The sequence below is a fragment of the Sus scrofa genome, chromosome 1 (assembly GCF_000003025.6).
Source record: "Sus scrofa isolate TJ Tabasco breed Duroc chromosome 1, Sscrofa11.1, whole genome shotgun sequence".
NCBI lineage: Eukaryota > Metazoa > Chordata > Mammalia > Artiodactyla > Suidae > Sus > Sus scrofa.
Genome location: NC_010443.5, coordinates 197,732,784 through 197,876,962, shown reverse-complemented (window position 1 = coordinate 197,876,962; position 144,179 = coordinate 197,732,784).

Genomic DNA, 144,179 nt, shown 5'->3' with positions numbered 1-144,179 from the left:
CAAATGACTCTGAGCGAGATGATGAAAGATGTTTTATCCATGAGATTTACACTTTTAGGTACAGGTCAGAACTGGCCTACATTGTGGTTAAAATAAGGCTCCGTGGTTCAGCCTTATAGGTCCTTCATGTTTCATGAATGTCTCTATCTTAATAACATTGGATACGCAGTGACAGAATCCAGAATCCAATAACTCTCTGCCTGGAAAAGGTACTTTCCTTTTTTTTGAAGAAATTGTCTGTTTTGGCAAAATCATATAATTACTAGGAGAATAAAGAATCTTTGAAATAAAGGTACAGGCGCCCTCCTTTTTTTCTGATCTTGCCTCTTAGTAATAATAGTCACCTATTTGGCCAGCTAAAATGCTTTTTCTTTGCCATATTTATTTTTTAATCATTTGACATGACAAAAAAATTGCCATTAGTACTAGATTACTGAGATAGTATAATGGTTTGCCACTTTGAAAGGAAATGTCTCTAGAGCTTTGCCTGTGGGAGATCAGAGTCCTGTCAAAACATTCTATTCTGTAGGATTAATCTCTTAAATATGTTAGAATACTTCCATTTATAGAACTCTCTTGTGACTTACAAGTAGTGATATTCAGGTACTGACAAATGAATTGATAAAATCTCTCTGTGGCTTAATGATAGAAATTGAGTAAGACAAGCTAGGCTTTTTTTGGCACTAGTTATACTGGAATACATTGGTCTTAAGAGGCCCAACCATTTCTCTTTTGAGTTTTTATGATTCTCCTTGCATCCTATGATTCTGAATGCATTTTTAAAATATTGGGAAGTGATATTATTTTTTTGAAATAGGCATATTTATTTTTTACAAATATTGGACAGGATTTTGTTTGTCATATGCCTAGGGCTTTAGCATCTGGAGACACATACTGTTATTATTTGAAAATCCCTGTACCAGCTACTATAGAAAATAACAAACTTTAGGATTCCATATAGCGTTCAAAAAAATTTTTTTTCGGCCATGATTATGATTTGCAGAAGTTCCCAGGCCATGGATCAAATTCATGCCACAGCAGTTTCAATGTTGGATCCTTTACCAACTTAGCCACCAAGGAACTCCCCAAGTACTTCTTGATTAACCAACTTTTATTTCAGTTAACATAAGTAGTGCTCATTTTCTCAAAAGATATTTTTATAAACATTCTATCATAAAATTATATTGAGATTTTTCATTCAATATGGCAGTCTGCAAACTACTGGCTAGCTTCTATGATGAGGCAATTAAAATTGTAGTACAGAAATAAAAATGACATTAATAAAGAGACCAGGAGGACAACAGTTTAGCAAGTCTTTAGATTTTATAAAATGATGGAAGAGACTTTTGCTTCCCTGCTTCATTATTTCAGTGATAAAGGAATTGCCCTCCATGAAAACAACAGCACAAAATTGAAAAAAAAAAAGTATATTAAATAGCTATTTAGATATTAGACAACAGGAAAACAGGCACTGAATGGAAACAAAAGAGGCAATTGCTATTGTTATCGTGGCTTTCTACCTGGAGGCTTTTACAGAACCTCACCACAGAGAGGAGGAAAACCAAGCAGAACACAATAATTGTATGGAATTTAGGAGACTGAGATAAAAATTCAGCAAGTCTGGGACACTGGAAGATTCCTGGAGAAGGTAGCTATGCAAAATAAGAGCTTCTGAAATCTGCCTAAATGTCTCCTGGAGTCTGTTGCTAGGTGACATGTGCATAGGTTGAAACGCCACATGAAAAGCAAACTATCAAGGTACTGTAAAATGAAATTACTCAAGAATATATAGTTAGGAAATGTTCATGTTCTAAACAGAATAGAGAGACTTGTTGAAACCTGGGGTATTAAGTAGAAGCTCCAGAAGGGTAATTTTTTCCAGGACTAAACTACTCCATATACTTAGGAAATACCCTAGCAAAGCTTACATATAAACATCAAAAAGATTAAGCTGTTCTACTCTATTCCAAAACAACTATTACTTTTTAAACATATCAGAATCCAGACAACATCTAAAATATCCACAATATCCATCATAACCAAATAGAAGGAAACTTCCTCAATCTAGCAAAGAGTATCAATTAAAAAATACATCAACCTTGTATTTAATGGTGAAAGATTTGATTATCTCTTTAATTTAGGGACTTTGATAAGGATGGCTGCTCTCACCACTTATATTCAATGATCTCTTGGATATTCCAGCTATTTAATAAGGCTAAATAAATCAGTAGTATAGATATGAGAAATAATTAGTAAATTGTTTTTGTTTGTAGTTAGCATGATCATTATGTAGAAAAGCCTAAGGAATCTACAAAAAGGCTATTATAATGAGTAAAGGAATTTAGTAAGTATTAGTGAAGATGTAGAGAAACTAGAGTTCTTGTACCTTACTAAAGAAAATGTAAAATGAATAATGCACTTTGGAAATAGATTAGTAGTTCATTAAAATGGTAAACATGTATTTAACATTAAAACCAGAAAATGACAGCTAGATAGATATTAACTTGGGACATATGGAAACATATGTCGCACAAAGACTTCAGGTAAATGATTATAATGGTTTTACTGTAATAACTCCCAAATAGGAACTGTCTAAACATACATCACCTGGTGAATTGGCAAGCAAAATGTGGTATATCAATATAATGAAATATTAGCAATAAAAAGAAAACTATTGAGATATGTATATTACACATATTTATATATAATTACATATATATAATTGCATGTGATCATATACGTCACATAATATATATGCATTACTACGTGGAAGTATATGATTCAACTCATATAAAATTTATAAATATTATACATCTATAGAAAAAAATTGCAAATCAAATTTCCTGGGGCTAGGAGGTGATAGCATATGAGCATAAAGAACTTTTTCAGAGATGGCAGAAATTATCTAAATATGGGCTATGGTTGTATTTGCACAGCTCCAGAAACTTATCATAATCTGACAAATAATCTTTGAAACATGTACTTATAACTGGTAAATATAACATATGTATACATACTTAAATTGTAACTCAATATAACATTGAAATAAAGAAACATACACTAAAGTACATCACCATGAAATTTCAGGGTACCAAAGAAAATTCTTCCAAGGAGGACTGGAATTTCACCCCACAAAATAAGTCAAATAAATAACTTGAAATCTGCCTTTTAGAATTGTTATTAGAAAATCAATGACAAAAGAAGATAGGAGCCAAACACTGCAAGAAAACGTTTTGAACCTCAACAATGTTACCTAACTATATATTTATATGGTACTATGAGAAATGCAACTCAGAAAGAATACCTATAATGAATCCTTTCTCAGGAAGTTTCTTAAGGATGTTTTCCAACAAAAGTGAAACAAATAGAAACAATGTAATTACTGTATAAAAAATACTGGAATGCAACTCCAGGAATAATGAAAAGAATTTGGCCTAGATTAGAACAATAGTCAACAAGTGTATCTTAAGAAGAATATCTTTTAAGAAGAGAGCAATGAATTCCAAACATATGCATAATGACAAGTAATAGCTATAAACCGGAATGTCAATGCCAATGTCCATCAACAAATGAGTGGATAGACTGTAGTATGTCCATGCATTGGTATACTATCCATCCATAAAAGAGGAATTAACAGTTATACGCAATACCATGAGTGAAATCATAATCATTATGCTGAGCAAAAGAAGCAGGCAAAAAAACAGTGTTAGCTTTACATATTTCATAAAATTTCCAAAAATGCAAACTAATTTATAGGAAAATAAAGTCAATCAGTGCTGTCTTAGAGACAAGAGTGGAGAGAGGAATGGATTACAAAATGGCATGAGAAAACTTGGAGAATGATGGAAATATTTATCTTGATTGTGATAATACTTTCACAAGTTTATATAGATGTTAAAGCAGAACTGATTGTGTACTTTAAACAAATGAAATTTAACATATTTCAATTATAGCTCAATGAAATTGTACAAAACAAAATCACATTTGAGTTGAGAATGTATTTGACTACCTCTTCTCTTCTCCAAGTTACTGAAACCCAGTTAGTTGTTCAGCAGAATAGCAAGCTGGTGGTCTTGTTGGGCATGAAGGAAAGAGAAATGGAACAGTGTGTCATCCATTCTGCATGTATGGAAATATATTTTTTAAATACTTGTTTTAAAAGGGAAAAATCAAACCTTTTAGTATAATAAGCACATTGTAAATGTATCAATTCTCCATTTCTTGTAAACATTTGAGAACAGCTCTTTCTTAGTAGAAGATTTTTTTTTCTGGTTTGTTTTTAATCTCTATATAAAGCATTCTTTGGCTTGAATTTGAGGTTAGACTTTTAATAATAAATCAGAGGCACTAAGTGCACACAAATATTTTATGTCTTCTAATGTTTCAGAAATTTATTGCTCCATAACTAATGACACCAAATTTCCTTGAGTAAACAATGATAATCATTTGTTTTACTCAAAAATTTGCATCTTGGGCAAGCTTAGTGGAAACAAATCATGTTTGTTTCACAAGGTGTCACCTAGGCTAGCTCAAATACTGCAGGCTGAAATCACATGAAGATTTTCTTGCTTTCATTTTTGTAGTTGATGTTGCTAGTCAGTTGGGATCTCAGCTGGAGCTGTCTGTCAAAACACCTACATGTGACTGCTTGGTATCCTCACAGAATGCTAGTTGGTTTCCAAGAGCAAACATTCTACAAAACCACGTGGAAGCAGTTTATTACTTATCTCTTGCTGTGTAACAAATTACCCCAAAACTTGGTGAAATGAAACAACACTTACACCTCACAGTTTCTTTGGGTCAGGAATCTGAACATGTCTTAACAGTTTCCATGGTGTCAGAGCCTCTCACAGGCTGTAATCTAGGTGTTAATTTGGAGTTTAGTCTTCCCAAGGCTTGCCTGAAGAGGTTTGCTTCTAAGCTCGCTCACTGGGTTATTAACACGTTTGTTTCTAATAGGCTGTTGGACTGAGGGTCTTAGTTTCTTACCGGCTTTTGGCTGGAAGTCATCCTTAGTTTCTTGGTAAGTGGGCCTCTGAAACATGGGAACATGCTGCATCAATGTGTGCACACTGAGAAGACAATGGAGAGAAAGTCCAATAAGAGAAAAACAAGTCTTTTGTAAACTATCATGAATGGCACACCCCATCTCCTTTGTCACATCCTATTCTTTAAATGCATATCAGTAGGTCTAGCTCAGACTCAAGAGTAGAAGATTGTACAAGTATATGAATACCAGATGCAGACCATCTTAGAAAGCTCTCTATCATAGCTATATATCCTCTTATGACCAAATGCTTCTACTATTTATTATTTGTCAAGGCAGAGCACAAAATTCTGCCCAGATTCAATATTGAACCCAATCACTCTGTGATTCAATTTCCCATTAAATCAAGAGCATTCTGGATAGACTGTATTGTGGAGGCCATCTCTGGAAAATGTGATGGTCCACACCTGGTAATCACAAATAGGCAAATTGTTATTACTGCTTAAAATTTCTTTACAACATTCTGTGTTTGAATTCTCTTTTCTCTACCACCTATTGCTCCAGAACAGTAGCTCACAAACTATTGTTACTGGATAGGTAGCATCAGTGACACCTGGAGCTTATTAGAAATGCAGATATTCAGATTCCAATTGTATCTATTGAATTAGAAACTCTAGGAGTGGGGAACAGACATCAGTTTTAAGAGCACTTCATAGTGATTCTGACATGCAATGAAGTTTGAGAGTCCCTAATCTAGAATCCTCATTCTTTCTGCGTGGTCTATATCATTTTGTAACCTGTGGCAGGGGGAAGGACATTTCAGTGTCCTTTGGTAGAAAGGACTTTTCCACATGGAGTTACTGTTGTAAATTTTCCCCTAGTTTAACAGAGATATAGTTGCTGTTAAAGCAAAAGTAGTTATTTACTTTGTGTTAGTTACATATAGAATATACATATGGTTCAGGAAGACTATTTTAAAAGCTATTCTTTTTTCATTTTTGAGAAATCTTAACTTTTAAAAATCTAATACTTGTGCATGTGGAGAGGTGGAGCTACAGATTATATTGTGCATGGTACAAAATTTAAAAACATAAAAGACATTCGTTAAAAAGTTATATTTATTCCCACTACATCCCATGACTACTAGGTTGCACCAACTTACATTCTCATCGAATAATGTAGAAGGGTTCCCTTTTCTCCCTAGTCTCTCCAGCATTTATTACTTATAGATTTTTTGATTGTGGCAATTCTAACCAATATGAAGTGATACTTCATTGAAGTTTCGGTTTGCAATTCTCTAATAATTAGTGAAGTTGAGCATCTTTTTTTGTGCCTATTGGCCATCAGTATTTCTTCTTTGGAGAAATATCTGTTTAGGTCTTCTGCTCATTTTTAATGGAGCTGTTTGTTTTTTTTAGATATTGGACTATATGGGCTGTTTGTATATTTTTAAAAATGATCCCTTGTCAGTTGCATCTATTGCAAATATTTTCTCTCAGTCCATAGATTATCTTTTCATTTATTTATGGTTTCCTTGCTGTGCAAAATAAGTTTGATTAGATCTTCATTTGTTTACTATTCCTTTTATTTATTTTTGACTTAGGAGACTGACCTAGGAAATCATTGCTATGATTTATGTCAGAGAATATTAGAATGATTTGCCTATGTCCTCTTCTAAGAATTTTATGGTGCTCTGTCTTTTATGTAAGTATTTAAGCCATTTTGAGCTTATTTTTGTTTAGGGCATGAGGGAATGTTTTGATTTCATTGATTTACATATGGCTGTCCAGCTTTCCCAATACCACTTACTGAAGAGATTGTCTTTTATCCATTGTTATTCTTGAATCCTTTGTTGAAGATTAATTGACCATGATGTGTGGGTTTATTTCTGGGCTCTCTTTTCTGTTGCATGGATCCATATATCTATTTTTGTGCCAATACCATACTGTTTTTATTATTGTAACTTTGTGGTATTGGTACCTGAAGAGTTAAGCCTCCAGCTTTGGTTTTTCCCCCTCAGGATTGCTTTGGCAATTTTGGGTCTGATATGTTTCCATATAAATTTTAGTATTATTTGTTCTAGTTTTGTGAAAAATATCATGGGTAATTTGACAGGGATTGCATTAAACCTGTAGATTGCTTTTGCGGGGTAGTACAGCCATTTTAATAACATTAATTCTTCCAATCAAAGTGAATGGGGAATTTTTCCTATTTCTTTGAGTCATCTTCAAATACCTTTATCAATATTTTATAGTTCTCAGTATATGTCTTTTATCTCCTTGGACTTGTTTCTTCCTACATATTTTTTAGATGTGATTTTAGAAGAGATTGTTATTTTTTACTTTCTTTTTATGCTATTTCATTGTTACCATAGAGAAATGCAACAAGTTTCGGTATGTTAATCTTGTATCCTGCTATCTTATTGAATTTATCATTTCTGGTAGTTTTGTGTAGAGTCTTTTAGGGTTTTCTATATATAGTATCATATCATCTGCATATAATGACAGTTTTACCTCTTCCCTTTCAAGGTGATACATTGTATTTATTTTTCTTCTCTGATTGCTGTGGCTTGAACTTCCAATACTAATTTGAATGGACATGGTGAGAGTGGTCATCCTTGTCTTGTTCCAGATTTTAGCATGAGGCTATAAGCTTTTCACTGTTGACTACTATGTTGGCTCTGAGTCTGTCATAAATAGCTTATATTATCCTGAGATATGTTCCCTCTATTCTCACTTTGGTGAGAGGTTTTTTTTTTTTTTAATCATGAATGGATGTTAAATTTTATCAAGTGCTTTTTCTGCATCTATTGAGATTATCATGTGATTTTTACCTTGTATTGATGTAGTATATCACATTGATTGATTTGTGTGTATTGCATCATCCTTGTGATCCTGGGATGAATCCAACCCTATCATTGTGTGTGCTCTTTTTTATGTGTTGTTGGATTTGGTTTACTAATATTTTTTTGGCAGACTTTTATGTCTATATTCATCAAAGATATCAGCCTATAATTTTTTTCGGTTGTGTTTTTGTCTAGTTTTTGCATCAGCGTGACAGTGGCTTCATAGAATGAGAAGTTCCTTGTAGGAAGTTCTTTTAATTTGCCAGGTCTGAGCAGAGAGAAATGACTGATATCCTTTTGTCTTGAAGAACTAATAATCTAGTGCTTCAGAATGATAAACTCATAGAATAATTTCAAAAAAAGGTAGAGAGTAACAAAATAAAAATAAGAAGAGGGAGTAAGATAGAAAAATGAAAGTGTAGAAAGTTGGAGAAACATGGAGTGGAAAATTGGCTCTTGAGATGGCCTTGTTCCATAAGCAGTCACTGTCAAGGTCAATCCAACAGATGTTATAAATCCATATAAAGCTCATTAACTGTGCCTTCCACTTTCTTTTCTTTCCCCAAAAAATCATGTATTGGTAGTTACTGTCATGGTTCAGATGAAATGAATCTGACTAGTATCTTCTCTGATCACAATGGCGTGAAACTAGAAATCAACCACAGGAAAAGAAATGAAAAAAAAAAAAAAAACAACTACTACATGAAGACTAAACAACATGCTACTAAAAAACCAATGAGTCAATGAGGAAATCAAGAAGAAAATTAAAAAATACCTCAAGACAAATGATAATGAATACAAAACCACTCAAAATCTGTGGGATGCCACAAAAGCAGTGCTAAGAGGGAAGTTCATAGCAATACAGACCTTCCTCAAAAAAGAAAAAAGATCTCAAATTGACAGCTTAACCCACCACCTAAATGAATTAGAAAAAGAAGAACAAAAAAACCCCAAATTCAGCAGAAGGAAGGAAATCATTAAGATCAAAGAGGAAATCAATAAAATAGAGATTCAAAAAAATAGAAATATTTTCAAAGAGCTGGTTCTTTGAAAAGGTAAACAAAATTGACAAACCTCTGGCTAGACTCACCAAGAAGAGGAAAGAAAGAACCCAAATAAACAAAATCAGAAATGAAAAAGGAGAAGTCACAACAGATACTGCAGAAATACAAAAAATATGAGAGAATACTATGAACATTTGTGTGCCAACAGATTTGACAAACTGGAATAAATGGACAGCTTTCTCAAGACTCACAACCTGCCAAAACTGAATCAAGAAGAAATAGGTCAACTAAATAGACCGATCACTAGAAATGAAATTGAATATCATAAAACCACTCCCTACAACTAAAAGTCCAGGGCCAGATGGCTTCATAGGTGAATTCTACCAAACATACAAAGAGGAACTGATGCCCATCCTCCTTAAACTTTTTCAAAAGATTGAAGAAGGAATACTCCCAAATACATTCTATGATGCACCATCACCCTCATTCCAAAACAGACAAAGATACCAAAAAATAAAACTATCAGCCAATATCTTTGATGAATATAGATGCAAAAATTCTCAACAAAATTTTAGCCAACCAAATCCAACAACATATCAAAAAGATCATACACCATGACCAGGTAGGATTCATCCCAGGTTCACAAGGATGGTTTGACATATGCAAATCAAACAACATCATACACTATATCAATAAAAGAAAATTAAAATACTATATGATCATCTCAGTAGATGCAGAAAAAGCATTTGACAAAGTACAATATCCATTTATGATAAAAACTCTTACCAAAGTAGGTATAGAGGGAACATTCCTTAACATAATCAAAGCCATTTATGACAAACTCACAGCAAATATAATACTCAATGGAGAAAAGCCAAAAGCCCTCCCACTAAAATCTGGAACAAGACAGGGATGCCCACTCTCACCACTATTATTCAACACAGTATTGGAAGGAAGTCCTAGCCACAGCAATCAGACAAACAAAAGAAATAAAAGGCATCCAAATAGGAAGAGAAGAGGTAGGTAAAACTGTCACTGTATGCAGATGACATGATACTATAAATAGAAAACCATAAGGACTCAACCCAAAAACTAATTGAACTGATCAACAAATTCAGCAAAGAAGCAGGATGTAAGATTAACATTTAGAAATCAGTCGCATTTCTGTATACTGACAATGCAATATTAGAAAAGGAATGCAAAAATACAATACCTTTTCAAATTGCACCCCCAAAAATCAAGTACCTGGGAATACACCTGACCAAGGAGGCAAAGGACTTATATGCTGAGAACTATACAACATTAATCAAGGAAATTAAAGAAGATGTAGAGCAATGGAGAGATATTCCATGCTCCTGGATTGGAAAAATTAATATTGTAAAAATGGCCATGCTACCCGAAGCAGTGTACAGATTCAATGCAATCCCTATCAAATTACCCGTGACATTTTTCACAGAACTAGAGCAAACAATCCAAAACTTTATATGGAACCCCAAAAGACCCAGAATTGCCAAAGCAAGCCTGAGGAACAAAAACCAAGCAGGAGGCATCACTCTCCCAAGACCTCAAGCAATATTACAAAGCCACAGTCATCAAGACAGTGTGGTACAGGTACCAAAACAGAGACACAGACCAATGGAACAGAATAGAGAACCCAGAAATAAACCCAGACACCTATGGTCAATTAATCTTTGACAAAGGAGGCAAGAACATAAAATGGGAAAAAGACAATCTGTTCAGCAAGCATTGCTGGGAAACCTGGACAGCTGCATGCAAAGCAATGAAACGAGAACACACCCTCACACCATGCCCAAAAATAAACTCAAAATGCCTGAAAGACCTAAATATAAGACAAGACACCATCCAACTTCTGGAAGAGAACATAGGCAAAACATTCTCTGACATCAACCTTACAAATGTTTTCTCAGGTCATTCTCCCAAAGCAACAGAAATAAAAGCAAAAATATACCAATGGGACCTAATCAAACTGACAAGCTTTTGCATAGCAAAGGAAACCAAAAAGAAACAAAAAGACAACTTACAGAATGGGAGAAAATAGTTTCAAATGATGCAACTGACAAGGGCTTAATCTCTAGAATATATAAGCAACTTAACGACTTAGACAACTCAACAGCAAAAAAGCCAACAATCCAATGGAAAAATGGACAAAAGACATTTCTCCAAGGAGATATGCATATGGCCAACAAGCACTTGCAACAATGCTCAACATCCCTGATTATTAGAGAAATGCAAATCAAAACTACCACGAGGTACCACCTCACACCAGTCAGAATGGCCATCATTAATAAATTCACAAATAACAAATGCTGGAGGGGGTGTGGAGAAAAGGGAACCCTCCCACTCTGTTGCTGGGAATGTAAGTTGGTACGTCCACTATGGAGAACAGTATGGAGGTACCTTAGAAATCTATACATAGAACTACCATATGACCCAGAAATCCCACACTTAGGCATATCTGGACAAAACTTTCCTTAAAAATACATATGCACCCACATGTTCATTGCAGCACTATTCACAATAGCCAGGACATGGAAACAACCCAAATGTCCATTGACATATGACTGGATTAGGAAGATGTGGTATATATACACAATGGAAGACTACTCAGCCCTAAAAAAGATGACATAATGCCATTTGCAGCAACATGGATGGAACTAGAGAATCTGATCCTGAGTGAAATGAGCCAGAAAGACAAAGACAAATACCATATGATATCACTTATAACTGGAATCTAATATCCAGCACAAATGAACATCTCCTCAGAAAAGAAAAACATGGACTTGGAGCAGAGACTTGTGGCTGCCTGATGGGAGGGGGAGGGAGTGGGAGGGATCGGGAGCTTGGGCTTATCAGACACAACTTAGAATAGATTTACAAGGAGATCCTGCTGAATAGCATTGAGAACTATGTCTAGATACTCATGTTGCAACAGAAGAAAGGGTGGGGGAAAAATCTAATTGTAATGTATACATGTAAGGATAACCTGACCCCCTTGCTGTACAGTGGGAAAATAAAAAAAAAAAAACTATTACAAAAAAAAAAAAAAAAAAAAAAACTACCATGAGACACCACCTCATACAAGTCAGAATGGCTATCATTAATAAGTCCACAAATAACAAATGCTGGAGGGGGTGTGGAGAAAAGGGAACCCTCCCACTCTGTTGCTGGGAATGTAAATTGGTACGTCCACTATGGAGAACAGTATGGAGGTACCTTAGAAATCTATACATAGAACTACCATATGACCCAGCAATCCCACACTTAGGCATATATCTGGACAAAACTTTCCTTAAAAATACATATGCACCCACATGTTCATTGCAGCACTATTCACAATAGTCAGGACATGGAAACAACCCAAATGTCCATCGACAGATGATTGGATTGGGAAGATGTGATATATGTACACAATGGAAGACTACTCAGCCATAAAACAGAATGAAATAAAGTCATTTGCAGCAACCTGGAAGGAACCAGAGACTCTCATCCTGAGTGAAGTAAGTCAGAAAGAAAAAGACTAGCATCCATGAGGATGCAGGTTCGATCCCTGGACATACTCAGTGGGTTAAGAATCTGGTGTTACCATGAGCTGTGGTGTAGATCATAGATGCGGCCCAGATTCTGAGTTGCTGTGGCTGTGGCGTAGGCCAGCAGCTACAGCTCTGAAATGAACCCTAGCCTGGGAACCTACATATGCCTGGGTGTGGCCCTAAAAAGACAAAAGACAAAAAAAAAGATCATATATTTGGATTAACATTCCAGTTTTTTTGTTTGTTTGTTTGTTTGTTTTTGTTTTTGCTGTGTCTGCAACATGTGGAAGTTCTCAGGCCAGAGATAACACTCCAGTTTTATGAACTGAGTCTAGAGGCATAAAATAATTTAGTGAACAGTAGCTGTGCAGAATGCTGGGTTACACTGAGGTTTAATTTAAGTTAAATATATTAGGGCAACAAGTATATTTTTATAATAATCCAAATAAAGACTACTTGATATAAAATTCTGAAATACATTTTACCTAAAATCTTGTTATAAATTTCCTCCCCATTTACATAAATATTACTTTCATTTCCTTCCAATATACAAGATATTGCTGAGAAAATCAGATGACATATTCAAAACCATTCTGCTCATCAACTACAAGTGTTTTTTTTCAGTGTCACTTAATACCCCCTCCCCACACACACTAGTTCTCAAAACACCTAATAGATACACACGTGCATGTGCACACACACACACACACACACAGAGCACACGACCCAGAATTTAGACTACTAAATCTTTATCTAGGAGATATCAAAATTTATGTTCACACACAAAAAAATAGGTGGATATTTATAGATCTTTCATTCATAATTGCCCCAAATTGGAAATAATGAAAATGTTCTTCAACTGGTAAGTGAATAAACAGACTGTGGTAGATCCTTACCATAGAAAAAAAATCACTTGGCAATACAATGGAACACACTACAATCTAAAAACATGGATGAAATCAAGAGTATTCCAAAGGAAAGAATCCAGTTTCAAATAGCTTCATGCTATCTATATATTTGGTTTGTAGGAACCAGTATATAGTTTGTATATAATTTTGTATATAATTTGTAGGAACCAGTGTAAAATGGAAATTTGGAGTCTGTTGTTCAAAATTAAGACTTTCAATATAGTGGCAGCAGAGTATTAATCCAAACACAGGGCCTTTCCAAGTGGAGGGCCGTTTGTGACTGCATAGATTGGAATCCTATGAAGCCGGCACTGACTATGTCATTTCATTACTATGACATTCTCAAAAGGCAAGTCTCCAAGGAGAGAAAAGAGATCAGTTGTTGCCAGGGGCTAGAGTGGGAGGGAGGAGTTCACTACAAAGGACATAAAGGAATACATGAGAAAGATCAGACTATTCTCTGTCTTGCTAAACATGATGGCTACAAAATTATGTGTAGGTCAAAATTCATAGAACTGGAAGCTAAAAAGGGAAACATTTTTCTGTGTAAATTATATAAACCTGATGTTTAAAAAACTACACATATAAAAAACATACATTAACAATTTATTGAATAAGTGTTAGAGATAATTTCAGAGAAATGTGGAACATCATACAACTAATAGAAACAAAATATAAAGGAAAGGGCATGGATAATGACCTGAGTTGGAATATCATCTTGGTTTCTTAATAGCATGATGAAATATCTGCAGTCTTTTAACCTCTTTGAGTCACAATTTCATTGTTTCTAAAATTGGATGGCAATAGTAAGTCAAACTTATTGGTGCCAGATCCTTAACCGACTGAGAAAGGCCAGGGATTGAACCTGCGACCTCATGGTTACTTGTCAGGTTTGTTAACCACTAAGCCATGATGGGAACTCCTGCAATATAACTGTTTATTTAGTACATATTAGCTACTATCTGGCCTACGAATTTATCAATGACAGGGTATGTACCTTATTTCTATTTTTCAGCTATAATATCTTTTGCTAGCCCATGGTATTTGTTTAATGATTTTGCTTTTCAGGTAAGGAAAACCACATATAATGATATTGATGGGCAGAGTTACAAATTGGATGGGAAACTGAATAGTGTCAGGATACTGTCCTAACTCTGTATATGAGACCTATCCTTTTTTGAAGTCCTGTTTTCTGAATAGTTAAGTGCCAAGAAAAATACTTGACTTGCAGCACTCTCTGAGTAAATATCAGCTCCTTTCCCTTAACACATCACTATTTTCCAGGAGTGTTAAAATGGTATAGTATAATAATGGATATGAAATATAAAAATATTTTCTTTTTATGTAAAGCTATATTCCACGATGGAGAGCTAGAAGGACTACTGATCTCTTGAGAAAATAGACATTGACCAGTAGCACAGCTCCTGTCACCAACCAGCTAAATTATCTTGGATAAGATTTATAATATCTCTGAATTTTTACTGTAAAATGAAGACTTCTAAATTTAGTTCTAAATTCCAAAACATTATTTTTTCAATTGAACAGTAAGTATATTTTATAATTTAAAAAGCTAAATACACATTTGTACATGCTATCAGCATCTAGATGGAAATATTATAATTAGACACCTAAGAAAACTTAATATGGATTAGTGAAATATAAACTCGTTTAGAGATTCCATTTTCAAACATTTTCATACTTTGCTGTAGTATAGCAAGAAATGCTTTTGGGGATTAAAACATTTTGGTTCTTGTCAGCACATTATAAAGTAACACAGACTTTGTTTTACTTTAGTTTTTATCAAAAATAAATGCATGTTAATGAAAGAGAAAGAAGTTTACCAAGAGAACTTCTTTGCATTGTTATGTGTGGGTTCTTCTTTTTCGTTATTTTTGATAATGTTGGTGGTTTGTTTATTTGTTGGTTGGTTTATTTTTGTATTTAAACTTCTGTTGATGTTATGGAATTTGTATTTTTTTCTCAATATCCATAAAATCCATAAAAGCAAGGTCATCAGATTTCAAATTCCTATATCAGTCATACAGTGTCTTACACATAGTAGTTGCTTAATAGTTATGCATAGGTAAATTGATTCAAATCTGATGTCTGTGTAATTAATTACACATTTTGAATATTGATCCATGATTGAGTTCAGATAAAGGATAGGCTAGACAGAGTCAACAGACTCCTAAATTTCACTGCAGAATAATAATAATAATAAAAAAAACCTGCTTCAAATTATTTGAAATTATAATGAGCTATAATCAATTACAATTATTCATTGTTGGATATCTAAGTCTATTATATACTCCAGTGTAAGTGTAATTGTCTTCTTATAATGATACACGGAGAAGTTCATAGAGATAAGACTAATGCATCTTTTCTAGACAATTATAGTCAATGTCCATTAGCCAGAATGAAGTGAGTTCCATTTCCATCAGTCACATATTCTTACTCTGGAAGGATAGAGGAAGGGAGGGACAGACATGATCTCATGAGTCACTCCATTTGTCCCTTCTTTGGCTGGGGTCCAGTATCTAAGGGAAGCAAAAACTCACTGTGAATGTGTCCTTGTTCCCACTTTGTAGTCGATTACACGTTACTGATAATAAGCATGATGTCTTGCTTTTGCGTCTGGGTGACCAGTTACCTTCTAGCAGTAATCTCTTTGCTATGTGGAAGCCCTCAATTTTTGTACCTTAATTAACTTTCCATGGACTTACAATCTAACTTAATCAGTTGATGTGATTCTTTAAAATTACAAAATCAATATCATCTCATCCCATTAATTTGGCTTAAAGATTGCACTTGCTATTTAGAAATTTTAGATTAATTTCAGTGAACGAGGAACTTGTCTGAGTTTTTCACTGTTATTTTAGTTTGTTCACATAATCTTAAGTAAAATTTAAATTCGTCAAACATAATTTTCAAATTTTCAGTGATATTAAGATTTACAGTGGCTGTTAAAAATGTTAATTTCAAAAAACCACCTTCTCCTCAATGATAAATTGTATAAAGTAACTAATTTTTGATAATGACCATGGATTAAAGCATTGAACAGTGAAATGCGTAAAAGTATACTTTCAAGAACAGGCAGTTCACATTTTGGAATATCATGGAATATCTTTTGGAATATTGAAAGACTTTGCTGGCTTACAGTACTACAAATATCCAGATTGCAGTTTGAGACATGACCTTTATGATGCATAAGTAGTTTTTCTTTGTAAGAAATAACTTTGCACATAATATTTTATGCTATTTTCAGGCTTTGTTTCACTGCAATAAATCTTTTACTGAACAACTCTCAATACTAGTATGGAGAACAGAAAATAGTATAACTTAGCAAACCTTTAAAATTATTATGATTAGGATAGATTTATGTATTCCATAATTTAGCCTGAAGAAGACACTGTCATTTACTCCTTCTAAATTCTTTAATTAATAAAGTCTACATTCTCAAAATATAATCTGATTTGAAAATATTCCTACTTTTTCTAATTTTGGGGAGTGTAACTTAGGGAAAGAACATGGACTTGTTTTTTAGGTAGCTATTTAAATTCTGCCTCTAGTGTACTGAACTTGAACAAGTAATTCAATCTTTCTGAGCTTGAATTACTTTATTCATAGAAAGAATATGGAATATGAACTCCACAGCATCACTGTCAGAAGAGTGATGCATATGTAAGATGCCCAGCACAGAGCCACATGTGTGGGAGGTACCCAATAAATGTCACTTTTTTTCGCTTTAACTGGGATCTCTGTCTATTTCCTAGTTTTACTGATTTATTCATATAAAACTGTTGTATGAGTTCTGTAAATCATTATAAAGTACATTTTTATCAGTTGGCTGAAAAAGCAGGAGTTACTATCACTTTTATTTCTGGAGTACTACTTTTAGCTATAAAAATTTTTAAAGGATTGTTATAATTTTCAGCTGAAAGTATATAAGAGACATTTAGGACTTCAAGAATCTCTATTCTGGGTCTATTAGAAAGATTTTGGTCTGTCTTTTTCTCACCTTCCTTTGACCTTCACTATACACTTAAAGAATTAGAGTCACCACAGGTTGTAGAAAAAAAATGAAAAGGAGGAACAATCTTAGCTCTGGAAATGTTCATCTCTTTGACTGTTGTTGATAGAATCCCACATTATCTGGCAGTAGGAATCTGGTTTTCCCAATCTGCAGATTAGCATACAGGAATTTTACTGAGAAGTCTCTTAGATTAAATACTTGAAGGGAAGGGTAGAGGAGGGGACAGGAAGGAAAGAGAAGGAAAGGAAAGGAGAGGGAAGGGAGGAAGGGATAGGGAGTGGAAGGGGAAGAAGAAAAGGAAGAAAAAGGGTAAGGAGAAGAAAAGGAGGTAGACCAGGCAGAGGGAGAAGCCAAGTAACAACTTATTTCAAGGGAATCATCAGATAACCCCACAGTGGAGTTCTCCTGTCCAGTGGGATGAGGTGACTGGTTCTTTATATGCATGTAATGATCAGTCATTAGATGCAAAATCTTTGACAAGGGGATAATCTTGAATAAGGCAGTACTCCTCAGCTGAGACAATAACCTAAAGGGAGTTCGGAACTGAGAATTGTCTCTTGGTAGCAATGCCTGCAGCTGGGGAAATAAGTCCATTATTGAAAGGGGATTTATTTGGCACATCATGTTGGCTTTCTGGACTTTTACCTAGTGTGGTGATTTAAACATCCTCAGTCCCTCAATATATATATATATATATATAAACCATTTCTTCTGCTTTTCTTTGCTGGCTCATCAGTTCACAATTACCAGACTCCCCTGAGTCCCGATTTATTATGTGCTTAGAGCTTAGATACACCTCATCTCTCAAAATACGCCTGAGTTCTTCATTTTGCAAAAGATATTGTTAGGTTTTGCCAAATATACCTCACTAATGCAACCATCCTTGTTTCAACAAAATAACAAAGTAGGTTATGCTTCTCTGTCCTCCTAAACAAGATGTGTGTGGGGGGGATGGGCATATAGGAAAAAATTTGAAGGTAATCTTTCATCAGGTTGTGTTTACAAGTGTGAGTGGATAGAAATCCAGGTGGTAGATGCAGATATATTTCTTTCATTCAATGCAAGAGGAAGTTCAAATCTAGTATACATTAGTTCCTAGACTCGATAATCTTACAGCAATATAGAAGGAGAGCATTTTCTTCTTTCACAACAGAATAGAGATGAAAATGTGTCTCCCTGGTGATGATTGCTACTTCTTTGCCTAATAATCATAGTTGTGAGTAATAATTATTAATGTTTTAACATCCCATCCTGTAATTTTGGATATTTGTAGCACCTAATGTTTTCCTATACCCTTTAAGCCATAAGAATTGACTCAAAAATAATATCCCAAGCAAAAATGGGTACCATAAAGAAAGAATTCCATCATACATATATGGTAGGTATTACTCCTGTCTGTGGAAACCACCAATGGGTCTCAATAGGGTAGAAACTAGAGAAGATGGGCAAAAAGTACATGAATTTAAGAGTATGGTTAAATAAACAGGACTCCCTAGTACCCTTTCTCCTTTTCCTTCAGTTTTCAAGGACTTGGGAACTACCATTCTTTCCTTCTGATTGGCATGAGAATGCTATAAACAAATACAATTCTTTCATTAAAGAACAGGTTTTTTCTCTTTGTAGAATAAGTTCTCATTATAGAACAAGTTCATCTGACTTTTTATACAAGTCAAATGTTCCTAATTTAAGTAAGTTAGGTTTTTTTGAGAATTGTTCAACTGAAAAAATTTCTGGATAGTAATTTCTCTCCTTGAAAAAACACAACACTGAAATTTGATTGTTTCTCATCTTTATCCTGTACTTTTCTCATAGGTATTATACTGTGAAAAGGATGAGAAAACAGTGTCTAAGCATAACAAATTGGAGAACACTGTATATAATAAAGATGCTCTTTTATGGATATTTTTTTCTAGTTTAGAAAAATGCAATAGTTTGATATTTGAAGTACTTATTTCTTCTTTGTCTGGTGGTGCCTCTCAGTTTTTATGTTTCAAAGACCATTATATCTTTCATTGAAAATATGGCAAGATCATGAAGTTTTTCTTTAAAAGTGTCTTTTTCCCATTTTATGTTCTTGCCTGTATACACAATGGAATACTACTCAGTTATAAAAAAGAACAAAATAATGCCATTTGCAGCAACACGGATGGAACTAGAGACTCTCATACTGAGTAAAGTGTTAGAAAGAGAAAGACAAATGCCATATGATGTCACTTATCTGGAATCTAATATACAGCACAAAGGAACCTTCCACAGAAAAGAAAATCATGGACTTGATAATAGACCTGTATTGCCAAGGGGGAAGGGGAGGGAGTGGGGCAGATTGGGAGCTTGGGGTTAATAGATGCAAACTATTGCCTTTGGAATGGATTAACAATGAGATACTGCTGTGTAGCACTGGGAACTATGTCTAGTCACTTATGATGGATCATGACAATATGAGAAAATAGTATGTGTACATGTATGTATAACTGTGTAGTAGAAAAAAAATTGTATAGGGGAAATAACAATTTTAAAAAGTGCCTATATATAGTAACTGCTTATCTATCTTCCCTGACAAATCATGGAAACAATGTCGCATTGTGGCATAAGACAAATATTTGGTTCCAGAATATTAAACATATGGTTGCCCAAAAAACACATGAAAAGATGTTCAACATCACAAATCATTATAGAAATGCAAATCAAAACCACTATGAGGTACCACCTTACACTGGCCAGAACGGCCATCATCAAAAAGTCTACAAACAATAAATGCTGGAGAGGGTGTGGAGAAAAGAGAACCCTATTACACTGTTGGTGGGAATGTAAATTGATACAACCACCATGGAAAACAGTACAGAGGTACCTCAGAAAACTAAATATAGAACTGCCTTATGATCCAGCTATCCCACTCCTGGGCATATATCCAGACAAAACTTGTAAGTTCATTGCAGCACTATTCACAATAGCCAAGACATGGAAGCAACCTAAATGTCCATCAGCACATGAATGGCTTAAGAAGATGTGGTACAGATATACAGTGGAATACTACTGAGCCATAAAAAGGACAAACCAATGCCATTTGCAGCAACATGGATGTAACTAGAGATTCTCACACTAAGTAAGGTAAATCAGAAAGAAAGACAAATACCATATGATATCACTTTTTTGTGGAATCTGAAATATGGCACAGATTATCCCATCTGCAAAACAGAAACAGATCATAGCCAAGAAGAAAAGCCTTGTGGTTGCTGGGGATGGGGTGGGGGTGGGGATGGGATGGACAGGGAGTTTGGAGTTGGTGGAAGCAAACTAATATTTGGAATGGATGGGCAATGGGGCCCTACTGTACAGTGCAGGGAACTGTGTGTGAGTGGGTCACTTCGTTGTAAGACAAATTGAAGAGACATTGTAAATTGACCATACTTTAATAAGAAAAAAGAAAGAAAATGTGCTAATTATGTGGAAACTTCATCCCCCTTCTTGAAAGTGTAGATTTTTTGGCAATTACATTACTGTGCCAGAAATATTTTGTTTTAGTCCTGTTGGTATCTTCTGATACTCTTCATTTTCCTTTTATGGCTTTTTAATTATTTCATTAATTTCACCTATCATCATGAAGGATAATGCTCATTCAGAGCATGGCATTTCTCCATTTGGCAAATTGTTGTTATGGAGGGTATTGTGTATTTGATGTTGAATTTGATAAAATATCTTATTTAAACATTCAAATTTGAGATTCATATAGCCTTTATTTATGAGACCATTTCCTATTAAGTATCATTTAGGAGGTTCCAACTTATAATATTTTATGGCATCCAGAATTAACAATGAAGAAAATAAAAAAGTCTAGAATGGGCAAGATTGATGAGTGTTAAGTCTAGACACAAAATAGAAATAACTCTATTTACAGAACTAGCTCTATGCTAAAATCATCCTTACAAGTCACCACAGGGAAAAATAGAACATGAGATGCAGATGCATATGGTAACTGATGAAACATTGAATTTTGTGTCTGTTTGGAAAGGAATCACAAATAAAAGTTCAAATGTATTATGCCTGGTAGAAAGGGTGACATCTACAACTCAATTCAGTGAAAGGAAAGACCCTGAAACTCTGCTATTTTTTTTTAATTATCAGGTCAACTTAATTCCAGGGGGGCTTGTCATTTCAATGAGAAATAAAACTTCGCTGATGTTATTGTCAGAAACAATCCATTCACTGCATACCATGAAAGCAAATAATCTTTTTCTCGAGGGAACAGATTAGTGATTTTCTCCTTGTGGAGAAAGAGAAATCTGAAAATGCCTTTTTTTTTTTTTTTTTTTTGAGCAAAAATAAAATGTAAAGTGCCTCCAGAGGCAAGTAATAGATTGAACTTGTTAAAGAGGGATAGAATTTTCAAATTCGTATGAAAGTTTCTTTAGCCACATTTAGAAAGAGCTATGGTTGAGCTCCCACTATGGCACAGGGTTAGAAACGTGACTGCAGTGGCTTGCTTGCTGTAGAGAGCACGGTTTGATCCCCTGCTGGGTGTAGTGGGTAAAAGATCCAGCATTGCTGCATCCGTAGCTTGGATTCAGTCTCTGGTCCTGGGAATTTTCATGTGCCATGGGTGTAGCCACTTAAAAAACAAAAGCTGTGGCCAAATTGAGCAGGCAGGAGGAGCTGTCTGCCCTTGTTCTCCTCAGAAAGGAATATAAAAAAATACTAATATAGGACCATTCTTTTCTTAGTTTTAGTAAACAGTTAATCAGTTCACAAATATAGACACTACTAAGTGTTGCGGATATGCAGATTTTTTGGATGCTGTGATATTGAGTCATAGTTGGAAGTTACAGTATTTTCTTTCCATTTTGTTTAATAAAAGTATACTTGTAGTTGAAGTCCTCTCCCCTACAGAAGCACAGCCTTTCCTGATGAGGAGTATAGGTAATTAGAGTGGATGTATACAATGTGGAGAGAGTTCCATAGCTACGTTTGAACTGTTGATGTAATAGCCACCACACCTTGGACTTTTACCCACCAAAGAACAACAGTGGTCTGAATGCTACACCATGTGGAGAAAGGAAGAAACCAAGGGAACAACTTCACAATAGTTCTGTCTCAGATCTTTGCGTGGTTCTAAAGCCTGTGAAAGGCATCCTAATTCTTCTTCAGATACCAAAAACTTCTCCAGAAAATATAAATGATAATCAGAGAACCAAACTGGATATTACAAGTCATGAATTTTAGAACCTAATTTTTTTTTAAATTTGCTTTTTAGTTCAGTTTGGCAGGCTGTAAGTCTCTAGAAAGTTGTCCATTTCTTCTAGGTTGTCAAATTTGTTGGCATACAATTGTTCATAGTATTCTCTCATGGTTTTTTGTATTTCTGTAGTATCAGTTGTGACTTCTTTTTCATTTCTGATTTTGTTTATTTGGGTTTTTCCTCTCCTCTTCTTGGTGAGTCTAGCCAGAGGTTTGTCAATTTTGTTTACCTTTTCAAAAAACCAGCTCTTGCTTTTATTGATTTCTTCTATTGTTTTTTTTTTTGAATCTCTATTTTATTGATTTCCTCTTTGATCTTAATGATTCTTCCTTCTGCTGACTAGGTTTTTGTTGTTCTTCTTTTTCTAATTCATTTAGGTGGTGGGTTAAGTTGTCGATTTGAGATTTTTCTTCTTTTTTGAGGAAGGCTTATATTGCTATGAATTTCTCTCCTAGCACTGCTTTTGTGGCATCCCATAGATTTTGAGTGGATGCGTTTGCAGTATATGGAAGTTCCCAGGCCACTGGTGGAATTGGAGCACAGCTGCTGACCTACACAACAGCCACAGGAACATGGGATCTGTGCTACATCTGTGACCTACACCACAGCTCACAGCAATACTGGATTCTTAACCCACTGAACAAGGCCAGGGATCAATCCTGCATCCTCATGGATACTATCCAGGTTTGTTACCACTGAGCCATAATGGGAACTCCTCTTAGAACCTATTTAGATCCTTTTTTTTTATTAGTTTTGCTAAAGATTTAACAGTTATGCTTTTCTTTTTAAATAACCAGCTCTTAGTTTTGTTAATATATTCTATTATTTTCCTATTCTCCATGTCATTTATTCTTGGTCTAATCTTTATTTTTTCTTAAATTCTGCTTACTTGTACTTAGTTTATTCTTGTTTCTCTAGCTCCTTGGGATGTAACATTAGGGGTTGTTTAAGAATTTTTCCTTGATGTGTGCAGTTATCATTACCAATATCCCTTTCACTGAATCCTGTAAGTTTTTGTACATTGTTTTATTTTCATTTATCTCAAACTATTTTTTCCTTTTGATTTCCTCTTTCATCCATTAGTTTTATGGGAATATATTGTGTAATTTTCATGTATTTCCAAATTTTCCAGGTTTCTTCCTGTTATTGATTTCTAGTATCATTCCATTATGATCACAAAAGATATTTGATATAATTTCTAACTTCTTGAATTTTCTGCAAATTATCTTGTGGCCTAACATATATATCCTGGATGTTCCGTGTACACTTGATAAGAAAATGTATTCTATAGCTGTTGGACAAAATTTTCTATATATGTCTGCTAGGTACATTTGGTCTCTTGTGTTCGATTCCACAATTTTCTTTTTGATTCTGTGTCTGGATTACTTATTCATTTTTGAGAATGGGATATCAAAATCCTCAACCATTATTATATTGCTATTTATTTTTCCTTTCAGTTCTATTATCTGCTTTTTATATTTAAGTGCTCTGATGCTGAGTGCATAAATATTTGTACTTGTTATATGTTCTGGGTGTTTTGAACCCTTTATCATTATAAAATGACAGTTTTTCCTTTTTTCAGTCTGTATGTAGCTTAAAACCTATTTCTTTTTTATTTAAGCATAACTGTCCCTACTTTTCTTTGGTTTTCATTTGCTTGAAATATTATTTTGTATCCCTTCATTCTTAAAGCTCAAGTGAGTCTTTTGCTGCATATAGTTTTTTATTCATTCAACCACTGTATGTATTTTGATTGAAGAATTTAGTCCATTTATACTTAAAATAATTATTGGTATACAGTAATAGCTGCCATTGTTAATTGCTTTATGACTGTGTTTTGTAGATTTTTTTTTCATTCTTATTATTTTGCTGCCTTCCTTTATGATTTTATATCTTTGAGGAGCTGTATGCTTTGACTACTTTATCATAACCTTATATGTATCTACTAGTTTTCCTTTTTTGGTTATCATGGAACTTACATAAAATATATTTATGATATCCTATTTTAAACTTATAAGAATAAACATTCATTTTGATGAAGAACCTAACTTCATCCTCAAGTTAATGTTCTTATAAATATTTTAACTACTCAATCACTGCTAAAACGCTGAAACACTGTCCGAAGCCCTCAAGAGCTAGATGTCTACTTTACAACATTGTGCCTTAATGGGTACATTGTACGCTTAAAAATTTAAGACATTGGAACACATTAAGTGTTCTTACCACAATAAAAATTATTTTTTGTCTTTTTGCCATTTCTTGGGCCACTCCAGCAGCATATGGAGGTTCCCAGGCTAGGGGTCGAATCGGAGCTGTAGCCACCAGCCTACACCAGAGCCACAGCAATGCGTTATCCGAGCCGAGTCTGCGGATAATGCAGACCTATACCACAGCTCACAGCAATGCCGGATCCTTAACCCACTGAGCAAGGATCAAAACTGCAACCTCATGGTTCCCACTCGGATTTGTTAACCACTGAGCTGCAATGGGAACTCCCACAGTAAAATATTTTTTAAAAAATTTGAAAAGAAGTGAGCAAGACCCCCCAATCCCTTTCTCTCCTCTTTCTTTTAAAAATAAAGAATCCTGAGTCTGGAAAGCCAAGAAATATTCTGTTTTCTAGGTAGAGTCAATCTGTTGTCATGTTCCTTGTGGTATTGCAAGTTCATGGTCTATGAATTAGCTCATTAAGGTGCACTGTTTAATTCTCTTTTTAAATCCAGTATCAGTTTTCACTCCTCAACCTCAGGGCTTTTTTTTTTCTTTTACATTTCACTTGGAAACTTCCCCTCAAAGACTAGTATGGTGTAATAAGTAGCACTAGTGGAGGCAAAATCATCATACAAATTCACTGTTATAATGTTAATTTTTCCTGAACTTCTTAGGGACTGTTTACTGCAGAACTGGTCAAGGAACCCCTGTCCAATATTTAGTCTGTACTGACTGTTGGCTCAATAACAATGCATAATACTGTTTACATCCATCTTCCCATGTAGAATGGTTCCTTCTGGTGACAAAACTATATTGATACTTTTGTCTTAATCATGCAAAGCTTTAAAACTGCTGAGATTTTTTTACTTTCATGTAATGTGTTAGCCTTTTCATTCAATGTGCAAAGCAGTAAGTTATAACAAGTTTACTCTTTGTTTAACACTATTTGTAAAACAGAGATTAACAGGTCCTATCACAAAGTCATTTTACTATTTTTCCCTTACTCTATAGAACATAATTTTGTAAATGAAAGAGACCTTTTGTTATTTAACACCCATGTGAAATGTGACCTTGCAAAATACAATGTTGCTGGGAAATTTCATTTAACTACAGTAAACTGAATGAGAAATTTCTGTCTTTATTTAGAGTACTAGATTTTTTGTCTATTGAAAAATTACCTAAAATGTTTCAATACAAAGGAAAAGTGTATTTTATACTGGAGTAAAATTTTGGAGCAACAGTATATGAACAGTGTAGGGAAGCTAAATGCCCTGAAGGTCAAATAGAGGTAATGGACAATACTGAATCTGCAAATTGGAGTGAAACCAGCAGCATTGACTCTCCAAGTAAAGCAGGGTATCCTTCAGGGGAAACAATGAATTTCTGGTTTGAAAATGCAGAGAATGTTTACATAGTCTAATAGCAGAAGATTCTGGGATACACTATGATACCATAGAGAAGTAGTAGAGCTTCAGCTGAAAGAGTATTCAAACAGTGAAATTGACTCTAGACAGATAGCATCCCAGAAGCTTCTAATCTCTATTGGTTATGGAAAGATGAAAGCTAAATAACTCCTATTCACGCATGAAGACAAGACACACAATGCTCAATGCAAGTATACTCATACATACAAACCTACACAAAAAACATTTTCACAGCTTTTCTGGATCAAGAAGAAATGAACAAATTAAATGAAAACCACAAAGAGACACTTGGTAGGGGAAAGAAAGAGATACTGTTGAACAAATAAAATTCCATCCAAATATATTATAAATCAAATAATTTAATAAGTCAGGCAAATAACACTAAGTGGATATGCAAAAATTCTGGAAAAAATGCAGAAATATATGAAATATGAACTATCAGAGCTCAGAAAAAGTAGTAGATGGTAAAATAAAACTGTCCTATAATTGTTAGCCAGATTGGAAACAGTGTTAAAGGAGAATAGACACAGCTGAATAACACAATTAGCTAAATGGAAGATAGGAATGAATAAAAGCAAAAAAGAAAAAGAGAAAGAAAAGAACCACAAGGAAAAGAGAAAAGTAGTAGAGAGAAAATAACCACATGTAAATATGTTCCAAAATAATTATATTTATATCCAAAAGATGAGAACTAACTTAAAGTATCAGATAAAAATGTAAAAGAATTCTATCTAACAGAAAAAACATACAGAAAAAAGATACTACTTGAATTTATATCATGAAAGAGGCCACCATATTTCCCTCAAATCAGTAGGTGTTCATTAACAATAAGACAGAGACTGGCAAGGAGTGCAGATTTCTAAAATAGATAAATCTATGCTCATTCAAGTAAATATATTTAATATACCCAGGAAAGGAAAGAAGAAAATCAAATTGGCTTCTGTACTAGAAATAAAATATTGTTGAACTACTCAAGAAAATATCTGATCTTTTTTAAAAAAATTATCTAATTTTTTTTTCATTTTGTTACAATTTTTAATGGTTACTTTCCACTTAAGATTATTACAAACAATTGGGTACATACATCAAGTAGTACAATGCATCCTTGAGCCTGTTTTATACCCAGCACTTTCTATCTTCCATTCTCCACTCCTGTATTGCCCCTCCACCCAGTCTCCACTAGTAGTCACTAGTTTATTCTCTATATCTATGTTCCTTTTTTGTTATATTCACTAGATTGTTGTATTTTTTCTTCCACAAATAAGTGATATCATGCAGTATTTGTCTTTCTCTGTCTACCTATTTCACTTAGCAAATGCCCCCCAAGCACATACATGTTGCTGCAGAAGGCAAAAGTTTCTTTTTTATGGCTGAGTAGTATTCTATACTATCCCAAATCTTTATTTTAATTAATCAATGAATTTTATTCATTTATAGTTGTACAACCATCATCACAACCCTATTTTATAGCATTTCCATCCCAAACCCCTAGCCCATCCTTTCACCCCACAACCTGTCTCCATTGGAATCTACAAGTTTTTTAAAATCTGTGAGTCAATTTCTGTTCTGCAAAGAAATTCATTGTGTCCTTTTTTTAGATTAGCTCATGTAAAAGATAGCATTTGATGTTGGTGCCTCATTTTCTAATTGACTTCACTTAGCATGATAATTTCTAGGTCCATCCATGTTGCAAAAAATTCTGGTATTTTGTTCCTTTTAATGGCTGAGTAATATTCTATTGTGTATATGTACCACATCTTCTTGATCCACTCCTCTGTCGATGGACATTTAGATTGTTTCTATGTCCTGGCTATTTTATATAGTGCTGCATTGAACATTGGAGTATATGTGTCTTTTTGAGTCATGGTTTTCTCTGGATAGATGCCCAGGAGTGGGATAGCTGGATCATAGGGTAATTCTATTTTTAATTTTCTGAGGAATCTCCATACTGTTTTCCATGGTGGCTGCACCAATTTACATTTCCACCAAGAGTGTAATAGTGTTCCCTTTTTTCCACACCCTCCCCAGAATTTATTGTTTGTAGACTTTTTGATGACAGCCATTCTGGCTGGTGTAAGGTGTTACCTCACAGTGGTTTTGATTTGCATTTCTCTAATCATGAGTGATGTTGAACATCTTTTCATGTGTTTTTTGGCCATCCATATGTCTTCTTTAGAAAATTGTCTGTTTAGATCTTCTGCCCATTTTTTGATGGGGTTTTTTTATTTTTGGTATCCAAATATTCTTTATCCATTCATCTATTGATGGACACTTAGGTTGCTTTCATATTTTGTCAGTTGTAAATAATGTTTCCATGAAACATTTCAATGTGTGTATATTTTCAAACTAGTATTTTTGCTTTTTTTGTTGGATGTGTATTCAGAAGCAGAATTGCTGGTTCACATAGTAGTTCAATTTTTTTTTTTTAAACTTTTTAAGAAACCTCCATACTGTTTTCCACAGTGGCCATACCAATTCACATTCCCACCAACAGTGTACAGAGGTTCCTTTTTCTCTACATCTTCACCAACATTTGTTGTTTGTGTTCCTTCTGATGATAGCCATTCAGACACAGGTAAGGTGATATCTTGTTGTGGTCTTGATTTGCATTTTCCTGATGATTATGACATTGAGCATCTCTTATCATGTGCCCATTGGCCAGTTGCATTTCCCCTTTTGAAAAATATCTAGTCAGTTTTCCGCCATTTATAATCCAGTTGTTTTCTTGATATTAAGTTGTATGAGATGTTTATATGTATATTGGTTATTAATCCCTTATTGGTCATATCATTTGCAAATATTTTCTCCCATTCAATAATTTGTCTTTTTGTTTTGCTTATGGTTTCCTTTGCTGTGCAAAGACTTTTAAGCTTATTCTGTTCCATTTAGTTATTTTCCCTTTAGGAGATGGATTCAAAAAAATATTTTTAAGATTTATGTTGAAAGAGTATTCTGCCTATGTTTTCTTCTAGGAGTTTGATTGTACCCAGTATTATATTTAGGTCTTTAATTCATTTTGAGTTTATTTTTGTGTGTGGTGTTATAGAATGCTAATTTCATTCTTTTCCATGTAGCTGTCAATTTTTTCCTACCTTACTCATTGAAGAGACTGTTTTTATCTCCTTTTGCAAAGATTAATTGACTATAGGTGCATGGGTTAACTCCCAAACTATTTATCCTATTCCATTGATCTATCTGTCTGTTTGGAGGCCAGTACCATGCTATCTTCATTACTGTAGCTTTGTAGCATAGTCTGAAGTCAGGGCACATTGTTCCTCCAGCTCTATTCTTATTTCTCAAGAATGTTTTTGCTGTTTGGGGTTTTTGTGTTTCCATACAAATTTAAAATTTTTTATCTAATTCTGTAAAAAATGCAACTGGGTTTTTGATAGGGATTGCACTGAATCTGTAGATTGGCTTGGGGAGTATGGTGATTTTAACAAAATTTTTTTATCCAGTCCAAGAACATGGTATATCTTTCTACCTGTTTGTGTCCTCTTCTATTTCTTTCATCAGCATCCTATAGTTTTCAGAATATACATTTTTTCTCCTTAGGTAGGTTTATTCCTAGGTATTTTATTCTTTTTGTTATGATGCTAAATGAGGTTGTTTCCTTATTTTTTCTCTCTGATACTTCATTGTTAGTATGTAGACATGCAACAGATTTCTTTATATACGTAAATTGCAAGTTTACCAAATACATTGCTGAACTCCAGTCTTTTTCTGTTGTAGTCTTTATTTTTTTACATCATAAATCAATTTTGTTACATTTATAGTTGTACAACAATCATCACAACCCAATGGATGGATTTAGAGTTTTCTATGTATAGTAAGTAACATGTCATCTGCAAACAGTGACAGTTTTACTACTCTTATTTCTGTGGCGAGGACTTCCAAAACTATGTTGAATAAGAGTAGTGAGAGTGGTAAATTCTTGTCTTGTTCCTGATCTTAGAAGAAATGCTTTCAGCTTATCACATTGAGTATGATGTTAGCTGTGGGTTTGTCATATATTGCCTTTATTATGTTGAGGTATGCTTCCTCTTTGCCTACTTTCTGGAGAGTTTTAGTATAAATGAATATTGAATTTTTCAAGAGTATTTTCTGCATCTATTGAGATAATCATATGGTTTTTATTCTTCAATTAGTTAATGTACTATATCTCACTGATTGATTTGCTGATATTGAAAAATCCTTGCATCCCTGAGATAAATCCCACTTGATCATGGTGTACAATCCTTTTAATGTATTGCTGGATTTTTTTTTTTGCTAGTATTTTGTTTAGGAGTTTTGCATCTATGTTCATCATTGACATTGACTTTTAATTTTCTTTTTTTGTGGTATCTTTGGTTTTGGTATCAGGGTGATGGTGGGTTCATGGAATGAGTTAGGAAATATTCCTTCCTCTGCTATTTTTGGGAATAGTTTTAGAAGGGTAGATGTAACTCTCCTCTAAATGTTTGTGAAGCAATCTGATCCTGGACTTTTAATTGTTGGGAAGTTTTAAATAACTAGTTCAGTTTCACTACTGGTAATTGATCTTTGCATACTTCCTATTTCTTCCTGATTCAGTCTTGGGAGATTGAACCTTTCTAAGAAATTTCACATTTCTTCTATGTTGTCCATTTTATTAGCATATAGTTTGTTCATTGTAGTGCTTTTAATCATTTGTGTTTCTGTGATTTCAGTTGTAATTTCTTTTTCATTTATAGTTTTATTGATTTGAGCCCTCTCCCTTTTTAGTTCTTGATGAGTCTGGGTAAAAGGTTATCAGTTTTGGTTATTTTTCCAAAGAACTTGCTTTCAGTTTCATTGATCTTTTCTATTGTTTTTTTGAGTCTCTATTTTATTGATTTCTGTTCTGATCTTTATGATTTCTATCCTTCTACTGTCTTTGTGTTTTGTTTGTTCTTCTTTATCTAGTTGCTTTAGGTGAAAGGTTAGGTTGTTTATTTGAGATTTTGCTTGTTTTTTCTGAGGTAAGCTTATGTCATTATAAACTTTCATATTAGAACTGCATTTGCTTTCCCGTAGATTTGGATATTTTCTTTTTCATTTGTCTTTATTTTTTTTTAATTTCCTCATTGATTTCTTTAGTGGTACATGATTGTTTAGTAGCATATTATTTAACCTACATGGGTTTTTTTTTTTTTTCAGTTTTTTTTTCTTTTAATATCTAGTCTCATAACATTGTGATTGAAAAAGATACTTGATATACTTTCAATATTCTTAAATTTACTGAGGTTTGTTTGTGGTTTAGCATGATATATATCCTGAAGAGTGTTCCATGCACACTAAAAGAATGTATATTCTGCCACTTTGGGATGGAATGCCCTGTATATATCAATGAAATCCATTTGGTCTAATGTGTCATTTAAGGCAGTGTTCCCATTTCGATTTTCTATCTAGATGATCTGTACATTGATGTAAGTGGGGTATTGAAGTCCACTACATTATTCTGTTACTGTTGATTTCCCCTTTTATATCTGTTAATATTTGCCTTATATTTTGTAATGCTCCTTTGTTGGATACATATATATTTACAATTGTTATATATTTTTCTTGGATTTATCTCTTGAATTATGTAGGGTCTTTGTCTCTTGTATCAGTCTTTATTTTAAAGTCTATTTTTTTTCTCATGTAAATATTGCTACACTGGTTTTCTTTTTATTTCCCTTTGCATGGAATACATTTTTCTAATCCTCACTTTTAGTCTGTATGTGTCTCTAAATCTGAAGTCTCTTGTAGGCAACATATATACAGATCTCACTTTTGTATCTATCAGCCACCCTATGTCTTCTGGTTATAGCATTAATTCATTTATAGTCAAGGTAATTTTTAGTAGGTATATTCTTATTGTCAGTTTGTTATTTGTTTTAGATTTGTTTTGAGGGTCATTTTTTCCCCTTTCTTCTTTTGTTTTCTGCTCCTATGATTTTATAACGTTCTTTAGTGTTGTGTTTGGAGTACTTTGTCTTTTTTTGTGTGTAAATTTATTATAGATTTTTGATTGCTCTTACCATGAGGTTTTTGTATACCTCTCTAGATCTCTCTCTCTTTCTCTTCCTCTATTTTATGTTATAAAGTCACCAATATCCTTAATTACAAATGCATTTTCAAAACACTGGATTTGTAGTCTCATCCCCTCATGATTACCATTTTTAATATAATATTTTACATCTGTTTTGTGTATCCCTAACTGCTTACTGTGGATTCAAAGGATTTTACTGCTTTTGTCTGATAACTTCCCTGCTAGCTTAATGTGTAGATGATTTACTACTCTACTATATATTTGCCTTTACCTATGAGCTTTTTCATTTCATAGTTTTATTGTTTTCAGTCATGGCCATTTACTTTAATCTTTGTTGTAAAGCTGTTTTGGTGGTACTGAACTTGCTTAGCTTTTGCTTGTCTGTAAAACTTTTGATCTCCTTACCAAATATGAATGAGAGCCTTACTGGGTGTTCTTCATTGTAGGTATTTCAGTTCATAACTTTAAATACATTGTGCCACTCCCTCTGGCCTATAGAGTTGGAGCTGAGTCTTGGCCCTCTGGTTGCCAGGGCCATTTATAGGGGCATATCTAGAGGCAACTGTGTGTTCAGGAAGTTTTTAGGGAGTTTGTCTGCTACTGAGTGGTGCTGTATCAATTGTATAGCCTGAAGTGTCCCAGCACTGGCCTCTATAGGCTGTGGTAAGGGAACTGGTCTTGGCACTAATGATCTAAGATGGCAGCCATTATCAGCAGTGTTCTTATGGTAGAATGTTTCCAAATATGTCTGCCGCGGATTACTACATCCCCAGGGTGAACAATAGCTACCTCCACCTCTCCAGAGACTCTCCAAGTCCAGCAGGTATGTCTTGCCTAGGCTCCTGTCAAATTATTCCTTTTGTCCAGGTTCCTGATGTATGTGACATTTTGTACATGCTTTTTAAATGTGAAATCTCTATTTTTCCCAGTCCTCTGGGACTTCTGAAATTAAGCCGCTCTGACCTTCAAAGCCCAGCCTGCTGGGGGTTTGTCTTCCTGGAGCAGAACCGGCAGGCTGGGCAGTCTCACATTGGTCTCAGAACTCTCACTTCTGTGGGAGAACTTCTGAAATACAGTTATTCAAAAATTTGAGGTATCCACTTGGGGGTATGGGATTTAATTATATCATGAGTCCTCCTACCCATCTTGTGATGGTTTCTTTTTTTATGTTTTTAGTTGTCAAGATATTTTCTGGTAGATTCCAGTCTTTTTCATTGATGATTGCTCTGCAGATAGTTATGATTTTAGTGATCATGAGAAGAGGTGAGCTCAGGATTTTCTACTCCATCATCATGGCTACTCTCCTGACCTTTTAATTGGTGTTTCTTGGTTGTTAATGAGATGGCTGAAATTTTTGTGTTTATTGACCATTCTATTCTGTGAAGTTCTTAATGTGCTTCTTAGTCTATTTTTCTTTGTTTGTCTCTTTATCCCTTTTTTTGAAGACATTTTTCAACTGTGGATTAGCCTTTCACTTTCTTGTATTATTTTTCATTGATGGAAATTAATTTTTCATTATTGTTTGTACCCCATATGCCTTTTAAGAACCATTTTCTGCTATGAAATCACAAGCTCTTCTATATTTTCATCTGATATAAAAATTTAGTTTGAAATAATTTTAGATACACAGGAAATTGCAAAGATTGTATAGAGAGTTCCCTTGTAACCTTGACCCTGATTCCCTCATAGGTCACATCTTGTATAACTTTGTACAATACCAACAGCAGGAAATTAATTTTGGTACATTGTGTGTAAAAATTCTATCATTTTGTCTCATGGGTAGCTTCATGTAAACACCACAATCAAGATATAAAAATATTCATTTACCACAAAGATTTCCCTTAGGCTAAACATTCATAGTCATGCTCACTCTCCCACCCAACATTCGTAACTCCAGGAAACCACTAATTTTTTCTCCATGTGTATAATTTTGTCATATTGAGAATGTTATATAAATGGAATCATAGAGTATATGAACTCTTTAAATTATTTCTTCAATCAGCAGAAATACATCCAAGTTGCTGCATTTGTCAATAATTTATTCCTTTTTATTATTGATATGTATTCCATGCTTTAGATGTAGCAATATGTTAAACTCTCACTAATTATAGTTTACTTTGGTTATTTCCAGTTTTTAATGATTAAAATTAAAACCGCTATGAACAATCATTTAGAGGATTTTGTGTGGCTATATTTTCATTTCTTGTGGATAAATGCCTAGAGGAATGATTGTTAATTTTTATGGTAAATATATATGTGTATATACATATATACACACACTTTGAGTTTGTGTGTGTGTATATAATATATATATGTGAATTTTTATGTATACACATACATGTGTACACACACATGAAAATTTAAAATGTACCCAAAGTGACAGTACCACTTTAAATTTCCATCAACAGTTTATCAGAGATTCTTTGCCAGGATTTGGTATTTTTAGTACTTTCTTTAGCTCTTCTGATAGCTGTGTAGTGCTATCACGCCAAAGGCTTAATTTGAAATTTACTGATGGCTAGTGATATGAACATCTTTTCAGATAATTGTTTCTCATTTTTATATTCACTTCAATAAGGTGGTTATTTATGTCTTTTGCTGTTATTTATATATAAATTCATATTTATATGATAGGTAATTATATATAATATATAATTATGTATGTTTTATATACATGTAAAATTGGGTTTAGAGGGTGCTTTATATCTTCTTGATGTAAGTTTTTTGTCAGATGTGTCATTTGCAAATACTTCATCTTAAACTATAGCTTGTCTTTTCACTCTTTCACAAAGTCTTTAACAGAGCCAATTTTAGTTTTGGTAGAGTTTAATTTTCTGATTTTTTTTTTTCTGTATGGTTCATGCTTTTGGAATAATGTTTAAGAACATTTTTTCCTGTTTTTTAGGGCTGCACCCGTGGCATATGGAAGTTTCCAGCATAGGGATCAAAACAGAGATACAACTGCCAGCTTATGCCACAGCCATAGCAACATGGGATCCAAGCCATGTCTGTGACCTACACCACAGCTCACAGCAGTGCTGGATCTTAACCCACTGAGTGAGGCCAGGGATGGAACCCACTCATGGATGTTAATCGGGTTTGTTACCACTGAGCCACAATGGGAACTTCCAAGCACTTTTTATTGAGCCCTAGGTTCCAAAGATTTCTCCTACACTTTAATCTCTTATGTTTTATATTTACGTTTATGATCCATTTTGCATTAATTTTTTAGCAAGTGCAATATTACATTAAGGTTGTTTCATTATTATTATTATTATATTGTTATTATTATTATCATCATCATCATCATCATCACATATAGTTTTCCAATTACTCCAACACCACCATTTGGTAAAAGGCTTTTCTTCCTATAATGAATTACTTTTTCATTTTGTCAAAAAATAACTTTACTGTATCTCTGTGGGTTAGTTCAGCATTATCTATTTGGTTCTACTGATCTATGTATCTATTCCTATGTGATCTAGATTTCTATATGTTGGTAGCACATGGTCTTTGTTATTGTAGCTATATAGAAAGACAATATTTGGTATAGTGATTTTTCCAACTTTATTATCTCTTTTTTCAAATGGTTATTTTTTATCTATTTTAGGACCCATGCTTTACAGGCACATTTCAAAATAAGCATGTCTGTCTGCAAAAACCTTATGAGTATTTTGATAGGAATTACATTAAGATTCAGCATCAATTTGAAGAGAACTGGCATCTTTATACTGCTTATTATCCCAATCCATGAATATTTTTCTTACATAATTTTTCAAAAAAATTCTTACCTAATTTCTTGCACCATATTCTTAATAATGCATTCATTCTCTGGTGATGTGCAGCAAAAAATATGCACACATGATTTTTTTTCATGTATTAGAGGGATCTGTCTCCTGTTTTCTTGCTTAACTTGTATATCTCTACTTCAACACCATATACTTTTAATTCCCATAGCTCTTTATTAAGTTGTTATATATGGAAGGTAAGTCCTTGATCATATTTTTCTATAAAATAACCTTTACTATTCTTGGATATTTGAGCTTCCTATAAATTTTAGAACTAATGTCTTGATTTCTATTAAATAGAAGAGAAAATCAGCATATTTATGACAGAGGCTTCCTAACCTTAGGCATGGTATATTTCTTTGATTATTGAGTCTCTCAGTAAAGTTTTATTATTTTCATTAATGTTTTTCACAGTTTGTTAGATTTATGCCTAGATACTTTATATTTTAGTTACAATTGTAATGTCATTATTTTAAATTATACTTCCTAGTTTTCAATTTGGTATGTAAAAGTCTACTTGTGTTTCAGATATTGATCTTATATCCAGTAATATTTAGAAATTCTCTTTAACCTTATTAGATAATTGAAGAAGAGATAAGAATAATATAGAGTGGGAGATAGTCAAAGTATGCAGAGTTCATAGGAATAAAATTTTAGACTCTTTTCTTTTTCTTCTATTTTTCTCTAATCACACATGACACAATCTGGTTATGGTTATCTTTTTGTTTTTGCTATTTGAAGACCAAAACCCAGTTTGTCTAGTCCTCATAACTGTGCGTATCATATTGAATGAATTTCTGTGTGTTTATGTATTACCTTTATTCCATTTCTATCATTGCATTTCGCTTTACCCCAATTTTCTATACAGTTACTAAACATTGTTGAGCTTTTTCACATATTGCAAGAAACTAAGCAAGTTGTCAAAGATCACACAGAAAGCAGAGGGCGTAACCAAAAACAAAATCCAGAATATTTGGCTTCAGGTCTTGTGTTCAATCAGTGGGGAGACTGAACATCTTTTTCCAAGCAAAGATGTGGCAGGTTTAGTTTCTTCCTAGTTGACTGTGCCACCACATGGCAATTTTGTGCCATCAACATGGAGGACAATGAGGAATTTAGAAAATATGCTAGTAATTCAAGTATTTCTTGTGATTCTGAACCTAGGTGGCTTGCATTAAGATGAAACAGTGAAGCTACATTTATGTGATAGCTATACGGCATAATCAATGATACTCAGAAATTAATTACATATGAGGATGAGGATATATAGGAGTTGAATGAGATTGTTAGGTTTCTGGCATGAATGACCAGGTGTGTGGTAAAATAGCAAAGAGAGATTAGAAAATTTTACGGATAATCAGAGATCAGTTATGAATAGGTTAATTTATAAAGTGTGCAAAACATCAAGGTAGGAGTACATAGTGCATAGTTAAAAATGTGGATAGTAGCTGGGAGTTCAAGAGGCTTAACACATGTATTCCAATTTATCAGCATATAGGTAACCGTTGCAACCATGGGCTGAGATACAATTCTTTTGTAAGAACATGTAGAAAGAAAAAAAAGTACAAAGTCATGGCAGAACAAATCCCAGAATCTTTGACAATTAAGGAGAAGGTTGAATGAGGTTGACATGAAGGAGACTAAGAAAAGTCTGGACATATAGAAGATAGTTGAGAGAGGAAGTAGGGAAGTCAATCTATGTGAAGAGGTCTAGTAACGTTTTACTGAAGTTATGGCACTGGATTTCACTGAAGTGGGGTCTGTGGATGTTTCAAATGGATTAAGGAATAAATTGAATTTGAAAGTAAGGGTATCATTTTAAAAGTTCAGTTTTAAAGGAAAGGATGGAGCTGGATAGTAGCTTAATTTTCTAAAGATCTCATTATTCTTTCATGCTTTTCAGACAACAGAACTATTTTGTTTTGTGTTGTATAGTCTATGTGAAAGAGAATTCTAAATAGTTTTGGGAAGGGTAAAATGAGCTTGATTTGACCCTTAACATTAAGTTTAAAAAGTGCTTAATATTAGCCTAAAAGACTGTTTATAAAAAAGTTATGAGATTAGGTAGATTTTTAAATATGTGTTAGAATGGGATAATAATACTTGATTTTATGTCTCTATATAACATTTCAGAGATTTAAAGTAATTTTCTAAACCTTGGAGTTTCAGCTTTGTCAGTTTCCATTGCTGACTTTATACAGGTTTCTTCTCTCTTGGTTTTTCCATCTATAAATAATGACCTTGAGAATAAAAATTCACTTTCACTAAGCATTTACTTGGGCCAGAATCTGGCCCCTAAAGAACTTCTCATGCACTGTCATTTAAACTTCCTAACAATTTGTGTAGCACAGGAAAATCTACTCAATGGTTTGAGGTGACCTATATGGAAAAAGAATGCTTACATTTATGTGTATGGCTGATTCACTTTGCTGTACATCTTAAGCTATTACAGCATTGTAGGTCAAATAATACCCCCCAACACAAAGAAACAAACAAAACCCCCCAAAAAACTTCCTAACCAGTTATGACTATGGGGATCTCAATTTTTAAATCAGGAAACAATAACTTACCCAGGGTTCCGCAGCTATTTAGCAGGGGAACTAGGACTGGAAGTTCTGGAGTCTATGCTTACTCCCTGTGTCACTGATTTTCTACAGCAAAAAGAGTATTGATAATTGACCTAATATAGAGTTTGTTGAGGCTTCAATGTAATAAAGCATGTAAAGTGCTTAGCTAGTACCAGTTATTTCGATTGATATTTGCTGTTATCAATGTTTTGTCATGTGATTTCTTTTGAACCCTGTGGATACTCACTAGTTAATTCTAAATTTTTCCTACATCACTGAAATTGGAATTTAAAAATCACACATTTTACAAAAGGCATAATTTTTATTCCTGTATTATATATGCACATATATAAATGTATTGCATCCCTATATTTTCCCCATATTTTGTTTTTAATAATTCAATTTTCCATCTGTTCACTGTCATATTAAACTTAAATTGAGACAGTTTTTCTATGTACTACTTCTTTCATTGTATCTTCATCTAACCTGAAAATATACTATCAAAATCTGTACAAATTGAATCATTAGACTGACTTTAACAGCATATTTTAATTTAATTGCAGTATCTCCATTGCTTCTGAAAGCAGTTGAATTGAAATCATGCCTTCATACTTGATGAACATGTAGGTTTCCTGTCAAGCTAACATATTATCAACTTACTTCAAAAGAAAAACCACACTACCAGAACAGATTCATTTCTATCTGGAAGCCTCACTTCAGTAGTTTGGCTAGAGTTCTGATTTTGAAAATGCTCCATCAGAATGACCTCCAGTAGAGATTATTCTGTCTCTTCCAGCGAGTGACTATTCAGTGATGTGGAGAGAGAAATAACTTTCAGCAGTTGTCATCTTAGATGCTGCAACAATGGACATGTCCTTTGCCACTTTGCAAGTAAAAAGCTATGTTTATATACCTAATGTTAATTCATGTAGCTCTTATCTGATGAATTGATGAATTAACCACTTTTGTAAAGTGTGTATATCCCTGTTTTATCATTTAGCATCTGTTTGACCTTGGATAGGATCCTTAACTTTCTAAGCCTTAATTCTCTATTCAACAAAGTAGGGATATTAGTTTCTTCATCAATTTATTATAAGAATTATCTCAGTGAGCTTTAACATTTGATATACACCATGTCCTCCTTCATCTCCTCTTAAATAAATCAGCTTTTCTTTAATTCTCCTAACTTATATATTGTTTAAAAATGGTAGTTTTTATGACTTGAAAGATCTTTATCTGGTAAAGAAATTCATTGAAATGCATCCCTCTGTCCCTTAATAGAGGTGTTGGAACAAAAGAACGTATGATCACTTCTAACCTCAAAAAATTCAAGAGATTTAGAGCCCTATGTCAGGAACTGGGGACAAAGACCAAATAAATGTATTTTTCTTATTGTATCAAAAGTCAATTGTGTCATTGATAATACATTTCAAGGCTTTTCTTGGTACTTTGGTAAAATATAAGCTCCTTGAGTTTGTACATGATTTCATTAGATCTGATACCTATTGTTAAACATCATCTTGCGCCACTCTCCCCTGAGCCTGCTGTACTGCAGTCACACTAAATTTTTTGTTTCTTTGTTGCTCTGTACCTTTATAGTCTTTCCCTATTTCTCTTTTTTTTATCGTATGTATATATATATATATATACATACACATATATATTTAATTGATTATAGCTGATTTACAATGTTTTATTAGTTTCTGGTGTATAGCAAAGTGATTCAGTGATACACATATAATTGTTTTCATATTTTTCCATTATGATTTATTAGTTTATAGAATATAGGTCCTTGCACTATATAGTAGGACCTATTGTTTCTCTATTTGATATATAATAGTTTGTATCTATCTATCTATCTATTTATTTATTTATTTATTTATTTTCCCGCTGTACAGCATGGGGATCAAGTTATTCTTACATGTATACATTTTTTTCCCCTACCCTTTGTTCTGTTGCAGTATGAGTATCTAGACATAGTTCTCAATGCTACTCAGCAGGATCTCCTTGTAAATCTATTCTAAGTTGTATCTGATAACCCCAAGCTCCTAATCCCTTCCATTCCCTAGAGTTTTGTCCGGATATATGCCCAAGAGTGGGATTGCAGGGTCATGTGGAAGTTCTATGTGTAGATTTCTAAGGTATTTCCAAACTGTTCTCCATCGTGGCTGTACCAGTTTACATTCCCAGCAACAGCGCAGGAGGGTTCCCTTTTCTCCACACCCCCTCCAGCACTTGTTATTTGTGGACTTATTAATGATGGCCATTCTGACTGGTGTGAGGTGCTATCTCATGGTAGTTTTGATTTGCATTTCTCTTATAATCAGTGATGTTGAGCATTTTTTCATGTGTTTGCTGGCCATCTATATATCTTCCTTGGAGAATGGTCTATTCAGGTCTTTTGCCCATTTTTCCATTGGTTGATTGGCTTTTCTCCCATTGAGTTGTATAAATTGCTTATATATTCTAGAGATTAAGCCCTTGTCCGTTGCATCATTTGAAACTATTTTCTCCCATTCTGTAAGTTGTCTTTTTGTTTTCTTTTGGGTTTTCTTTGCTGTACAAAAGCTTTTCAGTTTGATTAGGTCCCATGGGTTTATTTTTGCTCTTATTTCTATTGCTTTTGGAGACTCACCTGAGAAAATATTCATGATGTTGATGTCAGAGAGTGTTTTGCCTATGTTTTCTTCTAGGAGTTTGATGGTGTCTTGTCTCATATTTAAGTCTTTCAGCCATTTTGAGTTTACTTTTGTGCATGGTGTGAGGGTGTGTTCTAGTTTCATTGATTTGCATGCAGCTGTCCAGGTTTCCCAGCAATGCTTGATGAATAGGCTTTCTTTTTCCCATTTTATGTTCTTGCCTCCCTTGTCAAAGATTAATTGACCATAGGTGTCAGGGTTTATTTCCGGATTCTCTATTCTGTTCCATTGGTCTGTCTGTCTGTTTTGATACTAGTACCACACTGGGTTTTGATGACTGTGGCTTTGTAGTATTTCTTGAAGTCTGGGAGAGTTATGCCTCCTGCTTGGTTTTTGTTTCTCAGGATTGCTTTGGCATTCTGGGTCTTTTGTTGTTCCATATAAATGTTTGGATTGTTTGTTCTAGTTCTGTGAAGAATGTCATGGGTAATTTGATAGGGATTGCATTGGATCTGTAGATTGCTTTGGGTAGTATGGCCATTTTTACAATATTGATTTTCCCAATCCATGAACATGGACTATCTTTCCATTTCTTTACATCTTCTTTGATTTCTTTGATTAAAGTTTTATAGTTCTCAGCCTATAGGTCCTTTGCCTCCTTGGTCAGGTGTATTCCCAGGTACTTGAAAATTGGGGGTGCAATTTTAAAAGGTATTATATTTTTGTATTCCTTTTCTAATGTTTCATTGCTGGTATACAGAAATGCAACTGACTTCTGAATGTTAATCTTATATCCTGCTACTTTGCTGAATTTATTAATCAGTTCAAGGAGTTTTGGGGTTGAGTCCTTAGGGTTTTCTATGTATAGTATCATGTTGTCTGCATACAGTGACAGTTTTATCTCTTCTCTTCCTATGTGGATGACTTTTATTTCTTTTGTTTGTCTAATTGCTGTGGCTAGGACTTCCAAAACGATGTTGAAGAGCAGTGGTGAGAGTGGGCATCCCTGTCTTGTTCCAGATTTGAGTGAGAAGGCTTTCAGTTTTTCCCCATTGAGTATTATATTTGCTGTGGGTTTATCATAAGTGGTTTTTATTATGTTCAGAAATGTTCCCTCTATACCCACTTTGGCGAGGGTCTTGATCGTGAATGGATGTTGGACTTTGTCAAATGCTTTTTCTGCGTCTATTGAGATGATCATATGATTTTTGACTTTTCTTTTGTTAATGTGGTGTATGATGTTGATTCTATCTAATTCTAAATTCCTAATTTATCCCTACTCCCTTTGCCATTTGGTAACCATAAGTTTGTTTTCCTGTCTATGAGTCTGTTTGGTAAATAAGTTCATTTGTATCATATTTTAGATAATACAGAAATTTTAATCCACATGTAAGTGATTTTGTGTGATATTTGTCTATGTCTGATTTAACTCACTTAGTATGATAATCTCTAAGTCCATTCATGTTGCTGCAAATGGAAATATTTAATTCCTTTGTATGGTTGAGTAGTATTCCATATATATGTAGTAGTGTCTGTCTGTCTGTCTCTCTATCTATCTATATTAAATACTTCTTTATCTGTTCATCTGTGGATGGACATTTAGAATGTTTCTATATCTTGGCTATTGTAAATAGTGCTTCTATGAATATTAGGTGCATATAATTTTTTGAGGTAGAGTGTTCTCTGGATATGTACCCTGGAGTAAAATTGCTGAATCATAAGGAAACTATTTTTAGTTTCTTTTAAGGAACCTCCATACTGTTCTCCATAGTAGTTGAACCAGCTTATACTCCTACCAACAGTGTAGGAGGGTTCCTTTTTCTCCACACCATCTCCAGCATCTGTTATCTATAGATTTTTGATGATGCCCATTCTGACTGGTGTGAGGTGATATCTTATTGCAGTTTTGATGATCATTTCTTTAATAATTAGCAAAGTTGAGCATCTTTTCATGTGTCTATTGGCCATCTGTGTATCTTTGGAAAAATATCTATATAGGACTTCTGCCCATTTTTTGATTGGGTTATGTTTTTTGTTGTTCAGCTGTTTGAGCTGTTTGTATATTTTGGAAATTAGGCCAATGTTGGTTGCATCATTGCAAACATTTTCTCCCAGTCCATAGGTTGTCTTTTCATTTTGTTTATGGTTTCCTTTCCTGTGCAAAACTTATAAGTTTGATTAGGTCCCATTTGTTTATTTTTGCTTTTGTTTCTCTTGCCTTAGCAGACTGACCTAAGAAAACATTGCTTTGATATGTCAGGGAATGTTTTGCCTATGTTCTCTTCTAAGAATTTTATGTCCTCCTATATTATAGTTAAGTCTTTAAGCCATTTTGAGTTTATTTTTGTGTAGGGTGAGATGGAGTCTTCTAACTTCATTGATTTACATACAGCTGTCCAACTTTCTCAGCATCACTTGCTGAAGAGACATTGTATATTCTTAAATCCTTTGTTGAAGATTAATTGACTGTAGGTATGTGAGTTTATTTCTGAGCTCTCTATTCTGTTCCATTGATCCATATGTCTGTTTTTGTGCCAATACCACACTGTGTTGATTGTGATAGCTTTGTGGTATCGTCTGAAGTCTGGAATAGTCATGCCTTCAGTTTTGCTTTTTTTCCTTGGGTTTGCTTTGTCAATTCTGGGTCTTCTGTGGTTCATATAAATTTTGGGATTATTTGTCATGGATAATTTAACAGGAATCAATAAATCTCTAGATTGCTCTGGGTAGCTTGGCCATTTTAACAATATGAACTCTACCAATCCAGGAGCATGAGATATTTTTCCATTTCTTTGATTCATCTTTGATATACTCTATAAATATTTAATATTACTTAGCATATAGGTCTTTCACTTCCTTGGTCAAGTTTATTCCTAAGTATTTTTTTTCAGATGTGCTTTTAAAATCAATTTTTTTTAACATTCCCTTCTGGTGTTTCATTGTTAGTTAAAAGAATGCAACAAACTTATGTATGCTAATCTTATATCCTGCCACCTTACTGAATTTGTTTATCAGTTCTAGTAGTTTTGTGTGGAGTCTTTAGGGTTTTCAATGTATGGTATCAAGTCATCTGCATATATCACAGTTTTACCTCTTCCATTCCAATTTGGATTTTTCTTATTTTTAAAATCAATTTCTATGGCTAGGACTTCCAATACTATGTTGAATAGAAGTGACAACAGTTGGTATCCTTATCCTGTTTCATGTTTTAGGGAGAAGGCTTTTAGCTTTTCACCACTGAGTATTAATTATATTGGCTGGGGGTTTGTCACAAATACATTTACTTATCTATGTTCCCACTATACTAACTTTGGTAAGAGTTTTTAGCATGAATGAGTGTTTAATTTTATGCAGTGCTTTTTCTGTGTCTATTGAGATGATCATGTGGTTATTGTCTTTTGTAGATATAGTATATCACATTGATTGATTTGTACATGTTGAACCATTCTTGTGACATTGAGATGAATCCAACTTGATCATGGTATTTATTTTTTATGTGTTTTTTGGATTCAGTTTGATAATTTTTTTTGAGAAAATTTACATCTGTAGTCATTAAAGATATTGCTTGTAATGTTCATTTTTGCTAGTGTCTTTGATTTTATTATCAGGATAAAAGTGGATTTATAGAATGTCTTTGGGAATGTTCCTTTATATTTAATCTTTTGAAATAGTTTGAAAAGAATTGGCATAATTTCTTCTCTGTAGAGTTGGTAGAATTCCCCAATGAAGCCATCTGGTCCTAGACTTTTGATTGCAGGAATTTTTTTTTTATTACTGATTATTTTTTACTTATGGTGATCAATTTGTTCAAATTATCTATTTCTTGATTCAGTTTTGGTAGGCTGTATATGTTTATATAAACTTGTCCATTTCTTCTAGGTTGTCCAATTCATTGGCATATAATTTTTGATTTCTGGTTACTCTGTTTTTAAATTATATTAACCCATTACTGTTTCTACTTACTTTAGACTGGTAGTCACATAGGCCTAAACACAATAAAAAAAATACTCTTCCCTTTCTTACTCCCCTGCCATACATTTTATGATTTTGATTTATTTTACATCTTCTTGTTTATTCTTTCACTCTTCATTGGGGTTATCTTTTCTTTCACAGAATTTTTTCCTAAAAGTTTTAAACTATGTACTGCCTTCTTTAAGTGATCTATTTTCTAATTGAATTTTGTTTTTCTTCTTTTCCTGTAGATGCTTGCTTCTTTTGTATTTAGAGAAGACCTTTCAATATTTCTTTTAGTTCATATTTAGTATTATTGTATTCTTTTTGATTATCTTGCTGGGTAGATTATCCTAGGTTGGAAGTTTTTTCCTTTTAGGACTTTTCAGTATATTTTTCCACTCCCTTCTGTAACATTTCTGTGGAAAAATCTGCTGACAGCTCTATGAGGGTTCCCTTTTAATTAATTCTTTTTTTTTTCTCTTGCTGCCTTCATAATACTCTATCTTTAACTTTTGCCATTTTAATTATAAAATGTGTTGGTTTAGGTCTTTTGGGTTCATCTTGTCTGGTCCCTTCTGTACCTTCTTTCCTTGGATATCTGTATCCTTCATTAGGTTTGGGAAGTTTTCAGGCAAATTTTTTTCAAATATATTCTTATTTTTTCTTATGTCAAATTTTATTTGACAGCTACTGTAGACTACTTTACATTCCTTTTTAAAACTTTTTAAAATTTTTATTATAATTGATTTATAGTGTTCTGTCAATTTCTGTCATATAGCAAAGTGAGATATGTATATATACATTTTTTTTCTCACATTATTCTCCAACATGTTCCATCACAAGTGATTGGATATAGTTCCTTGTGCTATACAGCAGGATCTCATTGCTTATCCACTGAAAATGCAAGAGTTTGCAGCTACTAAACCCAAACTCCCAATCCATTCCACTATCTCCCTCTCCACTCTGGCAAAAACAAGTCTCTCCTCCATGTTCATGATCTGTTTCTGTTTTGTAGATAGATCATTTGTGCCATATTTTAGACTCCACATGTAAGTGATATCATATGGTATCTTTCTTTCTCTTTCTGACTTACTTTACTCAGTATGATAGTCTTTAGTTCCATTCATGTTGCTTTAAATGGCATTATCTTGTCCTTTTTAAAGGATGAATAACATTCCATTGTGTATACATGTATACATGTATCACCTCTTCCTAATCCATTCATCTGTTGATGAGTATTTAGGTTATTGTTGAGTTTTAAGTGGAAGTTATTTGTATATTTTGAATAACATTTCTTTATCAGCTGTTTCTTTTGCAGATATTTTCTCCCAGAGCATGTCTTCATTTTCTTCTCATTGTCTTTAACAGAGCACAAGTTTTTAATTTTATTGAAGTCCAGGTTTTCATTTTTTGGTAAAATACATTGCCAAACCCAAGGTCAAGAGTTATTGCCAAACCCAAGGTCACCTAGGTATTATCCTGTGTTATCTTCTATGTGTTTATTGTTTTGTATTTTACATTTAGGTGTGTAATCCATTTGAAATTAATTTTTATGAAGATATAAAGTTGTCTAAATTCAGTTTACATGTGGTTGTTCAGTTGTTTCAGCACCATTTGTTGAAATGACTATCCTTTCTCTACCAAAATTTTTTTGCTCTTTTATCAGTGATCAATAAACTATATTTATATGAGTCTATTTTGAAAATTTATATTTATTCCCTCGGTTATTTTTTTGTTCTCTTGTCATTCCCACACTGTCTTGTTTATTATAGCTTTATATTAAGCCTTGAAAATAAGTAGTATCAACTCTTCATCTTTGTTCTTCTCCTGTAATATTTTGTTGGATATACTGTTTTTTTTAACCACTTTATGTAAATTTTAGAATAATTTTGTCAGTAGCCACAAAACAACTTTCTGAAATTTTGATTAGGATTATATGTTGAATCTATTGATCAAATTGGCAAAAGTTGATTTCCTATCCATGAACATGAGCTCTCTCTCCATTTATTTATTTATTTTTAAATTCCTTTCATCGGAATTTTATAGTTTTCCTCACATACATCTTGTACTTTAAAAAATATACTATGTATTTCTCTCTTTTTGATTGTGCTAATGTAATTTTTTAAAGTTTATTTCAACTTTAAATTTGTTGTTCATTGATTTAAACTTAGAAATTTAGTGCACTTTTGTATTTAAACTTGTAGTCAACAAATTTGCTATGGTTGCTAAATAGTTCCAAGGATTGTTTTCTTTTTTTTTTCTTTGTATGATTATTTTCAATTTCCTATGCAGATAGTCATGACAAATGTGAACAAACATAGTTTTAAGTCTTTCTTCCCAGTTTGTACATTTTAAATTTCCTTTTCTTATCTTATTGCTTTAGCTAGGATTTATAGTATAATTTTGAATATGAGTAGTGATAGCAAACATTTTTGCTTTGTTCCTGATGCTATCTGGAAAACAGCTAGTGTTTCATTATGTACAAATTTATCTCAGATTTTGGAGATGTTTATTAAGTTTACCATTTTCTAAGTATACTGTTTATTAAGTTGAAAAAGTAATCCTCTACTCCAAGTTTTCATCAAGAATGGATGACGTGTCAATTTTTTTTCCTGCATCAACTGATATAATCATATGATTTTTTGGGGGGAAAGAAGATAACAACTTCCTACCTCCCTTCCCTTAATGATTTGATTCCTAAAAGTTTAAAATATGCTTCTCTATTGTCTCTAGGATTATTTTTCTTAGCCACAGTAGTATGTCCTATAGGACTCAAGCCATTGCTTTTGTGTTTACTCATATGCATTTTGATGCAATGCATTTAAAAAAAAAACATTTTTAATAGTTACAGAGGTAATAATTTTAAGAATTTGGCAGAATTTCTTCTGCTAATTATTTTGAGTCAAAATAGCTTTTAACACTATATTTTTGTATTTAAATGGAACATTTAGATACTAATAACATAGTTCACTAATTATAACATGTATAGTTTGTCATAACTTTAGTATATTTGAAATTGATATATATCTTCTAATTGATGAAATATTACAATTTCTTTTGACCTCTATCCATTACAATATCCATTTGACCTCTATCATGTGGTTACCATAATCTGCATGTGAGACTTACCTTTCTTTAAGGGAAGAGAGGTAGGAAGTTTTCAATCTCATGTTATCTTCTCTCCCCAAGAAAATCATATTATTATATCAGTTTACAATAGGCAAATTGTAAGGAGGTGACCTCTTCAATGCCATCAGTAAAGACATTTTATGTTAGTCTTTTGACTCTTAGATGACTCCACAGGTGCAGTCCTAAAAAAAAAAAAAAAAAAAAAAAGGATGCTTTTCATTTATATATATATTTGGAAATACTTAGCGTTCTAAAAGATTAATATACCAACAAATGTAGATCCTTTCTTTTATCTGTTTATAACTGTTTTTCTTGATTTTCTTTCTAATTTATTGGTTTCTCTTCTGGTAGAGTTGGCATAGCACTGTTTTATATTTGAATTATGACTTCAGAGTTTCCAAACTGTGTTCTGTGGAATATTATTTTTTGTAGAATTTTAATAGATTCTACAAATGCACCTATTTTCCCTGGGATAAAACTAAGTTCCAGTGGGATTGATGTATTCCCATTTGCTTATTTTTTGTTTGAGGAGGCAGATCCAAAAAAATATATAACTAACATCAAGGAGCTTACTTCCTATATTTTCATCTAGACGTTTTATGATTTCAGGTCTTACATGTAAGTCTTTAATCTATCTTGAGGGTTTTTTTATTTTTTAGTCTGGTTTCATTCATTTGCATGTAGTTGTCCAGTTTTTCCAACATAATTTATTGAAAAGATTGTTTTTTCCCATTGTACTTTCTTGCCTCATTTGTCATGGAAACATTGGAAATATAAACCTGGGTTTATTTCTGGGCTTTATATTCTGTTTCTTTGATCTATGTGTCTATTTTTGTGCCAGTATCATACCGTTTTGATTGTATAGTTTGTAGTATAGTTTGAATCAAGGAGTGTACTATCTTCAACTTTATTCTTTCTCAAGAATCCTTTGACTATTTAGGGTCTTTTGTGATTCCAAATAGATTTCAGGGTTATTTGTTCTAGTTCTATGAAAAATGACATGCTTATTTTAATAAGGATTACATTAAATCTATAAATCACATTTGGTAGTATGAATATTTTAACAATATTAATTATTCAAATCCATATATCTTTCCATATGTTTGCATTTTCTTTAATTACTTTTATCAATTTCTTGTAGTTTTAAATGTAAAGATATTTTACCTACTGAGTTAAATTTATTTCTACATATTGTTTTCTTTTTGATGCAATTATAAATTTTTAAAAAGTTCTCTTTCTAATTGTTTGTTTTTAGCATAGTTAAATGCAGCAGATTTCTGTGTATTAAAATTTTGTTTTGAAACATTATTGAATTTATTTATTAGTTCCAGTAGATTATGGGTATAGTCTTTAGTTTTTCTATGTATATAGTATCATGCCATCTGCAAAAAAAAAAAATGACAATTTTACTTCTTCCTTTCCAGTTGGGATGCTTTTTGTCTTTTTCTTGTTTTATTGCTGTGGCTAGGACTTACAATAATATTATTAATAAAGTGGTGAGTGTGGGCATCCTTATCTTGTTCTTAATCTAGAGGAAAATTTTTGAGTATGATGTTGGCTGTGGATTTGATATGTACTCTTCATTATGCTGAGCCATGTTCCCTTTATACCCACTTCATTGAGAATTTTTATCATAGATTGATGTTGAATTTTGTTGAATGCTTTTCTTGCATCTATTGTTGTAATCATATGATCTGTATCCTTCTTTTATTAAGATGGTATATCACAGTATTGATTTTGTGTATTTTTGAGCCATGCTTGCATCCCTGAAATAAACCCTACTTGATCTGGCTGTCCGATTTTTTTTTAAATGTATTATTGAATTTGGTTTGCTAACATTTCATGGAGAATTTTTGCATCTATTTTCATTATGGATATCGGTCTGTAATTTTCTTTTTTTTGTAGTGTCTTTTTCTGGTGTTTGTATCAGGGTACTGCTGGCCTTGTATAATGTTTGTCTGATAAGGCATTAATATTCAAAATATATACAGAAGTCATGTAACCCAATCAAAAAAAGGTATTATTGAAAAGTACGAAGAGGACATGAATATATATTTTTCTAAAGAATATATAATATGGCCAACAGGCACATGAAGAGCTGTTCAACATTATTAATCATCACGGAAATGCATATCAAAACTACAGTGAAATTTCATCTCACACCTATCAGAATGGCTATACTCAAAAAGACAAGAAATAAGAAGTGTTGGTGAAGATGTGACAAAAGGGCCTCTTGTGCTCTGTTGATAGAAATGTAAATTGATAAAGAAAATTAAGAAAACAGTATGAAAGTTCTTCAGAATATTTAAAAAAATAAAACTACTATATGACCTGGCAGTTCCACTTCTTGGTATTTATCTGAAGAAAACACAAATGCTCAAAAGAGATATGAAACCCAATATTTATTGAAGCATTAACTTATAATAACCAATATATGGAAGCAACCTAAGTGTACATCATCAGATGAATGGATAGAAAAGATACACACACACACACAATTGAATATTACACAACCATTTAAAAAATAAAATATTGCCATTTGTGACAACATGGCTGGACCTAGAGGGTATTATTCTAAGTGAATTAAGTCAGAGCAAGGTGAAAATTGAAAATTTCACTTCTCTGTCAAAATCTAAAAAAAAAAAAAAAATACAAACATGGTGAAGGAGAAACAGACTCATAGATAAAGAGAACAAATGGCTTGTTGCCAGAGTGGATGAGGGTAGAGGCATGAGCAAAATAGGTGAAGGGGATTAAGAGGTACAGACTTCATATTATAAATAAGTTGGAGGGATATAATGTATAGCATAGGACATACAGTTAATTACAATGTAGTTATTTGTATGGTGACAGATGTTAACTAGATTTATCATGGTGATTATTTTGCGATGTATGAAAATATTGAATCACTATGCTGTACTCCTGAAACTAATGTAATATTTTAAATCAATTATACTGCAATAAAAATTAAAATAAATAAGTACATAGGTCCTATGGGGAAAATTTACATGTCCGAATTTTATTAGGAGAAAGATTCTGAAATTTTATTGAATCTACTAACTCTATTAATTTGTTCCACATACTCTATTAATCTCCTTAGATATGGAAATTATTTATGCTGATACTTCCTTTTGATACCAACAATCAGTCGTAGGATTATTTAACATTGAGTCTGGATTTGGCCTTGGAGTTTTTCTCAATATGTTGCCCTAGCCTAGACAGTTAGTGGCATGCTACTGAGTTTGGAAAATGGAATGAAATCCATATGCTGTCTGTCTTTCCTCTCTTTTATTTTTACAAAGCAGACTACACCTTATTTTAATAGGTTTAGTGGCAGCTAAAGTATTCTGATGTCATTTAATTCAACTATTATTTGCATACATAGAAACTCTACATGTTCTCATTCCTTCATTTTTACCTGTTAAAAATTTATATACAGTACAATTTACTAGATGTATAAAGTTCTATGAGTGTTGAAAAATGCAGAATTATATTCATGACTGGAGTCAAGACTCAGAACAATTTCATCATCTTCTCTCACCCAAATCCCTTCATGTTGTAGCCTCATGGTCAGCTCTCTCATCTTTCCTAATTCTTGGAAACTATCGATCTGTTCTCCATTCCTATAGTTTCATCTTTTCTAAAATGTTATAGAAATGAATTATATGTAGTATAGCTTTCTGAGTCTGACTTCTTTTACTTAAAAAATACATTGATAATTAATCCATATCATTACATATACTCACTCATTTTGATTGCTAAGTAGTATTCTATTGTATGAATGTGTAACCTTCATTCACTTTTGAAGAACATTCATATTGTTTCCACTTTTGGCCAATAATGAATAATGCTACTATAAACATTAGAATAGAATTTTTGTAAGCCTAAGTTCGTTTCTCTTAGAAAAAGGAGTAGTGTTTGTAAGTAATACGCTAAGTGAAGGTTTAACTTTATAAGAAACTGCTGTACTGTTTTCCAAATTGGCCATGGCATGTTGCATTCCCACTGATACATCAAATTTCCCATTGTTCTACACACTCACCAGCATATGGAATTTAAATTCAATTAAATTTTTTCATAAAGACCACTTAGTTAATAGAGATAATATGAATTCAAATTTGAGGTGAATGAAATATATGATGTTTTAGAATAGCAGAAAATGAATCAATAATTATCAAATTGTGAAGAATTTTCTTTCTGCCACCTAATTCTTTTTTTTTTTTTCTTATTACGGCTGTATTTGTGGCATATGGAACCTGCAGATAAAGGTTGAACTGGAGCTGCAGCTGCAGACCTACACCACAGCCACTGCCATCTAATTCTAACTTGCATGACCTTGATTTATATCTTAGCATATCAACTTGATGATAGCACTTTACCCAAATAATATACTTTGTGGTTTTAAATAGCCTTTCCCTAATGGCTAATCACATTGATGACCTTTTAATGTGTTCGTCATCCATATACCTTCTTTGGCTTAAGTGTCTAGTCAGATCTTTAACTCAATTCCTAATTGGGTCATTTATTTTCTTATTCTTGATCACTTAACCTTTTAGCATAATCTTGATTTCTTTGGATTAGCTACACTTAAGGCCCTGCTGTGTGGCTCTTGATGCCTCATTTTAGGCTATTGTTCAGCAAATAAATTGACCTAGCCATTACTAAAGAGATGATTGTATTGAAACAGCCACCGTTCATTTATTATTGGTAACTGTAGAATTCTTAAAAGGCTAAAACACGGAGTTCAGTTACACATTATTTAATGAAGCAAACTCAAGTAACTAGAACTTCAGGCAATTGCTTTAACTAATGAACAATGTTTGAGAAGCCAACATAAGTATTGGAAAGTGTAGTCATATATACATATATATGTGCACATTTAAATATATGAAACCCACAGCCCCTCACTTAGAGATAATTTACTCCTTATTTTACAAATAATTCTAACAATCTGTGTTTTCAATTCTTAAACTATAGACAAGAAATTTGAATTGAGCTAGAGACTGCTAAAGTTTAATTCAATGTTTGTTATAAGACAAGACTACTGACAATATTTTAAAGATATAAGATCACAGATACAGAGATTTTTTTAAAAAAACAGTTTGGGGTAAGCCCACTTAGAAATTTATATGTAATACACTCAGTACTTCTATACTTGGCTGGATAATACATTTTGAAAATGATAAATGTTAAATATTGAAATTAGTATTAGTTTAGCATTCCCTTCCTAATAGAGGAGTGTGTATAAATTATCTAAGAGAAATTTCATTAAAATGTGAAAATAGTTTCATGGTTGTGTATGGTGATAAGAAGGAAATAATAGTTCACATTTCTGGAGCTACTGTCCTTTATTTGTTAAAGGTAAATTTCTAACAATGTCACATAAACCTGGACTGTGTCTTAACAATTAAGCAGAAGACTTTCTGCTACATTGGAATAATTTTCCTGTTATAACAAGATGTTGATGCTAAAGAAAATTAGGATACTAATTTTGAAGTAGCAGAAATATTTTAAAGCAACAATAAAACATTATTAGAGTAGAATATACATATAAGCAGAGATTTAGAGAACTATTTAAAAAATTTCCAATAATCCTTTTTGTACATCTTCATTGTCACTTTTGCAAATTATGCATTTATTTGAAAATCTTGGAAATATCCTGAGTCTGTGTTGTGATGCTTCTTTGTTATCTCACCTCCTAGTTCAAGGTATTTGAAAAATTCTTTATTATTGGTTTGAACTTTATCTTACTCGTACTGAGTATTGATTGCCATTTGATAAGATCCAAATTCTTTGCTTTTATAGGATGACCTAGTTTTACCTAATTATTTCTTCTGTATTTCTTTTTTAGTTTTAAGTTTGATTTCCAATTCCATTATGGCATCTTCTTTTATTTAACTTCCCGGCTCCTTCAAAGTGGTGGGAATGTTTAAGAAAGAAGAATTGGAATTTTGATATAGAAATTAGAATTCCAAATAAGTTACAATGTTCCCATTCTTTTGTAATAAGTAAACATTTCAGATATTGCATATATTTTATATATTGTAAATCATCTTTCCAGCCTGAAGAGACCCTTTAACTTCAGTGAGTTCTCTAAGAGTGACAGAAATTGGTGGGACACTCATGAATCACCAACACATCTGAATAAAGATGACTTCTTGGTTAATAGAGGTAATTTGAATTCATTGTACTTTTGAGAGGAATGCAATATTCAGATTTTTATTGTTAGTCTATTAATCAGTATGTATCAAATTGTGAAGAATTTTTATCTCTGCCAAATGCTTCTGACTTGTTTGACCCTAATTTGTATCTTTGTTGTACTAACTTAATTCAAAGAATTTGCCCTGTTGGGTTAAATATGTTATATTTCAATGGAAATATTCAAATGAGCAAGAGAAATTTCATCATTAAATATATTCATTGCCAAACCTGAATTCAGCACTGCATGCATGATAATTGTTGCCACTTTATAGCAAAACACTTAGCTGTGATCAATTGTAGCTTTCTCAGTAAAATCCCAGAGCTCATCTCTAGGAAGAACATGTGGTTAAAGCTAAGGGGGTGGAGGAATGAAAGATGTTAAAAATTTGCCTAGCTGAGTCTGACATTTTACCTTTTAAATATTAATTATACTGTGGGCTTCTTCCTATTTACATACCTAAGTGTTTGCTTGGGATATAAATGGTACTAAATTGTCTTGAGAAAGCCATAGAGCAGCTTTGTTAGATAAAACTTCTTGCAGCTGGTAATTTTTGGCAATTAATACTATGAATGCTAATGTGATAGGGAGAAGGGAAGGCACTTCCAGGATGCCACTTATCTCTGTAAAATGAAGGAAAATGTCAGAAGTGGTGAGCCTGCTGAGAGTATTACTTCTGGGAAGGAAATAGATGGCAAATGTTAAAATTATCATATTTATGGACAGGCTAGAATTTTAAGACTGGGATATCTAATAAACAGTCTAGTAAATAGAGTTTATTGTAAATATTTTTTAAAAGCTTGTTTTGTATTATGTAGTAAATGATGAAGGCTTTTTAAAGTTATACTGAATAAATTACTGCCCCAAAGTAACGATTCAAAGTAGATTCACAGAAATTAGCTCATTTGATTATCTCAATAATTGGTCAGGAGTTAGGGCCAGTTCTGTTGATGCTATAGGGTTAATTAGAGGTAAACATTAAAATGAGATCTGTATTAGGGTAAAGATCAGCTTGATAAAAATGTGGAAGTTTAGAGGTATAAGAAACAAAATAGCAGAGAGTTATTAGTATCTACTACTTAGATGTTAGAATTGTCATTATATGTTGCAAAGTAGTTACATTCTCTTATACTTTTCAAGTGAATTTAAAAAGTAGCTATACTTTCATTGCTTGTTAGGCTATGTAATATAAACCATAATAATTCTTTACTGGAAAGAATGTAGGAAGAGAGCAATAATAAGCATTATTAAAATGAGTTGTTTATAATTCAGAAATGAAAATAAATTATATCATCTTGTACATTTTCTACTTACAAACTGAGATACTCTGAGTTTCAGTTTATGCTAGTTGCTCCAAGATTTCAAATTGCCAAGTAAATTAATTTCATAAGGATTTACTTAATGCATAGTATTAAATATCCTGTATTACATTTTTTGACTCAGCTGTAGGTTTGAGTTATGGTGACTGTGAGAAAATAATATTTTGATCAGTAAGACAGAAAGTCTTCTTTTTATGTTGGAACATCGCAATAAGAATAAATATATTTTACTTAGCTACTTTGCTCATTTGTACGTAAAAATATGAGGAATGTTACTGAAATAAAATTAACATTCCTAATTTGTGTGACAGTCTAAATCTTTAGTTTCTGTTCCATAATGCCCATACCACATTTACAAATGGCATGTCATGTAAACTAATTCTCTATCTGTTAAACATGGTCACTATATAAAGAAAACATAAGAAAAAGAATAAATTAAGAAAATACTTTCCTCTTTCTTATTTTAATTCATCAAGCCTTTGGTAAATATCCTCTTTGTATCTTCATATATGAAACGACAAGGAAATAAATAATATTGCTCTGTGTTGAAAACATACTTAATTTTTTCAGAAACAAATTTGTACATGTGAAAAAATTTAAATGTAAATATGAGTGGGCACTGAAAAGGATATATACACAGAAGCTTTCCATAAACAATTGATTTGAATAGTATATAAGAAAAAAGTACCAGTATTTTCCAGTTAGGTAGCTCCAAATATTGTTACTGCAGGGTTGATAATGTGTTCTGATTTGAAATTCATAATTGGAAACCTGAAATTCCTTTGGAAGGAGAAAAAAAAGCCTTATGAAATATTCTGAAATGTAGTTAAATCTTTATACATAAAATGTTTATTGTGAGGTTATTTATCATAGCAAACAATTTAAAAATAACTCTGGATAAATGGATACAATATAATACGTAATGCCCTGTGTTATTAGTCGGCTTGGACTTCGATAACAAAGTACCATAGAGTGGTAAATATAGTGAGTGACTTAAATATAGGAATTTCTATCTCACCATTTTGGAGGCTGAGAAGTCTCATGCTTTAGTTGTAAGCTTATCTGGTTCTTCATGAGGATTTTTCCTTGCTTGTACACTTAGATAGGGGGGTGGGATAGGGGAAGAGGCAGTCACTAAATACATTTTTTTAGGGCTATACCCACAGCATATGGAAGTTCCCAGGCTAAGGGTTGAATCGAAGCTGCAGCTGCCTGCCTACACCACAGCAACAACAATGCTAGATCTGAGTTGCATCTACATCATATACTGCAGCTCACAGCCGGATCCTTAACCCACTGATCAAGGCCAGGGATTAAACCTGCATCCTCATAGATACTAGTTGGGTTCATTACCGCTGAAACACAGTGGGAACTCCTCAACCAAAATCTTAATAAACATTTTTGTAATGTAGAAGTTGGATTCTAAAGCAGGTTTGAACATTCATATGGAAAGGCAAATGACAAAGAATAAACCCAAACAACTTTGGAAAAGAAGAAAAATGAAGGAATATATGACCTTGATTTCAAGACCTATTAGAAAAAAAATTAGTCAACACATGAACATATTGGTATAAATAAAATAGATATATGGAATAGAAGAGAAATTTTTAAAATAAATATATAAATAAATGATTGACACTAAGTGTTTTAAATCAACATTGCTGCATCAATTATGGATTCATATTAAAAAAGAACTTCTAAAAATTAACTGAAAATAGTTAAATGTACATCAATTTAAAAAAAAACCCTAAAACTGTAAACAATTATAGAAGGAAAACAGAGGAAAAATGTATCTTTGAATTCAGCAAAAATTTCTTATATACAACATACAAAAAAATCAGTAAAAGAATAAATCAATGAATGAATCTTCATTAAAATTAATAACTTTCTTCTGGAAAAACTTATTAAGAAGATAAAACCAAGAATGGCAAATATATTGACAATCAAATAGAGGATTTTTATCAAAAATTCATGAAGAAATGTTGACACAGTAATAAGATGACAAGTCATATGAACAAAAATTTCAAAAAAAGTTATATGGTTAGCAGTTAACATGAAAAAGCACTCAATGTGCTGTCATTGGGGAAATGCAATTTTAAATCATGAGAGACCACCACATACCTATTATATTACTAAAATTAGAAAGTCTGACCATACCAAGTGTTGGTAAAGATGTAAAGGAATAAGAACTCTGGTTTTCATTTTTTTGATGAGAGTGTAAAATGATACCACCCCTTTATAAAACTTTGGTTCCTCCTTAATAAGCTAAATGTTTATTATGAAGTGGATTAGCAGCAGTGATGGAGAAAGGGAGAGAGGTAAGGTGGGAGGGAGAAAAGATCAGTAGCACATGTGCACACACTTGCATGTTCACATCCTTGTGGTTTCTAGTTGGGTTTGTTAACTGCTGAGCCATGAAGGGAACTCCTCAAACATCTTCTTTCTTTTTTTGTTCTTTGTCCTGGGATTCCTGAGCCTGGTTTACAAAGGTGCTTCTATGGCTCTTAACAGGTGACGCTTTGTGATTTATTATTCAATGTTTGACTTTCAATTCTATACTCCCAATGCCTTTAGAATAAAAAATATGCCTTGTTCATCTTTAATGGCCATACTCTCATATAGTTCTGTGTATATTAAATATTCAAGGGGTACTTATTGAATGGATGACTACATGAATATATGCATAAAAAGCTAACTAGCTAGAATATAAGGCCTCTTAGTTTAGTAAATGCAACTTTTTGGACGTAGACATTTTCTTTCTCTACTCTACTGGCTGACTTCCCAGAGTCCAAGGTAGTGCTAAAGATGAGGCCTGAATCAAACATGAGTTTCTGACAAAATCACAGGGAGACTTTATTTAAGAAAATTCTTTCCTGGGCATTAAAATCAGATACAATGGTTAAAAAGAACTAGTGCAATCATTTTTAGAGTTAAAAAAAAAGGCAGCATAAACAATGTCCAAGCATTTCCAAAAAAGGAAGTAGTGGAAAAATGGAGATTTATTTAAAAATAAATAATGTTTCTTAATTTTTCATGCTGTTTTTCATCATAACTAAAGAAATTTCTACTTAAAATATCTCCTTATAAAAATGGCATTCTAATATAACCTCAAATTTATGAAATCAATCTTTGTTTTTTTCTGTTTGTCCTAATTATGCCTCTTCTAATTGTTGAGTTCTTTACACGATGAGCTATAGCAATAGCAACATAGTAACAGTTCAGGATACCCTTTTCTGTAAACAGCCCGACTTTAACTGAAGACAGCAAATGTGTGTGCGCGCACACACACACACACACACACACACACACACACACACGTTAGGCTTAAGTCTGCTTCAAGAAGATTAAACCCAAAGCCAAGGCAAGAATCACCAGACCCTTATCATTGCCCCAACCTGTCTCATTGTAATGCACTTTCCTCCACTTTGAGTGACTTGGCCTGCTCCTTCCTACTCCCAACTGGGAAGGTATGTAGCCCATTCCTCACCCCGCCTCTGTATAACCTATTCCCAGTACAAATGAGGCATCCTGCTGGAAACCAATTGGAGGATCAAAACGCATCCCCACATAGAGACCAATCAACTCTCAGCCCTTACACAGGCACAATGGGCTGGGTTGGGAAGAATCAGTGGACCTACCAGGAAGGAAAAAATCAAGTCCCCACTCAGGTCTGCAACATGGGGATATAAAACAAACCCAATTGTAGGGTGGGGCCGGTCCCTACTCTCAGGGTAGCCGGCTGTCTTTCTGAAAGCATAAATAAATCTGCTGAACACTTCTGTTCTGGTGATTATGGTCTCCAAGGCAATCTGCAGTGGCACTGTTTTTGTTCTGGGAACTGAGTGACACCCCTTTAAATCACCCCAACAAGAGTTACAACTCTTGACCCATGAAACTCTCATTTTAAAGTGGGTTCCTTTCGATTCTGACTGGCTGCTGCCTGGAATGGAATTGCTGGGCCATGTGGTAGTTGTGTTTTTAGTTTTTTGAGAAACTTCCATACTATTTTCCACAGTGGTTGTACCAGTTTACATTTATGCCAACAGTGTACCAGGGTTCCTTTTTCTCCACATCCACATCAACATTTATTTGTATCCTTTTTGATGATGGCCATTCTGACAAGTGTGAGAATTTTTTGAGACCTTAGTTTAGACTGATGACATAAAATTTCTCAAAGTATATATGAGTGCAAAGTTGTGAATATATATGTTCAGATTAGTTTCTTTTTTCATGAGGGGGTGTGGTGAGATAGGAGAAGCAAGGAGTCATTTTTTTTACTAATCAGATCTGGGCCAAGAGGATATTTTCTAAACTTCCATTACTAGAAGCTATGTTGAGTTTTCTTTACCCAAGCCATTTAGCAAGAGTGAAATCTTTGAAAAATTTCAGTTAAAATAGTTACAATTGTAACAATAGATCAATCTGATACACATTAGATTCCTATTTTTTACCAGTTTTGTATGGCTTCTATAACAAATTACCTAAAACCTGGTGGCTCAAAACAACACAAATTTATCATTTTACAGTTCTAATGGTCAGAAATCCAAAATGGGTCTCTGCTGGGCCCCGATCGGAATGTTGGCACGACTGCATTCAGAAGGATCGAGGTGATAATTTGCTTTTTTGTTTCTTTCTTTTTCTTTTTTCTGTTTCTAGAGGTGTTCACATTCCATGGTTTGTGGTCTTCATGCATCTTCAAACCAGGAATGTGAGTTGAGTGCTCACATCACATCACATCTCATCACATCAATTCAGTCTTGCCTCATTATCACATCTTCTCTGGCGCTGATTTACCAGCTTCTGCCTTATAATGACCTGTGATTACAGTGGACTCACCTGGATAATCCATAATATGATCCTCTCTTAACTGTAGCTGATTCTATAAAGTTCACTTTAATTTCATCCATAACTAATTTTTCCATTACCATATGACCTAAAATATTCATTGGTTCAAGGGATTAAGAAGAAAACATATCTTTGAGGGGGTTGAGGGTCTATTATTCTGCCTATCATGGTATTTATGTGAAAATAATTAAAAATAAATTTTTAATAAAATTTTATGTAGCCAGCTTGTAATTTCTCTGTCTAAAGAATTACTGCTTTTTGAATTTTATAAAATTCTGCTCAAAATTTGAATCTACTTCATCCTAGTGACTTTCTTTTCATTATACTCTATTATATTATACAAATGAACAAATGATATGACCCCCCAAATAAATTAATTTTCCTAATGTTTATCACATTAATACCTAACTATGCCAGTGGACTGGCAGGATAATATATATCTTGGACAATTCATTGCATACATTCTGAAATGTATGCAATGCAGACAGTGAAACGTCCTTGCTAAATACTCACAATCATATTCTAATAGCCAATTTTATCTGTTGTATAACTATACCACTTTTTCAGTAAATCAATAAGAATTATAAGTAATAATCATAAATTCTTTTCAGTGCTTTGTTTTAGAAAGGAGCTTCAGTTACCTTGCTTCAAAAGTGCATAGTCTATCTGGAATCGAGAATATAAGCATATCTGTCTTATTCTATGACTAGCATCCACATTTTAGTTATCAGAATGTTTCATCTGGAATAACCTCCTATCTGATCACCCATCTCATATCATTACCTTCTAAATTTTAGTTTCTTTTTTTTTTTTTTTTTTTCTTTTTGCCATTTCTTGGGCCGCTCCCGTGGCATATGGAGGTTGCCAGGCTAGGGGTTGAATCTGAGCAGTAACCGCCCGCCTACATTAGAGCCACAGCAACGTGGGATCTGAGCTGCATCTGTGACATACACCATAGCTCATGGCAACGCCAGATCCTTAACCCACTGAGCAAGGCCAGGGATCGAACCAGCAACCTCATTGTTCCTAGTTGGATTCATTAACCACTGAGCCACGAGGGGAACTCCTAAATTTTAGTTTCAATGCATAGTGTTGAAAGAACCTTTAAAATAGCCCAGACGATCCTTCAAAATAAATTAGATTCATGTCATTCCTCTCTTTCAAACCTTCCAAAGACTCTATTTCTAGAAGAGACAAACTAGAGTCTTGAAAATGGCATGATGCTATACCCTGTCCTGCACATCTCTGACCATGTCTTCTATCTTTCCCTCACCTAATCTATTCTGTAGACACTTGCCTGATTTTTATTCCTCAGACCTCAAGCTCTAGTTATACTGCTCTCTTAGGGAAGACTTTTTCCTTGTTTGGGATATCCTTCCTTCATATAATTTCATGTCTTACATCTTTCAGGTCTCTGCTTCTCTATCCCCTTATCAATGAGTCTTTTTCTAAGCATTTGCTTTAAAATTACAACCCAATCACAATTTAAAAACCAAATTTCTTTCACTCAATTGTCTTATTTTTCTTTCTTTCTTTCTTTATTTATTTTTTTTGCTTTCTAGGGCTGCCCCCATGGCATATGGAAATTCCCAGGTGAGGGGTCTAATCAGAGCTACATCTGTTGGCCTGCACCGCAGCCACAGCAACTTGGGATCTGAGCCACATCTGCAACCTACACCACAGCTCACGGCAATGCTGGATCTTTAACCCACTGATCGAGGCCAGGGATTGAACCCGCATCCTTGTGCATCCTAGTTGGGTTCATTAACCGCTGAGCCACAAAGGAACTCCCTAAATTGTCTTATTTTTCTATAATATTTGTCTTTTAACTGGTCTACATTTAATGCTTGCAAGCTCCGGTTCCAGAGATAGATGGAGATGTACATATTGTAAATATAAATATTTAACTATTTTAAATCAAGTTAACAAATATTAAATGAAATATATTATTCTTTCACCTTGACAAATTTAGCTTCATAGAAAGCTTGAAGTCTGGTTTTGCATTTAAAATTTCCAGCTTCCTAGAGTTTCATCTCTGAGTTCAAATTTTGAGCCCAATATTTTCCCTTTTCAGGGCCCATTCTTCACCAGGAGAATCTCTATATTCTTCTCAGACAGCAGGTCAAAGCTTTGAGCACACATTCTGTACACAAGAACTACTGGATTCTTGGTCTACAGATGCACACCCAGAGAAGACTCTCCATACATAGGAAAATGGCCATTAGGAACAGGCTGGCACAGGCTCTGGACATGGGATCAGTATCTCTTGGACTGGAAATTAGGAGGTCTGAGTACAAGAATCAAAATAGGTGGGAGGAATTTATTGGATCATGTGAGCCAGCCCCTTAGACCTATAAACTGCTTGCCCTATAAGAAAGTTGTGTCCTGAGAAGGGGTTGAGTGGAGGCTTCTTAACAGTGCCCAATGTTTTCGGGATTATAAAGAGGGATGTGCACTCTAACATCCTAGGTAATTTACTAATTTATGGTCTCCCCTATTGGAATAGACATCCTTTTAGGTCAGATATTTTTATCTATTTTGTCACTGATTTATCTCTAGTGCCTGGAGTAATGCTTATCACATTGCCCATGTTCAATAAATATCTATTGAATGGTAAGCAAAATGCTTGACTTTGAATAGGCCCTCAATATAAATTAATTTCCTTTCTGCCCTTCTCCAGGAGCTTCTCTACAGGTTGACTTTTAGTACTGAGAATAGGCTTAAAGTATTTGCGTTATTCTGCAAGTAATTGGTGCTCTGTTCTTTCATTTTGAAAGTGAAAAAAAAAAAGTTTAATTTCAGATATTTATAACATTGTTGAAAGCAAGTTTTTGATAACAATTCTCTACCAGTGGCCAAGGTTTATAAAACGAAAGCAGAGAATCAGAAATGTTGAATCAGCAGAGGCAAGCTAAGATATGACAGCACACTATTCTACTCTTTGGATCATGACAGGTGATGCATCTAGAGTGCATGATTTAAGGAAGCCTCCACTTTGAGGTTATACAAGTACTGACTATGTGTTCTTACAGTTCTGAGAGTAAATCTTGTCCCCTGGGGACTTTACTAGCCAACTTTTTTCCTGACCCATTGGTTTATCAATGGATACCTGCATTTATACACATGTATTAAATTTCTTGATAATAATACCAGCATTTATACTATGTATCCTGCATGTATCCCATGTGTATTTAATTTCTTGATAATAATAACTTTCCTACTGTTACAGTAACACTGAGCTTTCCCAGTTCAAACCTAAGTTTCTTCATCTCTAAAATGGGCATAATAAATCAACCTGACCAGGGATGTTTTAGGGATTAAATGTTTTAAGATAGGTAGTGCTAAAAGACATATTACACTCTTAATATGTATTATTTCCTTATCTTGTGCTTATAATTTTTTTCACCTAGAACTCCAGAAATTCATATTTTGACAAATTAGAGTAAGTGTGGAAAATTTATCACTTTTATTACACATTAAATTATGTATATAAATAATTAAATTCTAATTCTCCCAAAGTAACTATTTTATTATAAAATTATACTGTTAGATATATTATAGTTTTGAAAGAGTCTATTTATCTAAAATTATATTTTCCCAGAAATACTGTATTTTCCCACTGGTGACATTTGAATGTGTAGGTAGTGAAAATTTTATCTAAAAGGGTTATTTACTACAAACAGAATCAAAGAAACACAATATAAAAGTCTGATTAGCTTTTATAAATGAGACTCACCAAAATACTTATAGATTATTGGAAAAATAGCTACTCAATATGAGAACATGTAGGAGTAAAAGTGCAAGTTTGAAATTACTTTGTATCTTATATTTATATTTTACTCTTAAATTAAACATTTTTTACTTTTACCCCCTCTGCTTATATTAGTTCTGTCTGCATTTCAATGGTAAATCCTTGTTATTTCCAGAATTTTACTAAATTATTTAAAGTAATTGTATTCTTTAGTCATGAATGAATCAAGCATTTTACTGTTGGATTTGCCAAAATAGAGTATGTAACCCTAGAAATTCCTCTGAATAGCCCGAATAAACTAGTACCTATTGAGAAACAAGTGAAATATAATTAGAAATGTACCCTTATGAAAGTGTATTATTTTTACTAGTTTAAATGATTAGATAAATTTTCCCATAATGATCTCCTTCACAAAAAGCACTCATAATAAGATAAAGTATGGAAGCCAGCTGAAATTTTAAAACAGAATATTTCAAAGGAAAAAAAGGTCAATATCTTTCTCTGCTTTCTCTCTCCACTTAAAAACTTATTTTTAAGAATCTTTTGCTCCGGAAGTAGAGATGTTTTGTAGCAAGTTGTAGCAAAACTTGGCTAACTTTTTTTCAGAGACATTGTTACATTATTATAGACATGAGAATTACAAGGTCATATTCAGTTTGGAGATGAATCTCATATCCACATTATTGCAATGATGCTGGTAAATTTGTATAGACACTGTAAGAACCATTATTTCTTATCTTGATTTAGAAACATCTTAAAGGTATACAAAAGCCATTAACCATAGAGAGATGATTTAACAAATGTTCAAAAGTAGTAATGAATAATAGAAAAAAAACCGTTTATAATGTATCGCATTGTTCTGAGTCAAATATTTATTCTTATTATTATTTATAATATGAATAAAATTGAAAAAATGAAGAATGAAGAGCATATTTACTATAATAATTAATGTGTACATAGGTTATGGCTGTGATAAAATTCATAAAAACTTCAACTTATTTTAAATTTTCTTTAAAAATTCCTATTTAATGTTGCCCACAGGCAATTCTATAGCAGGTTCTTAGCTAACTTTAGAGTCCAATGAAGTCTAGAGTCCAATGTTTAGTTAATGATTTATATGAACTCCTGTGTGGGCCTAAGTGCTGATTACCTTTTAGTAAGTACTTGTATGTAAAGTGTCTAGTTACAGGTAACTGCTTATGGACACTGTGATATGTATTATGTTACTCAATTTCATCTTCAAAACAATTATATCATCCTCATGTTATAAAATACATACTTTTTATGTTCAAGTTTATCTGAGGGCTTATAGCTAATGAGAGACAAAGTCAGAATTATAATTCATCTTCCCAATAATAAATTGTGTCCTAAATTGCTCTGTACTTGTTTCTTTTGCACTGCCACCCACCCCAACTAGTCTGCTTGGTGAGATACTGATCCTGGATCCCTGGTCTGCATAATACCTCATATCTGTGATTGTTTGGTAACTATCTAGGACCCATCCTGACCAGAAGTAGAAAAGTTTAGAGCTTTAGATTGCTACTCTACATTTCAGCATTGAGCCCTCTCTTTCTCATACTCTTGCTCTGACCTTGCTCCCTATCTTTACTCAGTGGATTGTTGCCTTATTTTTAATCATGACTTTATGCTCTGATTTTCCCTTCTGGATTCTAATCTTGGTATACCATCCCTGGTACAAAGATGTGTCTTCATTCTTTGACCCTGAGGGACTTGAGTACTGCCTTTGAGCTCTGGGCACTAGAATGGAACCAGAATTTCTTGCTGATGGATTTTTGGGATGCCTTTCACCTACTTGACCTACCCATTTTTTTTTAAGTTTTATTGAAGTATTATTGATTTACAATGTCATGATGATTTCTTCTGTACAACACAGTGATTCAGTTATACACATACACATACCCATTCTTTTTCAAATTCCTTTCCCATGTGGATTATCCCAGAATATTGGGTAGAATTCCTGTGCTATGTAGCAGGTCCTTGTTTCTTTGTTGAGAACTTCCTTACTCCCACACATCTTAGAGAGTGCCACCTGCTGGCTGCGGCAGGACCTTTCGGCTCCCATAATTTTAGAAAAATATTCTCAGCTTCTTCCAACAGACAGGTCTAGTTTCTTTCTTGGCCCTCTGCTCTGCCGAGACCAGCTCAGCATATGAGAGCTGAAGAATGGGTGCTGTGATACTTAAGAAAAAGTTTAACATAGAACAAGACACAGAGACATTTATCTTAATTAAAAGTGGGAACCGGGAGACTCAAGTTCTCAGGGACCCAGAGTACTGCCTCAAGAAACCACACCGCTTTTATTGTGCTCTTTAGGATTATGTCAAGTGAGGAGGGAGTTGTAGGTGCATGATATAGGTTTTTTTAAATTATGTTAAAAGTTCTTTTATTATTTTAAAAGTCACATAGCTGGTAGATGGTTAAGCTTTTATTCTGACCTTTAGGCATTTAAAAATCATTAGCATTTGAGGAAGCTTGGCATTAGCTATCTATGCATAGCATCTAGAGAATCATCATTGTGCTTCTGCAAACAGCATGCATATCTTCGGCAACCCAGGTGCCTAGGTTTGCAACTTGTTCTCCTTGCTAATGCATATTCTGCTAATGACCCGCTCATAAGCCACTTGGGGCCATGAGGTTCCTCTTTCTCTTATTTTAACAGGACATATCATGCTGTGCAAACGGTGTGCCAATCTGCACAGGTCCAGCATGCCTAGACCAATGCATTATGTCCTCATTCAGCTGACCATATGAATAACTTATGCCTTTAGGTCTTTGTTCTTAAGCTTAAGTCATTTGCCAGCACTGTGACTATTTTTCAAGCAGGAATATGAGGTAAAGTAAAGCAGGACAAGATGGAGTTTCTAGCATTGAAAATAGAAGCAAAGAGTCTAAAAAAATATTGTAGAAACATGTCTCCCCACACTGCTCCATTCTACTGTTTCTAATGGGGGCAATTTCATAATTTTTCTTTCAAAAATTTGCATTTCTATGCACAGTCTTTCTTAATTCAGTATTTTCATTATCTTTTTTTTTTTTTAAAGTCACTCTATTGGACTGAAGAAGTCTGTTTCTTTGTTCTTTCAGGGTAATTCTCTTGATCTTTTAATTGGGAGTAGTTCCTCTGCTTCTTTATTTTACTTATATCTCTCTCCATGAATTTAGAAGAAACAATTATCTACTGTGGTCTTGGGGGGGGGGCACTATTTTTATGTGGGGATGTCCCTATGTATCCTGTATATGTTTAATGTTTTTGGAGTGAGGGATGTTTTTAGTGTGGATGCCTGCCACCTCTATCCTCAATGTATGCTGACCATTATTTCCTTGACAGGAGACATGACTGATGGTTTGATGACCAGTTCCTGCACTGGGTGTTGAGCTAGGTATCCTCTTTGCTCAGGGGTTGTTGCTGCCCAAGATGGGAGCAGGATATGCTCCCTAGGTGTTGGAGTAGAAGCCCCAGGTCTATTTCTGAGCTGCAGTGTGAGAATGAAGCACTCCCACTGGGAGAGAAGCCACTGTGTATACCTTCACTAGAGCTGTTCCCTGGTGAGCATGCTCTCTTGTGTCACCTTTCACCCATTGTACAGGCTCACAGGTACACTAATATCGGCACTGCCCTCAGCCCCACCTCAACTGTGGGAATGACAGCAATTGGCCCTGGTGTATCTCAGGTACTGTTTTCACAGGGCCACCAGTGCAGATCCACTAAGGTCAGGTTCTAGGCCTGTAGCACATGTACCCACTGTGGGAACTATGGAGGCAATTCAGACCCTGGCCCAGCCTAACTTGCCCCCACCACTGGAGCATCTGTTACTTGTTCAGATGTCCCACAGGTATTGAATTTACAATGCCAGGGTTGAAGGTGTAAATCTGCAGCTTGAACAACTGTGGGAAGAGATTTCAGTCCTACTTCCTAAATTGGGTGGCCCCTGGGGCTCAGGCCCACCTCTGTTCATGGGCAGCTCACTGGTGTCTACTCTCAGAGCCTGTTATTTTGATGGCTGCAGGATGCAAGCCGAGGCGGCAGCTGAGGTGTACAACCCTGTCCCGGCAGGAGTCTTTCCTAGAGCTTGTGGCAGCAAGAGCCAGCATAAGGTGAAAGAGGCTGCTGTGGTGGCTTAGCCCTTTGCACACCACTTGACAGTGGCACTTTTCTTCAACGGTGGGCCCAGGCTTCTTCTGTAAACACCCTTGTTTAGGGCCACACCACACTCCTGCTCCTTCAGGCTGTTTTTGCAGTCAATGCCAGCCTTCTCCTCGAGTCTGTCCTCTAAACCCCAAGTTCCAGCACCCAGTCCTGACCATAACAGTGGATGTGTGTCTCAGGCTGTGTCATGTAGAGTGGTTGCTTGGACAATCTGTGTAGGTTTATCTCTGTCTTGCCTGCCACAAACCGGTTGTGTGGTCCCCTCTGAGACTCTAAAGCTCCTTTTCCATCCCAGTTAATCTCCTTGCTGGTCATGGGGATTCCCGGGGCATGGGAACCTCTTCTCTCCTCTTGCTCAATTCCCTCCCAGGGGCGCAGGTCCCATCCTGCTTTCTTTATTTTTTGTTTTTATTTCCTTTTATCCTACCCAGTTACGTGGAGATCATACTTGTCCTTTTGCTATTTGAGGACTTCTGTTAGTGCTCAGTGGGTGTTCTGTGAGAATTATTTCATCTGTAGGTGTATCTTTGATGTTTTTGTGGGAGATAGTGAGTTCCACATCCTATTATTCCACCATTTTGATTGGTCCCTGCAGAATGAATTTTAGATCAGAAGTAGACATATTTCATGAAGACAAATTACTGAACTAAGATCCAGAGAAATATAAATTATTTATACATATTGGAATAGACTGATGAAGGATATTTGACTGTGGTTATCAACATGAAATTGTTGGTAATATTTATAATTTCTATTTTCTGATGAACATATGAATAAGTCTTTTTTCCTCTTAAATTAATTGTTTGTATAAGCTTAATAAGCAAGTTGATAGCATTAGACCAATTGATTGTGAGACCAAGGCCTAAACTCTTATGTCGTATTGGAGAATAGATTTTATTTCACTTAATCAAGCATTGTAAGCCATCATCAAAGAACAAGGATCTTACTTAATATGCAGAGTCAATGTCTCCAAGCCTCTACTTAGATTCCTGAGCACTCACTGAACTTACAAAGAGAGACTTCTACCTGCTTAAGTGGCTATGTGGAGGACCAATATGAAATATCCTAGATATGCAGAGGTTTTTGCCATTGGGAAATGGGATTCTGGAAGAATCCAGTGGGTAAACCTTTCATCTTTCCTCCCATGATACATTGTTTTGAGATGTGGTTCCATGACTCCTCAAAAAAATGACAAAAAGTTTGTACAATCAGTTGTGTTTGTAATAAAGTTATGATTGGCTCAGCAATGAAGTAATAAATTCACTTGTATTTATTGTAACACATACAGAAAGATGCCTAAAAAGTTGATAAGATAGTTTAAACCCACAGAATGAAGGAGGGTCCAAAATTTGAAATGGAAGAGTTAAAAATAAGACTTCAGATTTATCTGCAATTGTATCTACGTTTTTAAAAAAAGATACTGATTTATATAGTAATGGTGTATTAAAATACTTTAAAAAGTAATTTTTGGCTTTAATCAAGCATCTGAAATGGATGTTCTAAAGACTCCTTGCTCTAAAAAATGATAAAATAGAATGGCATCATGGAATAAAGTGGAGTAAAGAAATAAATGGCTCAATTTTTAGTCTAGCAGATTGCAATGAAAATCACTTAAGAAATCAAACAACAATCTTAAGCTTAATCAGCTGTTTCCAAATACAAGGGATGATTTCACAGAAATGCATCCTTCTTCAACTGGCCAGACTTTACATTGTTTGTTAGAACTAAAATCTTCTGTTGAGCAATATGTAGGAATGCCTTTTATTTAACTTGAAAAATTGAAGAAACAAGCTTCAGGAACCATGCATAGGAAAGAGAAGGGATTCAGAGAGCAAGAGACCACAGTCAAGGAAATAGAAAGTTTCTTAAGAGTGGAGGGTATCTGAAGGTGGCCCTCTTGTGACATAAATAGCTGAGAAAAGGGGTCTGAGGTTAGAAACTAAAGGATCCTCTCATGACTCAAGAGATATTCCCTTATGAATGGTATGCCTCTGAATTTGTACTTTGAATCCTGAAAATTTTCAGAAAATTTTATCAGAAAATTATATCTCCTTCCATATTAAATTTTTCTTTAACTTATCATACTATGTTAAAGCAATTTATTTGATAGAAAGCCTGGAGTCATAGTCCTGGAGAAAATGTAAAAATGCAGGGCCTTCTGCAGACCTTGTCCATGTCAGCACTGGTAGCTCTGAAGCTTGAACATCCTCCTGTCAAGCACACTTCCTCTAGGAGATAAAGGAGTTTTGGCATCACATTGCATGGTGGCAGGGACAGCAAGCCAAACACAAGGGAACAGGTTGTACTCAAAGAAGCCTCTCCTAAGCAGATAGCTCAAAATGTGATAAAAATCAAACTTTCTGCACATCCTGCAAAGTCAGAGGAAACAGCCCTTTAAGACAAGGAAAAGAAGAAAATATCTGTATCAAGCTGAGATTTATTTACTCTTAAATGTGAAACTTTTCCACCCCCCAAAAAAGAATCTAGGCATATAAATATTAAATCTAGGGTTTTCACTTAATTTTGTGTAGGAAGCACAAATATTTATCCTCTATTTGTAACCCTGGCATAAGAATCTATTGTAAATGGGGAAGGTAGATTCATTAACATAACACAGTGATGCATTTGTGATCATTTGTCTTAATAACACAGAAACTGTATTCTTTTTGTCATATGCTCTACATGGTTTAAAAAAAGACAGCATCATAGATAGTGTTTATATGAGAGAGAAATGATACCAAAAGACATCTATTTTGTGCTACTTTATAATTCTTTAAGGTCTAGTTTGAAATCTAAATGTCTACTTGCTTCTTTGCTACCTTCTCTATTAAATCATCCAATTTTACAAGCAACTAAGTAAATCCACTCAATACCCAACTCACTTGACATCTTAATTATATCTATATTATGCAACATGTTATTAATATGGGGTCTTTTCATATCTGCATGCCCCTTGGAACAGCCCTGCAACTTCTTAGCACAATCCTCTGTCTGAGTTGCTTCATAAGGAACCCTGATTACACACCCTCTACCTTAGTTTTCCCCCAGACTCTCCTGGGGGCAAGAATTATTTGAAATACTAATTAAACAGATTCCCAAGCTCTGTCTCTCTCTCACACAACATAAAATTTCTAGGATCCCAGGATAGGTTCATGGAAAAATATATATTTAATAAGAATACCAAGCAAATTTTACACTAGACAAGTCTGAAAAGAGAATATGTGAATGTGTTTCTCCCATTCCATTCCCTTTGTGTCGATTCTCTCTTACATCATTGCAATAGCCAGTGAATGTTGTTGTTTTTATTCTCATCTCTCCTCTATCAGATATACTGTGCACTGTATAGTCAGAATTTTCTTTCTGTAGTTGAAGAGTTGATGAATGAACTTACTATTTTAGAAGTCTCTGTTGCCTTATAATTACCGAGAGATTAAAAGCAAAACATATTTAATGTGACAAAACCCTTTAAAATTGGACTCCAAGTTGCCTTTTTTTCCTCTTCCATTAAGTTACTCTGCACACCACATTTCTACAACCTCAGGCCTTACATCATTTCCAGATTATGGTTTGTCCACCACATAGTTATACTTTTTGCCATGGCTTTTGTCTCCAATAGGATTGCTCTTTTCTTCTCCACACATCCCCTTCTTTGTCACAGTATATTTCACATCTCTCCCTAAATTCATCTCCTCATAATCCCCACCCAAATCTCCCAATTCTTCCTCAGTCAGTACAAATGATAACTTTGGGTCAGTTTGTCTATCGATCCATCTACTAATCCTGATTCCTGTCTCTTCCATAAGATTATAGAGCCTTAGAAATAAGAAGATTATGCTTCTTTGCTATGCTTTTCCTTCAGCATACAGGGTAGCATCTATGCATGGCAAGAGATAAATACATAAGGTACATAACTGCTTCTTTAAATTATAATTCAATGGATGGGTGGAAGTAAATACTTTAGGGATAACTTTTCCTTTTATAAATCTAACTTACGTGGATTCAATTTCTTTGAAATAGTTGAACAATTATTCTCCTCTCCCTTTACTCCTTCCCTCCTAGCCTCCTGACCACTAGCTTCTACCTCCCCATCCTAATGTTTTTCTCAATTCATTCCTGCAATTTCTAATTTCTTGGCATTGGTTTAAAATTTACTAAATTAAATTATTTTACAAGATTCTCAGCATAACTCATTTACATGGAAAGGGAAACTTCAGGGCTCACCTACAGCTTTTTAGTTACCATAATGAATACTGGGTGGTATGAAACAGCTGATTTGGTAGCTTTTGAGGTTTGTTCATTAGAGAAATACTTTAAATTAACAAGTGAGGCTTCACCTTCAAGATTGCATTACATCTGGGTTTTCAGCATAACTTGCTGCCTCATTCTCTCAGCACTCCAAAAATTCTGGAGCTGCCCTCAGGTTATTTGTAATGTACAAATTTCAATTTTTCAAATAATGAACTATATTTAAATTCTTTTTAAGCAAAGTTGACTTGAAAACAGCCAAATTCTTTGAACTTGCAAGTTGATTTTATTGAGTGCCTTTCAGATTTTTAGTGGCCAACGGGCAGGGGAAGCCAAGAAAGATTGTTTGAAAAGATACTGAAACTTTAAAGATGCCCTGCTTCCCCTAAAGTGCTGTCAGCTACTATATCAAATAGAAAGAAGCTTTCAAATAGGGTAACTTTCTGTTAATGCATTCTAAGGAAAGAACTGAGCAGGGAATTGTGGCTACAAGAGGAGAATTATTTGATTACTCTTTTAAAAAATATAATAGCAGATAAGTTCCAAGGCATACAGCAATGTATTATTAACATTGGTGCTCAGCACTGCAGTCAGCCAGTTGGGATTTCTGATTCTGACTTTCCTTCAGAGAATAGTTTATATAGCAAGTGGGTCAATGTTATTATACATCAAGAAACCCATTTCAGATTTTACTTAAAAAGCTAAAGCTTAGATAACCTTATCAAAATTTCTCTACTTTTAGATTAACCAGCTGATATATATTTTCTGAAAGGAAATGAATGGTTATAAAAGAAGTATAATTAAAGATGATAATGATGGTGATTTTTCTTCAGCCTTTAGAAATTAAAAAAAAAAAAAAAAAATACTGGAGTTCCCATCGTGGCGCAGTGGTTAACGAATCCGACTAGGAACCATGAGGTTGCGGGTTCGATCCCTGGCCTGGCTCAGTGGGTTAATGATCCGGCATTGCCGTGAGCTGTGGTGTAGTTTGCAGACGTGGCTCGGATCCTGCGTTTCTGTGGCTCTGGCGTAGGCCGGCGGCTACAGCTCCGATTAGACCCCTAGCCTGGGAACCTCCATGTGCCGCAGGAGCGGCCCAAGAAATGGCAAAAAGACAAAAAAAATCTAATTCAAATTATACGTAAGTTTTGGTAACCATAAGCTTTTCAAAGTCTGTGAGTCAGTTTCTGTTCTGCAAATGAGTTCATTGTGTATATTTTTAGATTCCACATATAAGTGATAGTATGTCACATTTGTGTCTTACTCTCCAACTAGCTTCACTTAGCATGATAATTTCTAGGTCCACTCATGTTGCTACCAATGAATTATTTCAATCCATTTTATGGCTGAATAATATTCCATAGTGTGTATATACCGCATCTTCTTTATCCACTCCTCTGCAGATGGATATTTAGGTTACTTCCATGTCTTGGCTATTGTATATAGTGCTGCAATGAACAATGAGGTACATTATCTTTTTGAGTCATGATTTTCTCTGGATAGATGCCCAGGAGTGAGATTGCTGGATCATATGGTAATTCTATTTTAAATTTTTTGAGGTATGTCCACACTGTTTTCCATAGTGGTTGTACCAATTTACATTTCCACCAACAATGTAAGAGGGTTCCCTTTTCTCAACACCTTCTCCAGCATTTATTGTTTGTATACTTTTGGATGATAGCCTTTCTGGCTGGTGTAAAGTGGTACCTCATAGTAGTTTTGATTTCCATTTCTCTACTAATGAGTGATGTTGAACATTTTTCCTTGTGTTTTTTGGCCATCTGTATGTCTGTTTATATATTTTGCCCAGTTTTTGATGGGGTTATTTGTTTTTTGGTATCGAAATGCAGGAGGTATTTATAAATTTTGGAAATTAATCCCTTGTCAGTTGCTTTATTTGCAAAGATTTTCTCCCATTCTGTGGGCTGTCTTTTTGCTTTGTTTAGGGTTTCCTTTGCTGTGCAAAAACTTTTAAATTTAATTAGATCTCATTTGTTTTTATGGTCATAATCTAAGAGGTGTAACTGAGAGGATATTGCAGTGGTTTATGACAGAGAGTATTTGGCCTATGTTTTCCTCTAAGAGATTTATAGTGTCCAGTCTTATATTTAGGTCTTTAATCAGTTTTGAGATTATTTTTGTGTATGGTGTTAGGGTATGTTTTAATTTCACTCTTTAACATGTTGCTGTCCAGTTTTTCCAGCACCAATTATTGAAGGGACTGTCTTTTCTCTATTGTTTATTCTTTCCTCCTTTGTCACAGATTAATTGACTTTAGCTGTTTGAGTTGAATCCTGGGCTTTCAATCCTGCTCCATTGATCAAGATTTCTGTTTTTTGTGCCAGTACTATATAGTTCTGATGTTTACAGCTTTGTAATAGAGCCCGAAGTCAGGGAGTCTGATTCCTTCAGCTCCATTTATCTTTCTCAGGATGACTTTGGCTATTTTGGGTCATTTGTGCTTCCAAACAAACTTTAAAGTATTTTGTTCTAGTTCTATGAAAAAGTCCTTGGTAATTTGATTGGGATTGTATTGAATCTGTAGATTGCCTTGGGGAGTATAGTCATTTTGATAATATTGATTCTTCCAATCCAAGAGCATGGTATATATTTCCTCTATCTGTTTGTGTCATCTTTGATTTATTTCATCATTATCTTGTAGTTTTCAGAGTACAGGTCTTTTGTCTCTTTAGATAGCTTTATTCCTAGGTATTTTATTTTATTTTTTTTTGATGAGATGTTAAATAGGGTTGTTTCCCTAATTTTTCTCTCTGATCTTTCATTGTTAGCATATAGAAATGCAGTTTATTTATGTGTATTAATTTCATATCCTGAGACTTCACCAAATTCATTGATGAGCTCTAACAGTTTTCTGGTAGCATCTTTAGGATTTTCTAGATATAGTATCATGTCATCTGCAAACAGTGATAATTTTATTTCTTCCTTTCCAATTTGCATTCCTTTTATTTCTTCTTCTCTGATTGTCAGCTTGATGAGTCTGGCTAAGGGATTAGTCATGGCTAAAACTATGTTGAATAGTGGTGGTGAGAGTAGAGATCTTTGACTTTTCCTTATCTTATCGGGCATTCTCTAAGTGTTTCACCATCTTTGTTGTGGGATTATCAGATATGGCCTTTATTAAGTTCAGGTAGGTTACCTCTTTTCCCACTTTCTGGGGGTTTTTATCAGAAATGGGTGTTGGATTTTGTCAAAAGTTTTTTCTGCACCTATTGAGAGGATCATATGGATTTTATTCTTCAGTTTGTTAATGTGGTGTATCACACTCATTGATTTGTGAATATTGAAAAATCTTTACATCTCTTGGATAAATCCCACTTGATTATAGTGTACAATCCTTTAATGTATTGTTGGATTTGTTTTGCTAGTATTTTGTTGAAGAATTGTGCATCTATGTGCATTAGTGATATTGGCTTGTAATTTTCTTTTTGTGGTATCTTTGTCTGGTTTGGTATCAGGGTGATGGTGGCCTAAAAGAATAGGTTTGGGAATGTTCCTTCCTCAGCAATTTTTTGGAATAATTTCAGAAGTATAGGTGTTAACTCTTCTCTGAATTTTTTTGTTTGTTTGTTTTTATAGGGCCACACACATGGCATATGGAAAATCCCAGGCTAGGAGATGAATCAGAGCTATAGCTGCTGGCTTACATGACAGCCACAACAATGCAGGATCTGAGCTGTGTCTGTGACCTACACCACAGCTCATGGCAGTGCTGGATCCTTAACTCTATGTTCAAGGCCAGGGATCCAACCCACATCCTCATGGATTCTAGTCAGGCTCATTACCACTGAGCCATGCTGGGAAATCCTTCTCTAAATTTTCGATAGAATTTTCCTTTGAAGCCATCTGGTTCCAGACTTTTTTGCCAGGTTTTTTAATCACAGTTGCAATTCCAGTACTCGTGATTGGTTGGTTTATGTTTCCTATGTTGTCCTGGTTTAGTCTTGGAAGATTGTATTATTCTAAAAATATGTCCATTTCTTCTAGGTTGTCTGCTTTATTGGCATATAGTTGCTTATAGTAGTCTCTTGTGATCCTTTGTATCTCTGTGATATCTGTTGTAACTTCTCCTTTTTCATTTTTAATTTTATTCATTTGAGTCCTCTCTCTTTTTATCTTGATGAGTCTGGCTAAGGGTTTATAATTTTGTTGCTATTTTCAAAGAACAAGCTTTTGTTTTTATTGATCTTTTCTATAGTTTTCTTTATTGCTATTTCATTGATTTCTGCTCTGATATTTATGATTTCTTTCCTTCAGCTAAGTTTCCTTCAGTCTGTTTGTCTTTCTCTAGTTATTTTAGGTGTAAAGTTAGGTGGTTTATTTTAGATTTTTCTAGTTTCCTGAGCTAGATTGGTATTCCTATAAAATTCCCCATTAGAACTGCTTTTGCTGTATCCCATAGGTTTTGAATTGTTCTATCTTTTTCTAGCATTTGCTTCTAGGTACTTTTTAAATTTCCTCTTTGTATTTTTCAGTGATCCATTGGTTGTTTCACATCATGTTGTTTTGTCTTTACATGTTTCTGGTTTTTTACAGTATTTTTCTTTTTGTTGATTTTGTCATATAGTGTTGTCATTGGTAAAGATACTTGATATGATTTTGGTTTTCTTAAATTTACCAAGGCTCAGTTTGTGGCCTAAAATGTGATCAATCCTAGAGAATGTTTCATGTGTACTTGAGAAGAATGTGTATTCTGCTGCCTACAAATATCTATTAAGTCTATCTCATATAATGCATCATTTAAGGCCTGTATTTCCTTGTGAATTTTCTGTTTGGATGATCTGTCCATTGCGGTAAGTGGGGTATTAAAGTCTCCCACTATTATTGTGTTATTTCCATTTCTCATTTTAAGGTTTTTAACAGTTGCCTTATATATTGATTTGATCCTATTTTGGGCACATATATATTTACAATTGTTATATATTCTTCTTGGATTGATCCTTTGATCATTATGTAATGTCCTTCTTTGTCTCTTATAATATTCTTTATTTTAAGGCCTATTTTATCTGATATGAGTGTTGCTTTTGCATGGTATATTTCCTTCCATTTTCTCACTTTCAATTTGTATGTGTCCCTATAACTGAAGTAGTTCTCTTGAAGATAGTGTGATATGTCGTGTTTTTGTATCCATTCAGGCAGTATATGTATTTTGGTTGGGGTATTTAGTTCTTTTACATTCAAGGTAATTATTGATACGTATGTTCTTATTGCCATTGTATTAATTGTTTTGGATTTGTTTTTGTTGTTCTTTTTTTTCTTCTCTTATTCTCTTGTGGTTTAATGACTATTTTTAGTGTTGTGTTTGGATTGCTTTTTCTTATTTGTGTGTGTATCTATTGTAGATTTTTGGTTTGCAGTTACAATGAAGTTTAGGTATAGCAATAGAAGATTGTTTTAAGCTGTTTGTCTCTTAATTGCAAGTGCATTCCCAGTATCCTGCATTTGTACCCTCCTCTTCTCACAATTTCTGGTTTTGGTAGCATATTTGTGTGTAGATGATTTCCTACCTTTACTATATGTATGCCTTTACTGGTGAGCCTTGTCATTCGTAATATTTTTGTTTCCAGTTGTACCCTTTTCCTTTCCTCCTAGACAAGTTCCTTTAGAATTTGTTGTAAAGGTGGTTTAGTGGTGCTGAATTCTTTTAGCTTTTTCTTGTCCGTAAAGCCTTCAATTTCTCCTTCAAATCTGAAAGAGAGTCCTGCTGGATAGATTAATCTTGGTTGAAGTATTTTCCTTTCATTACTTTAAGTATATTATCCCACTCCTTTCTGACCTGCAGAGTTTCTGCTGAAAAATCAGTTGATAACCTTATCAGGATTTCCTTGTATGTTATTTGTTTCTTTTCCTTAGCTGCTTTCAATATTTTCTCTTTTTTTTTTTAATCTGGTTCAGTTTGATTAATAGTGTCTTGGGGTGTTCCTCATCGAATTTATTTTATATGGTACTCCTGGTGCTTCCTAGATTTGAGTGAGAGATTACTTTCCCACGTTAGGGAAGTTTTTGGCTATTATCTCTTCAAACATTTTCTGTGACCCTTTCTCTCTTCTCCTTCTGGCACGCTATAATATAGATGTTGGTGCATTTAATGTTGTCCCAGAGTTCTCTTAGACTGTCTTCATTTCTTTTGAATCTTTTTTCTCTTTTATGTTCTGGGTCAATGAATCCACTTGTCTGTCTTCCACCTCACTTATTCTTTCTTCTGTATCCTGCATTCTGGTTCCTTTCAGTGAATTTTTTATTTCAGTTATTGTATTTTGCATCTCTGCTTGCTTAATTCTTAAAACTTCTATTTCTTTTTTCAGTGCTTCTTGTAATTTATTAATCTTTGTCTGCAGGTTTTTTTTTTTTTTAACATCTTGAATCACCTTTACTATCATTAGTCTAAAGTCTTTTTCATGGAGGTTGTAATTTCTAGATCACTTACGTCTTTTTTCTGGGTTTTTTTCTTGTTCCATTATCTGAATCATAATTCTCTGCCTTTCCATTTTGTATAGATTTTTGGTGTGGTCTCCTTTTTGTAGACAATATGGTTATAGCCTTTCTTGTTTATGATGTCTTCCCCCTTGTGGCTGAAGTTGGTATACAAGCTTGCTGCAGGCTTCCTGATGGGAGAGCCTGGTGCCTGCCCACTGGTAGATGGAGTTGATTCTTATCTCTCTGGTGGATGGGGATTTGTCTCTGGGTGTGATTATAGGTTGTTGTGTGCTTGGAGGTTCTTTAGATCTGTTTGCTGATAGCCTGGGGAGTTCTCAGCCCTTATGAATGGCACAGATTTTTCCAAAATGGCCGCTTCTAAAGGAATAATCATGATGATTTTTCCTGAGAACTGTGCCTCCAATGTCTTTCCCCCACAATGAACCACAGTCAACCCCTGTTTTCCCAGGAGATCATCCAAGAATCACAGGAAATTCTGACTCTGATCCTTATAAAGTCTCTGCTTTTCCCTGCAACCCAGTGCACATGAAAGCCTGTGTGTGCCTTTCAAGGGTGGACTTTCTGTTTCCCCCATCCTTGGAGCTCCTGTGCACAAGCACTGCTGGCCCTCAACATCAAATACTCCAGGGGCTTCTCCTCTCAATGCCAGATCCCCAGCCCTAGGAACCTGAGTGGGTCTCAGAGCTTTCACTCCTATGGGCGAGCTTCTGTGATGTAGTTACTTTCCAGTCTGTGGGCTGTACACCCAGCAGGTATGTGGTTGCTTATATCATGTAATTGCTCTTCTTACAGATGTGGCTGCCTCTTTGTCTTCTGGAGTTTCTAGTCTGTTTTGTTGAAGGTTGTTCAGCAGTTGGTTTAATTTTGTTGCTTTTATGAGTGAAGGTGAGCTCTAGTCCTTCTACTCCACTATCTTAACCCTGCTCAATGGATCTGATTTTATTGTTTTCCAAAGGAGTTGATGAAACTGTGGATTAAGAGTATAAGATTATTAGTTGAATTACCATGGGAAATGTTAGGCTATGAAAAAATCCTATGTAGTGTGACAAGACTGGAGAAGTACAGTGGGACCACATGAGCATTTCCATCTCTACTCTGCCACTCTGAGAAGTCTAAGTTTACTTTAAAAATTTTGTGTCTCAAACATTAAAATTTCTTTTCATATCTGGCTTCATGTTGGGTCTAGGCAAAATAAGCCTAGATAATTTTTTTCTATTAACTATAGACTCTATAAACTATACTCTCATCTAGTTGACTCTGATTACAGACATATCCCTGTTTTCTCCACTAGATTCTAAGAGGCATTTGTACAATTCCTAGAGATACAATAGAAAGAGAGTGAGTGAATATTTCTATTAGTTAAAGTGTGTGTGTGTTTTGAATGTGCATCAAGCATCATCTGAAAGTTGTGGAGATGAAGTCAGGGAAAGGAAGTGGATCTATTCATAGTTGCCCTTTAGGGCTTAATGAAGTTTTCTTGCCATTTTCCTCACAGCTTGATAGAAGTGGACTAATACTGAAGAGATCTGTGGTCCCGCTCTGCAGCCTTCAGGCTAAATAAAGCTAATCAAGTAGAAAAATGATATTGATAAAACTATCCTGCATTTTATAAGTATGCCTTATCAGATGGAAACTGTTCAGTGTTTGTGTTTATTATGATCTGACCTCAATCATCTTTGCTTGGCTTCTATGTACTAAATGGGTGACTTGTTATTTAGCCTCAATAAGCTTCAAAATAATCCCATTCTGAGTTTTCCACAATATTTCAATACAGTGTACAAAGGCAAGCCCAACAAAATACATTTTAAAAAATCTTTCGTACTAAAAGGATTATATGGATGTTTCAAGACTGATGGAAAAGTCTTAGAAATAACTATATTATATGATAAGCTTCATTATTGTAAATATTTTTCCCATTTCTTTAGACACAACACCAAACTAAAAATAGCACCTTTTTTTTTTTTGCAAAATTATGTGCATTGATGTATTAAAATGGAAAGTTAATACCAACTGCATGGTGTTTATAAATTGAATGGAAACTGCTTGACAACAGAGTCTATATCTTTTATTTTCCACAAATTATTTTCTACAACCCTAGCGGAATACTTATCACGTGGTAGGTACTCAACAATAATAAAATACACTTCAAGAATAAAGTGGCTTTACTGCACTGACCATTTATTAATTTGTGACTTTGGCCACTATTTTTCAGAGAATGCTATACTTTACTCTTAAATTTTATTTTAAAATCCTGTGTAATTTTACCAACCAGAGAAGTGTCTTTGATTCACATTCTACAAATTAAGGGGAAAGGAGGTAGGATATGGTAAGTCATTTTCAAGAGCATTTTAACATACTTGCCTTTAGGTTTCATTGGGTAATTTATTGAAAAACTCACAAAAAAATGCCTGAGAGTTATCTTGTAACTCATCCAGAAAACTACAAGACCACATCAATTAAACCTTGGCAGTTCTGTCTAGTGATATGCCAAATAGGCCTCCAAAAATTGTTGTACAAAGTTAAGAATGTATTTCCATCAAAAATATTGGGTATGAATATCTGAAAACCTGTAAAATCTATTCAGAGAATTGTACTAAATATCTACTTGTTGATTTGGCTGAAAGAAAGCAAAACTTAAAAACATAGTACCTCCAAGGAATTACAAAGGGAATGACAAATGCAACAAATATACTTTTGTTACAATTTACCCAGAATTTTTAAAATTTTCCCTAACTCACTAACTATTAAAAGTAATTCAGATTTTTATTCTTGGTCATTTTAATAGGGAGGGAAAAATGTCATATCAAATAAGAATCAGTAAAAGCATTTGAAGGTGTAAATTAACAGATGGTCATTTTCATTAAAACTTTTTTTTTTTTCTTTTTATGGCCACAACTATGGCATATGGAAGTTCCTGGGCAGAGTCAAATCAGAGCTGCACCTGAGGCCTATACCACAGCCAAAGAAAGACCATATCCGAGCCACGTCTGCAACCTACACCACAGCTTGCAGCAATGCTGGATCCTTAACCCACTGAGCAAGGCCAGGGGTCGAACCTGCATGTCACAGAGACAACATCAGGTCCTTAACCTGTTGAACCTCAGTGGGAACTCCTTCATTAGGAACTTTATTTATCTTGTAATTAGAGATAAATTAATTTTTCCTTTGCTATTCTGTTTTTGAATTGACTTTTGAGAAGAAATTATTAAAGTTATTAAACAATTATTAAACAAATTACTGAATTATTAAACAATGTCAGGTATTTTTCATAGACATCTTTGTTATGGCTTGACTCAAATCTACCCTGAGGTATCAGGGTTCATCCAAATTTTCCAGTTAGTTCTGTCATGACACTTTATAATTATTCGCTCCTTTGTTTAGAGAATTTCTCCTAACATATTAATGCAGTTAGACATTGGGCCTGAAATCTTACTTTGTGGCAAAAAACTCAAAAGACAGAAAAACTTTTGTTTCTGGATTGAGTAGAAGGAATGCTAGTAGAATATACTTGCATGTCTCTTATTTTAGGCAGTCTTATTTAGACTTGAACTATGTAATTTAAAGCAATTTCAAATACGTGGTCCATTTATCAAAGAGAAGTTTGGGGTCAACACAAAATAGTATTTTAAAGTGTTCATATTTGTGGCTTTAAAAGATAAATGAATAAACATACACACACATAACATTGCATTGTGCCTCAAAAATGTGTTCAACTTATTTGAAATTAATATGTTTTATGGCTAATATAATTATATATATTTTAAAAGAGATTCATGGCCAATTAAAAAAAAATCCACTTTCAATATATAGTATATTTGTAATGGTCTATTTTCTCACCTTTTTTTCTGTTAAATAAATTAAATAAAATTTCCTAATGTTATTACATTTATGAATTTCTCCCTTGCATTTTCTGCTGGTTTTCTGTATTTTGATGCCATTTTTAACTATTTGACATGAATAGATTTCTGACATTTTGATTTTCTGTTAACCTTAAAATTGTTCAATAATGGGATTCAAAAGTAGTTTGTGAAAGTTTCATTTTCTCCTCATCCTAGTCTATACTTATTACAATCATGCTTTAAATTTTAGCCACTCTGATGAATAAGCAGCAGTATTTCATAATGTTCCTTTTTTTCTTTCTTTTTACTGCCCCACCTACAGCATATGGAAGTTACTAGGCTACGGGTCAAATCAGAGCTGCAGCTACTGGCCTATGCCAGAGCCACAGCAACACTGGGTCCAAGCTGCATCTGCAACCTATGCCTCTTAACCCACTGAGCAAGGCCAGACATCAAACCTACATCCTCATGGATACCTATGTCAGGTTTTTAACCCACTGAGCTACAATGGGAACTCCTCATTATGATTTTCATGTGTATTTCCCTGATAAATGCTGATCAAATTTTCATATGTTTATTTGTCATAAATGTATATTTTTGGTTGGCCTTTCAAACTGTCTGCTCAGTTTTAAGTCAAGTGATTTTATTCTGTTAATTAAGTTGTAAAAATTATTTATCCTTAATCATCTTTTCTTTCTGCATTTAAAAAATATTGTTCCACTGTCTTCTAGCATTGTGATTTCAGAAGAGAAACCCATTGTAATTCAAAATAGATGTTGACTTGAATATAATATCATACATTTCATTGGCCTCTTAAGATTTATTTTTTGCTTTCCATTTTAAACAATTTTACTATGATATACCTATGCATTGTTTTCTGAATTTAACTTGAGGTTCTCTATGCTTGCTGAAACTATAAATTTATACATTTAACCAAATATGGAAAGTTTGAGGCCATTAATTTTTCAAGCAGTTTTTTTTATGACCCATTCTCATTCTCCTTTCCTTAATGAATTCTTATGACTGCTATGTTAGATATTTTGATATTACTCTATAAGCTGTGAAGTTTTCTTCATTTTGTGAATTTTTTTGCATTGCCTTCCGAATAGACAATTCCTTTTTTTTTTTTTGTCTTTTAAGGGCCGCACCTGCAGCACATGGAAGTTCCCAGGATAGGGGTCCAATCGGAACTGTTGCAGCCAGCCTAGCCAGAGCCACAGCAATGCCAGATCTGAGCCATATCTGCGACCTGTACCACAGCTCACAGCAACGCTGGATTCTTAACCCACTGAGCGAGGCCAGGGATTGAACCTGCAACTTCATGGTTCCTAGTCGAATTCATTTCCACTGTGCCACCATGGGAATTCCCAAATACACAATTTCTGTTGATGCGTCTCTATTTTGCTATTAAGCCAACGAATGAATGTTTCATTTTAGATTTAAAAAATTTTTTCTGCTGGTATTTTTCATTTTAAAATTTCATTTGGTCCTTTTTATGTTTTCTATTGCTTTCTATTTTTTATTGATTTTTATATCTTTTCATTTACCATAAGTAAATGCTTTATCCCAGGGAAATGTGAGTATTAATGTTGTATATACTCATGACTTAGTTACTACCTTATTCTGACGTGTTAATTTTTAAAAATTTTATCAGAAAACAGACTTCTTTAGATTCAAACCACAGCCTTGACCGAGGCTACAGGAGGTGGTGTCCTCAGTTTAATTCTTTAAATCTTTATTGTGAACTGCTTTCAGTTTTAGCTTGTGTTGGTATGTTTCAGGATTTAGCTAAAAAATTGGGCTTAATTTTTACAAAAATATGAGGATTCCCCTTCTGTGACTATCATTTCTGGAGTTATTCATCCATGTTTTAGTCTCTGGCTGCTCTGAAATTTTTTGTTCTGGTTTTAGAAAGACAGTGGGGTATAATAACTATGGGAGTTTTAGCTACCCTAAGTCATCCCCACTGAAATTGCTATCACATGCAGGGTATACCCTCAAATAATGAAATCAGTAGTGCAGATTACTTCCAACAAATTCAGACTGCTTTCCAAAAACCATCTAATATTTGGAGAGAGTTTTTCATTATGTTTTTGTGTTATTTTGCTCAGAGTTTGTAACTGTAATTTACAGGGGCATAGGTATATGAGGAGCTAATGCCCTAATCCTTCTTTTCCTTTCTTTTTAAAAATTTTTGCCATAAGATTTTTTCACCCTTTCAACTTTTATGAAATCTCTACATTGTAGAGGAATATAAGTGTATAATTTGCTCTAATACCTTTCTCATTCCCAATGGAGTAATGTCCAAAATTTGGAAAAATCTGGAAATAGATATTTGTTTATAATTTGCACTTATCCAAGTAATCATTTGAACAATTATACACAAATAAGGCCTTCAAACTTGAGGTAAATACACATATATGTAATTTAAAAAAGGAAACTCTCCAGTTGATGTCAAAAGAAAGGACACAAAGATAGAATTTAAATAAATGAATCTTACTCAGAATACAATGATAGTATTAAGATAAGATGTCATAAAAATATTCACCTATTTGAAAGATCAAAGTACAGATTCGGGCCTTTATTTTTGGTATTTGACTTCAGTTGATGTATTTCAGCTTTTTTCTTTTTGGGGAATACTAAGTATGCATTAAATATTCTTGGTGTTATCTAGCTATCATACTCCATTTTATCACTGTTATTTTTATTTTTGTTGAGGGTAATTTACTAAAGATTTTTCTTTCTATTGTTTGCTCTGTTTTCACCATTATTACCATTGCTTCAGTTATACTTCTATAATCACTTATTTAATTCTAATTTGTTCCCTGGACTCTTCTAAACTTTCAGTTTATTCTATTACTTTATCTCTTTTTAAAAAATAACTGTATTTTCTTTTTCTTCTAGGCATTTCACTTTAATTTTCTTTGAGAAAATGTAAAGGGATTTATCTTGAGTCTCTTTTTTCCCTTTTATAATTTATAATCTGATGCATATTTTTCACCTGTTTACTTATTTTGTTGTTTATTGTTATTTATTTTATTTTATTTTTTTGGTATCTAGGCATAGTTCCCTATTCTAGGGTCCTTCAAATTATGACTCAACTTGAAGTTGAGTCTTATCTGTGTCTAATCTGTGTCTACGACTTGTGCATATGTATGTACACACACACACAAAGAAAATGCCTCTGAAAAAGAGTTAATTAAAATGTGTTTTTCTGATATTTTATTATCTTACCTACTGGGTTTATTTTTAATTGAAGTATAGTGGATTTACAATATTATGTTTTAGGTATATAGCAAAGGGATTCAACTTGTGTATATATACATATTTGAGTATATTTATATATATAATTGTATGTAACATATGTATATATTTCAGATTCTTTTGCATTAGAAGTTATTAAAAGATGTTGAATATAGTTCCCTGTGCTGTACTGTAAATTCTTATTGTATATTTTATATACAGTAGTCTGTATCTGTTAATCTATCATTCCCGCTTTTCCCTTTGGCGACTGTTTCTCCATCTGCAAGTCTCTTTCTATTTTGTAAGTTTATTTGTATCATTTAAGATTCCACATATAAGTGATATATAATATTTGCCTTTCTCTCTATGACTTATGTTCATGTATACATCCATCCATACTGCTGAAAATGACAATATTTCATTCTTTTTATGGATGAATAATATTCCATTGTGTATATGTATATAGATATATACATATACCTCTATATCTCACACCTTCTTTATCAGTTCATCTGGTGGTGGACACAGGCTACTTCTGTGTTACGATTATTGTAAATAGTGCTGCTATGAACATTGGGGAGCATAAATCTTTTAGAATTAGAATTTTCATCTTTTCTGGATATATGCTTAGGAGTGGGATTGCTGGATTATTATGGTAACTCTATTTTTGGTATAATAAGGATCATAATATTTTCCATAGTGGCTCCACCAATTTACATTCTCCCCAGCAGTGATGGGGGGAGATTCCTTTTTCTACACACACTCTCTAACATTTATTATTTGTAGACTTTTTGATGATGACTACTCTGACCAGTGTGAAGTGGTACCTTATTGTAGTTTTCATTTGCATTTATCAGTTAGAGACATTGAGCACCTTTCATATGCCTGTTGGTCATCTGTATATCTTCTTCAAATTACCTGTTTCTTTTTGACTCAGTTTTTGGCATGCTGAATTTTTCTAGGAATTTTACATTGTATCCAGCTTGTCTAATTTTTTGGTATATAACTGTTCATAGTAATTTCTTATGAATCTTTGTATTTTTGTGGTATTGTTTGTTATTTCTCCTCTTTATTACTTTGTTTATATGGATCCTCTCTTTTTTTCTTTGTGAACGTGGCTAGAGGTTGTCAATTTTATTTATCTTTTAAATAAGCCAACTTGTAGATTTATTGATCTTTTCTACTGTTTTGTGGATCTCTATTTTATTTATTTCCTTCCTCATCTTTTTTATTTCTTTCCATCTGCTGCTGTTGGGTTTTGGCTTTTCTTTTCCAATTCTTTTAGATTACAGGTTAGTTTAAGATTTTTTTCTTGAGGAAGGCTATATTTTTTCTTGAGGAAGGCTATATTAATTTCCTCTTAGAACTGTTTTTGTTGTATCCCATAAGATGTAAGGTTGAGATTTCATTGTTCTTTGTCTCAAGGTATTTTCTGATTTCCTCTTTGATTTCACTGTTAATACATTGTTTTCTTTTAGTGGCATGTTGATCAATCTTAATAATTTTTTCCTCTCATTTTCTTTCTATAGTTGATTTCTAATTTCATACAATTATTGTCATAAAATATGTTTGGAATAATTTCTATCCTCTTAAATTTACTGAAGCTTGTATTATGTCCTAGTGTGTGGTATAGCCTAGATATTGTTCCATGCAAACTTGAAAAAAATGTGTATGTGGATTTTTGTTTGGATTTGGTGTCCTATAGATATCATTGAAGTCCAATCATTTTATGATATAATTTAGGATCTCTGTTGCCTTATTGATTTTCTGTGTAGAAGTTCAGTCCATTGATGAGAGTGAGGTGTTAAGGTTTGCTGCTCTTAATGTATTCCTATCAATTTCTCCATTTATGTCCGTTAGTATTTATTTTATATATTCAAGTCCTCCTATAATTGGTTCATATATGTTAATAAATATAATAGCCTCTTATTTTATTGATCCTTTATCATTATATAATGTCCTTGATCTTTCTTTACAGACATTAAAATCTATTTTGTTTGAGTATTGCTATCCCTGCTTTTCTGTTGTCTCCATTTGCATAAAATATCTTTTCCCAGCCCCTAAATTTCAATCTTTGTGTGTGTATCTCTAAAGTAAGTCTCTAAGGCTACTTATTTTAAATTCTTTCTTTTTAATTCGTTTACCACTCTATGTCTTTTGATTGGAGTTTTTAATCCATTTACATTTAAAAAAATTATTGATAAGTATGTATTTATTGTCATCTTAAACCTTGTTTTCCAGTTGATTTTAGAGTTCTTTTTCCTTTCTTTTTGTTTTTCCTTTTGTGTTTTTGATGGTTTTCTTTGGTATTATACTTGAGTTTTTATTTTAGAGATTCCATTGTATGTTTTGATTTGTGGTTACCTTGATTTTCAAGTATGTTAATTATAAATACTTGCTTTAGATTGATAGTCATGTAAATTCAAAGACATTCTAAATTATATATATATCCCCCCTTTTCCACGTTTTTTGTTTTGGATGTCCTATTTTATATCATTATATTTATTCTTTTGCTCTTAATTTTATTTACAATCATTTTAACAATTTTTATCATTTTTAATCTGTGTACTGGCTTATTTAAGTGATCTTCAATCCTTTTATGTATTTGCCTTTCCTATTGTGTTCTTGTCTTTCTTATAGATTCTTGCTTATTTTCTATTTAGAGAAGACCTTTCAATATTTTTATTCAATAGATAGTCTTTTAGGTTAGTTTTAGTATTGTTGTCTTTTTTTTTAGAACCTACCTGTGACATATGGATATTCCCATGCTAGGGGTCAAAATGGAGCTGGAGTGGCTGGCCTATGCCACAGCTAGGGCAACACCAGATCTGAGCTGTATTTGTGACCCATGCTGCAGCTTGTGGCAATGCCAGATCCTTAATCCACTGAGCAAGGCCAGGGATTGAACCTGCATTCACATGGATACTATTCAGGTTCTTAACCCCCTGAGACACAATGGGAACTCCAGGATTGGTGTCTTCTTCGAGTTTTTGCTTACCTACAAAATTCTTAACTTTCTCCTTCTAGTCTAAATGACAGTCTTGGTGGGTAGAGTATCCTAGATTGCATGATTTTCCCTTTCAGGACTTTGAATATATCTTGCCACTCCCTTCCAGCCTATAAAGTTTCTGTAGAGAAATCAGCTGATAGCCTTATAGGGGTTCCCTTATAGTTGACTTTTTTTCTTACTGCCTTAATCCCCTCTTTAAAATTTTGGCATTTTAATTATGATGGACTTTGGCATAGTTCTGTTTGAGTTCATCTTGTCTGGGAATCTCTGTGCTTCCTCTGCCTGGATATCAGTTTCTTCCTTTAGGCTTGTGAAATTTTCAGCCATAATTTTTTAAAATATGTTTTCAATCCCCTTTTCTCTTTCTTCTTCTTAAATGTCTATTATGCATAGGTTAGCATGATTTATTTTATCATATAGATTTCATATATTGCTTTTATTTTTTCATTTGTCTTTCTGTCTGCTGTTTGGAGTGGGTGATTTTCATTATTCTATCTTCCAGATTACTTATTAGCTCCTCTGCATGTTTATTCTGCTTTTCACTACCTTAACTCAGTTTTCATCCCAGCAATTGAGTTGTATAATTTTGATTGGTTTCTCTTTATAGTTTCTATCTCCTTGTTTGTGATCTACATTTCTAGGGTTCTGGTAGGCTAAAGAGATCTACTTCTTTCTTTGTTCTGTCAAGGGATTCCTCCTCTTCTTTTAATTGGTAGTGGTTCCTCTGCCTTTTTATTTCATTTACCTTTTCCTTACTCTATGAACTTATGAGAAAAACTTATCTACTGTGTTCTCAATGGGATATTTTTATGTGGGAATATCCCTCTGTACAGTGTATGAATCCATTATTTTTAGCGTGAAGGCTATTTTTGGTATGCATGCCGGTCTTTTCTTTCTTCAGAGTGTGTTGGGCATCATCCTCTTGATAGGGGGTGTGTTTGGTCTTGTGGTGACCAGAGCCTGAACTGTATGTTTGGTGGGGACTCCTCTTTGCTCTGTGGCTGTTAAAGCCCTATCAGGGGCAGGGTCTGTTTTCCAGTTGTTGCGTTAGAAGCCCCTAGATCTGATTTTCAGCTGTAATATGAAGTAGTTGGGGCTGAAGTACTCTTGGTAGAAAGGAGTGTCTCTCATTCCTCCCCAAGACCTGCTCACTGAGGACCTGAAGTTTTGTGACACCACCCCCACTTGGTGTGCATGCCAACAAAGGGCCTACTCTACCACTGATGGAGCACTGATAATTGTCTGAGATGTTAGCCTTTCCCCTGGCATGTGAGCTAACATTGGAGGCCTAAACCACACCCCAGACCCTTCAGGATGTCTCCATGCAGCTAAACTGAGTCCTCTCCTCAAGTTCATACACTGAAGCCTGAGTTTCAGCATGTAGACACTGAATGTACCAGCAGGTATGCATTTCGATCTGGACTTATGGTGACAGCCATTAGTGTTGGCCTCTGTCCTGTTTGTTAGCAAGACAGAACAGCACACTCCTCTGGAGTAAAGGCCAGGCTACTCCAAATCTCTGTTCTGGTGCACTCACACTCTCCATCCAGCAACAAAGGAGTTCCCAGTGTGAGGGAACATTTCCTGTCTCTCAAATCCCTGCTAAGGGCAAGTTCCTTTCCTGATTTCCTTTTTTCCACCTCTCTTTTCATCCTACTTGGTTATGTGGGGATCTTTCTAGCCACTTTGTTTGTATAAGAGATCTTCTGACAGTTTTCAGCTGGTTTTCTGTGAGAATTCTTCCACATGTAGATGTATTTTTGATGTGTTTGTGGAAAGAGATGAGCTCTGTGTTCTACTCCATCATCTCAAATTCCATCTTTTTTTTTAATAATAGCCAAATAATTTCTTAATTTTTAGTGTGCTTCCTCAAAACTATTTAGAATATGTAAATAAAATCAATAAAGTAGTTTTAACAAAATTTTAGTTATTTTACAACTGTAATTTATTATTTTTTTTATGCCAGGCATTGCCTAAGATCGCCACAAATATTATTTCCTTTAATTCTCAATATGACTCCATGAGTTAGGTGTATTTAATTTTTGCAATTATAAATGAAGATACTGATTTACAGAATTGTGGAGTATATTGCTTGAAATCACAACTAGTAGTAGTTGAATTAAAACTGAAACCATAGGGATTTCTCTTATGGTATGGCACGTTAAGGATCTGGCACTGTCATTACAGCAGCTTAGGTTGCTGCTATGGTCTAGGTTTAGTCCCTGGCCTGGGAACATCCACATGCCAAAGGGGTGGCCAAAACAAACAAACAAACAAACAAACAAACAAACAAAGAGCAAATACACATATTCTCTATCCAAAATCAATGTTTTTAACCACTGTCAGATCATCTATAAAACAATTTGTTGTAAATACTATCATTGCCACCACTAAGATTAGAGACCAATATTAGTTGTATTCTCTTGCCTTACAGCACAGCATCAACAGTGTATTTTGAGTTGCCTTTACTTTTTTTTTTTATTTTAAGGTATAGGCCAGACTGGCCTATTAGGTGCTAGTATCACTCTAGTTTCTATTAAACTTTCCCAGATTATTAGAATTATCTGTTCCACTTTGAGTAGCTTCTTGGATGGGCTAGTCTCATTATTCTCTCCTGTGTCAAAAAACATTTACTGTCCACTGAATATCTTTCCATATGTTCTCCAACATTCCTCAATCCTCTTGTAATTGAGCAGGGACATTAAGCTAGTTCTTGCAAGTAAATTTTGAGAGGAAGTGATGTCTACCTCTTTTAGGCTGTGGCAATATAAACATCCCATGCAACTCTCTAGTTTTTGCCTTGCCTTCCTTTGCCTTGCCTTTCTTTTTCTTTCCTTTCCTTTCTGATTAAATTTCTGGTTAATAGAAGCATAACGAGAAACATTGTTTTCAGTACTTGGAGTTAAAATTTTTTTGAAGATGCATTATTGGCTTACCTAATTACTAAATATACCATATTTTACAATTCATCATTTGTAGTCTGAAATAGATTTGAGTTTATGATTTAGTGACTCAGTCAACCAAAATGATTGAGACTCTACTTAATTCCAAGAAGATTAATTATTACCAAAATTGTAAAATAATGTGTAAGTCATAGGACTTGATGATATATTACATAATTGAGTAAAAAAATAACATATTAAGCACCATAAGAGGAGCATAAGAAATGTGTACTGAAAGATTAAAGAAGGACAAATTGCTTAGTGATAATTAGCTCAAAAAAATGAATAAATATTTGAATATATATTTAAAAATTTTAAATCCTGTTTTATCTTGTTTTTATTTGACTTCTACTGTAAAAAGTGGATTTTCTTGTGGATGCTTTGAAAATGAATGGTACATGTTTAAGGAATTGTTTCACAGTGCTATTTTTTTTTTAGAGAAGGTACTGATGATTAGAATTGAATGAATAGCAATTTTATAGAATATACTATTATTTGGCACTTATGCTTCTCTAACTTGCTTTCCCTCTCCATTTTTTTTCTCCAATGTAGACCATTTTTTGGTTCTCCTAAAAAAATTGGCATATACAAAAAAATTTTGACATACATGATCTTCTTTGAAGATTTGAGAAAACACTTACTCTAACCTTTTAATTTTATGTCTGAGCAAAATCAAAACAAGAGAAACTCAGCAAATTATCCAAGATGCCCCAAGTAAACCTCATCTGCATCATTCTAATAAAAGAGAATAAAACTCCACTAGCTATAGATACAGGATAACACCCAGGTGAAAACAAAACAAGAGCTTGAACCATAAAGGATTATGAAATAGCTGAATATACTGCAAAGATAATTTAATATTTGTTACACCTAGCCCATTCAAAACATACAAGTTGAAAATATTGGCACATTTTTCCAGGTTTACGAAACTACTTACACACTTAGAATCTAACTTGAATATTTATATCTTTTATGATGATAGTTCTGAAATTATACATTTGATGAGTTTCCTCTTTCTGTTTGCCCTTCCTCCAAAGCATCCAGTTGAGTTGCTGGTGCAAAAGTCTGAGCATATTTTAATGTAATAAAAAATGTAATACAAAGCCACAAATCCAGTAAATACCCTCTTTGTCTCTGATGCCTGTCAGGAAATTGAAGTAAATAGATTTAAAACTCTAACATTACAGATGATGAGATTAGAAAGCCATTAGTAGTCATAAACCCATTAGAACTCTGGGCACCAAAAGACTGTTACAGAGAAATTTCTTGACCAGATAAAAAACATATTGATATCAGCCTTCTTTCATTATTCAATGAAATGCTTTATCAGATGCCTTTTTCTTAGTATTCAATTCCTTTTTGTAATGGATGCTTTTAAACAGAAAAAGTTTCATGAGTATCCCACTCTTTAAAAACAAACAAACAAACAAACAAACAACAGAAGTGACCACTTGCTTTTTTAACATCATAATTGAGGCAGGATCACTTAACACTTTGAATGGAGGAAAAAGCTTGGCAACTTTCAGGTTTCCTGTCATCTTTCTTAGTCTTTTCTCTTGCTGACCTGTAATTTGCCCATATTCTGCTCAGAGACCTGTTACAGCTAGAGTGATGAACGTCTTTTCCAGTCTCCTAAAAATAGTACTACGTACTCCAGCAGATGACAGGGACTATTCTTGTTGCTCTATCTCAGAATTTTCATTTAAAAAAAATGGTTCCAAGTTGAAATGAAATTATTTAAGTACAGGGCCAGAATGATCAATGGTGGGAGAAGGATCACAGGATAAAGAAAAATGCTGATTAATAGGTATGATCATCTAAAGCTCTGATCGACTGAGGAATTGAATGAAGTAAAATGCAATCTTTTAAAAATAGTAATTCATTCTTGTGAAATTTGCCTTTTGGTACACTTGCTTGAATTCCAAATCATTCTCTAATACTGGATTATATGAATTTTACTATATTAAAAAAAAAAACTTTATAAATGAGTGCTTACATCACATAGGGTACTAGCTTACCACACCCATCCCCATATTCCTGAGAAAAATGACTGGAATGCAGTTAACATCAAAGAGAAATTGTGCCATGAAATGACTGGTAATTATCGTACTTGGCACAGTTCTCTTTATTAATACTTCCCTTACAGCACAGCAGTTTCCAATTCTTTCTCCCCATTTTATTTTATTAATATCTTATTTTGCTACATTTATAGTTATTTCTCTATCATATTAAATCTCCATTATATTCACTCTATTTTTTAAGCACTCCCATATTAAATACAGAGGCTAGGGTATTATAACAATTACTGAAGTTACCTTGCCATTCAAAAAGAGGCTTTACTTTTATTACATTATTAAATTACTAATTGAACATTGAAATTCTATTCTTCCTTTTAACAACCTGAGTCAAAATTATGCTTAAATAATTCAAACCAGGGCTCAGTCTAAATCTTTCTTTGATCAATATACAGCTATGTACTGGTAACACAATAGGATAAAAATATTTGACTGATTTATGACATAGCTAGTTGTAATTTGATTGTTTACTAAGTTCACCAATAGTTGGATAAAACTAGCAGATACCATTTTGTACAAATGTAAATGCCACTAACTACATGGTTAACAATCTGAATTTTAAATTTTCAGGGAAAAAAAGTTTTGCCTATTGCCTCACAACCAAGACAGCACCCTTAAAGCTAATCTAATCACGGTGTTTTTTTGGATATCTTCAAAGAAGAAAATGGCCAGGGATGATGTTTCAGTCTTCAACACACAACTGATGAATGAGCTAGGTCCTTGTATCTACTCCTGGCTTAACTTGAGTTAAGCAATTGTTAGTACAGGGACCTGAGCCTCTCTGTTTTATCATACTATACAGCCAATCCATTACAAAAGTGCTAACCACACATGGGGTGTTAATTGGAGCTTGGCACCCCCCTGGAGCATGACAAATTAATTCTCCACCAGTTAGAAATAAACAAACCCCCAAAGGGCTTTTATTACCTACTATGAATTTGGGGCTCTTTAACCCTTTTTGGATTGCCCAATTCATTTACCACAAGTTTAAATGAATTAAACCACAAAAATATACTTTTATTCTGGTGACACAAAATGCATTAAACTAAAATCATGATTAATATGCCCAATTCATTTACCACAAGTTTAAATGAAATTAAACCACAAAAATATACTTTTATTCTGGTGACACAAAATGCATTAAACTAAAATCATGATTAATATGTGAGTTGTTTGACATGGTTTATCAATTGTATGATATGATTTCTTTTCTTGTTAATTGAAAAGTCACCCCAAAAGGGTTTTCTTTCTTTAAACATACTGTAGGATAATTTAATTGTAAGGCAATACTGCGTAGTAATTAGGAGAGTAGCTAAAAAAGGCAGAGGACTCAGATTTTCCAAGTCTGAAAACCATCTCTGCTAATTATTTTACATAACCTTGGGAAACTTCTCTTCACTTTGTCCTCATATATAAAATGGATGTCATAGTATCTTAGGATTTTGTGAAGATTAAATGTAAATAGCACACATGTTGCTGAATATAAAATCACTGTATATGAATCATAGCAATTCATAGGTGCAAATCATGGATTATATTCAGATAAAGTAATCACTTTTTCTGGTCTTTCCCCAAAGTACTGCATTATGAGATCAAGTATTTTTAAATGTCATTCAACATTTGGCAAGACTGCAACTTACTTTTAGTCAGGTTAACCCAGGATCAGAGCGACCTTTGTATATATGCCAGAATATGTTACTTCTCTGTATAAGGCTCTTTCTAGTAGCCTTTCATCCTGATCAAAGTAAAAGCCTTTTTTTTAATGGCCTGTGAGGTTTGTATTCTCTACCATTCTCTCTGCCACTCTTTCTACTCCTGATAACACTGACCTGTTTGCTGATCCTCCAACCTTTCAGAGGAAATAAGTTTCTACTTTAAGATTTAAATTTTGGTATTCCCCAGATTTCTACATTGTTCATTTCTAGACTTCCTTAAGGTTTTTGCTCAAATGTCTTATCATAGAGCTTTTCTTGCTTCTTTATTTGAAAGAGAAAACCTTCCATCCTGGATTGTCCCTCCTTTAGCCCTTTTATATTAGCCTACACAAAATATAAGTTCCATGAAAGCAAGGAATGTTTTTTCCTATACTGCCCATAGCAGTTCTTTGTATATAGAAAGGATTTAGGAGTTCCCATCGTGGCTGAGCAGTAACAAACCCAACTAGTGTCTATGAGGATGCGATTTCAATCCCTGGTCTCTCTCAGTGGGTGAGGGATGCAACATTGCTGTGACCTGGGGAGTATGTTGCAGATCCAGCCTGGATCCTGCTTTGCTGTGGCTGTGGTGTAGACTGGCAGCTGCAGCTCCAATTCCTACCCTAACCTAAAAAAAGAAAGGTTTTAAACATTTTGACTGACAATTATAGAATCCATAGTAGTAGTGATTTAAACAAAGAGGAAACTTGTTTTGCTCTCAGAAGTCCCTCATACCTGTCCAGGGCTGGTAGGACACTCCCACTGTCAGATTATGGATTTCTTATTTTCAGAGTCTTGAGCTTCAGGATAGATACCTTATCTTCAACTCCAGCTCTCTAGCCACCATGTCTGTATTCTAGTCAGGAAAAAGAATAGATATACCCTTCCATTTAAGGACATTTTGCAAAAGTTGCATATGCCACTTGTAATATGTATCATTAGCCATTAGTTATATGGCCAAATTTCACTGTGAGATATGTTGTAAAATAAAGTATTTTGAGTAGCTGAATGTACGGTTAAAACTCCATAGTTCTGGAGTTCTCATCGTGACTCAGTGGAAACAAATCTGACTAGTATCCCTGAGGATGCAGGTTTGATCCCTGGCCTTGCTCAATGGGTTAAGGACCCGGTGTTGCCATGAGCTGTGGTATAGGTTGCAGATGCAGCTCGGATTTTGCCTTGCTGTGGCTGTGGCATAGGCTGGCAGCTACAGCTCTGATTTGACACCTAGCCACAGGTGTGGCCCTAAAAAGACAAAAACAAAACAAAAACAAAAACAGAAAAACAAATGCAAACAAACAAAAAACTCCATAGTTCTGTCATTATAGGAGATAGGGAGAATAGATATTGATGGACAACGGGCAGACTCTGGGACATTTCTAAGTCAATATTTGTAGGAAGACTATATTAGAAAGTGCTAATTTTAAACTCAATTTTGATTCCATAAACTGCAAAAACAGTTCATTTTAAACCAAAATATCATAAATTTTTAGGAGTTATGATGATGGAATCCCAGAAGTTTTCTTTTACATTCTTAACAAACTAATTGTAAGAATGAATGCTAAATATTCATTGAATGTTTCATTTTGAGTTAGGAGAAAAGCACTGTATACAAAATCCAAACACAGGAGTTGAAATCTTAGTTTTGCCATAGATTCAAAGAATAGTGTGCTCTAACTCACCCTGTCATTCTTTTTGATCCATCCAATAAAGAATAGCAGTTGATTAGCTCAATAATGTAATCTAGAGTTCAGTAAGTCCTATTCTATTCTATTTCATTACATTCTACATCTTGATGTTATTAGTAGTAAAATCTGCTTTTAAACAAACAACTACAAAAAATACTTAAAAACAATCTCACTTTCTCAAAAAAAAAAAAAGACTTCAGTGAATTTCCCCTGTCAATTGCATTTTCTGCCTTTGAGCCTTCTCTGAGCTATTTCCCTGATCTGTGAGGCAAGGGATTCTGCCTGCCAGCTCCCTGAGCAGATCTAGGGGAAAATTAACACATCCACAACTGAGCTCAAGCATTGCTGACATCTGGTTTACTCATTTTCACAGCGCACTTGCACTGCACCCTATTGCCTTCCTCTTATGCACTGTTTTATCATGTGGCTCATTTCAGGAAAATGCGTTTAACTTTTAGGTACTACTCTGTGGTATGAAGTGTGGCAAATAGGAAATAAAATAACCCTGAAAGAGCATTTCCACATATATGCAACTATAATAATCACTGAATATCAAACTTCAGAACTTATGCTATGCTCTGTTTGGTAAAAGCTTATGAGACCAGGGACACTGTTGATACCTAAATAAACCAATCTCACTTTTGAAGAGAAAGAGAACAAAATACCAACAACTTAAAATAATCTATTTATATGGACTGAAATTTAGTGCTTCCCAGAAAGATAATAACAGTCACTTTTACAGTTGTTTAACGGCGGGTTTCTTTTAATAGTAGGAAAATGAAACCAAAGTTCAAGGTTTGGGTTTAATTTTGAATTGTACCATTTAGAGTATTCTGTGTATTTTCTATGCTTTACTTATAACTCAATTTCCCTGCTTCTACAATATTTAATATAGAGAAACTTCTTTAATGTAGATCCTATTAAATTTAGAATATATGCTAATGCAAATAGTACTAAAGATTGCTTTGATACCTGCTAAGAAAGTTTATATTATAAACAAGATTCATATGGTATCATAACGTGTGTAGTGAGGGACATAATGAATAACTAATAGAACTCTCATCCCTCATAGAAAATTCACAAAGAATGCCTCCAAAATAGTTTAATTTGAATCGTTCCATAAATTTAGTATTATTGCAAAGGTACTTGAAAATGTCTCTCAGTTTGAAATTTTAATTGCTCTTCTATTCAGTCCTTAATGGTGCATTCTTGAATCCTCTTCCAAAAAAGGTACATTCTCCAGTCCTATATTACTGATCTGTATCAGAATTTCAACTCATATGATACTATTATACTCTTCTGTAAATGAAGTACAGGACATAGAAGGAGAATATAATTATTATAGCATAACACTCACAAGGAAAGTTATAATAACAATTTGAGTATTTTTGAAACCAAGAGGTGATAATTTAAATACTTATAAGGTAAATAACAACATTTATCAACTGTCAGTTCAAAAATTACAATAAATATGTCCTCAAAGCCCTAATCATTAGGTAGAAACATGTAGGCATAAATAGGCTGAGGGTGAGTGTTAAATTCAACCAGTTCCTTATGTAATCATTAAGAAAGTCTTTAAAACTTAACTTAAATTTTATTATGAATCCTACCTTTTAGTTGTCATTTTATACAGTTACATGGTTAATACAGCTCTACATTTGCAAGACCTAATCCTTCTCTTTCATTAATAAAGAGTTTGAATACCTAAATTTAAATTATAGCAAGTAACAATTTTAAAAAGAATGATTTTTAAAAATTTTAAATTAATTTAAAATTAAGATCAATTCATAAAGTCAACTTATCTAATAAGTTAAATTTCCTCTATATTATTTAACCAGCCTAAGTCCCACTGACATTTATATTCAAAGAAGATGTTGTCATATTTTATCTCCCGAACAGACACCAGAAAACCTTTGGACAAAAGAGTTAAATGTATTAGATTCATCTTGGGTATCTTATAGGTAAGCATCAGAGGAAAACATATACAGGGTTTTAGGGCCTGGATTGGAGCTAGCAAGGGAGAACTGGTTATGAGTGGTCTAAACTTTTGATATAACAGCTTAGGATTGGCCAGCACAGCAAATCAAAGATCTTGAAACATGTAGTGATGAACAAGCTCTTAGTCTTGAAAAATACACTGCTTTATTTGACTCATAGTCCAATTTTCTAGGAGCAGACATTTCCTGGAGCAAGCAGCTCAGTTATTTTCTTCTGTCCTCAATACTGTCTAACATAGGAAACTATGCCTGGTACTGCTATTATTTAACACAGGCACAGTAACTTTCTCAATCTAAAGGACCGTCTATTTGCATGAGCACAAACAAAAAATTATTGTTTAATGGTATATATTGTTCTCACATTGATATATTCCTAAATGTAACCATTATGTCTAAAATCTATACTTTTTCCTTCCTACTTATATCTCTTTTCTCCCTCTTCAACTCAAAAACACAAGGGCTTCCTGATTTTCAACATCCCTATTATCAAAATAGATCAAAATCTGAAAATAGATGAAATTTTAATTTTTAAAATTATCATGGAAATTATAAAATTCATAATAGCAAAGCTTTATATAGGTTATGTTATTTAAACATTTGTCATATCCTATTGTCTTATTATCTCCATTTGCATGCACTGACACTAAGACAGACAAAGCTTATGTAATTTGAGGTATTTTAGAGCTTGGGGATAGAATTTAACTTGAATCTATGAATTTAACCACTAATGTTAAAGAAAAAATTTCTAGTTAAAATAGATGTAAGCAATATTGAAGAAATGGAACAGAAAGCTGTACTAGGTTTTGAGTGTATGCTTTGATGTTTCTATTCCAGACAAAAGTCTAAGAGTTCTCATCTAAAGAAATGGAACAAAATATTTGGAATATGTAAAACATTTAACGATGCAGAAGAATGAGATTTGGTTGGGATATGATCTTTCCATGTCCTGGATTTCTGTTAACCCAGATGTTTTGGACCAACATCTCTCCTCATATTCTGTCATACATATAGCATATGAAGGCTTTCTTATATCCTAGAAAACATTTTGGGTCTATCATTAACTGTGTCTAATTTAGGTTGTGGCTTTCTTATTCCTGCAACTGTATTTACCACTCCTTAAGTTGCTTTTCATGTTATCAAATGTATTGACTTTTTATGAGTTATCTCCCTATACTCTACATTGCTCTATATCCAATATTTTTATAGTCATTATTTTAGGGAGTTTATATCTAATAATTCTGTATAATTATACTTTTTGAACAAGTCAGTTTCCTGGGAAATAAGAATTAGAAGACGAAATGGTTGGCCTCACTGCCTCTTTATCCCTTAGTGCCATCATCCCTAAATCATCACAGGTTTTATCTCATGTATCTGACTGTCATAAGAGAATACAAGTTTAGATAAAGGGATAGATCTTAACAATAGGATGTTCTGGAGAAAGTTAACACCATGGAGTAGGGGACTTCAACTGTTAATAATTAGTTATCTTGGACCTTTAAGGACTAGTACTTTTGCACATATTCATGATCCCCCCAAAAATAAACTTGTAGACTCTGAATTTGCTTATACCATTTAGATGCCAAAAATCAATAAAGTTTTATTATGAAAAATGAATATACAACTTACACTTTCAAATGACAGTGTGAGAAACTTCATGGACTCACTCCTGAGCAAAGCTTAAACTGGTAAAAATTACTTTGAAAAATCATTTAAAGTCTATGGAAATTGTCTTAAGTGTATATAACTAATGAAGAAACATTTATCCAGGAAAATCTATAGCCAGGAATATCTCTCTGGCAGTCAGAACAAATCTCAAAGACTTGCCTCAAAAATGACCCCTCCAAAGGGGCCCACATTACATTGCATCAGTCTGTGGAGTGATGCATGCTCCAAAGCATTGTGGGACATTTTAGAGCCACCAACCATCACTGGTGAAGTCTAACACCTGGATATGCTACCAGCAGAGGCAGACAGTTTAACAAAGAGATCAGGGGAAGAAACAAAGAGAATCCTGAAGAAAACATTGTCTACCAAGTGTAATTGTGCTCATGTCCACAGCTGAGACTCTAAAGAGTGGGGTAATAGGTTTCATATTGAGGGAGAAACATATTTCACAAAAATAATGCAGTCATACCACTAAATAAATAAACATGTCAGCAACAAAATAAGCTCTGCTATAAGGCAGGGATCAGTACTCAGAGTTGCTGCAGTATATTCTCTAAAATGTCTTTTTAATTAAGAATTTTGTGAAATCTGAAAACACAGGACAATTGGACCTATATACAGGAAAAACAATCAGGCAACAAAAACTACCTGGGAGAGGGCACAGGTGTTGATTTAACTTAAGACAAAATAGATATTTAACAACAAAAATGTTATTAGAGATAAAGCAGACTATTTCATAATCATAAGAGTCTATCCAGCAGGAAAATATGGCAATTTTAAACATGTATGTACCTTACAACAGAGCCTTAAATGATCCAAAACATTAACACACATAATTGAAAAGAGAAAGTGATAATTAACAGTATTTGGAGAATTCAGTGTTCTACCTTCAATAATAGAATTACTAGGCAAAAGATCAATAAAGAGATAGGTAATTTGAACAACACTATAAAGCAATCAGAACTAACAAGCACCCATACAATATCCCCTCTAACAATAGTAGAAATAAATATTCTTCTTAAGAGCACATGGAATATTCTCTGTGAAAGACAACATGCTAAACCATGATACAAGACTCAATAAATTTAAAAGATTGAAACCATAAAAACTATATGATTTAATGACAATGGAATTAAATTAGAAACTCAAACCCAGAAAAGGAATTTAGGAAATTGATAAGTATATGGAAATTAAATACCACATTCATAAACAACCAAAGGTATAAGGGAGAAACCACATGGGAAATTAGAAAGTTCTTTGTGGTAATTAAAAAATGAAGAAAACATTAATACTTATGAGATGCAGTTAAAGAACCAAAAAATAAAATAATTCATTTTAGTGAAATTAGACAAATTTTAAGAATCAAAAACACCTGAAACTGACTTGAAGAAATAGTAAAATCTAAATACAGCTGTAACAAGTAAAAAGATTAATTTAAAAATTATAAAAAAAGAACTACCCCTAAAAAAGCCCAAGGTCAAATGGCTTTACTGGTGAACTCAGCCACATATTTAAGGAGTGATTAATACCATTTTGTCACAAATTCTTCCAAAATATAGAAGCGGAAGGAATACTTCCCAGCTGATTATATGAGACCTATATTACCTTTTTTTTGGAAAACACTCTGCCAGCTGTTCAAAAGGTAAAACATAGAGTCATCATCTGACCCATCAACTACATATACCCAAAAGAAAAAAAAACATGCTCACACACAAACTTCTGCAGAAGTGTCCCTAGCAGTATTATTCTCAATAGCCAAACATGGAAACAATGCAAACATCCATGAACTGATAAATGGATTAATGAATCAAGATATATCTATTGAATAGAATTTTTTAGGAATTAAATAATGGAATAAAGTACTTTAGAAGCTATAAAATGGATAATCCTTGAAAACATTATGCTACCTGTAAGAAGCCAGTCATAAATACCACCTACTACATTATTGCATTTATATAAAATGCAATAATCTCCAGAATAGTCAGATCTATAGGGACAGAAAATACATTAGTAGTTACCTAGTGTGTGGTGGAGGGAGGAAATGAGAGGGTAAGAAAGAATGGAGAGTGGCAGCTAGTTTTTACAGGGCTCATTTCTAAAGTGATAAAATATGCTAAAATTGATAATCGCACAACTCTGTGAATATAGTAAAAACCATTGAACTGTACACTTTAAATAGGTGATGTGTGTATGTGAATTATATACTAACATAGCTGTTCTAAAAATAATATCTATTTCACTCACTTTTGTGAATTACTGATATTTATATATAACTAATGATAAGTTTATGGGAGCAAAAGTAAACAAATGCATATATTTATGGGTGAGAGAAAGTAAAATATACATGTATACATATTCAAATGATATTTTAAATTCTGAAATAATTCCTTATCTTCATGTGGATGAACATTCGATTTCCGGAATAAGATGTATTCATTTTAACTTATTGTAGAATCAGTGCCTGCTAAGTGAACATGTTCACACTTCCAAAAGACTTCTGGTGGTTAGCATTGAAAATCCCAACTACTGAGTTTTTATCATTAAGACTAACAAACCCATGGGAAAGGACAGTAAGAAGTAAGAGCAAAATTCCATGCTACTTTAGGATTTCCTTAGGAGATATTAATTTTGAATAAAACATGAACATTTTGGTCCCCTGGTTTTTAAACAAATGGTTGCTTAATTGAAAATGTGTCCTAAAGCGCTGTGGTGATAATCTCACTTCCATAATATTATTCAGACTTTGCTTCAAGCATATGCATTTCAATATATATTTTGGCATTTTGCAATATGTACATACTGCACAATCAAATGTCATGAAATATTCAGATAAAACTTAGCACATCCAAACAACATTTTGGAAAATATAGTTAGGACAAGTATGTTCATTAGGAGATTATATAGTATATGTATATGTAAGAAAAAACTGAGTTTGTTTACAATATTAGTATTTTGTAGGAATTATGTTTTATATAAACAGGACTGTTATATGTATGCATTTTTCTTTGCATTTACTGCTGCTGAATTGATAATAGTTTTTTCAAATGTCACAACTGCAAGAACATATTTCAAAAATGTTCTAAACCATGGATGTTCAGTTCACCTCCTACTTTTTGGGATTTAAACCTTTTTTTTTTTGCTTTTAGGGTTGCACTCACAGCATATGCAAGTTCCCAGGTGAGGGGTTGAATTGGAGCTACAGCTGCAAGCCTACACCACAGCTATAGCAAAATGGGATCCTTAATCCACCTAGCAAAGCCAGGGATGGAACTCACATCCTCATGAACACTGGTTGGACTCATTACCACTGAGCCAAGATGGGAACTCCAGAATTTAAACTTTTGAGCTTGTAATTATGGCACCTAGTCTTCTGACCTTCTTTTCACTTTTTAAGTTAGTATCAGGCAACAACAGCATCTCATCTATTCTGACATCTTGAATGGGTTTAAATATCTAAATAAACACTGTAATCTTTGCTCAAAATTTTCTCCAAGATAGTCTTCATGTCTATATTTTTTTTGGTGTATGGAGTTTTTCTAAAGCAAGAAAGCTGACTTCAGGAAAAATGTTCAGTGATGGAAAATAAATCTGGGCCTTTTCATTTTCTGCTTTTGATGAAGAGAGTAAAACCTCCTTTCCTGTAAATACATTTTGATATTGAAACGTTTTATTTTTAATCTGGTAAATTACTAAGAAAATGGTAATAAACACTGTAGTTGTAGTGTCCTGTTTTGGTCCTACACAAAACAATTGGACATTTTATTTTCTAAAAAGTTTTAACTGTAATGACTGTAGCAGTAAGGCCTAAAAGATCTGAAGCAATCTAGTTCACTGAACTCTTGAAGGCCCTATTACTACTGAGAATGGTGACAAAATTAAGTAGGAGAACTGACCACAGGGAGGCAAGCAAGAATAGGTCCAAATAAAACTGGAGGAGGAAAACAAAAGAAAATCTCAGAAAGCAGATTACCAAAGTTTTTAGCACTACCCCAAAATAACAGAAGGGGGAGCTCTGGGAAGTTAGAAACGCTTGGTTTAAGCCCTTTTTTTCGCTGTTTGGGAAAACTAAATTCAAATAGAAATGTACAACAGAAAAGTATCAAGGTTAAATTCCATAGGAAACTGTTTTAAGAAAAAATAATATAGAGCTTTATGTCACCTTTATATTGAAAATATTGAAGTACAAAGTAAAAATAAGAAAACGTTAAAGTAGCAAAGGAAGTGATAAAAAAGATGTGAGAGAAAGTGATATATATTGAAGATCAATAAAGAGGATTTTGTATACAGCTATGGAGTTTCTGGAGAATCTAAGGAAAACATCAAAGGAAATTAAAAAAAAATTTTTTTTATTTTATTTATTTTTTTTGTCTTTTGTCTTTTTAGGAAGTTCCCGCAGCATATGGAGGTTCCCAGGCTAGGGGTCAAATCTGAGCTGTAACTGCCAGCCTATGCCACAGCCACAGCAATGCTGGATCCCAGCCGTGTCTGCGACCTACACCCCCGTTCACAGAAATGCCTGATCCTTAACTCACTGAGCAAGGCCAGGGATGGAACCCTCAACCTCATGGTTACTAGTCGGGTTTGTTAACCACTAAGCCATGACAGAAACTCCTTTTATTGTATTTATTTATTTATTTATTTATTTTTGTCTAGAGGAAATTATAAAAATGCCCATTTCAAGGAAAATTTTCTTTAAATAAATGTTTAAACTTTACATTAAAAGCTACACTATGCTCCGGAAAATATTGACTATAATGATCAAGACCTATTCCAGTAAAAGTATTGCAATTAAAAGAAAATGGGGAAAAATTTGAGAATGCAACTTGGACGGGAAATAAAATTAAACTATCACCAGACTTTTCAAGAGTAAGTTTTATGCAAAATAACAGAGTAACATACTTAAGTTATTCAAGGAAAGAACATATGAACCCTGAATTTTATATCCTGGAAAATTGACCCTTAAGTATAAGGAACTTAATAAAGGATATTGTAAACCCATTATCAACTGGCAAAAATCTCAGGGAATGTATTTCCTATAAGACCCTCTTAAAGGTTTTTCTCAAGACTGAGCTTCAGGAAAACCAAATGACTAGAGACACACATATGGAGAAAAGGTGAACATTAAATATGTAGGTCTTATACTAAATGAGAGTATAGTAAAAGGGAGAAAATAGCATGCAGTATCCATCTGTTGTGATGATTTAGATAGAGTACAATGATTAAAAATGCGGAGCTTAATCAGGAGAGCATACATCAGCATTTTAAACCATTTTCAGTAAAAAAATAATTGGTGATAAAATTTTATTAACATTGTTAGCCTAAAACTGTTATATGTAGACACTTAAAATATATAATTATAGATTATTTTAATTCTATCATTCCTATTATTCTAGAAAATTAGAATTCTCACTCTGGAACTAAGGAAATTCATATATAATATAGAAAATATTAAGTAAAGAACCCTGTAATGCCATGTATATAACAGAAATATTGGTATAAAAACATGAGGTATTTTACCTTTAAATATTTATATACAACTTACATACACATATGTATGTTTATATGGCTATATAAACACACACACATACACACAATATTTCTAGCTAGTGTAGATTCCTAGTAAATATCCTTAGCTCTGTCCATTAAACTGTTTTAGGAACAATGACCAGCTCACGAGCAGTTTGCTTCCCTACACTAATAATGATCCTGATTTATCATCTCCTATTAGAAGAAACTAAAGTATTGTAGTGAAACAAGTGATTCTTGTAAAGAAAATATACAAGATGAGCCTGGGGCATCGTCATATAGTAGTCATCAAGAAAGCTGTCTAAAAAAATAAAAGGACTTAGGAGCCCTCTCCTTCTCAAAAAAAAAAAAAATAGCATTACTGAATACAAATATTAGAAACAATATTTTAACAATGTATTTGTTTAAAAGATACACTACATAAAGTAAGAATTGAGTTCAGACAAAATTTTCACAATAATTAATATTTCCTTGTTGGTAATTTGTTTGAGAATCAACCTCTGCAAGAAAATGCTGGCTAATATCCCAAAATATGAGAGAAGATTTGTTTCCTGGGCCAGTTCTTAAAAACAATGCTTAAATATTTGAAAGAGTGTCAGAGCTTACGTACTCTATGCTCAATAAACACAAATTGAATTTTATCCAGTCGCCAAGTATGTTGGTTATAAAATCATTCTGAAAAGGTCAGTGTTTCTGTTTGTTTTGAATCTGAGTTATGCATCACAGAAGTTGTATTTACCTAGTACAGATCATAAAATTTTGTTATGTTGTAAGAGGAATTTAAAAAAGAAATTCTCTAATGAAATATGAGTAGAATAACAGGTATATGTTTGTGATTTAAAGTATTATACTAAAAAACTATGACTTCCCTGCAGATTACCTATCATATCCAAATCACAATGAATAATTGATATAGATAATATAAAAATTTAATCATAAAAGAAAATATATTTTCATGTTATGTATTTATAATATATTGCTGGACATCATAAGCCATCTCCATCTTGACAAGCATTCAATACAATGTAAAATTTTAAATGGATACAGATAGTTAATAACTATGACCCCTTCTCTTCATATACCAACACATCCAGTTACTGGAAACATGGATTTTTCTGCAAAAATATTCTAGTTTTGCAAATATAGTGAGAAAAATGTTTTTAAAATTATTGTACATTTACTTAGATCTAAACTTTGACCCAATAAAAAACAAAAAAGAATATCATGGTAGGCTTACAGGGGTTCATATTTTTATCAAAAATAGTTAAGAAATTTTGAATACCTCAGCTAACTGATTAACATATAAATATTAATTTTTAATTACTAGAATAATCTAAAAAGCAATCTAGATTATTGTTAATCATGTCATCAGTTCCTGATTACCTCCCAACTTATTGGCAATATTGGTGCTCTGCAGATTCGATGTCTCCTCTAGCAACCTTATCAGTAGCTAGGGCAACACTTGCTTATTTATAACTGTACCTCTATTGGTTTACTTTACTTTATAGGCACAGAAGTCCGTTAAAACCAGCGCACTTAACCCTTCTCCTGTTTTCACAATTTAAAAGAGAAAACTCTCTGTAAAAAAGTGCCAGATAAGTTAGCAATTAGAGAAGTAGTTCAGCTAGCTGATACCATCTTCAAATAATAATTCATTCTTTATTTTGAAGCACCTAGAATTGAAGTGATTCATTATTTGTCTGGAAGCATTTCTCAATACTAGATATTTACCACATCCATTCAAATGTAAAAACAAAGATATACTGAAAAGTTATGTTATCTCAAACCATATCCTATCTTAATCTAGCATCTTCTGAATTGTATATTTAATTTTGAAAAATCCAAGCTCATTTACTTAATACAAATACTCTTGCATTTTCTGCACTGAACAGAAAGAGAAATGACAAGAAATCTCTTGTGTCTTAATTGGTTTCATTCCTGGTAAGCGAAGATGGGTTGTATTCATCTCTCACTGTGGACTGGAGACAGATCTTCGCCAAAAGGACAAAGAAAATGACAGATTGATGAAATTAGATCTCCTAATGTGATATAATCTGAGTAACAGTTTGGACCAGAAAGAAAAAGTATCCCAGTAGTACAGGTACAACTCATGAACACTTGCCTGTCCATGGATCTGGGTTTTTGGGTAGAGAGGCTTTTCTCTTGAAAATTCTTAGTCTAAACTGGATCTGCCATGACTACATGTATGAAATATATATGATATACAGTGGTAAAACCAACAATAGAAAATTATAATAAAAATTAATTCAAGGCCTTTTTTAATATGGATATTCAACAGATAAGTAAAACCATTGTGGAATAAATATGGTGAAACTAACCTTTAGTTTTTACTTTAATTTCGTTCTCTCTCTGCCATGGAACAGGCCACATACACAGTCAGAAGAAGGTTTAAATTTTATATTTACACCTTGAGATGAGCCAGGATGTTGAGGGTTTAGTTTGGCTTCATTTTTATGCATGTATATGTGCATGTATATGTATATTGTGTTATTTAGTTTGGTTGGTTGGTTATTTAAAAATTTAAAGAAATATTTTTATCAAAATAGTATTATAAATGTAATTCAGAGAAAATGGTTTACTGTCATATCAAAATTAAAAATTCAGCCAACTGCTTCTTCTGAAAGCTTGACTACTTTGCAATATGATTTTTTTGCAAGGAAGTAAAAAGAAACTTTATCAGGAGTCACAAATGTCTATGACTTTATTATAATTAAAAGTAACTCTAATTACCCAGAGTTATAAGCTGGAGGGAATTTCTGGGCAGTACACTCAGGAAGGGAAATTCAAACAGAATCCACCTGCCTTGGTGATAGTAATCTAGCTATTGTACATATTTTTTGGACTTATATTAAATATGTTACTTTTTTGGGTGATATAAATGGTGTTTTGTATCTGATTTTAAATTTCCATTGTTTACTGTTGGATGATAAGAAAGCAATTGACTTTTGCATATTTACCTTCTATCCTGCTACCTTGCTAAAATTGCTTTTTATAGTTCCAGTATTATTTTGTTGATTCTCTGGATTTTCTTCATGTACAATTATATCATCTACTAACAAAGACTTCTTTCTTCCCAAACTGAACATTTTCTTTATCTTACTGAATTAACTATGACTTCTAGACAATGTTGAATAGGAGTGGTGAAAGCAAATGTCTTTGCTTTGTCCCTGATCTCAGTAGAAAAGCACCTAGTTCCTTGCATTAAAATTTGGTTGTAGATTTTTTTGTTGATATTCTTTATCAAGTCAACAGTGTTCCACTTTACTCCTAACTTGCTGAGAGTTTTTTTTTTTAATAGTCAATGAGTAATAAATTTTGTCATTTTTTTCTGCATATATTAATATGATCATATTATTTTTCTTCTCTAGCCTGTTGATGTAATGGATTATATTAGTTGACTCTCATATACTGAACCAGCCTTGCATACATAAGATAAATCTCACTTGGTTGTATGCATAATTTTTATGTGTTTTTGTGTTCAATATTTGCTAATGTTTTGTTAAGGATCTTTGCATCTATGTTCATGAGAACAATTGGTCTGAGTTGCCTTGTCTTGTAACATACTTGTCTGGTTTTGGTATTATGGTGATGCTGCCCTCACAGGATGAGTTAGGAAGTATTTGCTCTAATTCTGTTTTCTGGGAGAGATTGTAGAAAATTGGTATAATTTGCTCCTTAATTGTTTGGTAGAATTCACCAGTGAACACATCTGGGCCTGGTACTTTCTGTTGCATAAGGTTTTTAATTTTTCAGTTCCTTTAATAAGTATAGGACTATAGGACATACATTTTTCCTTGTGTGAGGTCTGGTAGATTATATCTTTCAAGGAATTTATCTAAATCATTTTGGCTATCAGATTTGTGGGCATGGAGTTGTTCATAATATTTATTTTTTTATACTTTAATGTGTAAGGAATCAGTAGTGATGGTCTCTTGTCATTTCCAGTATTAGCAATTTCTATTTCTCGTTTTGTCTTAGTTAACCTAACTAGTGCTTTGTCAATTTTGTTGATTTTTCATAAGAACCAGTTTTGACTTTGTCGATTTTCTGTATTGACTTCCTGCTTCCAATTTCCTTGACTTTTGCTCTGTTATTAACTTTTTCTTTCTTTGCATTTTATACAAACTCATTTTAGAATTTAACCTCAATGTTTCTTTACTTTTTTCTTCCATTCTGAAGTATATTTCAAATACAAATAGATTTCTAGTTTGGAAGTTATATCAGCATTTTAAACATATTATTTCATTGTCTTGTCACTTAATTTCTGGCGGGACATCACTGTCATTTTTATTTTTTAATTTTTCAAAGATATCTTATACCAGTTTTTAAGATTTGTCTTTGTCTTTTCTCTCTTTAGTTTGACTTGATATGCCTAAGTATGTTTTCTTTGTTGTTTTACTAGCTGTTTTAAATTTGTGAATTAATAACTTTTTTCAGTTTTGGAATATATTCTCAGGCATCATCTTAAATATTTCTTCAGTTTTACATTCATTAGAACTTTACAGTGTTTTCCATTTATTTCTTATACAATTTTTTAAAATTTCTACTTTTTCTCTATTATTTGTTTTGAACATTTATTGCCCTTCTTTCTTCAGTCCTATATATTCTGCTAATTCTGTTTGATAATAATACACTCTGTTATAATTTTTATTCAGCAAGGAAAACTTGCTCCTAGCCGGGTATAAAAGGCAAAGAAAATAAAATTATGAATGTCCAGAAAAAAATGTGCAATTATCATTATATGCTAAAAATGTGATTGTATATATAGCAAATCTAAATGACTATATGGACACATTTTTCTAATTAAAAGTGAATGTATCAAGTTTATTGAATACAAGGTCAATGTAGAAAACAGAAAAGTTTTTAAATGGTGTCATTTGTTACAGTATTGGAAAACATCAAATGCCTGTGAATAAATGTAACAAATATGTGCAAAATTTATATACTTATAAATCCAAAATATAATTATCTTTTAAAAACTGTAAATAAATTTTTTATTATAAAAGTGTTACTTACAAAACTCTAAAACACTGTATTTTAAAACTGTTACATAAATTCAATGAAATCATATTCAAAATCTCACAAAAATTTGTATATTTATGTATATCCACAACTTCAATCTAAAGGACACATGGTAATTAAAAGTCATGAACAGTCAAGGAAAACTCAAAAAAGAAGTACAAAGCTGGAGAAATTAAAGCTTTAGGTATTCAAACCCATTGTAAAGATCTACATATTGTGGCATTTGATATAAGAATAGACAATAAACACGGGATATATTAATTGTCTTTTGACTAATGACTACAGCCAGTAAAGAGAGACATTACCTCTTAAATAAATGGTTTTAGTTCAATTAAACATTCACATTTTTTAAAAAAGGAAGGATAACCATTGATTAATATCATATGCAAGAGGCTATTACAGCTATATCATAGATTTAAAGTATAAAAGTAAAACAGGAGTTCCCATCGTGGCACAGTGGCTAACGAATCCGACTAGGAACCATGAGGTTGTGGGTTCGGTCCCTGGCCTTGCTCAGTGGGTTGGGGATCGGTGTTGCTGTGAGCTGTGGTGTAGGTTGCAGACGCGGCTCGGATCCCTCGTTGCTGTGGCTCCGGCGTAGGCCGGCAGCTGTGGGTCTGATTAGACCCCTAGCCTGGGAACCTCCATATGCCACGGGAGCGGCCCTAGAAAAGGCAAAAAGACAAAAAAAAAGCAAAGCAATAAAGGTTTTAGATAAAACATATTTATTATCTTGGAGCAAGCTGAGTCTCTTCGGCAGAATACAATGTGAAATGATATTTGCGAAATCAAATTCCATTAAGATTAAATCCTGGTATTAATTAAAATGCACCATTTAGAAGGTAAAAGTTAAATCAAGTAATGTGAGAAGATGTATGCTGTGCATATATCTAGCAAAAATCTGTACCCAGATGTTATATATAATGGTCACAACAAAATACTAAGAAAAAGAAAAACAGGCAAATAAAAAATGGGTAAGAGAGTTTAATATCTTTAAATGAGGATTCTCTAGTGATCAATACATATATTAAGAGATTGAATGCCTATTGTTTAGAGAAATGAAAGTTAGATACAGCTACACAGCCAGCGGAATGGGCAAAATAAAAATGACACAGTGCCAAAGTTTATTGAAAATGTAGATCAGTGGAAATTTCTGTGCACCTCTGTTGGGAATGTAAATTGGTAAAATTACTTTGGAAAATGGTGCTGCAATACTTACTAACATAGAACATACATTTACTCAGCCAATTACCATAACGTAATTCCTCTTCACTCCAGAAACGCATGTGCATGAACATGTATAGGGATGATGCCAGCAGTATTATTTATAATGCTTTCCAAAGACTGGAAAAAATAAAAAACATCCATGACAGTAGAAGGCATAAATAAATTGCAGTATATTAAAAAGCATTGAACAAACTTTACAACATACAGCAACATGGATGAAATTCCTAGTATAATTTGAATAAAGCTAGAGGTAAAATAATATATATGATTTCATTTATGTAAAGTTTAAAAAATAAGCAATACAAAATATAATTATTTAAAATGCATACTCAGTTTGTAAAACTATACAAAAAAGGAAGAAAGAATTTATTTAATATTGCCATCAGAATAGTGGTTGTCTGCAATTGGGAAGAGTTGCAAAGAGCTATATAGGGATCACCTGAAATGCTGGCAGTGTTTTACCTCTTGACCTGGTGAGCATTATGCAAGAATTCCTCAAGAAAAATTTGTTGAACAATATATACTTTCTTGTGCACATAATATATGCATACATATTTCATAATAAAAAGTTTAAAAATATTTTTAAAAACTAAAATATATGCATGATTCATTAAACGATGTTTCAGATTAAGTGGGCATTCTGATTCTTAAGGAAGATTGACAGGCATGGTGAGAATGAAACCTTGTCCCATAATAAGTAAATTATGCTAATTTCAGTTTTAAAAAGTTCATTTCTAAAATAGATCAGTAAAGGCAACATTAATAAGGAAAATAGTTTAGTTTAAATAAGAACCACAAAATCTCAGCGGCAGTTATAATAAATCATTATGTTTCAAATTGGAGTCAAAGACAGAATTCCTAAAGAAGGCAACACCAGTGACTTACTGTATGTCACCTACTGTATGACCCCAGGGCAATCTCGGATCCTTATCCCACTGGATGGGGCCGGAGATTGAGCCTACAGCTTCATGGATACTAGTTGGATTAATTTCCACTGAGCCACAAAGGGAACTCCTCAGATACAGACATCTTTTTAAAAGTTTTCTAATTAAAAGGAATTTTGTATGTGTGTGTATACATATACATATATATATATATGTATATATATATATGTATATATATATTTTTTGGTCTTTTTCTTTCAGGGCTGCACCTGCAGCACATGGAGTTTCCCAGACTAGGGGTCGAATTGGAGCTATACCACAGCCACAGCAGTGCCAGATCCAAGCCACATCTGCTAATTATACCACAACTCACGGCAATGCTGTATCTTTAACCCACTGAGTGAGGCCAGGGATTGAACCTGCATCATCCCTCATCCTCATGGATACTAGTTGGGTTTGTTAACCAGTTTGTTAACCACTGAGCAATGATGGGAACTCCCTGTATTTTTTTCTTATTGTGATATGAATCTGTTCAAATATCTGTAATATTTGAGGACCTGCTGACTGTCAAACTCTTAAGCTTACTTTTCTTGTGTGTGGCTAAGTTATGCTATTGTGAAACATGGAGTGAATACATTCTTTTTTATTTAATAACATTTTGACATGTGCCCTTCAGAGGTCACAGATGTAACTAAAAGGAACACATTCACTTATAACTTTGTAGTTAACCAGAAAAGCCCTGAAATTTTTATCACTTAATTTCACTCATAGCATATCCTCTAACTAAAATGTTCAAGATTAAGGTAGCCCAGGGAACACTTCGTGAAATCTTTTTATTTTGTAAATAATCCTATTTTTTGTCAGTTTATTTATTTATTCTTTTCTACTATACAGCATGGTGACCCAGTTACACATACATGTATACAGTATACATTATTTTTTTGGACATGATCATGTTCCATCATAAGTGGCTAGATATAGTTCCCAGTGCTGTACAGCAGGATCTCATTGCTTATCTGTTCCAAAGGCAATAGTCTGCATCTATTAACCCCGAGCCCCCAGTCCATCCCACTCCCTCCCCCTTGGCAACCACAAGTCTATTCTCCAAGTCCATGATTTTCTTTTCTGTGGAAAGGTTCATTTGTGCTATATATTAGATTCCAGATAAAAGTGATATCATATGGTATTTGTCTTTCTCTTTCTGACTTACTTCACTCAGTATGAGAGTCTCTAGTTCCATCCATGTTGCTGCAAATGGCATTATTTTGTTCTTTTTAAGGCTGAGTAGTATTCCATTGTGTATATAGGCAAGAACATAAAATGGGCAAAACGACAGTCTTTTCAGGCAGTATTGCTGGGAAACGTGGACAGTGGCATGCAAATCAATGAAACTAGAACACACCTTCACACCATGCACAAAAATAAACTCAAAATGGCTGAAAGACTTAAATATAAGACAAGACACCATCAAACTCCTAGAACATAGGCAAAACATTCTCTGACATCAACCTTAAAAATGTTTTCTCAGGTCAGTCTCCCAAAGCAACAGAAATAAAAGCAAAAATAAACCAATGGGACCTAATCAAACTGATAGCTTTTGCATAGCAAAGGAAACCAAAAAGAAATCAAAAAGACAACTGACATAATGGGAGAAAATAGTTTCAAATAATTCAACTAACAAGGGCTTAATCTCTAAAATATACAAGCAACTTATACAACTCAACAGCAAAAAAGCCAACAACCCAGTTGAAAACTGTGCAAAAGACCTGAATAGACATTTCTCCAAGGAAGATATACATATGGCCAACAAGCACTAGAAACAATGCTCAACATCCTTGATTATTAGAGAAGTGCAAATCAAAACTGCAGTGAGATACCACCTCACACCAGTCAGAATGGCCATCATGAATAAGTCTACAATTAACAAATGCCGAGGGGGTGTAGGGAAAAGGGAAACTTCCTGCACTGTTGGTGGGAATGTAAGCTGGTATAGCCACTAAGGAGAACAGTATGGAGGTACCTTAGCAATCTATGCATAGAATTACTATATGACCCAGCAAACCCACTCTTGGGCATATATCGAGATAAAACTTCCTTAAAAAAGACACACGCACCCGCATGTTCATTGCAGCACTATTCACAATAATCCAGACATGGAATCAACCCAAATGTTCATTGACATATGGCTGGATTAGGAAGATGTGATATATATACACAATGGAATAGTACTCAGCCATAAAAAAGAACAAAATAAATAATCCTGTCTATTAACAGAGCCTTTCTGTGTTGTAATTTCTTGATAGATTAATAAGTATGATGTGAATGAAAAGTTATGTGCTTAAGTGTTATGTTTGAGAAATCAAATATACGTACTTACTGCAGGATTTCTCACTCTCTTCTATTGGCTAGCTCATACTCTGACTTTCAATTAAATATTTTCAAATATATTTGACTATAAGGTTTTATCAAGTAAGTTTTTATCAGTCAGGATTTGCAGAATATGCCTTGATAAAATTGAACTGCAATCATTTCTACTATTATATAATAGATGTCATAAGATGAAAACTATTTTGCCTATCACTCTTGGTAGCTTTCTTGATTTACTTATTATTTCATTTCTTTCTTTTTTTGGAGTTAGATGTTATATCATTTTAATTTTTATTTATTTTTTATTATAGTTGATTTACAATATTCTTTCAATTTATGCTGTATAGCAAAGTGACCCAGTTATACATATATATACATTCTTTTTCTCACATCATCCTCCATTATGTTCCATCACAAGTAATTGGATATAGTTTCCTGTGCTTATCTACTCCAAATGTAATACTTACATATACTAACTCCAAACTCCCAATCCATCCCACTCCCTCTCCATCACCCCTGGCAGACACAAGTCTGATCTCCATTGTCCATAATTTGTTTCTGTTTTGTAGGTAGATCATTTGTGCCATATTTTGACTCCACATAAGTGATATCATATGGTATTTGTCTTCCTCTTTCTGACTTATTTCACTTAGTTTGAGAGTCTCAAGTTCCATCCATGTTGCTACAAATGGCATTATTTTGTCCTTTATTATGGCTGAGTAGTATTCTATTGTATATATGTACCATATCTTTTTTTCTCTTCTTCCTTCTTTCCTCCCTTCCTCCCTCCCTCCTCTCTCTTTCTCTTCCTTCCTTCCTTCCTTTCTTCCTTTCTTCCTTTCTTCTTTTTCTTCCTTTCATATTTTTAGGGCCACAACCAGGGCATATGGAGGTTTCCAGGCTAGGGTTTGAATTGGAGCTGTAGCTGCCAGCCTATACCACAGCCATAGCAACATGGGATCTGAGTTGTGTCTCCAAGCTACACCAGAGCTCAGAACAATGCTGGATCCCTAACCCACTGAGCAAAGCCAGGGATCAAACCTACATCCTAATGGATGCTAGTTGGCCCTTTTATCATTGAGCCATAACGGGAACTCCTGTACCACATCTTCTTAATCCATTCATCTGTTGATAGACATTTAGTTTGTTTCCATGTCTTGGCTATTGTAAATGGTGCTGCAATGAATATATGGGTGCGTAAATCCTTATCTTTTTTTTTTTTTTTTGGCCTCACCTGTGGCATATGGAGTTTCCCAGGCTAGGGGTTATATTGGAGCTATAGCTGCTGGCCTACACCACAGCCACACCACAGGATCTGAGCTGGGTCTGCACCTGACACCACAGCTCATGGCAATGCCAGATCTTTAACCCACTGATCGAGGCCAGGGATCAAACCTGCTTCCTCATGGATGCTAGTCAGATTCGTTAACTGCTGAGCCATGATGGGAACTCCACATGTATCTTTTTCAGTGAAACTTTTGTCCAGATATATGCACAGGAGTGGGATTGCTAGATGACTTGGTAGTTCTATATTTAGTTTTCTGAGCTATTTCCATACTGTTTTCATAGTGATTGCACCAATTTGCATTCCCCACCAACAGTGAAGGAGAGTTGCCTTTACTCCACATCTTCTCCAGCATGTTATTTGTTGACTTGTTAATGATGGCCATTCTGATTGGTGTGAGATGGTACCTCACTGTAGTTTTGATTTGCTTTTCTCTAATTATTAGTGATGTTGAGCATTTTCTCATGTGCCTGCTGGCCATCCATATATCTTCTTTGGAGAAATGTGTATTTAGGTCTTCTGCCCATTTTTCAATTGAGTTGTTTGTTTTTTGTTGTTGAGTTGTTTATTTTGGAGACTAAGCTTTTGTTGGTTGAATTCTTTGCAACGATATTCTTCCATTCTGTGGGTTGTCTTTTCATTTGTTTAATGTTTTCCTTCACTGTGTGAAGCATTTAAGTTTAATTTGGTCCCATCGGTTTATTTTTGTCTTTACTATCATTATTGTAGAAGTGGGTCAAACAAGATGTTGCTGTAATTTATGTTAAAGCACGTTTTGCATAGGTTTCCTCTATCACTGTTTTCAGGATGACATGATACTATACCTAGAAAGCTAAAGACACTACTAGAAAACTGTTAGAGCTCATCCACAAATTTGGTAAATTCACAGGATACAAAATTAACACATAGAAATTGATTGCATTTGTACATATTAACAATAAAAGATCAGAAAGAGAAATTAGGGAAACAATCCTGTTTACCATCACATAAAAAAGAAAAAAATACACAGGAATAAACCTACTTAAAATGACTGTACTCTGAAAACAATAAGATGCTGATGAAAGAAATAAAAAAAGACACAAATAGATGGGAAAATATACCATGCTCTTGGATTGGAAGAATCAGTACAGTCAAAAACGACAGTACTACCAAAGGTAATCTACAGTCAATGCAGTTGCTAATCAAATTACCAATGACATCCTTTCAGAACTAAAACAAAATATTTTAATATTTGTATGGAAACGCAAAAGACCTTGAATAGCCAAAGCAATATTGAAAAGAAAAAACAGAACTGGAGGAATCAGGCTCCCTGACTTCAGACTCTACTACAAAGCTACAGTCATCAAAACAGTACAGTATTGGCACAAAAACCAAACTATAGATCAATAGGATAGAAAGCCCAGAAATAAACCCAAGCACCTATGGTCAACTAATCTATGACAAATAAGGAAAGAATTTACAGTGGAGGAAAGATAGTCTCTTCAATAAATGGTGCTGGGAAAACTGGACAACCATATGTCAGAGAATGAATTTAGTATATTTTCTAACACCACACACAAAAATAAATTCAAAATGGTTTAAAGGCCTAAATGTAAGGCCATATGCTATAAAACTCATTTCTTTATTTCTTTTTCTTTTCTTTTCTTTTTTTTTTCTTTTGTCTCTTTAGGGCTACATCCTCAGCATATGGAGGTTCCCAGGCTAGGGGTCCAATTAGAGCTGTTGCTGCTGGCCTATGCCACAGCCACAGGAATGCCAGATCTGAGCCATGTCTGCAACCTTCACCACAGCTCATGGCAACACCGGATCCTTAACCCACTGAGCAAGGCCAGGGTCGAACCTGCAACCTCATGGTTCCTAGTGGGATTCATTTCCATTGCGCCATGATGGGAACTCCCTCATTTCTTTTTAAATGCAGTCATTTGGATACACATGAGGTCCTGATGTATAGTACAGGGAACTACATCCAACCACTTGTGATAGAACATGATAGAAGATAATATGAGAAAAAGAATGCATATATATGTAAAACTGGGTAACTTTGCTGTATAGCAGAAATTGACAAAACATTGTAAATCAACTGTAATAATTTTTTTTTAAATGCAATCATTTATATTTTACAAAGATACTGGCTTATCCATTAGTATACTTAAACTTCTTATTTCATCTGGGTAGCTGGGAAGTTGTGGTTGGAAGTACTGAATTATGAGAGTTTGGGATTGACATGGCTGTGATAAATGATGAATATTTTATGTGAGTTAAGACTTCTTTCACCCTAACTACCAACTAGGCATACTTTTATATCTATTGGTCATAGGAGTCACTGGTTTCTTGGGAGATGATATTGTATCTATTGGCTTTCCAAAGATTTCTATATGCTTAAGATTAAAAGAGATAAACTAAATTTACATAGATATCTCTTAGCTAGCTATGTGTCTAGAAACACATATTTTAAATCATGACTCTGAGCCAAAGACATGGCACCATGGTCCCATAGGTTTACTATAATTTTTTTTTAACTTGAAATTTATAAGATTGGATACTTTAAATGAAGAGAGAATTTTTAATATTTCTTAGTTCCACTGGAAGTGTTTATTTGGCTTTATAAGCTAGTGTATGTCAATTATGCATCAATTGACAGTTAAGAGTGTATTGAGATTTATTATGAGAGATGCTGTGTAATCAATTTTAAATTACAGGACACTAATATAATTAGATTTTTAACCCATAAAAATTGTAAAGAATATTTAGGCACTTAAACAGAATTTTAAAAGCCAGTGATAACAAGATAATAATTGTGACAACTAATAGAGTATCTAAATAAATGTCAGTATTTTTATTAATTGATATTTAATTTGCTGTAGCCTGCCTTGGTAAATGTTAATTAAATGCCAGAAAATTCCTTATAATTTTAACATATTAATAATCTTATAATTATGCCTTTATTGCTTACATAATTATAAGTTAATTACACAGCTATGAGATTTACTGTACCCTTTATAGAGAAAACTATTCATTTTTCTCCACAGGTCAAAAAACTTGATTGCCTGGTAACCACTGTAGGTCACAGAACTTTAAAACTGTGAATAAATATGCATTTCCATACAACACAGTGAATATTATATGTTAAGCTTAAGAAAAGAAATAATAGAAATAGTCCATTATTCCTTTTATTAATCTATTATCTTTTACCTTAGAAAATATGTACCAATATGGGAGAAAACAGAGGAGTTACTTCTCTTTCACAAACATTTTTTAAATGTTATATATGAAGAGTATTTTCTTTCTTTTAACATTGTTTCATATATATAGTCTGATTTAATATGTGCAACAACCTTTTAAAATCAATCACCCTCATTTTACCAATAAGACTGATTTAGAAATTAAATGAATTTCCCAATGTAATTCCATATTACTGTTGATTACACACACATTGACCCTTGTCACTTCTCAGTATTTTGTATTCCCTCCCACTTCCTCCCAACTATCAATTTACAGTCTAAAGTACATTGCCACCAACCTTTTTACCTCTACGTCTGGTAGATAAAACACATATATGAAGAAAAAAATAAATATAGCAATTGGTTCTTCAGCAAAGCCATGTTCTATCAGACTTTCACCACTGTAGTTAAGCCTGGTGATGAAGATGCTATGACACATTCACCTTTGGATTTCAAGCTAAGGCTCTATCACAGGACATGAAGTATTTGACAAAAGTATAAATGAATTCAAAACTTTTATAAGTAATATTCAAGTTCAAGTTAAGTCCATTTCTTATTTCCCCTGGCAGTTATAAGAGAACATCTTCCCTTCGATCCTCAGATTTTAAGATTTAAGCCTCCTACTCTTACCAGTTGACATTTTTTTTTTCTTTTAGAGAGATCTACAGCCTCATATGTGCCTCATATGTGCCTCATATGTGCCTCTCATTTGCAAATTTCAATCTATCCTCTTTTTATTCTTTCTTGCTACAGAATAGGTTATTCTGTCTTTTAAGTTAAATCCTCCATTTATGTTCTTGATTATCTCTGTTTACGGCTTGTATTTGTAGCCAACCGCTTACTAAATAAAATGTACACATAAAAAGCATATACCACTAAGTAAGTAATAAACAACACAATTTACATGACAAATCACTGAATAGAGGAGAAACTTCATTATTTTTTATTTCATACTTACAGAAATATTTTACAGAAAAACTTGGATTGATTTGAAAATAATTGCAGATTTTAAAATAAAATAACCATAACACAATATCATAGAGACATTAATACATAATATTAGTCTTTTTCAATGTATTGCATCATGATAATATAGGGAAAAAATGGCATGGGTATTATGACATCTATAGTCCAAATTGTGCACTGGAAAATGAGGTAAATGGATTAGAGAGCTTTTGTATCTTTTTCTAATTCTAGGTTTATAATTAAAATATTTGTCCTTCTGCTCTGCATAGTATATTAAGATTAGAATAGTGGAGATTTTTTGGTTTGTTTTTTATTTTTATGGCTACAACCACAGCATATGGAAGTTTCAGGGGTAGGAGTCCAATTGGAGTTGCAACTGCTGGCCTGCACCCACAGCAACAGCAACACTGGATCCAAGCTGTATCTATGCCATAGCTTGTAGTAATGCTGGATCCTTAACCTGCTGAGTGAGGTCAGAGACTGAACCCACTGAATGAGGCCAGAGATCAAACCCACATCCTCATGGACCCTATATCAGGTTCTTAACCCACTAAGCCACAGCAGAAACTCCTAAAATACGTTGTTAAGTAAACAACAATCACTTCTTCCCTAAACTCATTCTTGATTTTATAAAGTAGTGTTTTATTCACGTTTACTAAAGATTTATCAGAGTCACTTGTGCACCACATGAAATAGTGCATATTCTGATGATGAAGGAGACGAAGTTTCACAGTAATCAATGCAGAATATTATACTCTGCCCAGTTTCCAAATTTATTTATAATCTGATGTCACACTATTTATTCAATACACATTTTCAGTTTTCTTCAGCATACAGTTAGAATTCTAATCTCATATTACCTCCATAACTTGCAACTCTATAGCTTTGACTAAAAAAAGACCCTACATAGTCCTCTTTGAGTATTTGAATTTTTTTTTTTTCTTTTTACGGCCACAACCCAGTCATATGGAAGTTCCAGGCTAGGGGTCCAATCAGAGCTACAGCTGCCAGCCATAGATACAGCAACATAGGATCCCAGGCACATCTGGAAACTATAGCACAGCTCACAGGAACTCTGGATCCTTAACCCACTGAGCAAGACCAGGAATCGAACTAGCATAGATACTAGTTGGATTCATTTCCACTGCACCACAACAGGAAGCCCCAAATTGTTTTGATTTTTAAATAAACAACCAAATCTTATATTTTATTATCTTTAAGACACATTATCAGCAACTCTCACTTTCACTGATCTCCTTCAGTACTAACATCCCTCAGTAAATCCTATTTATTTAATGGATTACCTCTTTTACATTACTTGTCTTGTGTGTTTTTAATTTTGCCCAAACTATATCATTAGCTCCTTCAGATAATGACCAGGGCTTCCGTTTTTGTTTTATTTCTAATATTGTATCATGCATATAGCAGGCAATAGATGTTATTTAATTTAATTCTTATTTTAAATTGTAATAATGCAGCATTTTTTATTCTATGGTTCTTTAGTGAAAGACAATGACTTACCTAGAAACTTGTTGAAATATGGACTCCTCTGGCCTGCCCTGGATCTGAGGATAATGGAGTGAGGGACAATACTTTTTAAAAGGGTTTCACTAAATCTTATCCATAGTATAGATGGGGACAACCAAGTTTGGCTCTAGATTTCTAATACATAATTATTACTTCTTGTCTTATTTTAATGTTAATGAACATCAAAGGGAAAAGGATCCTGAAATTCATGAAACATTTTTTATAATCTTTAGACTAGATAACAACATATTATTAGCATAAGTAAATTTACTTCTATTTCCACATAAAATTTCTCCATGGGTAACATTTAAAATATCACAAAAGAAAATATGTAATACCAACAAAAGATATTTTGATGATCTTATAGTTGGTGTGCCTTGAAAAGTAGTCTGTATAGTGAAACATTTTACATGCTGAACAGTAAATTAATTTCAATTAAAATAGACCTATTCCCAAAAAAGACATTGTTAAAGAAAATTCATCATATATCATTTTGTTTTTCTTAAAGATCTTTTTGTAACTTTTTTAAGAGAGAAAGAATCTTATATAAAATATAATTGAAAGGAAAAAAAATGGAATTATCCCGTTTGTCATTATTTTGCTTTCCTACAGGTAAGAGTCACAAACCATTTTGTGAATTTTATCAAGAAAAAAACGTGCCTTTATAGACTGTCTAGGTAAACTTCATTATAGAGTAAAAATGAAATTTTATAAGAAACCATTTTATCAAAAGCTTTTCAGCTTAAAATGATTTTTAAAAACCCCTAATCTTTACCTTTAACTCAACCAACAGATATCAATCTAGAATTTCATGAACATTGTTTATGGAGGAAGTTGGCCCATAGATATAAACATTAATTTTAATGTCTCCCTTTTTGTGTGTAAAGAAGGATAATATGCTTTCCATGTATACATTTAATTTATAATTTATACTTATAACATTCTGAAATCCACTGGGTAGCCTCATCCTGGTCCAAAGTTACTGCTCCCATACTGACTGGACATTTTTACACTGTAAATGAACAGCTGTACAGTGTACTGGTTTCCAAAGCTCACATTAGTGCAACGCTAATCCATGTATATTTGCAAATCGTTATTATCATTGCTCAGAAATGGCATCAGTTGCAGCTGCAGCGTTCTGAAAATATTTCAGTCTTGTGATGGCTGGAACAACAACACAGAAATTATAATCATCTGACACCCATCACCACTTCTCTTTCACTTGATTACACCAGTCAACAAATCCTGGGCAGGAGGGCAGTGAAATGTGGAACAGCACAAGCATTATCTGCTGAATAAATTGTTACCTTTCTCTCAGATTCTCATAATTCCAATTTCTATAATCTTCCTTCTTCCATTTCAACCAGTATCCAATACACAAACCAAATAAGAAATACAATTTTTCAAAGTGTCCATTACTGTGCAATTTCTTAATAATTGAATCAAGGAAGAACTTCTAAGAAAACCTAGTTCAAGGTAATGTGTGGTTGTTATTAGATATTAGTTGACCATCATTTTTTAGTATAAAAATTTTCATCTGCTTATTTTCCTCTTTTAATTCCCCCTTTTTTCCTATTTTCTTCTTACTGGAAGATCACATATTCTCAATGTACAGGGTACACAAATAGGATTTCCTTTTCAGTGCTGCTATTTTTATCTCATATCTTCTAATCCATATACTATGTCTCAACACTTCAGTACTGAAGGCTATTCTGAAAATTTACATCTATGAATTCACTATAGAAATTCAACTAAAACTTGTATATCATCTTAGTTATAACCTTAGTATTACTAGTTTTTCCTTATTCTTTCAAACAAGCTAAGCATTAAGATCCACATCAAAGTGATTTTACTTAACACATGCTAAATAAATGTCATGGAGTGAACTAATGAATGAATATTTTATGAAAGTATATTTTATATTTTCAAGTCCAGTTAGCTAAAAAATAAACCAAAAAACAAAACAAAACAAAACAAAACACCACCCTAAGTGTTATAATATAGAAGTTCCCAGGCTAGGGGTCAAATTTGAGCTACAGCTGCCAGCCTACATCGCAGCCACAGCAACGCCAGATCCAAGCAGCATCTGCATCTGTGACTATCACAGATCACAGCTGCGTCCCCATGGATACTAGTAAGATTCATTTCTGCTGCACCACAATGGGAACTCCCTCTAATAGAAAACCTTTCATTGGCCAACATTTGCTTATCTATTATCTTGCCTGCAAGATCCATCTTTTCATCATTTGCCACACTATATATAATATCTGATTATCCTTAGGTATTAAGTGTAGATTTCATGGCATGCATGATGTTTGTTCTCTCTGGGAGAATACTATTCACTAAAAAGAGATCTCAAATGATACTTTCTCCAGAAGCCCATTTAAAGTGTAAAATTCAATTAATTTTTAAAGTTACAGAGTTGGACAATCATCCCCAATATCTAATACAGAATATTTTCATCACTCCAGTTTTGACTCTCTTAATTTTTTTGTGTAGATTTGTGTTCCCATCTGGTTTCACTTTTTATTCCAATATATCTTCATTTGTGCCTGCCCTCATTTGTATTGCTGTTGTATAATATGTTTGTTTTCTATAATATGATTCAAATTGCATGTATATTATATATATACATATATATGCATTTCCAATAATACAATTATAGGCAGATGGTTTTATTCAATTTTTAGAATTTTAGAGAAAGGAAAAGAAATGTAATTATACTGTCTTTTATAACTACTTATATAATTTATTTTACTAACACTCGTTTTTTTCATGTGGCTTTGAATTTATGTCTGCTGTCATTTGCTTTCAACCTGAATAATTGTCTTTGATTATTTTTGTAATGGGTATATGATAGTAATACATTATCTTTATTTCATTTTCAGTTTTGAAAGATTCTTTTTTTTTTTTTTTACATTTAGAACTTTTGCATGTATTGCCTACTGCTTTCTAGTCTCCATTGCTTCTGATGAGAAATCTGATTAAACTTATTAGGTTTCCCCAGTTTGGTGAATTGTTTTTGTTTTCTGCTTTCAAAATATTTTCTTTATCTTTGGCTCAGCATTTAACTGTGACACACCTAAGTGTGGATTTATTTGTATCTATCTTACTTGAAATTTATTATATATCTTGGATTTGTAAATTAATATTTTTTCATCAATTTTGGAATTTTTCAGGCATTACTTTTTCAAATGTTTTTTTCTGCTGTCTTTTTCTCTCTCTTCTCTGTTTGTTGTTATGCATATATTGGTGTTCTTGATGCTCCACATTTTATGAGGCTTTATTTTTATCTCTGTTCTTCAAATTGATAATTTCTGTAATCTTTTTTAGTTTGCTGAATCTTTGTTTTATCTGCTTGAATCTTCTATTGAGCATCTAATAATTTTTCATTTTGATTAACTCTAGAATTTCCATTTAGTTCTTTATTATAAATTTTATTCCACTGTTGATATTTACTGTTTGTTGAGATATTGTCATCATGATTTTCTTTATATATGTGTGTATACACACACACACACACACACACACACACATATTTTTGATTTTTAGGGCCACATGCGTGGCATATGGAAGTTTCCAGGCTAAGAGTCAAATCAGAGCTGCAGCTGCCAACCTTCCCCACAACCACAGTAATGCAGGATCCAAGCTGCATCTCTGACCTACATCACAGCTTACAGCAATGCCAGATACTTAACCCACTGAAGGAGCACAGGGATCAAACCCATACCCTCATGGATACTAGTTGGGGTTGCTACCACTGAGCCACAATGGGAATTCCTTCTTTAATTCTTGATACATGTTTTGCTTCTGTTCTTGGAACGAGTAATTGGAGCTGTTTGGAAATCTATTGATTAAGGCCAAAATACAGGTCCCACAGAAATAGCTTTGATTGTATGTTTTGTTTTGTTTTCATATGAGGTACACTTTCCAGAAATTTTCCTATCTTGTAATTTCTCAGTTTAAAATTGTATCTTAAGATGTCAGATGTCAAAACTGTAGAGACTAACTCTCACTCACAAACACCTATAGGGAGTTGTTGTTTCATTGGTCATTTGTTTATTTGTTTGACTGGTTGAACTGAAACTACGATGTATATCTTCTCTGTAATTTGAATATTCTTATGTCCCTGCTTAGATTTTTAAAAAATCATTTAGCATGGCTATCAATGATTTCTCTTTGGTCAGCATTTACTGATCATCTAGTGTGTTGGATATGTGTGTGGTTTGCGGGGGGCTGTTACCAGTCAGTTTTGGGCAAAGATTCCACCAGGAACTAGGCACCTGGTAGTTCCCATTGCCATTACTTCTGAGAGGACATAGCTTTGGGCATACACAGTTTTTCAGACTGTCAGGGATGCATGTGATTTTATTTTTAAACAAGTAAACTTGCTAGAAGTTGTTTCTTGGTTTGAGTAGCCTAATATTCAGCCAGCATTGATAGAGGTTGTGGTTAATATCCTGTGTCAGTCGATTTCTGCTCTCTGTTAATAGATTGCTGAGAGATTTAGGGGTTGCTTCCACAGCCTGTTCTGAGATTGGGTGCAGCCTACTGAATATCCACAATCTTCATGATTCCTAGAGTTGAATGTGATCTCAAGGGAGATCTTCTATCTTTTCCCATTGTTTTCTGTTATATTTCTGATTGCTCAGCTGTGTTGCTTGCTTCTACCACTGTTATGCAGCTAATAGACCCTTGTAATTTCTCTCTTCCAAGATCTTCATTGTTTTTGACAATGAAGGGAGCATCAGCCCTGTTGTTAGTGCTCACCCAGAAGAGTGTTTCTGTAACATGGGGCTAAGGAGGAAAAGATAAACCATTGGCCTTCCCCTCTTGGGGTGAAATCATACCCCTAGATAGGGAGCTAGAGGGAGAAAGAATTCTCCTTTTTACCACACTCACCTGAGTAGAGTTTCCATATGCAGATCTGGGGAGCAGCATGTGAGTATTTTGTGGTTGAAATGCCACAAATTCTTGTTTTCTAAGTAAGATTTAGAAGATTTTCTTGAGTAAATATTTCTCTATTTAACATATATCCTTTAAACAACTTCCAGAGATTTTTAATGTATTTTACTGTAATTATTTCCAGTTAAGTATTTGTTGTTGTTTTTGGAGAAAGCATCATCTACCTCCACCATTCTAGAAGTAAAAGTAGGGTTTATTACTATTTGCTTTATCTTCTTTTTATTAATAATAACTTTATTAACATATTTTTCATTGTAATAGACAGATTTTTAAAAATCTTATGATTAGATAATCTATCTCAAAAGTGTAATAACAAAGATGGTCACTTGCTATAATCTCATGTTTAATTTTAACGGCTATTTTAGGCTTTGTAAAAGCACAAATAAATAGGAAGTAAAATTAACAAATTGACCCACCATTTTATTGGATTTTGTTTCCTGTGTAAGTTTAACAAAGAATATTTATGCTTTTATTTGTCTTTTTTTGTATTATCATTTTCATGATTCATTGTTGAATCATCATTTCTAGAAGGAATAAAATATTCTTATATTTTAATATAATTTTAACAAATCATAAAGCAGCATATCAAAATAATATAACACAATCTAGTAGGGTTTGTTCCAGGAATGTAAGGATTTCTCTTTATTAATCTATCTATTAACATTCTCTACAGCAATAGATCAATATTTTAAGAAAGTACATGATTATCTTCTTGGATTCTAAAAACTCAGTCATGAGACAACTACCTCCTCAAAGTCTCCTTAAAACACTTTCTCATAAAAATATTTCATAAACATAATTTGACTTATTTATTTACGTGTTATTTCAACCAACCCAAATATTAGCAACAAATCTAATGGGTAAACTATGAAAGCTTCTCCAGTATAATCAAGAAAAAACATAAGCATCTCCTTCATTACCATAATCATTTAAAAGTCTTCAAAAAGTATGTAAAAGACATGAGAAATAAAAATTAGACAAGAGGAAATAAAATTATTCTTATTTGTGGGTTATATTACTGTTTGCCTCGAATACCCAAGAGAATTAATTAAAACTACAAGTGATGTGATAATTCAATAAAGAGGTGGGCAAGAAAACCTAGTGAGGTTATAAAATTAATAAAACAAATCTATTTGTACAAGCAAAAGAAAATACCTAAGAATCAATGATAAATGTACATGATCTAAGAACAATTTTGAATGCTACTAAAAATCACAGAAGAGTCAAACAAAAAGGCACATAGGTGTTTTTGGCTAATGTGTCATGGCAGGTAGAACTGAGCTCTAAGCAGTGGGTGATTAGTTGAATGAATAGCCAGTCTCTTTGGTGACCAGATATTTTCTTTTAATGACTGAGTGGTTGCCTAACATTTCTACTTCATCACACTAATGGTCCATTAGAACACAGTCCTCATTTAAGCAAACAGTACAAAAACCAGCATATTTGCACTATGAAGGCATATTAGAATTTCGTAGGAAGACATCTCCCTAGAAACGGAACTGTAGTTGTGGGGCTGGGTAATTTTTTTTTTTAAACATCATTGAACTTCATAGCAATCCCCTACCACCTTCACTAACACACCCAGGATTGTAATAGTTGATGTATAATAGCTCTTAGAAAAAAATAAAAATACTGTAAGACACTGGATTGTCTTCTGGAATAAGAGAGTATATATAGTTTAGTCTTAAAAATTAGTTTAGTGCACTCTATTTACTGATGTTGAAAAAAAGCTATTGACTTTTGCTTGCAAGGTTAATTAACTGTATCTTTTAAAGGTATTCATCTTTCTGTATAAATAATGTCTCAATATATTGCCTCCAAGTTTGGGTAATGTTAATAAAGCATTTTCTTTTTCTGGAGTCCAGAATAGAAATGTTTCTGTGGTTCTGCTTTTACAGAGGAAATTTATTGTATTAGGCCACAGCTGTAAATTTTCTCTCTCCAATCCTATAAATTTCTTCTAAATGTTTAATGGTTTATAACTGTAATTATTCTTGTGTGCCAACATTAAACTTTAAAAAGTTTAATTTGGAGACTATTCGGAGAAACTCATCTTTTTTACAGCCTCATAAATAGTTCTTTGATGAAATGAGCAGAGGCTCTGTGTCTGCCCGAGGTGAATACAAATGACACCACATAGACTGTCCTTATGAAGGGGAAACAAATGCATTCATATCTAAAGTGATCAGCTGGTACTCAATAGCAATGTGGAGTGATATGTTCAAAGATGGGAAGAGACATGGTTCTCAAGCTTTATGTCTCTCTCCTTGTCCTCCTCCTATTCCTGTCCTCTTTTTTTCTCTTCTTTATTTATCCTAAATTTCTCAATATTCCCAACCAGTTCTAATAAACAGAAGATGGTGTAGGCATAGCCACTGCAATACATCAAAATTTCTAATCCAGAATACATAGTTCATGGCTTCTATTTAGTTAATATGTCTCAGTGCCACTTTTGAATACTGTGTAATGGAGAGTGCATAGCTATATTATATATTGCCAAGAACATATCTTATTTATAAAATTCAATTGCTATAGCTAGCACATTATTTCAGAAACCAAGGTGAATGAGAAATTCTTCAGTTTCAGTGTAGACTATGAACCTTGAGATAAGTATTAGAAACTCTCAAGTAAATAGTTGTACATAGAATGCTTCCAAATGTGAAATTATACAAAGTAGTTCTTTAAGGTCAATTGAAGTAGAATAACCAATCAATTTTATTAAATTAAATTCAAAGAAAAACATTGAAAACTTCTTAACTACAGGTACATGGAAAGACATGGGCAGGAGTTCGCATTGTAGCTCGGCAGGACCCGACATAGTCTCTGTGAGGATGCAGGTTAAATCCTTTGCCTCATTCAGTATTTCATTTTGTATAACTTGAATTGAAAAAAAATTTACATTAACTTATGACATACTAACATCATTCCTTAATTGAAAAATATTTAAGATGACAATAAAACATATCAAATAATTTCTTATACATATATATATATATATTTGTAGCATATGCATTTTAAAACTTTTAAAACCAGTATATGATTAAAGAAAAATTATAGAAAAATAGATGTAGGAAAAAGAAAAAATAGAAGTAAGCACAAATTTATCAATTTTCCTTTCCAAAGTAGTTTGTTTATATGTACGGTTCAAATATCATGGTAATTGCTTAGCCCAGTGAAACCCATGTCAGACTTCTCACTTAGGCATATAATAGAGTTTCAAAATATAGGAAGCACAAATGGTAGAATTCAAAGGAGGAAAAGCCAAATCCACAAATATAACCAAAGATTTTAATAATCTTCTTTCAATAATAGATAAAGTAGAGAGAAAATCAGTAAGGATATAGAAGATTTGATCAATACTGTCACCAAAATTAAATTAATTGACATTTACATATTTTCAATCATCAACAGCAGAGGACGCATGCTTTTCAAGGATACATGAACCAATAGACCATGTTCTGGAACATAAAAAGAGTTCCAATTATTTAAAAGGATTTAAGACATACAAAGTGGATCTCTGACTATAATTAAATTGAAAGATAAATCAACAATTAAATAATTTCTGAACAATCCAAACAGGTGAAAGCATCAAAATGAAAATTATTAGAAAATTCATTCTGAATTGAATGAAAATGAAAACACAACATAAAATTTGTGGGGTGCTACTAAAGCTGTACATGGAAGAAGACTAGTAGCGATAAAGACCTACAATAGAAAAGAAAAATATCAATGACCTTAATTTCCATACTAAGACACTACAATGATAAGAGAAAGTTAAATGCATATAAGTAGAAAAAGAAATAAATAATATCAAAATAGAAATAGGAAATGGAAAAAAATAGAGAAAATCAATGAAACCAAAAGCTACTTGAGAATATCATTTAAAAAAATGAATTTCTAACCAGACTGTCAGAAAAAAATTGAGAGAACATAGACAGTTCCAAAATCAGGAATGAGAGAGATGGCATCACTATAGATTCTACAAATGATAAAAATATAAGTTAATAAATATTATGAATAACATTATGTCAGTAATTTTAAAAACTTAGACTAGACAATTTCTTGAAAGGCACAAATTACTATAGCACATTCAATGATAAATGGATAACATTAATCTCTTTATATCTATTTTTAAATTTTAATTTTACCTAGAAGCCTTTTCGTAAGGAAAACTCCAGACCCAAAAGGCTTCACTGGTGTATTTTACCAAACATTTAAGCAAAATGTAATAGGAATCATACACAATTTTTCCAGAGAATAGTGGAAGGGAGAATTCTCAATTAATTCTGTGAGGCCAGGATTACCCTATATAAAAACCAGAAATAGATCTTTGCAATTTGTAGATTCTCTCATTTTTCACTGATCAGTTTGACTAGAGGTTTATCAATTTAATTGATCTTCTAAAATAACTAGATTTATATTTTATCTATTTTCTCTCTCTTTTTTTTTTTTTTTTTTTTGCTTTTTATTTCATCAAAACCTGATTTGCTTATACTGTATTTTCTTATCTAAATTTAATTTGTTGGAGTTCCTGTTGTGGCCCAGTGGGTTAAGAACCCAACTAGTATCCATGGGGATTCAGGTTCTATCCCTGGCCTCTCTCACTGAGTTAAGGATCCAGTGTTGCTGCAAGCTTTGGCATATGTCGCAGATGTGGCTCAGTAGATGTGGCTGTGGTGAGACCAGCAGCTGCAGCTCTGATTTGAATCTGGCCTGGAAACTCCCATATGTGGCCCTAAAAAGAAAAAAATAAATAAATAAAAAGGAATTAATTTAAGCTCATTTAATAGTCATTAATATAAGTTCACATTACACTCACTGCAGACAATTGTTCAATAAGCATGTCAGTATTTAGTTATTGCACATCTCAGGCCCCCAAAATATGTTTTAATAGTGATTATGGAATGATAAACCAGGTCTATAATAACTAGATCTTCATGAATTTAAATATATTTATTAAATAATATTTACTGATATAGGTATTTGTTGACTTACAACTACATATTGGATATACTGCTTTATACACTTATAAATGTCTTTTAAGGAATCATTAAAGTATCTATTTAACCTCCATAATGATCCTATTAAACTTCAATTTAATGCCTAGTTAAATATGGATAGGGCAAATCACTTAGACAATGCCCATACAGATGAAGTGAATTAAACAATTAAAATAGTTATCTAAATAATTTCAGCCAAAAGTAAATTTTAAGATCTAAATTAGCCAGGACAAATCTCTTCTTTGATTATATATGTTAGCTACCTCTGTAATTCTTGAATATTTTCTTTTTCAAAGAATAAAGTTTTATGTGTCATAAAAACTACAGTGAAAATTCCTCAGGGTAATAAAAAATTTTTCTTCTATATTCTTGCCATCAACCAATTGAATTAATCAGCATGTATAGAGGTGATGCACAATAAATTCTTAATAAAAACTACTTAACCTGAATTAGAAACACTAAATGATATCTACATAACATCAATTTTCATAGAGTATGGACTGTTATAGCTTTTATTATAAGTTTTATAAAATATCATTACACTGTAATTTTCTAAGTGTCCCTAATATAAAACCAATTCATGAAGTTTTTTGTTTTTATAAGAAATGAAAATTAAGGCACTAAATACTTTAGACTAAAATGGTCTCAACTATCTGGCAAAGAAAGCATTTTTTTTGATTCATTATTTGACTCTCTAAAATTGCATCATACTTTAAAAGATAAACTGAGGCATATTGAAATATTGAGTTTATTTGAGCAAAAATTGATCCCAATAATCCCAAACTGGAAGTGATTATGAGTACTCCTCAGGTGGGAGCCAGGGGACTTAAATAGAAAAGGTACAGAAGCAAAGGAAGAAATTTGTTTGACTGGCTATAGCTTAAAGCCTAGATGGCTATTTGTGATGGGTTGTCTTTAGGTTTCAATTTCTTAACCTTGTGGCATTTATAAGCATAGGTTTTGGTTCGCTTATGTAGACAACCAAAGCATTAGAGCCATTTCAGTCTAATGGCCTTCTCGTTTAGTTAATTGAACATATAGTGTTTATTTTTAACTTATAATGCAAGTGTCACTCTTTTTGATACTGAATCATATTTGAAGATTAAAAGTGTATAGAAAGTTAACTCAGTCTAAAAGGGGAACATATATGTAAATATAACCATAGAGAAGTACAAATATAATGTGATATGTACAAAAAAAGGATAAAGATGAAAATATTTGAGTGTTCAGGAAAAAGGCTTTTCTTTCTAAAGAATGGAGATTTTGTAATAGAAATTGGATTTGAACATGTTCTTGAACATTTGATAAAATTTGGGAAATTTCAAATAAAATACTTTGAAATAATTAAATAAAATATTTGAATATTCCAAAAAAGCTGTTTTAGAATAAAAATACTTACTATGAACCCAAGAAATAGTGAACTCTAAGTCTGATAGAAGTAAACTATGTAAGAAGGGATGTAGTGGTTGTCAGCATTGATTGGTACAGTGAGTAAATTGAATGTCCAGCTAAGGAGTTCAGATATTTATGAGATTTATTAAGATGAATGTCTTGATAATAATTTTTCAAAGAGCAAATCATACTCATTAACTCAAGTTTTCCATTGACTTTGTGTAACTTGTATGTTATTTGTTTAAATGAGCTTGAATATACTTTGGCAGAGAAATGACTGAAACCCAAAATATTCCTTCAGAAAACTAAACATAAGATCAAGATGACCCCTAACCATGTGTCAGATTTTAGTTTCTAATCTTTTAAATAATTTATAGAAAGACCTGTTATGTTCAATCCAATGGAGAAAAAAAAATGTAATCCTCTGAAAATTTGTCTCCAATTATTTTCCTAATTCTTTCTACACCATTTCAGATACACCATTCACCTCAGGTCTCCACAGTTTTTATGATGTAGCAGCTCCTCTAGTTCTCATGAAAAGTGATGTATAATCACGTTGAAATTGATGTGTGACTTAACATGTTAATCACAACCTTAGAAGAAGAGCAGGAAGAGGCCAGGGTAATTCTCCATAAGAATTAAATGCTAATGCTGAACTTTGGCATCATAGGTATGTTGATATATGAGCTATAAAACTGGTTTGCAAGTGGCATAGAATTCAAACTCAACTATTTTGAAGGGGAAAATACTGGTCGATGTAACTATAATACTAAGTACAATTACTTAAGAGGAAGTTAGATGGAAAGATTCCAACAGCGTCTCATGGCTGCACTATTTTCTTCTCTCATTCTATTCCTCAGCTTCACATTTCTCCTGATTCACTCCACATTCTGTGAGATTTCCTATCTTCCCTGGATACCCATAGCAGCTCTAGATTTTATGTACCCCTCTTTGAATTTTGTGGTAGAAAGCAGATTTCTTTCCCAGAAGTTGCATCAACAGTATTGTTTTATTTCATGTGTTCTGATCAACTGAAGAGTGATCAGTTAATGGTGAATGACTAATGGGATATTCAGTTGGGCTTGGGCCAGGAACATGCTCAATTCACCACCTGTAGATGGAAGTGGCTACAAGTTGGAGAAAAGTATTCCTCAGAGAAAAATTGGTGGTAATGTTACCAGAAGAGAGAGCAAACGAGAGAAAGCAAAAGTCATGTAAATAACCAACAAACAAACCTAAGTTAACTGGACCCAATCTGACAGGTGAAAATTTTTTCCCTGCAACTATATTACACTTGCAATAAAATTTAAATGGTGCCTTGTCAAAATGTAAAGTTGACTTGATTAAAATTTTATGGCTTATGAATTGTTTGTGCATTCAATAATAGTGTCAGGTATGAGAAATTTATATGGCAATATGAAATATTCCTGAGACTTCTCTCTCAAACAAAAAATACACCCTCATATTTTGTTCAATGTCAAAGATCAGACTTCATGAAAGGCTATACCTGATATCCCACTTCATAATTCAGGCTGAGTCACTATTAATTTATCTTCCCCTTTTATTATTCCTCTGCAACTGCATTGTCAAATGAGGCCAGGTGGCTCCTGATTCAATTTCCGAATCCAGATAATTCCTCTTACTCTCAAAATATTTCATCTTTTGCAGCACACATAACTTCTGAAAGTAGTCATTTAAAAAATCATTTTTTGAAGGAATGTTTGTGAAGTCTTGGTTGAATTTCTATGAGAGGACTTTATTATATTTATTTTGGCTAGAAATTAAAAGAATCACTTCTAGTCAAAATTCATGTTCAAAGTTATGAGCCAGTTTCCCTTCCTCTCCAGTGTCAAAATGTGTGGCCTCTCATTACCCAGAAAAATCCCACCACATTATTATTTCCAAGAGCTAGTGGCAAGAGAGTTTCACATCTTATTATGAATGGAAAGACAAACATCCTTCTAAAGTTTGTTGAAAGATGATGTTAAGATCGCCTAGGTCTTCATACAATATACAGTGATTTTGAACTGAATCTGTGTTACTGTGTTGTTTTCTCTCCATCTTACTTATGCTTGAGAGACATAATTATATTTACAATGTTTAAAAATAGTATTTTTTAGATCAATATGTTATTAAAGTTAATTTCCACTGATATTTTCACCCTTTATCTTTTATGTTACTCTTTTCTCCTGGATCTGGGGCTTATATAACTATTGGTCGAGGAAGTCTTCTTGTTGGAAACCCTTCTTCCTACCTTCACTGTAGTTGTTTCAAGGACTCAGTTGATACTTCTGTGTCTATACTCATAATACCTCAAAAGATACTTGCATGTAGGATTTTGTAGAACATAGCAAACACTCAATAAAGGTCTTATATATTGTATTTAAAGACATAAGGAAAATATAGACTTAAGGAAGAAAATTCTATCTATTCTTTTTTATGTGTTTTATTTTCTATAGGTTGTCAGCAGGGGACCTATTCCCAGGTTCAAACAAAATTTTCATATCTTAATGCAATGAGACAAAGAAAAGGCACTCATTTTTACCCTTAAAAATTTGTATTCCTTTAAAATGTTGCTTTGCTGCAAAGAGCCACATTATGTATATATTTATATAAAGGCCTAAATAAGAAATGTACACATTTCTATCTAGCAAAAATATACTTAATAGAAAGTTGTACATTTTGTTCATCTTCTATCTTTTTTTTCTACATGAATATGAATAATCTGGGATTTACATTGAGGTCATGAAATATTATCCAAGGTCATTGCTGGCCATTGTCTTAAAAGCTGAAAAAAGGTAAAACAATCTACATAAAAATTTTTGTTATTCCTTGGAGAAATCTCACAGTCTTAAAAGAGAATATTATATTTTCCTCCAGATATTTGCTTTATATTTTGCTAAGCACCAAAAATGGAAAACATCATTTCAATTGAAAGGGAGTAGAATTTGTCACTTGAAAATATGCCTCATTGGAGTTCCCGTCGTGGCTCAGTGGTTAACGAATCTGACTAGGAACCATGAGGTTGTGAGTTCTATCCCTGGTCTTGCTCAGTGGGTAAGGGATCCAGTGTTGCTGTGGGCTGTGATGTGGGTTGCAGATGTGGCTTGGGTCCCACATTGCTGTGGCTCTGGCGTAGGCTGGTGGCTGCAGCTCCGATTGGACCCCTAGCCTGGGAACCTCCATAGTCTGCAGGTGCAGCCCTAGAAAAGACCAAAAGACAAAAAGACAAAAAAAAAAAGAAAATATGCCTCCTTGACATAAGTATTATTTTTAAGAAACAGCAGACAAAGGAGAAGCTCTGAAAGCTGGACAAAGTTACTCTTTTGTAGGAGACATTTACATCTATAAGGTGAATCCCCATTTGCAAAAGTGTCTCTCACTTTGTACCTGGAAGAGGAGGTATGACCAAATCTTTGAAAACTCTCATCAACAGAGAAGATGCTGACTTAAATCTTTGTAACAACCAGTCCTTGTTTCCTATGCTTTTCTTGGTAAACTGCCCAAACTGGTTTACTTCTTTTTCCTCCCATCCCATCCCATCTTTAGCTTGACATGGTATTTAAGGGAGTTGCTTGGGCCATTTCAGATAGTTTCTCAGTTTTCCTGTATATCTCCTGTATATTCAGGAGGCATATATATTATTAAACTTCGGTCTTTTTCTCCTGTTAATCTATCTTTTATTTCAAGTAACTCTCAATCAAAAACCTAGAATGGTAGAGGGAAATTTATTTTTCCTCCTCTTCACCATCCAACAAGGGACTGAGCTAATCTCAGCTGGTGTTTCAGACTTCGTTCAGAGAATAAGTCTACTTTTGGATTATCCATTATGTTTACCAAGGCTCTTTTTTGGGGGGTGGGGTGCTAAATTCCTCTATTTTTTCTTAACCTCAGCACTGTGAATTTCCTGAAAGATAAGTTTAGCTTTTCTATGTGGGTGTGTGTGTGTGAGAGAGAGAGAGAGAGACCTTCTAAGTCTCCTGTGTTGTGCATTTTATGAATTTCAAATGATTTCAGGAGAAAACTGGCTGTGTCAGGTTTATTTCCTTATGCTCACATTCCCTTCTAGAGTTAGGATACCCAATTCCTGGTTTCTTTAGCAGGCTAGAATTATTATTTTTTTTTTCTATTTGATCTCATAAGATTGCCTAAATCTCTGGGGATTTTGTTTGTTTGTGTGTTTGTTTGTTTTCTCTCTTTTGGCACTTGCCCTCTGCTGGGCATCTTCTATGGGCATAGCATGAAGCCAAATAATTTGCTGTGTAGCATGGGAACTATGTCTAGTCACTTATGATGGAGCATGATAACGTGAGAAAAAAGAATGTATGCATGTATGTATAACTGGGCCACCATGCTGTACAGTAGAAAAAAAAATAATGTATTGGGGAAATATAAAATAAATAAAAAATAAAATGCGGGAAAAAAAAGAATTTGCAAACGTCTTGAGGGGAAAAGCATTAAATGCAATTTAGACTTGGGACAATGATTTCTTTTTCCCAGGATTTTAGCCTCTCTAATTTGACTGCTTTTGAAGCTCATTGATGCTTATAGATTTTTCTAAATAATTAATACAGCTTTTGTAGGTTTTAGCCAGAGCACTGTTCTATTAAAATCTATCCCACTATAGCCAGAAGAAGGTCTCTAACTTATTCTAAAATGTGTATCTATATGTCTGCTTTTTTTTCCATTTCTAATCAAATCTGCTTAGTAAGGACATGTGTAATTTGGTAGGAAAACATCTTTGGATTGTATGGATAAGTAAACAGTTGTTTTTGGAAATATTGGCTATATATCAAGTAGATAGGATATTTAAAAAGGCATCAAAACCATAATGTAGTTAAACATTTTTGTTGCAACTCAGTATTCCCCCACCCCCTCCAAATTTGTGTCCTACTTTTGATAAGTTACTGAGAATTGTAAAACAATGAGTGTTGCTCACCATCCATTTCTACAAGGATTAATTCATTAGCCACTGCAATAGCTGACTGACAGTACACTCTGAGAGGAATGAAGGTCAAAAACTGGGTCAGGCACTCTACGCTTTAGAAAAAGAATCCCCTTGGATAGTTACGTATATATCTCAGGAAGATTTTAATAAACCCAGATTGTTGCATCTTCCCATTCATAGAAAAGCACTAAAATAATTAACAAAATTATCTGTTCCTTTGAATAGCAGTAAACTTTTATATGCTTTACTACACATATTTCCTAAACAAAAACCATATATATTCTTGTTTTTCCCCCTACATCTCTGGAGCAGTTCTCTCAGAAGCTACTAAAAAGCTCTTTCCTGGGCTGTAGTCCTCAGCAAAATCGCTGAATAAAACTGAAACTCACAACTCTTTGTATATTTTCCTTCCAGTCCACAGTATTCATGTGTCTTAGCTGGTGTTTTCAGTTTGAATGGGTGAAATTTACTTAGCTTCAGTCATACTTGGTAACCCTATTTTCCTTGCCAATGATCTAAGGAGATGTACTGGAAAGTCTTCTTTGTTGCTTTTGAGTAAGCAAGTCTCTTTCCTTTTAAAGGATATATGAAGTTTATATGATATTCTAACCCTCTTCTGGGTTTTGGGTAGTTTTGCTTAAAAGTGTGATTTTTGGAGATTTCAGTAGAATTTACAACCAGGAGCCTGGGGTGAGGAAGAAACCAACCTACTATGAATGTCAGAATGGTCATTTGGGAGGAACCAGAATTCAAGAAAATTAAGTTGTGTTACTAAAATTTGTCCTTGGGGGAATCTATCATTGGGTATCTAGATAAGGGAGATAATATGGTCATATTACAAAAACCACTTTAATTTATGTCACTTAAAGTCAAAAGCATCCTAACTTCTTCTTTTAGAGATACCATCTACTGTCCTCATAATTGTATTTGTTCATTCATAAAGCCTAAAAACAGTATCACAGAATGAGACGGCTACTTTCAGCTCGTTTCAGCTACTTTTTCAGGAGTGAAAAATTAGTTAAGGATGCCATTTTATCTTTCAGTGGGCTTCTATTTACCCTGAACCTTGAAAATGAATCCTTTTCTAGTTCCCTGACCATTGCTTTTTTCCTAGATGCTTTGATTCTAGATCCATACCTTATATCTTTACTCTTGCCTCATTCTCACCTGAAGTTCTCTACTTCTGCTCTGTCACATACACCCAGAAAAATGTTACCTTTGTTCAGTGTCCATATCAAATGTCTTCTCCATAATGAAGCTTTTTCTTACCCAATGAAACAAAAACTTTTTATTTTCCTTGACTTTACAAAGCATTTATTTGTGTACTTTTCTTATGCCCATTCTTATATTTTGCTTTATATTTTACTCAGGGTTTACATTATAAAAAGTCAAAGACAGCCTCATGTATACAGTGAGGTCCTTGAAAAGGGGAAGGGTTTTCATTCATCATTGTATCACCTGATACATGGTAAGTGTCTAGTAAGTATTTATTGAATGAATGATATTGGAATACTGATTCAGAAATTTGCTCTCAGAGACTCTCTCCTTTCAGCTCTTATCTAGAAAAGAATCCCATTTTAGGTATCTATGAGTTAGCCCTTTGGATCCAATTAATGTTTAGTTTTGCTTGCAAGAACAATTCAGTCCTGAAGGTAGTATTAGCCATAAAAATGAGGAACAAAAATTGTTTTTTTTTTTTAAACAATTCACTTTCTCTATAGCAAGCAAACAAGTAGAAAAATAAATAAAGTTAGCATTCTTATCTCCTCTCCCAGCATAGATCTTAAGGCACTCTGGATGAGTTTGCAAGATAAACACGCCAGAATTTCACATAAGAATTGTTCACAGTTCCATGGGTGAATTTAAATGTAATTCAGAAATATCATGAAAGAATTTAATTTCCTAAAAGTCAGCACAGACATTGCAAGGATTAGAATGCAAAACACCACCAATTTTCAGTAAGTATTTGCTGGAACTAACCTTGTTGTATATAAATATTCTGTAATGCAGTACACACTGGTTACTTTCCTATCTGAAGTAGTATTTAGTTAATTTTTTCTCTATACACTGAAAACCTGTGTTCTCTTATTTTAGAGAAAAACATGCTGATGGAACCCCTCGCTCTGAATAGCTTTATTCTGGAGGGGACACATCCATGTGCTTTGAGATCCACAATCTCACTCCTACTTAGCAGAAACAGAGATCTAAGTCTAACAGAATCTAAAAGAAAGTAGATTTGAGGACTTGCAAGTTATTTGATTCAGTTCTCTAATTTCTCTTTTTAAATTGCGGTGGCGGTATGAATGACTACCATGCACTGAGTGTATACCATGTCTCAAGATCTTGCTTAGTACAACTTATTACATTCATTACATTTTACTTTTTACATTTTATTTAATTGGTGTGTCTAAGTGATAGTATTCAGTCATAAGGACTTGAAATGTGGGCAAAATTATTAAATGAAAGTGCTTTTCCATTCTTCTGATTTATTATATTCAATATCACCCAATTTATACTAGATATTTTTTGTTTATATTGTCTATAGGATTAACTAAATTTCTAGCTCTTCAAGAAATAAAAATAAATAGAGCACGTGGGAAATAAGAATAAAACAACTGAAAATATTTTCATAAAAGATAATGAGAATGTAGTGAAATAACTGAGCTGTTTGGCTTAGCCTTTGTACTGAGCTGTGTAAGTGTGGGTGGTTCTGAGCTTCAGCTTCCTCATCTGTAAAATGAAAGAGATTGGATTCCATTTTCCCTAATGTCCATTTAATTTAAAGTATTCCATGGTACTAGGGAACAGAAAGAAAGATTTTTTTTTTTCCCTAAGGCTTGAACAAAGTTAAGCAAGTTGGTGTTAATTTCTTCTGAATATTTTGACCCAGGGAAGGAAAAGGAATTTATTTTTGGCTTTTTTTTTTCTTCCAGTGTAACATTTATAGTTTATAATATAACCAAAGAGAATTTAGTACACTTGTTCTCAAAAATACATTGAAAAATATAAAACCCAGAAATTTTGAAACAGCAGGCTATTGAACAATACATAGATTTATGTTGATTCCTATTTCTTATCATTCAAAGATGATGTGATAAATCCTAGAAAAGAGGTTAACTGTAGTTTTTACAAGAGTGAGAAAAATGGGCCTTTTGTACAAAACAAATGAATTGGTCTACTCAGGCCCCCAAATCTATATGTTGACATCTTGTGAGTCTCACGATACACTAAATCATTCACTTCCAGCACTGAGGTGTGACAGTGAGCTCACCCAAGTTTAGATCTGTCTTCCTCGCTTTTCACCATGTTGGTGGGAAATTTCTTTCTACAGCTCCTAAGGCATGAAAAGATATGCATTGAAAGGGGCGGCAAACCATTTTTTCCTTTCAGTTTTGTAAATACTTCATTTTAAAATAATAAGATGGTATTTCTAAAGACAAATATCACAATATACAATTACTTTACAGATTCAGAGCTCACAAACTGATCATTTTCAGTTATTCAGACACTGTGAAAAAAAAAAAAGAAATAAGAAAAATGTCTTTTAAGCCACAAAGAGATACCTTATAAGATGCATACATTAACACCCAGTCTAACAAACAACGATGGATTTTTCAGTTAAGATAACATTAAAAGTAATAGCATAGAACTAACTGCTGGAGGCAGACAGTTTTATAATAAAGTATATAAACACTTATTGAGCACTTCTATTTGGCCTTTATTGTCCTAAGTGCTATATCAGCACCATGAAATATAATTATTTTATAAATGATTACTGTGATTTATTATTTATTTCCACTTCATAGATGATGAATTTGAGGCTCAGAAAGATGATGTAACTTACCCCAAGTCACACAGCTGTAAGTGATGTTGTTGGAATTTAATTTCAGGCAATTTTAAGAACTCATCCTTGAAGCTCTGATATTTTATTACTTTTCTGAATGGAAAAACATGGTAATTTGTAGTCCAAAAATAAAGATGAAATAAGGAAATAAAAAGACTTTTAAAACATCCATTATGGAGGTGATAGAGTGTTAAAATATAAACAAATATTTGTCTATTATTGTATTTACTACAGTTGGGTATCAATAGTTGTCAGCAAATTATTTTTCTCTTGGATTTCTGTCATTTGTGAGTATCGCACGGCAGAGCAACTTTTCTTAATTTACAGACCATGATTTTTCTTACATCTAAAATTTGGATGTTTCCATTGTGAGAGATGCTATGATAATTAAATGTCTATAAAAGGCCTAGCACAATGTTTGGTATATTTTGAACATTCAATTGATGGTAGCTACTACTATTCATTAGTTAAAAACAGTGTACTGTATAGAATGTGCTCAGATTCTAGTATTGATTCAAGTGGATTTGCAGGAGGAATTATTTTT